This window comes from Oncorhynchus clarkii, chromosome 1 (genome assembly GCF_045791955.1).
Source record: "Oncorhynchus clarkii lewisi isolate Uvic-CL-2024 chromosome 1, UVic_Ocla_1.0, whole genome shotgun sequence".
NCBI classification, from domain to species: domain Eukaryota; kingdom Metazoa; phylum Chordata; class Actinopteri; order Salmoniformes; family Salmonidae; genus Oncorhynchus; species Oncorhynchus clarkii.
Window position 1 is genome coordinate 32,721,994 of NC_092147.1, and position 143,075 is coordinate 32,865,068.

Consider the following 143,075-nt stretch of genomic DNA (forward strand, 5'->3'; position numbering starts at 1 on the left):
TGCCCATGTTGCTTCAATAAATATTGTTACTTCGACAATCTGCATCTGGGTCTTACCTTGATCCCTGATAGATGCAGATATCTATCTTAAACTGACCGATTTTTATAGGGATTTTTTTATTATTATGCTAATTAGATTTCCACAGGGGCGCAGACATTGACCCATGGGGGTTAAGAACGCTTTCATGAACAAGTGACATTTTAACCGGATATAATCAGGGCCAACTGTGCAGGTAAGCACAGGGCTAAGTCTGCCAGGTTATCTGATGGGAACAGCTAACATATAGTGTTTGATCACATGCAACGTCGTCGACAATTTTAATAGTGTGATGCGCATTTTGAGACAGATTTTTTTTTTACTTAAACTTGTTCTAATGTTCGCAAGTATGGTACCTGTGGCTCCAGTCCTGACAACCAGTTGCCCACTTCTGAACCTGATCTGACCAATAGCTGCCTAACACCTGTGCTAAGGTCTCAACAACTCTGTTCTAGTCCAGTAGATGGCAGCAGAATATCTGTTTTTGAACGTTAAATAATTCTACGTTGGGAAAGTCATGGATGTGACTGCAGAGTAACACCTATGCATACAAGCATGTACACACACACACACACACATGTTCCATAGCCCTCTTACACAACCCCTGCATGCAGTTCCTGGAACCTGTATAATGTTCCATTGAAGTGGAGTGACCTCACAAGTTTAACAAGTCAGGATCTGGAAACCTAACAGTCCTGCAGAGCATCAATATGCTGTTGTATCTTCTCCCTGGAAATCTGTGGACCAGTTTGTCTTGAAAAGAGACATCAGTACAGCTTTGTCAAACCAATGTGTGTGAGTGTGTGTATCAGGATTGCTGTAAGGAGAGGTTTATATTTCATTTGATTGATTGGTGAGATCACAGTCTGCAACCCTTCCCCCACCCAGTCAGCTGTCTTTGTATTGTGCTGTACTTTGGAGTTTCAATAAAAACAAAAAAAAGCCCTTATATCCATTCTGTTTCTCTAATTATTTTCTTAATGTGCAGTTCACACTGGTAAAGTTGGGTCCATTGCCAGAATAATCAGGATTATTCTGCTCTAACACAATAGTAATGACTGTTTTGGTGTTTAGGCACACACCACAGTGTTGTCCAGACAGCACTAAGTGTTTTGGTGGTTTGATAGGTAATTCCGGATTATGAGCGTCACTCACTAGCGCAGGGATCATCAACTCGATTCAAAAATAACATTCCTAATGTTTTGTACACTCAGTGTAGTTGTACTGTAATCAAATTAAACTAATTAAATAAACAAAATCATGTTTAGCAGGCACTAATTTGCATCATGCTTGTCTTGAGCATTTGGCCACAGGTTATCATCAACATTGCTTTAAATATCCTTATGGGGAAAACCTTTTGGTGTGGCGAATCCATGGCTAACATAGGTCTGGATTAATGTCATTGCATGCCTCATCCATGGCCTAAAGGAGGTGGTACGCTCATGGGGATGGCAATCATAAATCTTTTTTATTTAACCAGGCAAGTCAGTTAAGAACAAATTCATATTTACAATGACGGCCTGCACCGGCCAAACCCGGACGATGCTGGGCCAATTGTGCGCCGCCCAACGGGACTCCCAATCATGGCCAGTTGTGATACAGCCTGAATTTAAACCAGGGTCTCTGTAGTGATTCCTCTAGCACTGAGATGCAGTGCCTTAGACCACTGCGCCACTCGGGAGCCCTAAATTAAATGTTATTTGTCACATATGCCGAATACAAAAGATGTAGATCTTACCGTGAAATGCTTACTTACAAGCCCTTAACCAACAATGCAGTTTTAAGAAAATATTTACTAAATAATCTACAGTAAAAAATAAAAGAGCAACAATAAAATAACAATAATGAAGCTATATACAGGGGGTACTGTGCAGGGTACAGGTTAGTTAAGGTAATTGAGGTATGTATATGTAGATAGGGGTATAGCGACTATAAATAGATAATAAACAGCGAGTAGCAGCAGCGTAAAAAAAAAGGAGGGGGTAAATGCAAATAGACCACCAGTATTGTAATCATATGTATTATGTGTTACAGTATTGTATTGTACTTGTATATTATAGTGTTCCTGTTCATGGCTCAGTTCATGAGAGCATGGCACTAGCAACACCAGAGTTGTGGGTTTGATTTCCACTGGGGTTACATACCAAAACTTTTGTTTCTTTGGATTAAAGCGTAAAATAGTACATTGCAGTATAAATATCATACTTTATATGTTTCTACTTTACAGACATGCATTTTCATTATGATGTTCTCAAAATTTGTAGTAGACAAACCAGTTTAAAATATATAGGTTTACCAAATGGTTAGGTGATTATCAATTAAGAGCAGTTGGATTAAGTAAGTGATCAATGCTGTTCGAGATTCTGTGCAAATTATTATAGTAATTGTGAAGATCTCCACAGACCTGCGACAACCTACAGTGCATTCGAAATGTATTCAGACCCCGTTACTTTTTCCACATTTTGTTACGTTACAGCCTTATTCAAAAAAATTAAAAAAAATTATCTCATCAATCTACACACAATACCCCATAATAACAAAGCAAAAACAGTATTTTAGAAATGTTTGCAAATTTATTGAAAATTAAAACAGAAATATCTTATTTACATAAGTATTCAGACCCTTTGATATTGAGTAGGTGCATCCTGTTTCCATTGATCATCCTTGAGATGTTTCTACAACTTGATTGGAGTCCATCTGTGGTAAATTCAATTGATTTGACATGATTTGGAATGGCACACACCTGTTTATATAAGGTCCCACAATTGACAGTCCATGTCAGAGCAAAAACCAAGCCATGCGGTCAAAGGAATTGTCCGTAGATGTCACGACTTCTACCGAGGGTAACTCGGGCGGCGCTCGGCGCTCGGCGTCGCCGGTCTACTAGCCACTACCGATCCCTTTTTCTTTTTCTGGTTGTTTTGTCTGTGTTCCTTTTCACACCTGGTTTTCAATTGCTTTGATTTCTGTGGGTATATAGGGCAGCTGTTACCTGCCGTAATTCGTGCAGGATTAGACTTGTGTGTATTGCGTTCGATGGTATTTGATGTTTGTTGTTTTTTCGCATTTACGCACGTGTATGTAAAGTGTCGGAACTGTGTTAGTTCCTCCGTGTGTTTGCACGATTATTCGAGAGCGTAGTTTTGGGATTTTTGTTCTGTGCCATTTGCGTTGCTGGACTATTATTAAACACGCTCCTCAGACATCCCTGCTCTCCTGCGCCTGACTCCTACACCTCTCACCAAGACGCATGTTATCACAGAATCCTGCACCAATATAATTATGGAGTCAGCAGGAGCGGACGCACTTCCAGGGTCCGTGGAGGAGCGAGTTCAACACCACACGGCAGTGTTACACCGACTGGGGACCGCCATGGATGATGGCGACGATGGAGAGATGGGAGAGAGGTGGCCTTCCCACACCGTTATCAGCTACACCCCAACCAGTACCACTACCCTCTCCTTCATTGCCTGAGCACAGTGGAATTCGACTCGCCCTCCCGAGGGAGTATGATGGGACGGCGGCCGGGTGCCAGGGCTTCTTACTCCAGATGGACCTATACCTGGCGACCGTTCGTCCGGCTCCTTCGGGGGGTGAGAGCTTGAACGCCCTCGTCTCCTGCCTCGCAGGTAAAGCCCTGGAGTGGGCCAACGCGGTGTGGAACGATCCTGACTCGGCGAGGGACCACTACCTAGAGTTCGGGTGAACGGCTGTTCCATCTGAGGCAGGAGAGGAGGAGTGTTCAGAACTTTGCTCTAGAGTTCCGGACCTTGGCCGCTGGCGCGGGATGGAACGACAGGGCCTTGATCGATCACTATAGGTGTAGTTTGCGTGAGGACGTCCGTAGGGAGCTGGCCTGTAGAGACACCACCCTGTCCTTGGACCAATTGATCGACATGTCCATTCGGTTGGACAACTTGCTGGCGACCCGCGGACGTCCAGATCGGGCTCTGTCAGTTCCATCTCCCAGCTCCACCACTCCAACACCCATGGAGCTAGGAGGTGCTTCAGCGAGGGCGACCGGAGGAGGGGGCCTTTCCTGTGCTAGCTGTGGTCGCAGAGGGCACACTGCTGACCGGTGCTGGGGGGGTCCCCCCGGGAGTCGAGACGCCAGGCCGAGCACTGCCCGGACACCTCAGGTGAGTCGGCACCAGGCTCACCCAGAGCCCCCTGTTGGTCACGTGTATGTATGGATTGTTTTTCCTAAATTTTCCCCTCTTTCCCAGCATAAGGCGCTAGTAGATTCAGGCGCGGCGGAGAATTTTATTGACCGCGGTTTAGCGAACAGGTTAGGGATTCCCCTTGTTCAGCTGGATAAACCCTTTCCAGTGCACGCCTTAGATAGCCGACCATTAGGGTCAGGGCTAGTCAGGGAGGCCACGGCTCCACTGGATATGGTTACGCAGGAGGGTCATGAAGAGAGAATTAGTCTCTTCCTCATTGATTCTCCTGCGTTTCCGGTGGTGTTGGGGATCCCCTGGTTGGCCCGTCACAACCCCAGGATTTCGTGGCAACAGAGGGCTCTACAGGGGTGGTCGGAGGAGTGCTCAGGCAGGTGTGTAGGAGTTTCCATCGGTGCTACAACGGTGGAGAGTCCAGACCAAGTCTCCACCGTGCACATTCCCTCAGAATATGCCGATTTGGCTATCGCCTTCTGTAAAAAGAAGGCGACCCAATTACCACCTCATTGACGAGGGGATTGTGCGATAAATCTCCTGGTAGGCGCTGCACTTCCCAGGAGTCACGTGTATCCCCTGTCACAGGAGGAGACGGTGGCTATGGGGACATACATATCGGAATCTCTGGGGCAGGGGTTCATTCAGCCCTCCATCTCACCTGCCTCCTCGAGTTTCTTTTTTGTGAAGAAGAAGGAGGGTGGTCTGCGTCCGTGCATTGACTATAGAGGTCTAAATTCCATCACGGTGGGGTATAGTTACCCGCTACCTCTCATTGCCACGGCGATTGAGTCATTTCACGGAGCACGGTTTTTCACAAAACTGGATCTCAGGAGTGCATATAACTTGGTGCGTATCCGGAAGGGAGATGAGTGGAAGACGGCGTTTAGTACCACATCCGGCCATTATGAGTACCTCGTCATGCCGTACGGGTTGAAGAATGCTCCAGCAGTCTTCCAATCTTTTTTGGATGAGATTCTCAGGGATCTGCACGGTCAGGGTGTGGTGGTTTACATCGATGATATTCTGGTCTATTCCGCTACACGGGCCGCGCATGTGTCTCTGGTGCGCAGGGTACTTGGGAGACTGTTGGAGCATGACCTGTACGTCAAGGCTGAGAAATGCTCGTTCTTCCAACAGGCCGTCTCCTTCCTTGGATATCGCATTTCCACATCGGGGTTGGTGATGGAGGATGACCGCATTGCAGCCGTGAGTAATTGGCCGACTCCAACCACGGTAAAGGAGGTGCAGCGGTTCTTAGGGTTTGCCAACTACTACCGGAGGTTTATCCGGGGTTTTGGGCAGGTGGCTGCGCCCATTACGTCACTGGTGGTCGGCTGAGGCGGACAGGGCTTTTGGTCGCCTGAAGGCTCTTTTTACCTCAGCTCCCGTGCTGGCGCATCCGGACCTCTCTTTGGCATTTATAGTGGAGGTGGACGCATCCGAGGCTGGGGTTGGAGCCGTGCTCTCCCAGCGCTCGGGTGCGCCACCGACGCTCCGCCCCTGTGCTTTCTTTTCTCAGAAGCTCAGCCCGGCGGAGCGAAACTATGACGTGGGGGATCGGGAGCTGATAGCTGTTGTCAGAGCCCTGAAGGTGTGGAGACATTGGCTTGAGGGGGCCCAGCACCCTTTCCTCATCTGGACTGACCACCGTAATCTAGAGTACATTCGGGCAGCGAGGAGACTGAACCCTCGTCAGGCAAGGTGGGCCATGTTTTTCACCCGATTTAGGTTTACCATCTCCTATAGACCAGGCTCCCAGAACACTAAGGCAGACGCACTGTCCCGACTATATGATATGGAGGAGCGGGCCATTGATCCTGCGCCCATCCTCCCGGCTTCTTGTCTAGTGGCACCTGTAAGGTGGGAGGTGGACGCAGACATTGAGCAAGCATCGCGTGTTGAGCCCACTCCACCACAATGTCCAGCGGGACGGGTGTATGTTCCGCTGGAGGTTAGAGACAGGTTAATTTGGTGGGCTCACACATCCCCCTCCTCTGGTCATCCGGGGATTGGGAGGACGGTGCGATGTCTTAGTGGGAAGTACTGGTGGACCACTTTAGCCAAGGACGTGAGGGTTTATGTGTCCTCCTGCTCAGTGTGCGCTCAGTGCAAGGCTCCTAGGCACCTGCCCAGAGGGAAGTTACAACCCCTTCCCGTTCCACAGCGGCCTTGGTCACACCTGTCGGTTGACTTCTTGACCGATCTGCCACCGTCACAGGGCAACACCACAATCCTGGTCGTTGTGGATAGGTTTTCTAAGTCCTGTCGTCTCCTCCCTTTGTCCGGTCTCCCTACGGCCCTACAGACGGCGGAGGCCCTGTTTACTCACGTCTTCCGGCGCTACGGGGTGCCTGAGGATATTGTTTCTGATCGGGGTCCCCAGTTCACGTCCAGGGTGTGGAAGGCTTTCATGGAACGTTTGGGGGTCTCGGTCAGCCTGACCTCTGGGTTTCACCCCGAGAGTAATGGGCAGGTGGAAAGAGTGAACCAGGATGTGGGTAGGTTTCTACGGTCGTATTGCCAGGACCGGCCAGGGGAGTGGGCGAAGTACATCCCCTGGGCGGAGATAGCCCAAAACTCACTCCCCCACTCCTCTACGAACCTGTCGCCCTTCCAATGTGTGTTGGGCTATCAGCCGGTCCTGGTACCATGGCATCAGAGCCAGACCGAGGCTCCTGCGGTGGACGATTGGGTGAAACGCTCAAGGGAAACCTGGGAGGCCGCCCATGGGTACCTTAAACGGGCCGAAGCACGGCAGAAGGCCAGTGCCGACCGCCATCGCAGCGAGGCCCCGGTGTACACACCGGGGGACCGGGTCTGGCTCTCGACCCGAAACCTGCCCCTCCACCTGCCCTGCCGGAAGCTGGGTCCGCGGTTTGTGGGGCCATTCAAAGTCCTGAGGAGAATAAACGAGGTGTGTTATAGGTTACAGCTCCCCCCGTATTACCGTATTAACCCCTCGTTTCATGTGTCTCTCCTCAGGCCGGTGGTGGCTGGTCCGCTTCAAGAAGATGAGGTGCGGGAGGTCCCTCCGCCCCCCCTGGACATCGGGGGGGCGCCGGCGTATGCAGTTCGGTCCATACTGGACTCGAGGCGTCGGGTGGGGGGTCTTCAGTACCTCGTGTACTGGGAGGGGTACGGTCCGGAGGAGAGATGCTGGGTGCCGGTGGAGGACGTACTGGATCCTCCTATGCTAAGGGAGTTTCACCGCCTCCATCCGGATCGCCCTGCGCCTCGTCCTCCGGGTCGTCCTCGAGGCCGGCGTCGTCGCGCTGCGGGAGCCGCGCGTCAGGGGGGGGGTACTGTCACGACTTCTACCAAGGGTAACTCCTCTCCCTGTTCGGGCGGCGCTCGGCGCTCGGCGTCGCCGGTCTACTAGCCACTACCGATCCCTTTTTCTTTTTCTGGTTGTTTTGTCTGTGTTCCTTTTCACACCTGGTTTTCAATTGCTTTGATTTCTGTGGGTATATAGGGCAGCTGTTACCTGCCGTAATTCGTGCAGGATTAGACTTGTGTGTATTGCGTTCGATGGTATTTGATGTTTGTTGTTTTTTCGCATTTACGCACGTGTATGTAAAGTGTCGGAACTGTGTTAGTTCCTCCGTGTGTTTGCACGATTATTCGAGAGCGTAGTTTTGGGATTTTTGTTCTGTGCCATTTGCGTTGCTGGACTATTATTAAACACGCTCCTCAGACATCCCTGCTCTCCTGCGCCTGACTCCTACACCTCTCACCAAGACGCATGTTATCACAGTAGAGCTCTGAGGCAGGATTGTGTTGAGGCGCAGATCTGGGGAAGGGTACCCAAAAACAAATTCAGCATTGAAGGTCCCCAAGAACACGATGGCCTCTATCATTCTTAAATAAAATAACTTTGGAACCACCAACACTCTTCTAGAGTTGGCCTCCCGGCCAAACTGGGCAATCGGGGGAGAAGGGCCTTGACCAGGGAGGTGACCAAGAACGTGATGGTCACTCTGACAGAGCTCCAGAGTTCCTTTGTAGAGATGGGAGAACCTTCCAGACGGACAACCCTTCAGGCCTTTATGGTAGAGTGGCCAGACAGAAGACACTCCTCAGTAAAAGCCACATGACAGCCTGCTTAGAGTTTGCCAAAAGGGACCTAAAGAACTCAGACCATGAGAAACAAGATTCTCTGATCTGATGAAACCAAGATTGAACTCTTTGGTCTGAATGTCAAGGGTCATGTCTGGAGGAAACCTGTCACCACCCCTACTGTGAAACATGGTGGTGGCAGAAATGTGCTGTGGGAATGTTTCTCAGCAGCAGGGACTAAGAGACTAGTCAGGCTTGAGAGAAAGCTGAACAAAGCATAGTACAGAGAGATCCTTGATGAAGAGCGCTCTGGAACGCTCAGGATCTCAGACTGGGGCGAAGGTTCACCTTCCTTCGGGACAACAACCCTAAGTACACAGCCAAGACAATGTATGAGTGGCTTCGGGACAAGTCTCTAAATGTTCTTCAGTGGTCCAGCCAGAGCCTGGACTTCAACACGATCAAACATATCTGGAGAGACAAGAAAATAGTTGTGCAGTGATGCCACCCATCCAACCTGACAGAGCTTGAGAGGATCTGCAGAGAAGAATGGGAGAAATTCCCGAAGTACAGGTGTGCCAAGCTTGTAGCGTCATACCCAAGAAGACTCGGCGGCTGTAATCGCTGCAAAAAGTGCTTCAACAAAGTACTGAGTAAAGGGTCTGAATACTGATGTAAATGTGATATTTCCATTTATTTTTTCATATATTTGCTAAAATTTCTAAAAACCTGTTTTTGCTTTGTCATTATGGGATATTGTGTGTAGATTGGTGGGGGGGAAATCAATTTAATCAATTTTAGAATAATACTGTAACGTGACAAAATGTGGAAAAAGTCAAGAGAAAGTTAAAATATCAGACTGGGGAGGTGATATAATTAATATTCTGAGCAAAAGAGAATATTTTTGGATTTTCACCCTCCAGACATTATTTCCTAAAGGTCTTAATGATGAAATGCCTATGTATGTTATGTTGTAAATTTAAACATGAATTATGCCCCTATTTTAGATTACTCTGATGTTTTTGTTGCGCTGTACCCAACGATTTATGAAAACGTGTTTGGTTGGTTGATGTCCTCATTGTGGTTTTACAGATGTGTTTAGTACGTTTTATGTACATACTTTATTCAAATATTATGAGATGCATATGTGTAAAAAATAATAATACCTATTATATTTCCTGAGCTGTCTTATACAGCATCTCCTAGATATAGGACAAACACTTTTAAACCTTTCTTATGATTTATTTTTTGACTGTCTTTTTTGCCATTTATTAATGTGTTATTCAATGCATTTCTCTGGGCTATAGTAGTAAAGGCCAAATTCAAAATTTTACCAAATTATTTGTTTATATATCTATTTTTTTATAACTAAAGGGGTCTAAAAATTCTAAATAAAATAGCTAAATGATCCATAGTATGACCATCTTAAAACAATCCCATCTGTCTGCTTAGAACCATATTGACTGAATGTTCCAGGCAGGGTCCTGAATGTTCTTAAGCTGGTGAAACTGTTCTTGTGTTGGGCAGTGGCAGCTGGTTAGCAGGCATTAGTGCTGTAGCAATGTTAGAAGGGATGTTAGGTTTGGGGAGCAAGCCTCTCCCACCCACTGCTTTGACCTCTTGAAGAAAATGTGTTTGTACTGCAGGTGTTCCTGGAAAGACATAAAGACTGATCATAAGGATGTGTAAGACATGGAGACAGATCATGAGGATGTGTAGCCATACAAGAAGCCATGTTCATCTGTAAACAAAAGAAGGTAAAGTAGACCGGTATGTGTTTTGTTATACTGTTGTTATAGTCAAAAATGGAACATTGAGATGGACTTTTAGAAAAAGGGGTGAAAAGTTTGAAGGGGGTATGACTTGTAAAAAGACTAGCCATGTACTGTTGTGTATGAGCACCTACAGTTGTGCTGTTGAGTAGACAAGCACTGTCAACAATAGAGTGAATAGGCTAGAAGAGTATACTAAAGGCCCCTTTCCTCAACAGACTGTGAGGGTAGGAAAAGTTTGAGGAGCACTAAGCTTGTGTATTAGTGATTTTGTTTTCTCAAGAGGTGATAGTGCTTTATACGCTGCTCAAAAAAATAAAGGAAACACTAAAATAACACATCCTAGATCTGAATGAATGAAATATTCTTATTACATACTTTTTTCTTTACATAGTTGAATGTCCTGACAACAAAATCACACAACAATTATCCATGGAAATCAAATTTATCAACCCATGGAGGTCTGGATTTGGAGTGACACTCAAAATTAAAGTGGAAAACCACACTACAGGCTGATCCAACTTTGATGTAATGTCCTTAAAACAAGTCAAAATGAGGCTCAGTAGTGTGTGCGGCCTCCACGTGCTTGTATGACCACCCTACAACGCCTGGGCATGCTCCTGATGATGTGGCGGATGGTCTCCTAAGGGATCTCCTCCCAGACCTGGACTAAAGCATCCGCCAACTCCTGGACAGTCTGTGGTGCAACGTGGCGTTGGTGGATGGAGCGAGACATGATGTCCCAGATATGCTCAATTGGATTCAGGTCTGGGGAACTGGCGGGCCAGTCCTTAGCATCAATGCCTTCCTCTTGCAGGAACTGCTGACACACTCCAGCCACATGAGGTCTAGCATTGTCTTGCATTAGGAGGAACCCAGGGCCAACCGCACCAGCATATGGTCTCACAAGGGGTCTGAGGATCTCATCTTGGTACCTAATGGCAGTCAGGCTACCTCTGGTGAGCACATGGAGGGCTGTGCGGCCCCCCCAAAGAAATGCCACCCCACACCATGACTGACCCACCGCCAAACCGGTCATGCTGGAGGATGTTGCAGGCAGCAGAACGTTCTCCACGGCGTCTCCAGACTCTGTCACGTCTGTCACATGTGCTCGGTGTGAACCTGCTTTCATCTGTGAAGAGCACAGGGCGCCAGTGGCGAATTTGCCAATCTTGGTGTTCTCTGGCAAATGCCAAACGTCCTGCACGATGTTGGGCTGTAAGCACAACCCCCACCTGTGGACGTCGGGCCCTCATACCACTCTCATGGAGTCTGTTTCTGACCGTTTGAGCAGACACATACACATTTGTGGCCTGCTGGAGGTCATTTTGCAGGGCTCTGGCAGTGCTCCTCCTGCTCCTCCTTGCACAAAGACGGACGTAGCGGTCCTGCTGCTGGGTTGTTGCCCTCCTACGGCCTCCTCCACGTCTCCTGATGTACTGGCCTGTCTCCTGGTAGCGCCTCCATGCTCTGGACACTACGCTGACAGACACAGCAAACCTTCTTGCCACAGCTCGCATTGATGTGCCATCCTGGATGAGCTGCACTACCTGAGCCACTTGTGTGGGTTGTAGACTCTGTCTCATGCTACCACTAGAGTGAAAGCACCGCCAGCATTCAAAAATGACCAAAACATCAGCCAGGAAGCATAGGAACTGAGAAGTGGTCTGTGGTCACCACCTGCAGAACCACTCCTTTATTGGGGGTGTCTTGCTAATTGCCTATAATTTCCACCTGTTGTCTATTCCATTTGCACAACAGCATGTGAAATTGATTGTCAATCAGTGTTGCTTTCTAAGTGGACAGTTTGATTTCACAGAAGTGTGATTGACTTGGAGTTACATTGTGTTGTTTAAGTGTTCCCTTTATTTTTTTGAGCAGTGTATATAAATATCTAGTCATGTTTATGTCACATGCCATTTAGACTTATGACAGCGTTGTCTGCCTTAAAACTCATTCATTTAAAATGTTACCCCTTCACTTATTCAGTCTGTCAGAGGAAAAATGGCGACCTCTCTGTTTTCGCAAAAATCACACTGAGAGCCAACAACTGACCCCTTACGCAATGTGGACGTTTACGCTCATTCTTCAAAATAAAGGCCTGAAACTACGTCTAAAGGCTGTAGACACCTTAGGGAAGCCACAGAAAAAATAATCTGGTTGATATCCCTTTCAATGGTCAATAGGGATAGGCATAGGAACACAGCGCTTTCAAAATAAGAGTCACTTCCTGATTGGACTTTTCTCAGGCTTTCGCCTGCAATATCAGTTCTGTTATACTGACAGACAATATTTTTACAGTTTTGGAAACTTTAGAGTGTTTTCTATCCTAAGCTGTATGCATATTCTAGCATCTGGTCCTGGGAAATAGGCCGTTTACTTTGGGAACGTTATTTTTCCAAAAATAAAAATAGTGCCCCTAGCTTCAAGAGGTTTTAAGCAGCAGTTCTGTCTCAGTGGGTCTAACCCCAAGAAGTTCTGGAAAACGATTAAAGACCTGGAGAATAAACCCTCCTCCTCACCATGTATCACTGCAACCTTAAAATGTCCTCAATAATGTCACCATTGCCCTTGATTCTAAGCAATATTGTTCTGCTATTTTTATTGACTTGGCCAAAGCTTTTGATACAGTAGACCATTCCATTCTTGTGGAGCGACTAAGGAGTATTGGGGTCTCTGAAGGGTCTTGGACCTGGTTTATTAACTACCTCTCTCAAAGAGTGCAATAAAGTCAGAATTTCTGCTGCCTCAGCCACTGCCTGTCACCAAGGGTGTACCCCAAGGCTCGATCCTAGGCCCTGCGTTCTTCTCAATTTACATCAACAACATAGCTCAGGCAGTAGGAAGCTCTCTCATCCATTCATACAGATGATCCAGTCTTATACTCAGCTGGCCCCTCCCCGGATTTTGTGTAAAACGCTCTACAACAAAGCTTTCTTAGTGTCCAACAAGCTTTCTCTGCCCTTAACCTTGTTCTGAACGCCTCCAGAACAAAGGTCATGTGGTTTGGTAACAAGAATGCCCCTCTCCCCACAGGTGTGATTACTACCTCTGAGGGTTTAGAGCTTGAGGTAGTCACCTCATACAAGTACTTGTGAGCATGGCTAGATGGTACACTGTCCTTCTATCAGCACATATCAAAGCTGCAGGCTGAAGTTAAATCTAGACTTGGTTTCCTTCATCGTAATCATTCTTCTTTCACCCCAGATGCCAAACTAACCCTGATTCAGATGACCATTCTACCCATGCTAGATTACTAAGACGTAATTTATAGATTGGCAGGTAAAGGTGCTCTCGAGCGTTCTTTACCATTCGGCCATCAGATTTGCCACCAGTGCTCCTTACATCACTGCACTCTATAATCTTCTGTAAACTGGTCATCTCTGTATACCCGTACCCATTGTATACCCCACAGGTTGATGCTTATTTATAAAACCCTCTTAGGCCTCACTCCCCCCCCTATCTGAGATATCTACTGCAGCCCTCATCCTCCACATATAACAACCGTTCTGACAGTCACATTCTGTTAAAGGTCCTCAAAGCACACACATACCTAGGTTGCTCGTCTTTTCAGTTCGCTACAGCTAGCGACTGGAACGAGCTGCAACAAACACTCAAACTGGACAGTTTTATCCAATCTCTTCATTCAAAGACTCCAATCATGGACAATCATGGACGCTCTTACTGACAGTTGTGGCTGCTTTGCCTGATGTATTGTTGTCTCTACCTTGTTGCCCTTTGTGCTGTTGTCTGTGCCCAATAATGTTTGTACCATGTTTTGTGCTGCTACCACAATGTGCTGCTGCCATGTTGTGTTGCTACCATGTTGTTGTCATGTTGTGTTGCTATCATGCTGTGTTGTCATGTGTTGCTGCCATGCTATGTTGTTGTCTTAGGTCTCTCTTTATGTAGTGTTGTGTTGTCTCTCTTGCATGATATGTGTTTTGTCCTATTTTTTTATTGAATTTTTCATTTTATTTTTATACCAGCACCTGTCCCCACAGGAGGCCTTTTGCCTTTTGGTAGGCCGTCATTGTAAATAAGAATTTGTTCTTAACTGACTTGCCTAGTTCAATTTAAAAATAAAAATAATTGAATAAAGGAGAAACCCTGCCAATTCTATACGCTTGAGAGACTGTTTACAACTGGAGTATGCAGAACTGGTTTTATCAACTGTGCACCCGTATCTGTGTGTTGGCCATTTGTGGTTATACACAAGTTATTTTAGGACATCAGACATTCAGCCAGGTCACCCATGATACAAGTCGTTATTCAACGTCCATCTACAGTACTCGTCAAAAGTTTGGACACACCTGCTCATTCAAGGGGGTTTTCTTTATTTTAGTGAGGACATCAAAACTATGAAATAACATATATGTAATAATGTAGTAACCAAAAGAGTGTTAAACAAATCAAATATATTGTCACGCCTTGACCATAGAGAGCCCTTGGGGCAATAGGTCAGAGCGTGACCAGGGGGTGTTCTAGTCTTGAATTTCTATGTTGGTGTGAGTATGGTTCCCAGTTGGAGGTAGCTGATGATCGTTGCCTATAATTGGGGATCGTACTTAGTGTGGTCCTTTTCTCACCTGCGTTTGTGGGATATTGTTTTGTTTTGATTTATTGCTATGTGCGCTACGAGCTGCACGTTCATTAATTCTTTGTTGTTTTTCGAAAGGTTCACTTTAATAAATATGTAGAACTCTACTCACGCTGTGCCTTGGGCCTCTCATTATGTATATGACGAACGTGACAGAATATCCCACCACTACAGGACCAAGCAGCGTACCATGGAGGTAAAGGAGAGCTGGACATGGGAGGAAATAATGGGTGGATGCGAGACCCTTCCTTGGCGGGAGTAGCCAAGGAGTATAGGAGAACAGCGATGATGCCGGGGTCCACGGCCACAGAAACCCCAAGATTATTTTGTGGGGGGGGACAAGTGGCTTTCGGTCAAGCCGAGGAGAGAGCCAGAGACCGTCGGGGAGTCGATGGAGCTGTTGGAGGAGGAAGATCGGAGAGAGATGTTGGTTAGGTGTATTCTGCACGGCATTCGCCCTGAAGAGCGTGTACTCAGTCCGGTGCCACCTGTGCCGGCTCCACGCACCAGGCCTCAAGTGTGCCTCCCCAGCCCGGTACGTCCTGTGCCGGCTCCACGTACTTGCCCTGAAGAGCGTGTCATCAGTCAGGTGCCACCTGTGCCGGCTCCACGCACTAGGACTCCAGTGCGCCTCCCCAGCCCGGTACGTCCTGTGCCGGCTCCCCCGCACTCCAGCGACGGTCCACGGTCCGGAGCTTCCAGCCACGGTCCACGGTCCGGAGCTTCCAGCCACGGTCCACGGTCCGGAGCTTCCAGCCACGGTCCACGGTCCGGAGCCTCCAGCGACGGTCCACAGTCCGGAGCCTCCAGCCACGGTCTGGAACCTCCAGCAACGGTCCACGGTCCGGATCTTCCAGCGACGGTCCACGGTCCGGAGCTTCCAGCAACGGTCCACGGTCCGGAGCTTTCCTCTGCGCCGGTGACCAGTCCAGGCACGGCGTCCAGTCCCGATTCACGGCAGGAACCTTCCTCTGCGCCAGTGCCCAGTCCAGGCATGGCGTCCAGTCCCGCTTCATGGCCGGAGCCTTCTTCTGCGCCGGTGCCCAGTCCAGGCACGGCGTCCAGTCCCGCTCCATGGCCGGAGCCTTCCTCTGCTCCATTGCCCAGTCCGGGCACGGCGTTCAGCCCGGCTTCAGGGTCAGATCCGCAGTCTGAACGGGGGCTACGTCCCGCACCGGAGCTGCCACCGGCGCTAGTTGCCCACCCTAACCCTCCCAATCCAGGTTCGGGTTTTGGGGTCGGAGTCCGCACCTTTGGGGGGGTACTGACACGCCCTGACCATAGAGAGCCCTTGGAGTTCTCTATGGTGCAATAGGTCAGAGCGTGACCAGGGGGTGTTCTAGTCTTGAATTTCTATGTTGGTGTGAGTATGGTTCCCAGTTGGAGGCAGCTGATGACCGTTGCCTCTAATTGGGGATCATACTTAGTGTGGTCCTTTTCCCACCTGCGTTTGTGGGATTTTGTTTTGGTTTAGTGCTATGGGTGCTACGAACTGCACGTTTATTCTTTGTTGTTTTTTGAAGGTTCACTTTAATAAATATGTGGAACTCTACTCAAGCTGCGCCTTGGTCCGCTCATTATGTATACGACGAACGTGACATATATGAAAGTATCCCCCCTTTGACTTGATGACAGCTTTGCACACTCTTGGAATTCTCTCAACCAGCTTCACCTGGAATGCTTTTCCAACAGTCTTGAAGGAGTTCCCACATATGCTGAGGACTTGTTGGCTGCTTTTCCTTCACTCTGCGATCCAACTCATTCAAAACCATCTCAATTGGGTTGAGGTTGGGTGATTGTTAAGGCCAGGTCATATGATGCAGCACTCCATCACTCCTTCTTGGTCAAATAGCCCTTACACAGACTGGAGGTGTGTTGGGTCATTGTCCTGTTGAAAAACAAATGATAGTCCCACAAGCGCAAACCAGATGGGGTGGTGTATCGCTGCAGATTGCTGTGGTAGCCATGCTGGTTAAGTGTGCCTTGATTTCTAAATAAATCACTGACAGTGTCACCAGTGAAGCACCATCATACCTCCTCCTCCATGCTTCACACATGCAGAGATCATCTGTTCACCTAATCTGCGTCTCACAAAGACATGGCGATTGGATCCAAAAATCTCAAATTTGGACTCATTAGACCAAAGGACGGATTTCCACCGGTCTAATGTCCGTGCCTCATATTTCTTGGCCCAAGCAAGTATCTTGTTCTTATTGGTGTTCTTTTAGTAGTGTTTTTTTTCTCCAGTAATTCGACCATGAATGTAGCGGCATTCATTAGAAGAAGGTGAAGACCAAGGTGCAGCGTGGTACGTGTTGATATTATTTTTTCTGACTGAACACTGAATACAAAATAACAAAAATATTAGCCGAAACAGTTCTGACAGGTGTAACAAACACTAAACAGAAAATAACCACCCACAACTAACAGTGGGAAAACAGGCTACCTAAGTATGGTTCTCAATCAGAGACAACGAAAGACAGCTGTCCCTGATTGAGAACCATACCCGGCCAAAACCTAGACATACAAACATAGAATGCCCACCCACATCACACCCTGACCAAACAAAAAATAGAAACATACAAAACAATCTACTGTCAGGGCGTGACATGAAGGCCTTATTCATAGTCTCATCTGAACAGTTGATGTTGAGATGTGTCTATAACTTGAACTCTGTAAAGCATTTATTTGGGCTGCAATTTCTGAGGCTGGTAACTGTAATGAACTTATCCTCTGCAGCAGAGGTAACTCTGGGTCTTCCTTTCCTGTGGCGGTCCTCATGAGAGCCAGTTTCATCATAGCGCTTCATGGTTTTTGTGACTGCACTTGAAGAAACTTTCAAAGTTTTTGAAATGTTCCGCATTGACTGACCTTCATGTCTTAAAGTAATGATGGACTGTCACTTCTCTTTGCTTATTTGAGCTGTTAGCCATAGTATGAACTTGGTATTTTACCAAATAGGGCTATCTTCTGTATACCACCCCTACCTTGTCACAACACAACTGATAGCTCAAATGCATCAAGAAGGAAAGAATTTCCACAAAGTAACTTTTAGGCACACCTGTTAATTGAAATGCATTCCAGGTGACATCCTCATGAAGCTGATTGAGGGAATGCCAAGAGTTTGCAAAGCTGTCAGCAAGGCAACGGGTGGCTAGTTTGAATAATTTTGATTAGTACAAATATTGAAAATCCCTGGAATGAGAAGGTGTGTGCAAACTTGTGACTGGTTCTTTATGTCTGTGGACGTCAGGAGATGAAGTGGAAACCGGCCACTGGGGGCAACATTGAGTGTGTAGGTTTTGGTTTTGCTCGGGCCTTTGTGGACGGGGATGATGGATGGGCATTTGCCTTTGACTCCAAAGGTTGCAAGTTTCTAATCCAGCAATTGAAAATTGTTTTTAGATTAGTTTTTTTTTATCATTTTATATTTTATTTTGTATTTTATCTCCTGTTTCTCCTCAATTTTCCATCTTGTCTCATCAATAAAACTCCCCAACAGTCTCAGGATAGGCGAAGGTGGAGTTATGCGTCCTCCGAAACATGACCCACCTAACCACACTCCTTAACACCCGCAAGCTTAACCCGGGAGCCAGCTGCACCAATATGTCAGAGGAAACACCATTCAACTGGTGACCGGGGTCAGCCCACAGGCACCTGGCGCGCCACAAGGAGTCGATGGAGCACGATGAGCCAAGTAAAGCCCCCACCGGCCAGACCCTCCCCGAACCAAGACAAAACTGGGCCAATTGTGCGCTGTATATAGGACTCCCGGCCACGGCCGGTTGTGGCACAGCCCAGTCTGTAGTAACACCTCTAGCATTGCCACTCGGGAGGCCGAGATTTTTGTTTTAAGCCTATCCCAAACCTTACCTTAACCATTTGGAGTTAATGCCTAACCTTAAGATTTCAGAGTTAATGCCTAAACCTTAACCTTAAACACTTCTAAATTTGATGTTTGCAGCAACTTCAAAATGTGATGTTTGAGGAACATGGATGAACGTCTAATTCTGATCTGAGACTGAGTGGGCTAGTTTCAGCCGGACGTGGCAATGACATTAATACATGTTAATAGCTGAATAGACAATATTTTTGGAATTGGCTATCTAGTTAGTCCGGAACTTTCAAATAAATTCCCTGGTTTTCCCGAAAAACTGTTTGGAGAATCCCAGATCGGGAAGGAATGAGCAGGAAAGCCTCCAACCAGGATTTCTGGAAAATCATGGAATTTATGTTGATAGTTCCCTAGAATTATGCTACCCTAACCCGGTGTATAGGTGTTGGTGTGTCAATCAAATGGTCATCTGTGATCAACGTAACATTTCATAGCTCTGATGTGTTTTAACAGTTTCTGGAAATTTGGGATTGTAGAAACACCATCACACACCCACATATAGCAGATGTTCTGAAAGAGCTGCAAAACCTGGACCCATACAAATCAGCTGGGCTTGACAATCTGGACCCTCTATTTCTGAAACTATCCGCCGCCATTGTCGCAACCCCTATTACCAGCCTGTTCAACCTCTCTTTCATGTCGTCTGAGATCCCCAAGGATTGGAAAGCTGCCGCGGTCATCCCCCTCTTCAAAGGGGGAGACACTCTGGACCCAAACTGTTACAGACCTATATCCATCCTGCGCTGCCTATTTAAGGTCTTCGAAAGCCAAGTCAACAAACAGATCACTGACCATCTCGAATCCCACCGTACCTTCTCCGCTGTGCAATCTGGTTTCCGAGCCGGTCACGGGTGCACCTCAGCCACGCTCAAGGTACTAAACGATATCATATCCGCCATCGATAAAAGACAGTACTGTGCAGCCGTCTTCATCGACCTGGCCAAGGCTTTCGACTCTGTCAATCACCATATTCTTATCGGCAGACTCAGTAGCCTCTGCTTTTCTAATGGCTGCCTTGCCTGGTTCACCAACTACTTTGCAGACAGAGTTCAGTGTGTCAAATCGGAGGGCATGTTGTCCGGTCCTCTGGCAGTCTCTATGGTGGTGCCACAGGGTTCAATTCTCGGGCCGACTCTTTTCTCTGTATATATCAATGATGTTGCTCTTGCTGCGGGCGATTCCCTGATCCAGCTCTACGCAGACAACACCATTCTGTATACTTCTGGCCTTTCCTTGGACACTGTGCTATCTAACCTCCAAACGAGTTTCAATGCCATACAACACTCCTTCCATGGCCTCCAACTGCTCTTCAACACTAGTAAAACCAAATGCATGCTTTTCAACCGTTCGCTGCCTGCACCCGCACGCCCGACTAGCATCACCACCCTGGATGGTTCCGACCTAGAATATGTGGACATCTATAAGTACCTAGGTGTCTAGCTAGACTGTAAACTCTCCTTCCAGACTCATATCAAACATCTCCAATCCAAAATCAAATCTAGAATCAGCTTTCTATTTCGCAACAAAGCCTCCTTCACTCACGCCGACAAACTTACCCTAGTAAAACTATCCTACTGATCCTCGACTTCGGCGATGTCATCTACAAAATAGCTTCCTATACTCTACTCAGCAAACTGGATGCAGTTTATCACAGTGCCATCTGTTTTGTTACTAAAGAACCTTATACCACCCACCACTGTGACCTGTATGCTCTAGTCGGCTGGCCCTCGCTACATATTTGTCGCCAGACCCACTGGCTCCAGGTCATCTACAAGTCCATGCTAGGTAAAGCTCTGACTTATCTCAGTTCACTGGTCACAATGGCAACACCCACCTGTAGCACGCGTTCCAGCAGGTGTATCTCACTGATCATCCCTAAAGCCAACACCTCATTTGGCGGCCTTTCCTTCCAGTTCTCTGCTGCCTGTGACTGGAAAGAATTGCAAAAATCGTTGAAGTTTGAGACTTTTATCTCCCTCACTAACTTGAAACATCTGCTATCTGAGCAGCTAACCGATCGCTGCAGCTGTACGTAGTCCATCGGTAAATAGCCCACCCAATTTACCTACCTCATCCCCATACTGTTTTTATTTATTTACTTTTCTGCTCTTTTGCACACCACTATCTCTACCTGCACGTGACCATCTGATCATTTATCACTCCAGTGTTAATCTGCTAAATTGTAATTATTCGCCTACCTCCTCATGCCTTTTGCACACAATGTATATAGACTCTTTTTTTTCTTTTTTCTTTTTTTTCTACTGTGTTATTGACTTGTTTATTGTTTACTCCATGTGTAACTCTGTGTTGTTGTCTGTTCACACTGCTATGCTTTATCTTGGCCAGGTCGCAGTTGTAATGAGAACTTGTTCTCAACTAGCCTACCTGGTTAAATAAAGGTGAAAAAAATAAAAAATAATAATAATTGTTGATAGACTATTCGTAATGTTTGCTGTAGGTCTTGACCTGTTCATCTCACCCACTCAATGGCCTAGTCAATACGTGTATCAAATGATTCATTTTCTTACAAAAGACTGATAAAGACAGAAAAATATAAAAGGAAACCATTTTTAAGCATTTCACTGTAAGTAAACACCTGTTATGACAAATAAGATTTAATTTGATTTGAGTTGGGATGTGGTCAGTGAGGTGTCATCTTCAGAACGTTGCTAATAGAAATGTAATGAAATAGAGCTGAAATTACTCCTCTAAGAGATAGACAATCATATCTGTCCTATACAATGTATTTCTATCTGAATGCACTGTAACGGCATACCCTCCTTAACAGGCCTCTGCTGTAGAGGAATGTACATCTTGCCCCCTCTCTCTCCCCCACCTTCACTCTCTGTCGCTGCTCTAACATCAAAACATCTGGTTTCATGGGGCTGTCTTGGATTTCAGGAAACCCTCTCTGTGAGCATGACATCACTACACAACGGTCTTCTGGAGCAAGCAGAATTACAAAGCGTTTGTGTGTGTATGCACGTGTGGGTACATTTGGCATTACTCAGCTGATTCAGTGCTTAGTAAACACTTTCCCCTGCATCACTGACTGACAGAGGTACAAATAATGCTAAAAAATAGAGCTGCTTCTTTTCCTCTTCCTCGTAGAAATAAATACCTCAAGCTAGAATCCTTGTCTGAATAAAATACACTATAAAATGTCTTAACTTAGTGACTGATAGTGACTGTGATCTGAAGTACACCCAGAATAATCTTTAGACTTACAGTATGACTGTCCAGTCTTGCTTCAACTCATTCTAGGTTTTCAGCAGATCACGAGTTGATCAAAGTCCAGTTACTAAGTGACAGTCATAGTCAGTAACAGTTGTTCAGAATGGTACAAACTGATCTGAGTTCAGTCACTCAGTGATGATCTATGTCAGTAACAGTTGATCAGCAGTACCTGAGCTGATCCAGGTTCAGCAGTAGCCGATCGAGGTAGCCCTTGAGTCTGTTTAGTGCCACTGGACTCACACTAAGACCAAACTTTCTGACACTGTCCTTCAGAGCCTCCTCCAACCCACCCTCTCCTGTCTGTTTCTGCTGGCGACCTGGGCAGCGCGACATCATCCAGTTCTCCAGCTGACCCCGCATGGTGGAGGCATCTTCCACCAGCTGTTTGAGGTCTGCCATGTCTAGGGAGATCAACAGTTCCTGGTAGAACCCTATGGTCTCTACTATGGAAGGCAGGCCTTCTATAGGCTGGTCTCCTGCAGCTGCCGGGAAAAACAATTCCAGGCCGTCAATTACCAGGTTAGAAGAGGAAGGGAGCTGGAGGGAGGGAGGGAGAGAGAGAGAAAGATGTGATTAAAATAAGATTTATGCAGACTATATATTGTTTTACAAGTCACATTTATCAACAAGCCAAAGACTGCATTAGTCAGTACACTAATGATTGATTGACTGACTAATTGATCGATGGATTGATTACCTTTTTGATTTCCATCTGTGTCCTGTACACCATGGTCTGAGCAAGGAATTTGACCTTGGTTCTCACTATGTCCAATGACAGTGAAGCTCCTGCCCCCATGCTGAAAAGTGCCAGTAGAGAGGACACCAGGAGGGCCATGGAACAATCCATATCTGTAGTCTGTATGAACAGGTGTATGCGCGTGAATGTGTGTACGGGTGTCAATGTGTGTGTCTTGAACCTGGTGCTTAATCTGTGTATGTATAAAGAATAGCACAGGTATTCCTGTAGGAGGGCAGAGATACATCCTATAAATTCAGGTTGTTCTTTTATTGTCTGTTACAGAACACATACACTTATGCACTTCCATAATGTTCATATACATTTGCTTATTTTTAAAGTCTTAAACTTCAATGGCATGTTTTGGTTGAGAATAAATATTTGTTTTCGACCAATCAATATTTGGCAGAGGGTTGGGGGTGAAATCCCTACCAAGAGAGAACAGCCTGCCCTCTGATAAATAGGCTACAGATAAGATTCACCGTACTACACCCATACTACTGAAAACAGACAGAACCCAGTCTACCAAGTCTACCTGATCTACTTGGTTGGCTGTATATTCCACATGCTTCCTTTCAAACGTTCTTTCTAAAGTTCAAAGTTAAGTGTAAAATGTTTATTTTAAAAAATGGCACCTCATTTCATGAAAGACAATCAAACCAAACCATGCATTACGGACAAGATAAAGTTTCACTGCATCACCTGTTCAAATCTGTACATATTATTTCAGTAGCACATACTAACAAAGAGAGAGCGAGAAAGAGTAATAGTGATAAAGCAAATGATAGAGGTAGAGAGAGTGATAGAGAAAGTGCTGTGGAGAGAGTATCTTACCTCTGAGGGTCTGTGTGTGTCACTCCCAGGCTCCATCAGGTCTTCTCTTATAGCTGAGGGCAGTTGACTCATCTTACTCACTCTCACCTCTCCCCCATCCTCCCCTTTACTCACCTCTCCTCCATCTCTACACAGTCCCCTGGTAGTCTGGGTAGCAGGACAGGAGACGGGAGGTTGAAAACATACACACACACATATATATTTAGTGTATTTAGTGTATACTTCCTGGCTCTCTTTCTCATCTCTCCATGGATGGTACATTTACATGTTTGAAAAGTAGGGTGTTCCCTGATCCGCTAGCTCATATAGGTGCTTGTGTGTGTGTGTGTGTGTGTGTGTGTGTGTGTGTGTGTGTGTGTGTGTGTGTGTGTGTGTGTGTGTGTGTGTGTGTGTGTGTGTGTGTGTGTGTGTGTGTGTGTGTGTGCTTGACTACAATAAGCACCCGAGTGTATGTCACCATTAGGCTGATCCCTATCTCATTGTTGTATGTGTCTTATTGACTGGTATGGGAGAGACTGTTAATGTCATTACAGTGTAAATACCTATTGCAACACCCAAAACATGGGGACAGGCAGTGGTGGAAAAAGTACTCAATTCTCACATTTGAGTAAAAGTAAAGATACCTTAATAGAAAATGACTCAAATACTTATTTTCCACCATAATTTGCAAATAAATTCATTAAAATCCTACAATGTGATTTTCTGGATTTTCTTTCCTCATTATGTCTGTCATAGTTGAAGTGTACCTATGATGAAAATTACAGGCCTCTCTCATATTCTTAAGTGGGAGAACTTGCACAATTGGTGGCTGACTAAATACTTTTTTGCCCCACTATACTTAAGTTGAAAAAGTAACGGTAGTTGCTAAAATAAACTTAAGTATCAGAAGTGAAAGTACGTATAATTTAAAATTCCTTATATTAAGAAAACCAGGTGGCACAATTGTATTTTTATTTTTGGACAGCCATGGTCACAGTCCAACACTCAGACATCATTTAAAAACAAAGCATTTGTGTTTAGTGAGTCCGCCAGATCAGAGGCAGTTGAGATGACCAGGGATGTTCTCTAGATAAGTGTGTGAATGTAAAAATGTAATGAGTACTTTTGGGTGTCAATGAAAATGTATGGAGTATAGAGTACATACTTTTCTTTAGGAAAGTAGTGAAGTAAAAGTAAAAGTTGTCAAAAATACAAATAGTAGAGTAAAGTACAGATACCAAAAAATGACTTAAGTAAAAAATACTTTAAAGTACTACTTAAGTACTTTACATCATTGGAGACAGGAGGGAGCAGATCAGTGTCTGATGACTGGAGGGAGTAGGCATCACAGTGGTCAGCAGTGTCTGATTACAGCACTGCCAGAGGGACACTGTCATGGTGCCCAGAACTCGGGTCACTCAGCTCTGGTGGTCCCAGTGACAATAATACAGCAGCCCTGGTCACAGTCTCCAGCACCCCCCGGATTGACTGACCTTCATGTCTTAACGTAATGATGGACTGTCGTTTCTCTTTGCTTATTTGAACTGTTCTTGACATAATATTGACTGTTACCAAATAGGGCTATCTTCTGTATGCCAACCCTACCTTGTCGTCACAACACAACTGATTGGCTCAAATGCAGTAAGAAGGAAAGAAATTACACAAATGTACTTTTAACAAGGCACAGCTGTTAATTCAAACGCGTTCCAGGTGACTACCTCATGAAGCTGGCTGAGAGAATGCCAAGAGTGTGCAAAGATGTAATCAAGGTAACTACTTTGAAGAATCTCAAATCTCAAATATGTTTTGTTTTGTTTAACACTTTTTTGATTACTACATGATTCCATACAGTGGGGCAAAAAAGTATTTAGTCAGCCACCAATTGTGCAAGTTCTCCCACTTAAAAAGATGAGAGAGGCCTGTAATTTTCATCATAGGTACACTTCAACTATGACAGACAAAGTGAGAAGAAAACATTTCAGAAAATCACATTGTAGGATTTTTACTGAGAAAGCTTACATAAGGTATTTGACATTGAAGGGATTGGATTTAAATATTGAGTATGTAATTAATGTTCTGATTCTTTAGAAGGGACAATGTCCCTGAGAGGGGAATGTCGTGGCAGAATCACAATCATTTAGGTAACATTTATAAATAAGATGTTTTATTAATTTTTATAAGCATGCTTATGTGGGAAGTTACTTGGGCCCAGAGAGGGGAGAGGTCAGGTTTGTCTTATCTGTGAATGTGTCTGTAACTATTCCTAAACCATGTGAAGGGATGGTGTGATTAATGGGGAACCAGTTTGGTGGCTCCACAATGTCTGTGTCCCAGTCACATCTCTCTGTAAGCTTGTCCAGGAAGGGGTGTATTTGATATATGCCATTGGATGAGGTAATGTTTTTGGTTCAAAGTGGTACCAAGAACGAGATAAGAGCTTTGGTTTAGGAGATCAAACTGAACGATAATTTATAGCTAATGCTATAAATTATGGGATACTCTTTTTTCTGGTAAAAGGTTCTTTGTGTAATGTTCCTAAGATCTGTTATTTGTCATGTGAGTTTAGATTGGTGTGTCTTTGCTATAAAGGATCTCAGTTGCCATTATGTTGACACTCTCAGATAATTAATTTATGGACACTGATTTGATCTGAGAGTCACAGGGCTATGGTGAAGCTCATATAATTAAAGATGGACTTTATGATAACTCTGACTTGTGTGTGGTTTGCTCTTTCATGATTTGGTAATACAGGAAATTTCCACGACAGGATCAAGCTGATTCTATTCAAATTTACAGTGGCCAGGTCATGAAGGAAGGTTTGCTCATTAAAGTTTTTTAGCAAGCATCTATGACAAATCAGGACAGGTCGTTTCACTGAGCAGCTATTACGAACACAGGCTGTAAAACGGTGATTTTGATTTTAGATTTGGACTTATCTTCCAAGAGTCCTTAAACATTAAAATACAATTTATAATACAAACACATTTTCACATATAAACACACTTTTACAAACATAATACATAATACACTAATTATTCATTTTCTTTATGCTCTACACCGAAATGTTATTTGGCCTATTTCTCTTTTCTGTCTGGATAACACATGGTGGACAATCTATTCCTAGTATTTACTGAATGTCTGTCTCTTACCAACTGAATACAGTTAGTGAATAGAGTTTGGCCATTTTAAATGGTGTATATTATGAAATAAAATGAGCATGTTTTTTTCAATTATCTTGTTGATTGATGACCAACCAAGAGCATTGCGCATGACTACAACAGAATAATCATATCGCCACCTTAAAACAATCCTTGCTGCTTTGTTCTGTGCAATTTGCAGCCTCCTAATATTTAGCTATCCTTCTGATCATGCATGCTGTTTTAATATATTGTTTTTACATAGATTAGTTATTTGAGACGACCATTATAAGCAGTTGTCTAGCTGCACTCCTAGTAGTTTGTTTTCTGCCACTTCTTCAATGCCAGTCTGTACAGTGCGATATCAACCCTGAGCATATCAGGACTGCTTTTCTCCACCATTACTACAGATGACTGGGCCGTTATTCCAGATCCTCAGCCCAGCCCCGAAGCTAGCCATTGAACCAGGCCCATCCCCCGGCCTGCTCATTGGACCCTATGATCACTCAGCTACACAGCTGATGCCTCCCGGACTCTTCACTAACACGACTAGAAGCCACTACATCGCCGGATTCCTGCCGTAAACTCTGGACCTTTGCATCGGATCATCGCAACTAGCTAGCTGCTACCCAGTGGCTATAGTGGCTAACGCCCTTGTCCCGAAGCTAGCACCAGTTAGCCTTGAGCCAGGCGCATCTCCCGGCTAGCAAACAATATTACTCCAGCTACATTACCTCTTTTGCCATTGGCCTGGACCCTTTGTCGACATGGAGCCCCGCAGATCCATCACGACTGGTCTGCCGACGGAATTCCATCCGAAGTGCCCTCAAACGGCCTTTGTCGGACGCCGATGAAGACGCTTCTGCTAGCCCTTGGCTGCTAACATAATTAATGCCATGTCTCCCTGCTTGCTAGCGTAGTAACGACTTCCTTGTTTCATCTATTTCACTTCACTGGACCTTATGATCACCTGGCTACATGGCTGATGCCTGCTGGACTGTTCATTAATCACGGTACTCCATTTTGTTTATTTTGTTTATCTGTCGGCCCCAGCCTCGAACTCAGGCCCTGTGTGTAGTTAACTGACACTCTCTGCCCATTCATCGCCATTTTACCTGTTGTTCTTGTCTTAGCTGATTAGCTGTTGCTGTCTTGCCCATTGTCTCCCAATCAACACCTGTGATTGCTTTATGCCTCGCTTTATGTCTCTCTCTAATGTCAATATGCCTTGTATACTGTTGTTTAGGTTAGTTATCATTGTTTTATTTTACTGCGGAGCCCCTGGCCCCACTCAACATGCCTCAGATACCTCTTTTGTCCCACCTCCCACACATGGGGTGATCTCACCTAGCATAACTAGTGCCTCCAGAGATGCAACCTCTCTTATTGTCACTCAATGCCTAGGTTACCCTCCACTGTACCTGCACCCTACTATACTCGTCTGTACATTATGCCTGAATCTATTCTACCACGCCCAGAAATCTGATTATTTTATTCTATGTCCCCAACGCACTAGACGACCAGTTTTTATAGCCTTTAGCCGTACCCTCATCCTACTCCTCCTCTGTTCCTCGAGTGATGTAGAGGTTAACCCAGGCCCTGTGTGTCCCCAGGCGCTGTCATTTGTTGACTTCTGAAACCGTAAAGGCCTTGGTTTCATGCATGTTAACATCAGAAGCCTGCTCCCTACGTTTGTTTTACTCACTGCTTTAGCACATTCCGCCAACCCTGATGTCCTAGCCATGTCTGAATCCTGGTTTAGGAAGGCCACCAAACATTCTGAGATTTCCATCCCCAACTACAACATTTTCCATCAAGATAGAACTGCCAAAGGGGGAGGAGTTGCAATCTACTGCAGAGATCTATCTTCAGAGTTCATTCTGTTAGGTGACCTAAACTGGGATATGCTTAACACCCCGGCCATCCTACAATCTACAATCTAAGCTTGATGCCCTCAATCTCACACAAATTATCAAGGAACTTACCAGGTACCCTAAATCCGTAAACATAGGCACCCTCATAGATATTATCATGACTAACTTGCCCTCCATATACACCTCTGCTGTTTTCAATCAGGATCTCAGAGATCACTGCCTCATTGCCTGCATCCGTTATGGGTCCGCGGTCAAACAACCACCCTTCATCACTGTCAAATGCTCCCTAACACTTCAGCGAGCAGGCCTTTCTAATTGACCTGGAGGGATATTTACCTCATCCCAACAGCTGAGGATGCCTGATTGTTCTTTAAACGTAATTTCCTCACCATCTAAAATAAGCATGCCCCATTCAAAAAATTTAGAACTAAGAACAGATATAGCCCTTGGTTCACTCCAGACCTGACTGCCATCGACCAGCACAAAAACATCCTGTGGCATACTGCACTAGCATCAAATAGTCCCTGTGATATGCAACTTTTTAGGGAAGTCAGGAACCAATATACAGTCAGTTAGGAAAGCAAAGGCTAGCCTTTTCAAACAGAAATTTGCATCCTGTAGCTCTAATTCCAAAAAGTTCTGGGACACTGTACAGTCCATGGATAATAAGAGCACCTCCTCCCAGCTGTCTACGGCACTGAGGCTTGTAAACACTGTCACCACTGATAAATCCACGATAATCTAGAATTTCAATAAGCATTTCTCTACGAGTGGCAATGCTTTCCTCTTGGCTACCCCTATCCCGGCCAACAGCTCCGCATCCCCCGCAGCTACTTGCCCAATCCTCCCCAGCATCTCCTTAAACCAAATCCAGATAGCAGATGTTCTGAAAGAGCAAAACCTGGACCCGTACAAATCAACCGGGCTAAACAATCTAGACCCTCTCTTTCTAAAATGATCTGCCACCATCGTTGAAACCCTTATTACTAGTCTGTTCAACCTCTCTTTTGTATCGTCCGAGATTGCTAAAGGTTGGAAAGCTGCCGGGATCATCCCCCCTCTTCAAAGGGGGAAGACACTCTAGACCCAAACTGTTTCAGACCTGTATCCATCCTGCCCTTCCTTTCTAAAGTCTTTGAATGCCAAGTTAACAAACAGATCACTGACCATTTTGAATCCCACCATACCTTCTCCGATGTGCAATACGGTTCCCGAGCTGGTCACGGGTGCACCTCAGCCACGCTCAAGGTACTAAACGATATCACAACCGCCATTGATAAAAGACAGTACTGTGCAGTCGTCTTCCTCGACCTGGCCAAGGCTTTTGACTCTGTCAATCACTGTATTCTTATCGGCAGACTCAACAGCCTTGGTTTCTCAAATGACTGCTTCGCCGGGTTCACCAACTACTTCTGAGATAGAGTTCAGTGTGTCAAATCGAAGGGCCTGTTGTCCGGGCCTCTGGCAGTCTCTATGGGGGTGCCACAGGGTTCAATTATCGGGCCGACTCTCTACTCTGTATATATCAATGATGTCACTCTTACTGCGGGTGATTCCTTGATCTACCTCCATGCAAATGACACCATTCTGTATACATCTGGCCCTTCTTTGGACACTGTGTTAACAAACCTTGAAACGAGCATCAAAGTCATACAACTTAGAATATGTGGACAAATACATATGTGTCTGGCTAGACTGTAAACTCTCCTTCCAGACTCATATTAAGCATCTGCAATCCAAAATTAAATCTAAAATCGGCTTCCTATTTCGCAACAAAGCCTCCTTAAATAATACTGCCAAACATACCCAAACATACAGACTATCCTACCGATCCTCGACTTCGGTGATGTCATTTAAAAAAATAGCCTCCAACACTCTACCCAGCAAACTGGATGCAGTCTATCACGGTGCCATCCATTTTGTCACCAAAGCCCCATATCCATATACCACCCACCACTTTGACCTGTATGCTGTCGTCGGCTGGCCCTCGCTACATATTCGTCGCCAGACCCACTGGCTCCAGGTCATCTATAAGTCTTTGCTAGGAAAAGCGCCGCCTTATCTTAGCTCACTGGTCACCATAACAACACCCAAACATAGCACGTGCTCCAGCAGGTATATCTCACTGGTCATCCCCAAAGCCAACACCCACTTTATCCGCCTTTCCTCCCAGTTCTCTGCTGCCAATGACTGGAATGAATTGCAAAAATCGCTGAAGTTGGAGACTTATATCTTCCTCACTAACTTTAAGCATCAGCTATCTGAGCAGCTTACCAATCTCTGCAGCTGTACAGGGCCCATCTGTAAATAGCTCACCCAACTACCTACCTCATCCCCATATTGTTTTAATTAACTTTTTTGCTCTTTTGCACCACAGTATTTCTACTTGCACATCATCATCTGCACATCTATCACTTCAGTGTTGATTTGCTAAATTGTAACTACTTCGTTACTATGGCCTATTTATTGCCTTACCTCCTTACTCCATTTGCACACACTCTATATAGATTTTTCTATTGTGTTATTGACTGTACTTTTGTTTATCCTATGTGTAAATCTGTGTTGTTTTTTGTTGCACTGCTTTGCTTTATCTTGGCCAGGTCGCAGTTGTAAATGAGAACTTGTTCTCAACTGGCCTACCTATAAAAAATAAAATACAAATATTCTCCCCCAATACTTAATTGTATCCCATGCTGTGTTGACCTTTTCTTAGTGGAACAGACAAACATAACTTTGGTTTTCTTGGTGTTTAAACTTCTTAGGGCTGCAATCCCGTTAATCTCGATATGACAACAGCCAGTGAAAGTGCAGGGCACCAAATTCAAAACAAGAGAAATCTCATAATTTAAATTCCTCAAACATGCATTATGCCGTTTTAAAGGTAATCTTGTTGTTAATCCCAACACAGTGTCCGATTTCAAATAGGGTTTACAGTGAAAGCACCACAAATGATTATGTTAGGTCACCATCAACTCACAGAAAAAAATCTGCCATTTTTCCAGCCAAAGAGAGGAGTCACAAAAAGCACAAATAAAGATAAAATGAATCACTAACCTTTGATGATCTTCATCAGATGACACTCATAGGACTTCATGTTACACAATACATGTATGTTTTGTTTGATAAAGTTCATATTTATATCAAAAGATCTCAGTTACATTCACTAGTTCCAAAAACATCCGGTGATATTACAGAGAGCCACATCATTTTACAGAAATACTCATTATAAATGTCGATAAATACAATTGTTAGACATGGAAATATAGATATACCTCTCCTTAATGCAACCGCTGTGTCAGATTTCAAAAAAACTTTACGGAAAAAGCAAACCATGCAATAATCTGAGACGACAGACAAAAAAAAAAATATTCTGCCATGTTGGAGTCAACAGAAATCACATATTCCCTTACCTAATATTCCCTTACCTTTGACGATCTTCATCAGAATGCACTCCCAGGAATCCTAGTTCCACAATAAATGCTTGATTTGTTCGATAATGTCCATTATTCATGTCCAAGTAGCTACTTTTGTTAGCGCGTTTAGTACACAAATCCAAGCGCTCGTGCAGGTCCATCTGAACGTCGGACGAAAACTTCAAAAAGTTATATTACAGGTCGAAGAAACTTGTCGAACTAAGCATAGAATCAATCTTTAGGATGTTGTTATCCTAAATCTTCAATGATGTTCCAACCGGAGAATTCCTATGTCTGTAAAGAAGCCATGGAACGCAGGTCACTATCATGTGAAATGCGCATGACCAGGACCTGGCTCTCTGCCAGACCACTGACTCAAACAGCTCCCATCCGGCCTCACAACATAGTAGAATCCTCATTCAAGTTTCTGAAGACGCTTGACATCTAGTGGAAGCCATAGGAAGTGCAACTTTATCCATATCCCACTGTGTATTCAATAGGGGCTGGGTTGAAAATCGACCAACCTCAGATTTCCCACTTCCTGTTTGGATTTCTTCTCAGGTTTTTGCCTGCCATATGAGTTTTGTTATACTCACAGACATCATTCAAACAGTTTTAGAAACTTCAGAGTGTTTTCAATACAATACTAATAATAATATGCACATATTAGCAACTGGGACTGAGGAGCAGGACATTTACTCTGGGCACCTCTGAGCATCTTTCATCCAAGCTACTCAATAATGCCCCTGCAGCCATAAGAAGTTAAAACAAGTTTGTTCCGGCAACCAACTCCCTGATATTCTCCAAATCTCCTTGTAAAGCTTGCTGTCTGTACCTGTTGAAACAATTGTATTGCTGTATAACTTGTAGCATCATCTGCAAATATAGTAGCTTGAGTTACAGATAAGGCATAAGGAAGGTCATTGGTATATATTAAATAAAGAAGTGGCCCAAGGCAACTGGCCTGCGATATTCCACAGTTTAAAGCTGGAAGGGAAGAAAATGAACCATTGATATAGGTGGAGTGTTTCCTGTCAGTTAGATATGACTGTACCCAATTCAAAGCGACCTCCTTAAAATCATAATGCATTAATTTTGTCTAAATTATTTCATGATCCACTAAATCAAATGCTGCACTAAAATCTAAAAATAGTACACCCACAAACCTGCCATTATCCATAGCATTACAAACCTGCCATTATCACTAAGGTCATTACAGAAAACACCAGACTGATACAGATCAGGATTATATGTGAAGATAACATTGAGGAGAGTAGCCTTTTCTGGGTGTTTGGAGTCATACCTTGTGGAATTGGTAATAATCTGAGAAAGATTTCAAATCCAATCACATTTTACTAGCCACATGCGCCGAATACAACAGGCCTTACATTGGAATGCTTCATTACAAGCCCCTAACCAACAATGCAGTTAAAAAATATGAATAAGAATAAGAAATAAAAGGAACAAGTAATTAAAGAGCAGCAGTAAAATAACAATAGAAAGACTATATACCAGGAGGTACCGGTACAGTCCATGTGCGGGGGCACCAGTTAGTTGAGGTAATTGAGGCCTTGCTTGTTTGTAGGTGACCAAATACTTATTTTCCACCATCATTTGAAATTAAATTAATTAAAAATCCTACAATGCGATTTTCTGGATTTTTTTTCTAATTTTTTCTAGGCCTCTTTTACAGGCCTCTCTCATCTTTTTAAGTGGGAGAACTTGCACAATTGGTGGCTGACTAAATACTTTTTTGCCCCACTATACACATGGTTAGCAGATGTTATTGCGAGTGTAGCGAAATGCTTGTGCTTCTAGTTCCGACCATGCAGTAAATCTAACAAGTAATCTAACCTAACAATTTCACAACAACTGCCTTATACACACAAGTGTAAAGGAATTAATAAGAATATGTACATAAAAATATATGAATGAGTGATGGCCGAACGGCATAGGCAAGATACAGTAGATGGTATAGAGTACAGAATATACATATGAGATGAGTAATGTAGGGTAAACATTATATAAAGTGGCATTGTTTAAAGTGGCTAGTGAAACATTTATTACATAAATTTTCCATTATTAAAGTGGCTAGAGTTGAGTCAGTATGTTTGCAGCGGCCTCTCAATGTTAGTGATGGCTGTTTAACAGTTTGATGGCCTTGAGATAGAAGCTGTTTTTCAGTCTCTCGGTCCCCACTTTGATGCACCTGTACTGACCTTGCCTTCTGGATGATAGCGGGGTGAACGGGCAGTGGCTCGGGTGGTTGCTGTACTTGATGATCTTTTTGGCCTTCCTGTGACATCGGGTGGTGTAGGTGTCCTGGAGGGCAGGTAGTTTGCCCCCGGTGATGCGTTGTGCAGACCTCACTACCCTCTGGAGAGCCTTGCGGTTCTGGGCGGAGCAGTTGCCGTTCCAGGCGGTGATACAGCCCGACAGGATGCTCTCGATTGTGCATCTGTAAAAGTTTGTGAGTGTTTTTGGTGACAAGCCGAATTTCTTCAGCCTCCTGAGGTTGAAGAGGCGCTGCAGCGCCTTCTTCACCACGCTGTCTGTGTGGGTGGACCATTTCAGTTTGTTCGTGATGTGTACGCCGAGGAACTAAAAACTTCCCACCTTCTCCACTACTTTCCCGTCAATGTGGATAGGGGGCTGCTCCCTCTGCTGTTTCCTGAAGTCCACGATCATTTCCTTTGCTTTGTTGACATTGAGTGTGAGGTAATTTTCCTGACACCACAATCCGAGGGCCCTCATCTCCTCCCTGTAGGCGGTCTTGTCATTGTTGGTAATCAAGCCTACCACTGTAGTGTCATCTGCAAACTTGATGATTGAGTTGGAGGCGTGCATGGTCACGCAGTCATGGGTGTACAAGGAGTACAGGAGAGGGCTGAGAAAGCACCCTTGTGTTGCCTCAGTGTTGAGGATCAGTGGGTGGAGATGTTGTTACCTACCCTCACCACCTGGGGGCGGCCCGTCAGGAAGTCCAGAACCCAGTTGCACAGGGCGTCTCGAGCTTAATGACGAGTTTGGAGGGTGCTATGATATTAAATGATGAGCTGTAGTCGATGAACAGCATTCTCACATAGGTATTCCTCTTGTCCAGATGGGTTAGGGCAGTGTACAGTGTGATTGCGTCGTCTGTGGACCTATTGGGGCGGTAAGCAAATTGGAGTGGGTCTAGTGTGTCAGGTAGGGTGGAGGTGATATGGTCCGTGACTAGTCTCTCAAAGCACTTCATGATGACGGAAGTGAGTGCTACGAGGCGGTAGTCATTTAGCTCAGTTACAAAAGCTTTCTTGGGAACAGGAGCAATGGTGGCCCTCTTGAAGCATGTGGGAACAGCAGACTGGGTTAAGGATTGATTGAATATGTCCATAAACACACCAGCCAGCTGGTCTGCGCATGCTCTGAGGACGCAGCTGGGGATGCCGTCTGGCCCTGCAGCCTTGCGAGGTTTAACACGTTTAGATGTTTTACTCACTGGCTGCAGTGATGGAGTGCAGTGATGGAGAGCCCGCAGGTTTTGGAAGTGGGCTGTGTCAGTGGCACTGTATTTTCCTCAAAGTGAGCAAAGAAGTTTTTTAGTTTGTCTGGGAGCAAGACATTGTGGTCCGTGACGGGGCTGGGTTTTTTTGTAGTCCGTGATCGACTGTAGACCCTGCCACATACCTCTGTGTCTGAGCCGTTGAATTTTGACTCTTACTTTGTATCTATACTAACGCTATACTGAAGCTTGTTTGATTGCCTTGCGGAGGGAATAGCTACACTGTTTGTATTTGTTTATGTTTCCGGTCACCTTGCCCTGATTAAAAGCAGTGGTTCGCGCTTTCAGTTTTGCCCGAATGCTGCTATCAATCCACGGTTTCTGGTTGGGGAATGTTTTAATAGACGCTGTGTGTACAACATCACCGATGCACTTGCTAATAAACTCGCTCACCGAATCAGCGTATTCATCAATGTTGTTGTTTGACGCTATGCGGAACATATCCCAGTCCACGTGATCGAAGCAATTTTGTAGTGTCAAAAGGACTTGAGTTCCTGTATGTTGTTATGATCACACCACATCTCGTTAATGATAATGCATACACCCCCGCCCTTCTTCTTAACAGAGAGATGCTTGTTTCTTTCTGCGTGATTCGTGAAGAAACCAGGTGGCTGTACCGACTCCGATAGCGTGTCTCGAGAGAGCCATGTTTCTGTGAAACAAAGAACGTTACAGTCTCTGATGTCACTCTGGAAGGCAACCCTTGCTCGGATTTTGTCTATCTTGTTGTCAAGAGACTGGACATTGGCAAGTAGTATGCTCGGGAGCGGTGCGCGATGTGCCGTCTACGGAGCCTGACCAGAAGACCGCTCCGTCTGCGGCGCCGTTGTTTTGGGTCGCTGGCTGGGATCCGATCCATTGTCCTGGGTGGTGGACCAAACAGGGGATCTGCTTCAGGAAAGTCATATTCCTGGTCGTAATGTTGGTGAGTTGACGTTGCTCTTATATCCTATAGTTCCTCCCTACTGTATGTAATAAAACCTAAGATTTCCCGGGGTAACAATGTAAGAAATAACACATAAAAAAAAAATACTGCATAGTTTCCTAGGAACGCAAAACTAGGCGGCCATCTCTGTTGGCGCCAGAAGATACATAAGTAAGGGTCAAAAGTTGATGTCTCTATGTCCCAGCCAGAGAGAGGGTTTCATGTTTAAAGGTAAGGGGTTTTTGTACACATATCAACATTGTGTGGGTTTATGGATTCAGTCTATCACAGTGCCATCCGTTTTGTCACCAAAGCCCTATATACTTCCCACCACTGCGACCTGTACGCTTTCGTTGGCTGGCCCTCGCTTCATACTCGTCGCTAAACCCACTGGCGCCAGGTCATCTACAAGTCTCTGCTAGGTAAAACCCTGCCTTATCTCGGCTCACTGGTCACCATAGCAGCACCCACCTGTAGCACGCGCTCCAGCAGGTATATCTCGCTGGTCACCCCTAAAGCCAATTCTTCCTTTGGCCGCCTCTCCTTCCAGTTCTCTGCTGCCAGTGACTGGAACTGCAAAAATCACTAAAGCTGGACACTCTTACCTCCCTCACCAGCTATAAGAGCAGCTCACAGATCAATGCACCTGTACATAGCTCATCTGTATATAGCCCATCCAATCTACCTCACCCCCGAACTGTATTTATTTATTTTGCTCCTTTGCACCCCAGTATCTCTACTTGCACATTCATCTTCTGCACATTCTACCATTCCAGTGTTTAATTGCTACACTGCTCAAAAAAATAAAGGGAACACTAACATCCTAAATCTGAATGAATGAAATATTCTTATTAAATACTTTTTTCTTTACATAGTTGAATGTGCTGACAACAAAATCACACAAAAATTATCAATGGAAATCAAATTTATCAACCCATGGAGGTCTGGATTTGGAGTCACACTCAAAATTAAAGTGGAAAATCAAACTACAGGCTGATCCAACTTTGATGTAATGTCCTTAAAACAAGTCAAAATGAGGCTCAGTAGTGTGTGTGGCCTCCACGTGCCTGTATGACCTCCCTACAACGGCTGGGCATGCTCCTGATGAGGTGGCGGATGGTCTCCTGAGGGATCTCCTCCCAGACCTGGACTAAAGCATCCGCCAACTCCTGGACAGTCTGTGGTGCAACGTGGCGTTGGTGGATGGAGCGAGACATGATGTCCCAGATGTGCTCAATTGGATTCAGGGGGAACGGGCGGGCCAGTCCATAGCATCAATGCCTTCCTCTTGCAGGAACTGCTGACACACTCCAGCCACATGAGGTCTAGCATTGTCTTGCATTAGGAGGAACCCAGGGCCAACCGCACCAGCATATGGTCTCACAAGGGGTCTGAGGATCTCATCTCAGTACCTAATGGCAGTCAGGCTACCTCTGGCGAGCACATGGAGGGCTGTGCGGCCCCCCAAAGAAATGCCACCCCACACCATGACTGACCCACCGCCAAACCGGTCATGACGGAGGATGTTGCAGGCAGCAGAACGTTCTCCACGGCGTCTCCAGACTGTCACGTCTGTCACATGTGCTTAGTGTGAACCTGCTTTCATCTGTGAAGAGCACAGGGCGCCAGTGGCGAATTTGCCAATCTTGGTGTTCTCTGGCAAATGCCAAATGTCCTGCACGGTGTTGGGCTGTAAGCACAACCCCCACCTGTGGACGTCGGGCCTTCATACCACCCTCATGGAGTCTGTTTCTGACCGTTTGAGCAGACACATGCACATTTGTGGCCTGCTGGAGGTCATTTTGCAGGGCTCTGGCAGTGCTCCTCCTGCTCCTCTTTGCACAAAGGTGGAGGTAGCGGTCCTGCTGCTGGGTTGTTGCCCTCCTACGGCCTCCTCCACATCTCCTGATGTACTGACCTGTCTCCTGGTAGCGCCTCCATGCTCTGGACACTACGCTGACAGACACAGCAAACCTTCTTGCCACAGCTCGCATTGATGTGCCATCCTGGATGAGCTGCACTACCTGAGCCACTTGTGTGGGTTGTAGACTCCGTCTCATGCTACCACTAGAGTGAAAGCACCGCCAGCATTCAAAAGTGACCAAAACATCAGCCAGGAAGCATAGGAACTGAGAAGTGGTCTGTGGTCACCACCTGCAGAACCACTCCTTTATTGGGGGGTGTCTTGCTAATTGCCTATAATTTCCACCTGTTGTCTATTCCATTTGCACAACAACATGTGAAATTTATTGTCAATCAGTGTTGCTTCCTAAGTGGACAGTTTGATTTCACAGAAGTGTGATTGACCTGGAGTTACATTGTGTTGTTTAAGTGTTCCCTTTATTTTTTTGAGCAGTGTATATTGTAATTACTTCGCCTCCATGGCCTATTTATTGCCTTACCTCTCTTATCCTACCTCATTTGCACATGCTGTATATATATATTTTTCTACTGTATTGACTGTTTTGTTTATTCCATGTGTAACTCTGTTGTTGTGTGTCAAACTTCTTTGCTTTATCTTGGCCAGGTCGCAGTTGCAAATGAGAACTCAACTAGCCTACCTGCTTACATAAAGGCGAAGTAACATTTTTAAAAAAAAAATTTTTTAAATGTGGATGTTCCCAAAATGTATTGATTCTTTGAAAAATGTTATTGAATCACAGATGATCATTTAACATAAATACAGACCGACTAAACAAACTGTCTTTGTAAGTTCTTTAATAAAAATGTAATTTACATTATTATTGACCAATAGTTAACATGAACATAAAACACAGTACAGAGTAAAGCATCAGCATCTGTTGTGAAGAACACACATATGCTTCCAGCTGATGCAGTCTGTCAGAGTCGGGGTCAATTCAGGAAGTTAATTATATTCCGATATTCCATCTCTTAGCTTTCCTTTACCACTGATGGCACACCACACGTTGTGTATAACATGAGGACACAGACATATGACAGTGTACTACGCCGGACTCTCCTTCATTATACACAGTTCATGGGTCAATGTTATTCCAACCATCATACCCTTGTTTCAACATGTCAATGATGTAGAAACCAACATAAGGAAAAGGTTATTGGGGTATACCAAAAAATGGCCTCGCTCTCTCTCACACACAACTAACTGTTGAACCATTTGTTCTTCTTGATGTTTGTGGTCTTGTTGCCGCCCATCAGTTTTCTCTTGTACTGTTCAACCAGGTTGTCAAAGCGGTCATCCTCTTGGCTCCTAAACCGCTTCTTGGCCCCCTTTGCGCTCTGGAAAACAATTGAAGACAGACAGTTCAATGTATTACCTGTTCTTGGGGCCACAAAATGCAGACATGAGTAATGTGTGTGTGTGTGTGTGAGTGTAACCTTTATTCTGGGCTGTGTAGGTTTCTCCAGTGACGTTCCTCCCTGTAGCTCTCTCCTGCTGGGACGGTTCTTGGGCTTCTTAGGCTGGGCAGGCTGCTGCTTCCCCTTATCACGTGCCCTGCACAACCAAAATTATACCATGTAGTTTGTGTTACATTATGATAGGTAAAGTACAGCTGAGGTCGGACATTCACATACACCTTAGCCAAATACATTTAAACTCAGTTTTTCACAATTCCTGACATTTAATTTTAGTAAAACGTCCCGGTCTTCGGTCAGTTAGGATCACCACTTAAATTTTAAGAATGTGAAATGTCAGAATAATAGTAGAGAATTATTTATTTAAGCTTTTATTTCTTTCATCACATTCCCAGTGGGTCAGAAGATTGCCTTTAAATTGTTTAACTTGGGCCAAACGTTTCGGGTAGCCTTCCACAAGCTTCCCACAATAAATTGGGTGAATTTTGGCCAATTCCTCCTGACAGAGCTGGTGTAAAGGAGTCAGGTGTGTAGGCCTTCTTGCTTGCACACACTTTTTCAGTTCTGCCCACAAATATTCTATAGGATTGAGGTCAGGGCTTTGTGATGGCCACTCCAATACATTGACTGTTGTCCTTAGGCCATTTTGCCACAACGTTGGAAGTATGCTTGGGGTCATTGTCCATTTGGAAGACCCATTTCCAACCAAGCTTTATCTTCCTGACTGATATCTTGAGGTGTTGCTTCAATATATCCACATACTTTTCCTACCTCATGATGCCATCTATTTTGTGAAGAACACCAGTCCCTCCTGCAGCAAAGCACCACCACAACATGATGCTGCCACCCTGTGTTTCACGGTTGGGATGGTGTTCTTTGGCTTGCAAGCCTCCCCCTTTTTCCTCCAAACATAATGATGGTTATTATGGCCAAACAGTTATTTTTTTCAGACCAGAGGACATTTCTCCAAAAAGTACAATCTTTGTCCCCATGTGCAGTTGCAAAACATAGTCTGGCTTTTTATGGCGGTTTTGGAGCAGTGGCTTCTTTCTTGCTGAGCGGCCTCTCAGGTTATGTCGATATGGGACTTGTTTTACTGTGGATATAGATACTTTTTCTACCCGTTTCCTCCAGCATCTTCACAAGGTCCTTTGCTGTTGTTCTGGGATTGATTTGCACTTTTTGCACCAAAGTGTGTTCATCTCTAGCAGACAGAGCACGTCTCCTTCCTGAGCGGTATGACAGGTCCCATGGTGTTTATACTTGCGTACTATTGTTTGTACAAGTGAACGTGGTATGGTACCTTCAGGCTTTTGGAAATCGCTCCCAAGGATGAACCAGACTTGGCTTTTTTTTTTCTGAGGTCTTGGCTGATTTCTTTTGATTTTCCCAATGTCAAGCAGAAAGGCACTGAGTTTGAAGGTAGGCCTTGAAATACATCCACAGGTACACCTCCAATTGACTAAAATTATGTCAATTAGCCCATTAGAAGCTTCTAAAGCCATGACATAATTTTCTGGAATTTTCCAAGCTGTTTAAAGGCACAGTCAACTTAGTGTATGTAAACTTCTGAACCACTGGAATTGTGATGCAGTGAATTATAAGTGAAATAATTTGTCTGTAAACAATTGTTGGAAGTATTACTTGTGTCATGCACAAAGTAGATGTCCTAACCGACTTGACAAAACTAGTTTGTTAACAAGAAATTTGTGGAGTGGTTGAAAAATTTGTTTTAATGACTCTAACCTAAGTGTATGTAAAATTCCAACTTCAACTGTATTTGTGTGTTACCTGATCTTTGGGCCACGGTGAGAAGGTAGGGCTAGAACCTTCCGTCTTTTCTTTCCATCCTCCAGTTCTACATGTTCTAGAACCGGGGTGGTCTGGAAGCCTGCATACTGCCGGCCCTGCATCTGGTCCTGTGGCTGGGTCTGGGCCTGTGGCTGGGTCTGGAACAGAGTCTGGGCCTGTGGCTGGGGGGGAGGTACTAGACGAGAGAGAAAGAAAAGCGAGAGAAATTTCAGAAACAACAAAAAAGCAAAAACAAAGACAGAAAAATGAGGGAAAATAGCACTTCCACCAGAATTGATGAGCTGTTTGTATTATATTCAGGGTTAGGGCAGAAATGTACAGCGTCATACCTCCATCCTTTCTGTCCTGTCCGGATGGTAACGACTGTGTCTGCGTCTTCGCTGGCCCCTCCTTCGTTACCATGGCACTCTGGGGTTTAGACGCACACCTCTGAGGTCCAGTCTTGCCTACAGACTGCGGCTTCACTCCTCCCTGAGGGCCCCGCCCCTTGAAACGATCCTGGTAACCATGGAGAGAATATTGTTACTCTTCATTTTAATCATCACAAACACACACACACACACAGAAGAGAGACACACCTTGACTTGTTGTTGTCGCATTTCTTTCATCTTCAGCTTCTTTCCATCTTCAAGAGAGAACTCAGCGATGGGCCTCTGTAGACAGACACCACACAGTAAAAAGAAACAAGAAAAAAAAACTTTAACAACCTACGAATAGTCTTTCCAATAACACATTCTCATAATTTAGCAAGAAAACTGTCAATATTGATCAGATGCTGTAGGTTGCCAAACCAAACATGAGTATGTGTAATTCAACATTCTCCTCAATATTGATGACTACAATGTTTGAGTCCATATCCAATGTGTTCCGATATAAATTACTGCAGTTACTGACATCAACTGAAAGGCAAAGACAACATTCAGAAACATAACCTGGGATTTACACTCTCAAACACAGCTGCATTCTGTCCAGGACAAGGTTCAAGACGTGCTCTGGACTCGTGTGTGCATAACACACAGATCAACAATGACAAAGTGCCACACACACACCTTGGTGTTTCCGTAGATGTCAGGGTTGTTGTTGAGGTATCGTAGTGTCTTCAGAGCGTGTTCATGTTCTTGGAACTGAACAAAGCCGTAACCTAGCGACCGGCCTAACACCTGACCACGCTCCGGCTTCTTATCATACATCACCCTGCACTGGGGGGGGAGAGAGCGAGAGAGAAGTGGGGTGGTGGTGGATACAGATGAAGATGGTGAGGAAAGGAAAGGAAAAGAGAAGAGGCAAATGGTAGACACAGAAAGAATAGAAAGGGAGAGAAAATTGGGGAGAGATTGTAAAGAGAAATGAAAGGCCATTCAACATGGGCAGGAAACTTTATAGGACAATAGTGCTACCAGGTGGTCACTAACAGATCACCTGGAGAGATGAGAGGACCTAATGACATAGACTTTAATCAGATGGAAATGGCTATGGAAATGTGGTAGCAGTTTCTTACCTCTGTAATGCGGACCAGCTTGCCACCCCCTGCAGCTTTCAGGCAGAGTTTTCGTAGTTGTTTGACGTCTACAAATTTGGGCAGGTTGTGGACACACAAGCGGGTCTTAGACACAAACACGTTAATGTCCCGTAGCTTGGTCAGCTTCAGGTCCTCAAACTAAGACAGGAGACAGGGGAGCGTTAACAAATGTACACACACTCTGGCCTTCCACAAACACACATACACTGAGGACACAAGCCCTCAGTTACCAACACAATGTGTTGTGATTGGTTGTAAGACAACACTCTGATGCTTTGATTGGTTGAAAAACCGAAAGTACTCACTCGGGTCCTCTTGGCCATGTCCGCTGCTGGAACACCCTCAGCTGCCTTCGTTCCTGACCGTATCACTGAAAGAGAGAGAGAGAGAGGGAGGGATGAGATGGAGGGGTGGGAAGAGGAGATGAAAAGGGAGGAGAGAAGTAACTTACATCCCTCTCTAGCCAGGTAGAGGTTTCTGGTCCCTGTATGAGTTTTAACCTTCTTGTCCTTTAGTTTGACAGCATCCTCTCTGCTCACCGCCGCTACAATGTTCAGCTTCCTACCATCCACACGGATACCCCCGCTCTGAGACAGACAGACACACACAAACACATTGCCCCCAAACATAGATAACATCAATTCAAAACTTATCAGAAGAGATGTACGTAGAGAATACATTAGTACTTTAACATTCTATTCAGTCTCACCTCTGACTCGTCCTCTGCAGCAGCAATGCATTTCTCTGCTGCTTCTTTAGACTTGAACTGAGCAAATGCAATACCTGACCAAACACAACAGTCAACAACCATTGCCAACCAACACAATCATGATTCAATGTTAACATATAGACCTCCATCTTCTGACTGGAATCACTTCATCGCATTGGTTAACTTTAAGAGGGGAGTGAGTCAGAGATAGAAGGATGTTGTGTTGGAGCCAGGACTATACCTTTAGAGTGTTCAGTGTCTGGGTGTAGGCAGATCTTGATGTACTTCAGTTCTCCATACTGCAGTAACACCTCTTCTAAGCCCTCCTCCTCCGTATCAAACGACAGGTTCCTGATGAAGATGGTTTTGCCCTGATTAATATCTGATGGGAGGGGCTTCCTGTTGGCTGCACTGTCTAGAAAGTCAAAGAGAGAGACCGAGAGAGGACCAGAGAGACAGAGGGAAAATAGTCAAAGGGGTTCAAACGGAGGACAAGGTGGAGCATACACACTTTAATCACAAGAAAAGACAACCGATTCATACCAGAATCCTCATCATCTTCTTCATCATCTTCATCAGACCCAAGGTCACTTGTTTCATCGCAATCTGACTCCTGAGACTCATCCTCCTCATGATCCTCTCCATCGTCCTCTTCGCTCTCGTGCTCTGATGGGCTGTCTGGCTGCTGAGCTGGCTTAGAGCTGACTCTGTAGAGAGGACTGTTAAACACAACAGTTCAACAAGAACTTGGCTGAAGTACTCCAGTCCTCAGAACCAAAGGACAAAGTCAGGCCAAAGAAGACCAATTCAGACATTTAATGTAGAGTAGGTCTAAATCACAGGTGTCAAACTCATTCCACGGAGGGCGAATGGCTGTGGATTTTCGCTCCTCCCTTGTACTTGATTGATTAATTAAGGTAACTAATTCGTAAGGAACTCCCCACACCTGGTTTTGTAGGGCTTAATTGAAAGGAAAAATAAAAACATGCAGACACTAGGCCCTCCTTGGAATACGTTTGACACCCCTGGTCTAAATATTTACAGCCCATCATTCACTTTAGTTCAATAAACTGAGGACATGCAGAAATACAGATTAAGACTGCGAAAGCTCATACTTGTTCTTTGAATGTGCTTCTGGTTTCTTCTCCTCCTCTTCCTCCACCTTCTCCTCCTCTTCAGAGTCACTTTCAGGTGCCGCTTTCTCTGCTGCAACCTTTTCCTCTTTCTTAGCTCCTGGCTGAGTAGCGACAAACTTGTCTTTAGCCACAGCCCAATCCACAGCTACCTGCCTTCCTGTAAAGGATAGAGGATAGAATGACTTGATCAGAGTAGAGGAAGCTACAGTAGACTGTTGAGATGCTCCCCATCTTTATGCGAGATATTCACAGGGCAGAAAAAGGTGTCCGTCACTCTCACACATACAAACACACACAACAGGTTAAGGTGTCTCACCTTTGATCTCTTTCAGGTTTATGGCGTTCAAGGCCTTTCCTGCCTCTAAGACGTTCTTAAACTGGACAAACGCAAAGCCCCTCATCTTCCCATCTGAAGATGAACAGAGTGAGGAATGGTCAGCCACCAGATAGAAAAAAGCACCAAGGCTCAACAGTACAGTACTTAGTGTGGTTGGGTGGTGATTGCACCAAGAATCAACCATGCTTAGTGTGGTTGGGTGGTGATTCGCTCAAAGTAATGGAGTGTGTGCCATTTAGCAGATGCTTTTATCCAAAGCGACTTAGTTATGCGTGCATACATTTTTTGTGTATAGGTGGCCCCAGGAATAGAACCCACTATCCTGGCCTTACAAGAGCCATGCACTACCGACTGAGCTACAGAGGGCCTCAAAGTGAGGTCTGTACCTGGTTTGAGCGGGATGTTGGCCTCCAGAACTGTCCCAAACTTGGCAAAGGTCTGCTTCAGATCCTCATTCGAGCACTGTGGGAACATAAGACAAACATTCACAACTAACTAGGCGGCAGGTTGCCTAGCGGTTAGAGCGTTGGGTCAGTAACCGGAATATTGCTGGTTCGAAAACCTGAACCGACAATGATGAGGTGCCCTTGAGCAAGGCACTTAACCCTAATTTGCTCCAGGCGTGCCGTAATACTATGGCTGACCCTGTAAAACAACACGTCTGGTGTATGTGACAATAAAACATCTTACATATTTTCTTAACTGAAGACAATAAAGCATCCTCACACAAAGCAGAGGAAAAATATAAATATTGTTTATCTGTGTGAGTGTTTATGCGTTTCATACCTTGAAACTGAGATTCCTGATGATCAGTCTGGCTTTCCTTCTGTTTTTCTTTAAGCCTCCTTCAGATTTCTGTTCTTTTTGTGGTACTGGATCTTTTGGTGCCGTGGCTGTGTAGAAGACCACAATACATATTTGAACCTCTAATTTCACCATCACAAATGTAAGAGTTATGAATTACGTAGGTACCTAAATAACAAACTAAGCATCCACATAAGTTTTACAAACCTGTTGTTCCCCTTTTCTTGTCGTTTAGTTTCTTCTTGGCCACCGACACGTTTATCTTCTTTCCATCATAGTCTTTCACCTCTCTCACAGCGCGCTGTGCATCCTCCTCCATGGAGTAAGTGACATACCCAAACCCCCGACATTTCTCTGCACCTGAAAGGACCACATGCCAGACTGTTGTTTAACTTCTCACACATATTGTTTAATATTATTATTATGCATGACAGGATCTGGCTTCTTGTAGTTTCATGACATGATGAAGTTGAAATAATCAGCAGTTTTACAAAGATGACAAATTAGCAAAGTTAGCTAACGTTAGCTAGTAGCCGTCTCACCCTTTTCCTTGACAACAAAGCAGTGCTTCACAGGTCCAATCTCAGAGAATATCTCCTCCAGGCGGTCGTTAGATGCATCTGCTGGCAAACTCCGGACGAATATTGTAAGGGCTGACATGGCTTATTCTGTGCTAAAACCTTACGTTTCTTGTTCTGATCACTGTTGCTTTTTGTTAGCCAGTCAACCAATAGAACACACTGGCAAACTAACAAACTAGCTAGCTACTTTCTTTCCAACACTTCCAAATGTATTCTCGCCACAGATAATTCTAAACTATCCAAACAAATAGTCTTTACTTCCAATATATTAAATTGTCAATCAAAATAATAGGAAAACTGTATGAAAGCATGGTAAACGCTAATTTGTTGAAATGGTCAACACACGTTTTCCGAATGTGGCAGCCATCTTGGAATAGAAAGGAAGTTGTAATCCGTAATTTCCGGGAACTCATCTTCTTCGTTATGACAGTGAGCGAACCAAATAGTCAGTGCATTCCTGCTACCGTGCATGTATCATGCAAAGCTACTAGCTGTATGTGCAGGCTTTCGAGCCATCCATCTAAACAAACATGCATGTTTCCACCAACCAGAGTCAAACGTTAATGTTATTTTAACAATGATCTCCAAAAATAGAACGCATGATAATAGCTAACACAAGTGGCCAGGGTGGTACTGGCAGATGACATGCAACGGTTGGCAAAAGAAAATTCACTAAATCTAGGAACCAAATCATGAAAAGATCTTGTACATAGAAGATTTTAGAATTGGCATCCTTTCCAGTGTAAATATTTGAAAATAAACTCATGGAAACTGACAAATTCATCTCAATTCATGTTTTTATCCAGTTACGGGAAAATGGCACTTCTGTTTGAAAACATTGCATTGAAGAGTTGCAGTATGTCTTGACAAAACATTTATTTTAATAAAAATTAATGAAGATTGCATAGATAATTTTCAACATATACAATCACACATATCATAAAAGTGTTTGTCATAATAAACTAATTTCACAATACACTTTGCACTATACTATTAATTTAACATAATAGAGATTGTCACCATGGAATGGTGCTGTTGAGGTATTCAGAGTACCACGTAACCTACGCATTGCATTCACAGTGCAGAAGCCATATCATATATTACATGACATTTCTGGTGCAATTCCGAAACAATTACTTATTCTGACAAAAGTATACTAAGCAAGTATCTAATTTATTATAATAGAAATGGGAAGTAGGTCAGGTTAAGAGTTACTGTAGTAGGACGTTCTTCGAGAATATGTAAAAGTGTAGACAAATACCCACTATACCTACAGTGCTCAAACATGTCATTTGTAGATAAGTGCAGTGCAAACTGTCACATCTTGGTGTTGAGGGGGGCCTGAGTAACAACGGGGTAAGGGCTAGGGAAATGGTATTCAAAGTCAGGGTCATGAACCTAAGCGGGGTCATGGGGGAACTGCAGTGGGTTCACCATCATTTTAATAAAATATATGACCATTCAAACGTATGGGGTCAGTTAGAAATGTCCTTGTTTTTTTTTTTGTTCCATTAAAATAACATCAAATTGATCAGAAATACAGTGTAGACATGGTTAATGTTGTAAATGACTATTGTAGCTGGAAACGGCAGATTTTTATGGAATATCTACATAGGCGTACAGAGGCCCATCAACAGCAACCATCACTCCAGTGTTCCAATAGCACGTTGTGTTAGCTAACCGAAGTTTATAATTTTAAAAGGCTAATTGATCATTAGAAAACCTTTGTGCAATTATGTTAGCACAGCTGAAAACTGTTTTTCTGATTAAAGAAGCAATAAAACTGGCATTCTTTAGTCTAGATGAGTATCTGGAGCATCAGCATTTGTGGGTTCGATTACAGGCTCAAAATGGCCAGAAACAAAGCACTTTCTTCTGAAACTCATCAGTCTATTATTGTTCTAAGGAATGAAGGCTAGTCCATGTGAAAAATTGCCAAGAAACTGAAGATCTCGTACAACGCTGTGTACTACTCCCTTCACAGAACAGCGCAAACTGGCTCTAACCAGAATAGAAAGAGGACTGGGAGGCCCGGTGCACAATTGAGCAAGGGGACAAGTACATTAGTGTCTAGTTTGAGAAACAGATGTCTCACAGGTCCTCAACTGGCAGATTCACTAAAAAGTACTGGCAAAACACCAGATTCAACGTCAACAAAAAATGGCGCCAGAAGAAATGGCGGCAGTTTTACAGGCGCCTAACCAATTGTGCTACTATGTGGGGGTTTTTCGCGTTATTTGTAACTTATTTTGTACATCATGTTTCTGCAACCGTATCTTACCGCAAAAAAAGAGCTTCTGGATATTAGGACAGAGATCACTGACCTCAGATTAGACAAAGATTTTTTCCACAACAAAGACGACGCACAAGACATTCTCCAAACACCCCACAGGACCGACATCCCCGTTATTTTCAAGAGGAAGCAACGCAGGTACAGAGGACAAAGAGCCGGATGCATGGTCAGGACCCAGCGAAGGCGACTGGGAAAGCTTCCGCTACAGTCAATACTACTCGCCAATGTGCAATCATTGGACAATAAATTAAACGAGGTACGATCACGAATATCCTACCAATGGGACATCAAAAACTGTAATAATATGACTCACGGAATCGTGGCTGAATGACTGCATGGATATTCAGCTAGCGGGATATGTGCTGCACCGGCAAGATAGAACAGCACACAGTAAGATGGGGGGGGGGTCTGTGCATATTTGTAAACAACAGCTGGTGCACGAAGTCTAAGGAAGTCTCTAGATTTTGCTCGCCTGAAGTAGAGTATATTGTGATAAATTGCAGGCCACACTACTTGCCTAAAGAGTTTTCAGCTATACTTTTCGTGGCTGTTTATTTACCACCACAGACAGATGCTGGCACTGAGACCGCACTCAGTCAACTGTATAAGGAAATAAGCAAACAGGAAACCACTCAAAGAGGCGGCGCTCCTAGTGGCCTGAGACTTTAATACAGGGAAACTTAAATCCGTTCTACCAAATTTCTATCAATATGTTAAATGTGCAACCAGAGGGAAAGAAATTCTAGATCACCTGTACTCCACACACAGAGACGCGTACAAACCTCTCCCTCGCCCTCCATTTTGTAAATCTAACCACAAATCTATCCTCCTGATTCCTGCTTACAAGCAACAATTAAAGCAGGAAGCACCAGTGTCTATAAAAAAGTGGTCAGATGAAACAGATGCTAAACTATAGGAATGTTTTGCTATCACAGACTGGAACATGTTCCGGGATTCTTCCGATGGCATTGAGGAGTACACCACATCAGTCACTGGCTTTATCAATAAGTGCATCGAGGGCGTCGTCCCCACAGTGACTGTGCGTACATACCCCCAACCAAAAGCCATGGATTACAGGCAACATTCGCACTGAGCTAAAGGGTAGAGCTGCCGCTTTCAAGGTGCAGGACTCTAACCCGGAAGCTTACAAGAAATCCTGCTATGCTCTGTGACGAACCATCAAACAGGCAAAGCGTCAATACAGGGCTAAGATTGAATCATACTACACTGGCTCCAACGCTCGTCTTATGTGGCAGGGCTTGCAAACTATTACAGACTACAAAGGGAAGCACAGCCGTGAGCTGCCCAGTGACACAAGCCTACCAGATGAGCTAAATCACTTCTATGCTCGCTTCAAGGCAAGCAACACTGAGACATGCATGAGAGCATCAGCAGTTCGGACGACTGCGTGATCACGCTCTCCATAGCCGACGTGAGTAAGACCTTTAAACAGGTCAACATACACAAGGCTGCGGGGCCAGACGGATTACCAGGACGTGTGCTGACCAACTGGCAGGTGTCTTCACTGACATTTTCAACATGTCCCTGATCGAGTCTAATACCAACATGTTTCAAGCAGACCACCATAGTCCCTGTGCCCAAGAACACAAAGGCAACCTGCCTAAACGACTACAGACGCGTAGCACATCCATAGCCATGAAGTGCTTTGAAAGGCTGGTAATGGCTCACATCAACACCCTTATCCTTGAAACCCTGAACCCACTCCAATTTGCATACCGCCCAAACAGATCCACAGATGATGCAATCTCTATTGCACTCCACACTGCCCTTTCCCACCTGGACAAAAGGAACACTTGTGTGAGAATGCTATTCACTGACTACAGCTCAGCGTTCAACACCATAGTACCCTCAAAGCTCAACACTAAGCTAAGGATCCTGGGACTAAACACCTCCCTCTGCAACTGGATCCTGGACTTCCTGACGGGCCGCCGCCAGGTGGTGAGGGTAGGTAGCAACACATCTGCCACGCTGATCCTCAACACTGGAGCTTCACAGGGGTGCGTGCTCAGTTCCCTTCTGTACTCCCTGTTCACCCACGACTGCATGGCCAGGCACGACTCCAACACCATCATTAAGTTTGCAGACGACACAACAGTGGTAAGCCTGATCACAGACAACGACGAGACAGCCTATAGGGAGGAGGTCAGAGACCTGGCCGTGTGGTGCCAGAATAACAACCTATCCCTCAACGTAGCCAAGACTAAGATGATTGTGGACTACAGGAAAAGGAGGACCGAGCACGCCCCAATTCTCATCGACGGGGCTGTAGTGGAGCAGGTTGAGAGCTTCTAGTTCCTCAGTGTCTATATCAACAACAAACTAGAATGGTCCAAACACACCACGACAGTCGTGAAGAGGGCACGACAAAGCCCATTCCCCCTCAGGAAACTAAAAAGATTTGGCATGGGTCCTGAGATCCTCAAAAGGTTCTACAGCTGCAACATCGAGAACATCCTGGTTGCTGGTTGCATCACTGTCTGGTACGGGAATTGCTCAGCCTCTGACCGCAAGGCACTACAGAGGGTTGTGCGTACGGCCCAGCACATCACTGGTGCTAAGCTGCCTGCCATCCAGGACCTCTACACAAGGCGGTGTCAGAGGAAGGCCCTAAAAATTGTCAAAGACCCCAGCCAACCCAGTCATAGACTGTTCTCTCTACTACCGCATGGCAAGCGGTACCGGAGTGCCAAGTCTAGGGCAAAAAGGCTTCTCAACAGTTTTTACCCCCAAGCCATAAGACTCCTGAACAGGTAATCAAATGGCTACCCGGACTATTTGCATTGTGTGCCCCCCCAAACCCTCTTTTTACGCTGCTGCTATTCTCTGTTTATCATATATGCATAGTCACTTTAACGATACATTGATGTACATACTATCTCAATTGGGCCGACCAACCAATGCTATCGCACATTGGCTAACCGGGCTATCTGCATTGTTTCCCGCTACCCAACACCCACCATCCCCTCTTTTAGGCTACTGCTACTCTCTGTTCATCGTATATGCATAGTCACTTTAACCATATCTACATGTACATACTACCTCAATCAGCCTGACTAACCGGTGTCTGTATGTAGCCTCGCTACTTTTATAGCCTCGCTACTGTATATAGCCTGTCTTTTTACTGTTGTTTTATTTCCTTACTTACCTAACACCTTTTTTGCACTATTGGTTAGAGCCTGTAAGTAAGCATTTCACTGTAAGGTCTACTACACCTGTTGTATTCGGCACACTTTACCGATTTTAAGGTTGTGTCATTAGATTTGCGGTGGGGTAGGGAGAAATTTGCACTCCAAAAATGGGGTCCCCAGAAGTTCTGGCTGAAAAAAAATGGGTCCCAGCTGAAAAGCATTGAATACCACTGGGCTAGAGGCTATTTCTGGACTGGACCATAGCTGTGTCTTGTGGTAACTTGGCCTTGATGGGGGCCATGCTGGGGGCCAAGCTGAGGGCCTAAGGGGTAGTGGATGGGAATACGGATTGTTTCTGGACCGGACCACAGTCGGGTGAGTCCTGCCTGGGGTCACATCTTGGCCTTGAGAGGGACCATACTGAGACTCTGGAGGAAGGTCTCTAAGGTGAACAGGTACTCCTGGGGGTGTCGTCCCAGGTGGCCTGCATGTGTTGACTCCTCCCACTTCCTGTCCCATCACCTCCATCCCTCATTTCCTCCAGTAGGTGATGATCTCCTCCATGACCTCAGGGTCACACAGCGTGTCGTTCTGGCAGAAGAAGACGAGGGCGACAGGGTTGTTCCTGAAGATGCCAGACGTTGATGCCAGTGTTGAAGTAGTCGACCGTGTGGCATTTGAAGGCTCTGAAGTAGAGTATGCTGGCTCATTTAACCAGGCTCTCCAGCCGGGGGAATAAGTTCTTACTTAGACCTAAGGAGATAATCAAATACACACACAAGGTTTAAATGGCCTTAGGAGAGATGTCAGCTCACTGGTTAACCCCTAACCAGGCTCTACTAGACAGTACTAGGCTGTCATACATGTGTTACACCTGACGGTATATAACCTTTAACCTCTAATCCCTGACCCCAAGACTCACCGGTAGCCATCCTCTCCAGTGAGCCCAGCACTAGGCTGTCATAGATGTGGCCTTTGATCCTCTTAATGAAGCTGTGGTACTTCTGTGTGTCGTGGGATATGTGCACCAGCAACTGGGTGAAGGTGTATCCTCCTATGGAAAAGGTGTGCACGAGTAAGGGGCGTGACAAAAAGCGCTCACTCTGCAGGACATCCAGTACCCTTGCTCCATAGTCTAGACCCCAACCAGGCCACAGAAACTGACTTACCTAGAGCAGAGGGGGGATCGGAGGTGTTTAAGACAGAAAGGAGAGCAGAGAGAGTATGACGTTTCGTCTTTAAACTTTAATCCATTCCTCACCTCGCTCTCCACTATGAGCACGTCGAAGCCTGTACGGAAGTAGATCTCACAGTACTTGGCCACAGCCTGGGGTCGCGACCCCAACCAGGGAAGCATTAGCAGCAGGGGCTTGGTTGGGGTGGGGGTACATGCTGCATCGTTCAGGGCAGACAGAGGGCCAAGGGGAGGCCCAATGGGAGGCCCAGGTGAAGGATTAGGTGATGCCGTCTCGTTCAGGTAAAAGATGATGGTCTTGCTGATGCGGTGAGCTGTGATCCCACAGAATAGCATGGTGACAGCAAGGTTTGACAGTGAGCGCTGAGTTAGAGAGCCTGTAGGGGGTGCTGGCAGTACAATAAGGCAACTGTGGTAAAGGCATTGGTATGGAAGGGGAAAATAATGAGAAATTGAAAAATTATATTTTGTAGACAGATTTGCTGTATAAACATGATGTAACATTATAGATAGCTAGTACTTCTATTGTACTGTAATTTGACCATAGTCAATTATTCATTCATTCAGTTATTTATGTATGAATTAATTGCAAGCTAGCCTAATGACAACTATGAGGTTGTTCTAGCTGTAGCAGTTGGACCCCTGACTTTCCAAAGGGCACACTGCATGTGCAAACATAGCTGCTTTTAGCAACGCTGTATTGCCACACTAGTGTTGCTGGAAATGGGATTGCAAAAAAAAAACGAACAGTCTCCTGGAAGCCAGTAGTTAAATAACGAAAATGTAAATTTACTCTACAGGTAGTCTGGACAGTTGGTCCTTCTGCAGGTGGAAATGTATACCCACAGGAACATTTTATTAAACAGACTTCAAACCGTGAGTCCCTGTGTGGCTATCACGATTTGTTAACTCATCACCTAAGACATATGCACAAGACAGAAGTACAGTACATTCACGCAATGCATACATACTAACCGTGATCGTGCAGGTGTTCATTTTGTACTCAATGTGCCAGATGAGAAAAAGGTCAACAGCAGTACCAGCGCTCTAAAAAGTAATCGTAAATAATAGCTACTTTCCTGCAGATATTTTGTCTCCAATTTCCACCAGCAGAAGGACCAACCGCACAGACATGCGGTAGAGTCAAATGTATTTTTACTCAATATTCTGGCTTGTAAATTAAATTTCCACGTTTTTGTAGTGCTTAGTTTCAGACTGTGTAACTAGCCTAGGAAGCCGATGGTGGCCGCTAGATCTGCACTATCGTCTAGGTTTGATATGCCCAGCTGGTAACATACTTGTGTCCCCCGTGGACCGGCTCGTACTTAAAGTATCCTCCATTCAGGCTGCAAAAGCATACTTTCCTCCTTAACTAGCTTTAATGGCAGTCTGTTGGGAATATGTGTGCCGTCTCAATAAAACACAATTTTCCACTAACGTTTTCAGATTTTCTGACAACATAGGATGTTGCACACTGAAAATATCAATAAAAAAATCTGCTAGGTTAATTGGTCATCATTTCACATTTTGAAAAGGCATATTAACGGGCAATTAGTGGGCAAGATTAATTCAATAACTCAAAACATGATGATCTGTCAAAACTGGCATAGCTAATGTTATATAAATATTCATACACATAGCTCATATAAACAAAGACATTCCGTCGTAAGAACACATACACCCAGCCATAAGACTGACCCCCTCTTCCTTATATAAACACACATCTCATCTCCCTCTAACTGGCCGGTCCCAAGAGCAAAGAACTTTTGCTGTGCACCAATGGGGCCCGCTCTGGCTAGAGCAAGGCCCGCCTCCAACCCTCCGACCAGTCAAGAAGACCGAAACGACAAGACTCCACCTACTTTATTCTATGTATAAAAATGTATGTAACCATTGTATAGGCCTCTTTTTCACCTGGCTCCTTGCCGAGTTATGTGAACTAGGTCCGTGCACGTAAAACTGCGGGACAAGATATCTCTGACTCATTAAAACTGTCTTTTGTTACAACTGAAATCCACTCTGTCCAGCGTCCGTGATTTGGTCTCAACTCTCCAGTATTTGAACACTAACAGAATTGGTAGCAGAGTTTGGTTGTTCTTGAATTCGATCTATTATAAGTTAGTGTGAGAGGACGAGACTGATCACGGCTAAAAAATCAGACGGAAGAGTGACTTCCCCAGCCATTCATCTTGCCTCAGGAAATCTGATCGGAGCGCTCTATATAAAGGTGAGCAGAGCCCGTTATATCGAAATCTGCATATTGTATTATAGCCTAAACCAAATTTTGATCAGAAAGTACTGGGCGTGAGTATGAATCGGTGCCCAAATTTTTTACATAAGAACCTAAGACATTGATTAAAGATATCTTGTTTTGTAAAAAAAAAAATATATATATATATATATATTCTTATTAATGGGCCTATACTCAGTTATTTTAATAGGAATGTGTGAATTGTGATTGACCAATGTGTTAAATTCCTCCAGGGACCCTATTTGTTCTGAAATCTGCATAGAAAACTGTCCTAATTATATATGTATTGGGTTGTGTATAGAGGTGACGTTAAATAGTGGCTGTGTTTTAACACGTAATGGACACAATTATGGATGTTGGAAATTCAATGAGAATTTCATACGAATGAATGAATTATAGATGAACCGAATCTGCAAGTTAGGTCTTGTGGAGGTGTGGTTATAGATGAACCGAATCTGCAAGTAAGGTCTTGTGGAGGTGTGGTTATAGATGAACCGAATCTGCAAGTAAGGTCTTGTGGAGGTGTGGTTATAGTTTAATGATAGATGAACCGAATCTGCAAGTAAAAATTTCCTATTTTGATACGTTCTGTACTATCGAATAAGGTCTTGTGGAGGTGTGGTTATAGTTGAATGATAGATGAACCGGATCTGCAAGTAAAATCTCCTGTTGATACATATAACATCGAATAGGTCTTGTGGAGGTGTGGTTGGATTGAATGAATCTGCATGAAAAATGCCCTATTAAAAAAGCTGTGTATTATTTAATAGGTTTTGTAAGAGGTGTAGTCGAGTAGATACAGGATATGTAAGTTTGGCCTTCCACTAGACAGAGATCGGGAATGATGTGGCTATTGCACATCAAACAATAAACATAAGATGAACCAGAGTTGACATTCCATGATTTGGAGATGGGGGAAATTAAATTGAAAGAAACGTTTGTCGCGGAGTAGGTTGGGATACGTAACTGGGCTATTAGGCACACGTGCTGAAAGACAAAGCCACCTTAGTATCGAATGGCCGTGCAACTTTGACAGCAGCCGGGCTGGAATACTGATTTTCGTTTTTTTTTTCATTCCTGTTGATATTGCCTAAAGTTTAAAATTATTCTGACAATTGCTATAGAATCGCTGGAATTTACTGATATAAGTTCATAAAGGAACTTACTGAATTGTTTCTAGAAAGTATTTAAATAAGCCGCCGAGCTTAGTACAGACTTTGTTTTACAGACGCTAAAAGCTACACACTGATTTTGGGGTTTTTCTATTCTATCCATATTTCCTAAATATATAGAATTATTCTGACAATTGCTATAGAATCGCTCGAATTTACTGATATAAGTTCATAAAGGAATTTACTGAATTGTTTACAGAAAGTATTTAAATAATTCACTGAACAACTTTTAGTTGTCTAGAAATTCTATCTATATTTCCTAGAGAGCTAGAATTACTCTGAAAATTGTTATAGAACCGCATATATTCACTGATATATTGTTCCAAAAGGAAATCGCAGAATCATTTATAGAAAATACCTAAACGAATCGCTGAACAAATTCAAATAAAATACCGGTGAAATACACACGTGGCGGGCGTCACATACTGATAACCCCCTTTGTCTCGACCAGGGACAGGCTAAGCATACAACGATAGAAATAAACACCACATAGTAAGAATTGAATATACCTAAATAACGCATTATACACATTATCAGACGAACTAGATAAAATGTCTGCAGCTACCACGCCCAAACTAAAATTCAATGATTATTTAGATCAGAGTATGATTGATAGAGCGGGAGGTAAAAAACAGTATGGGAAAGTGGAGAAAGTGTGGAAAGGATTACGGATAAGATGGACACAAGCAGGTTATTTTAGCGGAGGACCACCTACAGGGGGGAAACTCCAAGATATGCAGACAGAATTAGAGGACGCAGTAGAGCATGCAAAAGCGAGTGAGGCGGAGAGAAACAACATACACAGGTTCAAAAAAGTAGGTACAAGAGAGAGAGAGAGAGCAGAGGGGGAGCTCAAGATAGGTACATGGGCCATACAGGAGAGTAGGAGGGTGCTGCCCAAAAACACACCAGACATGATGGGCGTGGCTATTGTGGCGTCGGGGGATGTTAAAGCTCCGCCTGAGAACTTGCCCACGGCTCCCCCTGTGGCCGTTTCTCCCTCACTATATCCACAATTGACAATGGAGGCAGTTCAGCCCCCGCCATACTCAAAGGGACAAAATCACCGGAGCCCGTCACACAACCCATTCCTGCCCAGGGCACCTCCCACAATACAGGCTCCAGTTCTGAGAATAGACCAAGGGGAGTTAAAAGGGGAAATTACCCTGGGGATAACGGCTGGCCATATGGTATGTGAACAGTTCGAAACTGGGATTCCAGGAGCAGGAGACCTCCCCCAGGAACGGAGGCCGCAATGCTCCTCTGTGAACTCTCTCACCTCTGAAACCAGAGGACACCTACAAACAAGATTAGATTCAAACCACTTCTATCAGACGGATAGGGAGGACTGTCATCAGAACATGGACATCGAAAACGAAGAAGAAATTGACATGGTGCTCACCCCAGCTCCGATGGGAGCTCCAAACGTGACTAAGATGCAGGAGCTGCTGAAATCATCAATAGCTCGAGCTAAGGAACTCAGGGAGCTAATAGCTAACCAAGATAACAACAGAGAGGGAGCCTACCGTGTGGAAGGCATAAGGAGAGGAACAGTAACCAAAGTTACCGAATCAATGGGGTCCGAAACACTCCGTCGGTCCTCCAGAATTGCTGATAGAAGAGAGCGAGAGCAGGAGATGGCAGGACAGTACCCCCTGCGACCGACACCAGGTGATGCACACACTGTGGAGTACCAGCCCTGGAAAATGACTGATTTAACAACACTGATGGGACAGATGCCTAGCCTACATGGAGGAGCTTCAGCGTGGCTACTTCAACTGCAGACACTTACGTCAGGCCTGCAACTCTGCCTAGGAGACATGAAAGCACTTCTAGCAAGAGCCACCGACCACGGAACCATGGAGGCCCTCATGACAGCAGCTGACCTTGGATGGCGGGCCCCAACACTGCCCATAGACCACTTCCGTACCAGATTATGGGAAGTTCTACGGAGAGCATACCCTACAGAAAGAAACCATGCCACCTTATCCTCCTTTACAATCAACCCAGGTGAGCAACCTGCAGCATACCTGGACAGGGCTAAGACCACATGGAGATCGGTCCACGAAGAACCATTCGATCACACTGATACCACACTCAGCATGTGGAAGGAAATGGTGGTCAACGGGTGTCCTGGAGATGTTAAAACCAAACTCAGAGGAACGGTAGGGTTGATTGCACGTCCTCTGACCCAATTCAATACGCATGTGCACCACCATGTGACCCAGCACAACAAGGAAAGAGGGGGTGCTGAGAGCCAGGTGCAGTCCCTCCAGGTACAACTCCTGAAACTCCAATTGAAGGAAGCACAACAAGGAGAAAAACCTAAGAAACAGATGGTGGCGGAAGAAACAAAGGAGCCGGGAACCAAAACAGACATCTCCCAAATCGTGGCACAGACTGTCTCTCAGATGATCCAACAGCAGGCAGCCCCACCACCCCAATACCCTCACCCACAGCAGTATATCCTGCAACAACAACACCCAGTATGGGCTCGACGGGGTCCCTACACTGGACAACACAGAGGGGGAAATTACCAGTGTTTTAACTGCGGAATTACCGGTCATTTTGCCAGAGATTGCATGAAACCACTCTCCCCGCAGCAACAGCAATGGAGAGCAAGAGGAAGTGGGGGAAACCCACCTCTGCAACATCAGCAACCAGGACCCACACCCATGCATCAGCAACAGCCAGCATACAACCACCCAGAATCTAGCCACATGCAGCAGGAGCAGCAAGATTACAACCAACCCTCCCACTTCAACACCTGATCACCCAGTAAGAATGATGAGGATGCCACTCCTGCCGATGACCACACTGTCTGAAGCCCAAGAAGTGTACTGGCTAAAATGCCTACCCACAGGGCCTGCCACCCCTCACATCCAGTTTAAGTTCAACCAACTGAAAGCTCAAATCTACACTCTGCACCCATATAAGACTCCCCAAGCTGAGATCCATTGCACACTCAATGCAACAGAAACTGATGACTGCCTCTACACTGCAGACTGGGACGAAGACATGATGCACCTGACCCCACCTATCAGGTGTTGTACCATTGGGTGTGGCCCAGAGGGGGTGGCAGCACCGGTCATCCTACGATCAAGGAACCTCCATGCACCCCTGGCCTGGACGGCTGAAGCATCAACAGCCATAGCATTCCTGAAAACAGATCTATCAGCGGCAGCAGCTCTGACTGCACCTGACTACAAGAACAAGTTCCATTTGGATGTTTCTGAAAGGGAAGGATTCACCTCATCCGTCCTATTCCAGAAACAAGAGGGGGAGAGAAGGGTCTTGATGTACTACTCTTCAAACTTGACCACATTGAGGTAGGACAGTCAACATGCTCCAGATACGTTGCTGCAGTAGCAAAAGCTATTGAAAAAACAGCTCACCTCGTGATGTCACCCTTCAATCAGCCATCATCCCTCAACCAGCATCGGCCAAATTAGCTGAAATCATCGGATTGACGCAGGTCCTCATCAGAGGAAAAGGAAAGACTGAATATCTATACAGACTCAGCCCATGCCCATGAAGCAGGCCACACTGATGGACCCAGAACTTTTATGAGAAACACATGGCCCCACACACGAAGGCAAACTAAAGACCCTCCAAAAAGGCCTCGCACATCTGGTGGCACCCTCACATAAAAAATATGACTGACTTATTTTATGACGATTATTTATTTTGTGACGAATGCAATGGTTGTGACAGACACAACCCAAAGAAACCATATCAAACACCAATGGGCTCATACGTAATACCTAATGCATGTTTTCAGGATATTAGGATAGACTACACCGACATGGGCCCCAAAAAATTTATCTAAAGGCAAACTCTATCTCCTAGTCATAGTAGATAGGTTCTCCAAATGGGTAGAGGCAATACTAACAAAAGGGGAGGATGCTAGGTCAGTCTTTTAAGTGGCTACAAACCAAACTAATACCCAGGTATGGCATCCCAAGACAAATCAAATTTGACAAATGGCTCACATTTAACAAACACCTGAGACAGGTGGAAGAAAGATTTGGCATAACCCACAGATTTGGATCTGTGTACAGGCCCCAATCCCAAAATCTGGTGGAACGTCAAACCAAAAGCAAAAGCTAAGATAGCTAAAGTATGTGCCTCATGGGATAATGACTGGTAGAGTCATGCATGGTCCACCAAGGGAGGGAGGTCATATGCCCGCCCTTGATGTACAACAAATTGTAATGTCTAATTATGTGAAAAAACTGACGGTTCTCTCTGCAGCACTCTCTACCCAGGTTCACAAGGTCCAGGAGGGGGAGCTGCCGGGGGACACGCCACTACTGAAGGTAAAGGTTGGTGACGGGTTGAGGGTTACAGTCCACAAGAGAAAGTGGCTGGAACCCAGGTGGACTGGACCGTACGAAGTGAAGGAGGTTACTTCACACTCAGTCCAGGTCAAAGGTAAATCAGGCAACACCTTGGCACCGCCTTACACATTGCACCCCAGCCCCAATTCCTTCTAGAACACTGACTGAAGTCAGAGCTGATTTGAGCGGCCTAAATTCGATTCCAAATGAAGACACTCCTTCCTCAGGTGATGCGGCATCAAACTCCGCCTCCCCTGAGAAGGGAACCTCGCCCAGTTAGAGGGAAATTTCTCCCTCTCTGGGTGAGGCTGGGGATATTTGGTCCCTTATTTGTGATATTCATACTGATATTTGGAGTAACCCTAGGACTTTCACATGGTTAATTGAACAACTATTTCACCCTGCCACATCACATACACCAACCCCTACACATGTCCCTAACTCCTTTCCTGATATCACTCCCTCCAATCACTCCCGTCCCAAACGTAGCACTACACCTACAGACCCACCATGCAAATCAGACAAGGTTAGGAGCACCACCTTATGTATACCCACGATTGCAACCGCCACCTTTCTGCTATAGTTTTCACGTCTAATAGACGTGAAGAGGGGGATTTGTTATATAAATATTCATACACATAGCTCATATAAACAAAGACATTCCGTCGTAAGAACACATACACCCAGCCATAAGACTGACCCCCTCTTCCTTATATAAACACACATCTCATCTCCCTCTAACTGGCCGGTCCCAAGAGCAAAGAACTTTTGCTGTGCACCAATGGGGCCCGCTCTGGCTAGAGCAAGGCCCGCCTCCAACCCTCCGACCAGTCAAGAAGACCGAAACGACAAGACTCCACCTACTTTATTCTATGTATAAAAATGTATGTAACCATTGTATAGGCCTCTTTTTCACCTGGCTCCTTGCCGAGTTATGTGAACTAGGTCCGTGCACGTAAAACTGCGGGACAAGATATCTCTGACTCATTAAAACTGTCTTTTGTTACAACTGAAATCCACTCTGTCCAGCGTCCGTGATTTGGTCTCAACTCTCCAGTATTTGAACACTAACACTAACGTTAACTAGCTATTTTACCGCAAGTAAACAATTCCAATCACTTAGCTAGCTACTCAATTTTTTTGTGGTTTTACAAACTGAGGGTCGACAGGAACCTAGCTAAGTTCTGATGTTGCTAATGGTTTAATATCAAATCCTGTATTGACACATCAAAACATTGGAAGGCTGCTGACTAGCCAGCTATCATATGAGAACATTCCTTACATGTGAAAATGCTTCACTCACTAGACGCTTCAGCGACTGATACATTTGGGCTTGTATAGATAACTTTTCTACCCGTCTCAGCTAAAGTGGGGTGGGAAATGCTCAGTCTCAGCTGAGACAGGTATAAAAGTTATCTCTACAAGCCAGAATGTTTAGCATGTACAGTCTATTACAGTACATTGCATTGGGGGCTATGGAGGGGGCAGAATGAAAAGCCAGCAATTCAAATTGTATTTGTCACATACATGTGTTTAGCAGATGTTATTGCGGGTGTAGTGAAATGCTTGTGTTTCTAACTCCAACAATGAAAAGCCAGCAGCAGGCCGGGTGACACAGTCCCCCTCCAAAACGAACCATATTTGGTTAGTAGAGACCCAACTGAGTATTTCCCACCCCAGTCTATATGAGACAGGTAGTAACGTTTTTTTTCTCTACCACCCAATACTATAAGTATCCTATATATACTGTTTATTGCAATGCAGTGAATGAAGTGGGTGGAGTAAGGAGTCACCAGACTCTATTGAGTAATTCCAACAACATATATTTGTATTTTATTAAACATTTTTCTTTAAATATAGCCTACACAATACCTTTCAACATACCAGTATCTGTGTAAAGTTAGAAAATAAATGCTGGTATAAATAATACATCAAATTATGTATTTATTTTTTCAAAGGCGGTTGCGATGTTGGGAAAAACAGTTTCCGCAACCCTGTTCCTTCAGTTCACTTTTTTATTGTAACCCTGGACAAGCACACCTGACTCAACTTGTCAACTAATCTTTAGGCCCTCAATGAGTTGAATGAGGCGTGTTTGTCCAGGGCTACAATGAAAATGTGTGCTGTTGGTGGTACTCGAGGACCGGGGATGGGAAACACTGCACTAGAGTGCAAAGTTTAGCATGTCTTTGCAGGGGGACTCTTAGTTTGAAGAAAAAAATCCACGCTCGTGATGCCAGCGAGAACCATAACTCTTCAATGTGAGCCATGTCGCTCTGCCCCAACGTCCACGAAGTACTCATTAGAGACCGTACTCATGTAGTGATGCCAATTTAGCAATTTTGTTTCTAGATTTAGCAACTTTTCAGACTACCCTGGCAAACTTTTTTTTCAAATAGCACCTAGCAACAAATGTAGCTACTTTAAACATTTATTTGGAACTTTTAGCAACTTTTGAAAAGTGACTCAAACGCTCAAATCCACGCAATTTCCCTCTAAATTACACAAAAACGATGTTCTCTGTCACACTCAGTCACAACACACGTGCCTGGCTGCAAAAGTGCATTGTGAGTGACGTCTGCGGCATGCGCTCAGCTCGTGCATAGGCAGCAGCAATTTCAGCAAATCATTGTTGGCTGACTGCAGCAGCAGTAGTACGAGTTCGACGAGCCAAACCCAATGAATATAGTTGGTCACGAATGTTTGATCTTGAACAGAACTTACAACATCAATCAACATGTCGCAATCAAAATTGTACAGGAAAGAGTGGGAGTCTGTACCTGAACAAATGCCAGCCGAGCTGGCCAGTCAATTTGAATAACGTTATTGCGTATTCAACGTAATGACGCATTTTTACGTTATCACGCAATGATATCACAACGTAATTATTAACAAATCAACCTGCCTCTAGCAACTTACCCTGAAAATTAGTTGGCAACACTGTACTCATGTCCCAAGTCGGTGAAATCGTTCCTACACATGGGGGCGATGATCGTTAGGTCATCTAAAGAACGAGTTAAATAAACACTTTTGAGCACTCTAATTCTTATCCAAACAAAGACTATTTTATTTTCATTGAATAAGGTTTCATCACTTAATTCTGAAGATTTTATAACGGTTTCATTTTAGAGTGTTGTCAACAGTTTAGTGATAGTCCCTTGTATTTTTAACCAGCCCTTTACTGTAAAACCGAATTATTTTTCGGAATGAGTGAAAACTCGTGTATCTTTTTAATTCCTTAAGAAAATTGGAAGGCTGTGCTTTTTTCAAGGGGAAATCTGTAGATGAATGCATTATTGTGACTTTTCATTTGTGAATTCAGAATTGAAGAACTTGAAAGTTGAGGACCCAAATGGAAATACATAACTTTTGTACTTATGTATTATGTTTTTATCCTCGATCATTTTAACGTGTGTTATTTTCTCATAGTTGAAACAACCATGTGTTTGAAGAGTATTTCATTCATTCAATATGGCTGTTTCAGTATGCTCTGCAGCTTTTGCTGTAATTCTCATTGCCAGATATGAGCTGGCCTGTATCTCTCTGACATGCAAATCATGCTGCCTTTCTGACTCACACATATAGAACACATTGGGCCCCCAGTTTGGACAACTCATCCCCTGTCAGGCCTGACTCAGCAGCCATGCAGGCAGACAGTGAATGCGCGCTCTGGCGTGGTGTGCTTGATGTCTGTGCGCATGTGTGCATGTGCATGTACGCGTGATGTGTGTATGTGTGTGCGTGGTGTGTATGTGCATGTAGTGTGTGTTCCTGTGCAAGCTTGTGTGTGTTCTCCTGTTTTTAAGTGTGTGTAGGTAATTGTTTGGGGGGTTGGCCATGCCCAACGCTGAGGTCATGTGTTTGGTCAGTCATTGTTCCTCTCCTGAAACCCTTAGTTCCGGCTGGTTGGTGCCTCCTGTGCAGTCATCACTACGAGTGTCAGTCGGCTCTGGTGTGGCTCTCCTAACGCCCTACAGCAGGGCTGGCCAACTGTTGTGTGAAACCTGAAGACCGGTGTTTGGTCCCAGAGCTTCAGCTCAGCTGGTTAACACAGTTTTGAGTGGTACAGAACACCCCTGGTTTAATGCCTGGTAAGTTTTTCACCCCAGGTGACTACCCTTTACTCTGTGACCCTCCACCCCTAGGCTTACCCCACTGTGAGCAGGTCCTGTTTACTGTTATTGATCCATCATTGATCAATTATTGGGCCTCTCTCTGGTTATGGATCATTAACTCTGCTGTTTCCCAGGGACAGATAATGCCTCAATCCTGAGACCAAACTATCTCATTCTACACCGATGGCTGTCTTCCTGCCGGCCTGTGTGTCTGTTTGATCTTCCCCAGGTATATAAATAGGTCAGGGACGAGCTGCTCTACAGTAGCTACTGGAATAAATAAGAGCTTTCTGTTCCATCAGCGCAAACCTGCCTGATAGTCTGACCAACAGACAGGAGAGATGGAGGAGATATTGAGGCTGAAGACGATCCATTCATCATTGCTCTAAATCCAATTTATTTTTGGTCAGTATATAAAAAAAGAACATCCTGGAATACTATATCTCAATGCAGCTCTGTTATTGCTCTATGATATTGCATAGACAGTGGCTAGACGCATTGGTTCATGCTCTGTGAATGCACTGCTGTAATCAATGACGCTCACCCATAATCCAACCCCCAGTCGGTCGTATACTAGCAGAGCAGATCTATAATATACTGTAGATACAGTACAATGGCCCATATCATCCTATTCAACTCTGGTCAGTCAGAGTACAGATTGAAGATGTACACAGATTAACACGGTCGTGTATGTGGATCAGTGTTTATTTTCAAGTATTCACAGAGGAATTAAATGAGGACATGAGCCTGGACTTTACCCCCCAGGGAGATGCAGTGCTATATCTATCAGTCTGATGACATCAACATGTTGAGTAGAAGGAGACAGATAACAAGAAATAAAGACAGAGAGAAGTGGGTATGTATACGTATGAGCGAGAACGAGAGATAGATAGATGGTGTGATGACAGAGGGCAGAGGACACACACCCCATAACAATATAAAACACCAGTTGTGCGTGCTAGGCTCACAAGCAAGTTACAAATTCCTTGTGATGTGTGTACCATCATTTGTGACGTGCTTTTAATTTGTAGTCACTTTTACACTGACTATTGCTTTTATGTAAAGTATCACGGAGAGGGTTGGTTTAAACTCAAGCCGCAAATTACATCCAATACACTCTATTGATCTGATAGTTAATTCTATATGCACAGTGCCATCCTCCAATTAATGATTTATTCTCACTGACGTGTGCGTGTACGACCAGACCGCACGGATAAATAATTTACACAGTGAGGTGTATCCACGGGAACCATGCATCCCCGGCACACATCAGAAAAAGAGAGATACTGAACGAGGGAGGGACGGAGAGAGAGGGGGAGAGTATGTGAGTGATACTGAGAAGAGGAGTGAGCCTATAACTCACACTCTCACCCTCAGAGACAGATGGAGGGATCTATGTAGCAGCAGCAGAGGCAGCAGCAGTGTGGTGTGGGACAGAGGGGATTGTTGTTGCTTGGCTGAGCTGGGACCTGTCCTGTCTGATGGAGAGCAGAAGGATGCAGCATAGTAAGTACTACAAATGTGTGTGTATGTGTGGTATTTGTCTGCTGTCTGAAGAATAAGAGGGTCTAGAAGACTGAGGCAGGGGTGGGGGACTTGTGAAGAGACAAAGAATAGAGAATGATGGAGAGGGATAGCTTAAAGTGGTTGGTGTTGCTGTGCATATCTATGGTGAGTGCTGTGCTACTTTCTGAGTACATTGGCAGAGATAGGCAGGAAGAAAATCTAAAGTAGCTATGCATGCATACATGGGAGGGTTTGTTTTTTCTAGTGGAGGAGGAGAGGACACTGCTATAGTTTCTTTGTATGCTGACTGCGAGGAAGGCCCTAAACATTTTTTAAGACTCCAGGCACCCAAGTCATAGACTGTTCTCTCTACTACCGCACAGCAAGTGGTACCGATGCACCAAGTCTGGAACCAACAGGACCCTGATCAGCTTCTACCCCCAAGCCATAAGATTTCTAAATAGTTAGTTAAATAGTTAACCAATAGTCACCCGGACTATCTGCATTGACCCTTTTTGCACTAACTTTTTTGACTCATCACATACGCTGCTGCTACTGTTTATTATCTATCATGTTATGTAGTCCCTTTATTCCTAGTTATATATACATATCTTCTTCAATTACTTCGTACCTCTACACATCGACTCAGTACTGGTACCCCATGTATATAGCCAAGTTATCGTTACTAATTGTGTATTTATTATTACTTTTCTATTATTTCTCTATTTTCTTTCTCTCTGCACTGTTGGGAAGGGCCCATAAGTAAGCATTTCACTGTTGGTCTACACCTGTTGTTTACGAAGCATGTGACAAATATGTGGTTTTATTTGACTTTGAGGTGTGTGTTGTCTGTGTTCTGCAGGTGAGCCTATTCTTAAGTATGTGGCGTTGAGGTGAAAGAAGTGTTCGTTGGGAATCATGTGACTTCAAAGATAATATTACTCTACAGGGTCTCCATCATGGCTGCTGTGATATGGACCTCTCTCCTCCTCTCCCTTGCTCATCTCCTCCATCTTCAAGCCTTTACCTTGGCCCCAGAGGGCACCACAAAGGCACCATCACACCCACATACTGACACACAGATCGATGACCCAGTACTGGCCTCACACAGCACTGTATGGCCCTCCTGGGCTCCTGTAGTCCCCACCGCTGGAGCCAGAATGGCCGACTCTCTGGACTCGTTTCCAGGGCTGAAAGACTCCACTTTGGCACCCGAGGAAACTAAGAAAAAGGACAACAAAGACGAGTTTCGGGGAACTATCAGTGACTACACAGAGACCCAAGACTTTAATCCACTCACTAGACCTACATCACCAGCCCCAGTGAATGCACAGCTAGGGTCTACAACTGACTCGGACCAACACCAACCCAGAGCCCAGGCCACAAACAGAGAGTTGTTAGCTCTGGACTTCTCAGCCACTCAACAGAGAGACATACTGGGGGGAGATATCATGGTGGAAGGGATTGGAGACGAGTTACAGGACTTCACAGAGGAAACAGGAACCGACACAAGTAAGAATATCCCTTCACCCCCATGTCACAGTGATATGTCCACTTTTACAACACCCTCAGGGTGTTGGTAAGAATAGTCTCCCCTAGTATTTATAGGATATTTGGCAGAATTGACCTATTTTCGATGTTGTAAAATACTGGTGGTGAATGTACTGATTTACTGTGGCAGTGTGATGAGAGTATCCCCTTATATATTTTCTGTTCATGACATCCTACCTCTGATATCATGAAGCCTCTCCCTCTCTCTCCCCTCTCATTCTCTCCTCTCCTTCTCTCATCTCCATCTCTCCCACTCCATCAATCCTCCTTCTCTCCTCCCTCAATCTCCCCTTCATCTCTCCCCTCTGTCTTCCATCCATCGCTACCACCTCTCACTCTCCTCTTCTTTTCTACTCTGTCACAGACACTTTATTTCTCTCCCTTGCTGTCCTATCTTCTTAAATAGCTACGCTGAGGGAGACTGTTAATGTGTTACTGAGGACAGTAAATGAGATGTGAATGAGAAACACAGTGGACTGGTGGTTTTATATAGGACATTGTGGAAGCCTCTTGCCTCTCCAGCCAGGGAGGGGTAGAGAGCATAGGTAGAGGGTAGTAAAAGGTCTAAGAGGGAGGGAGACAGAACTGGGTTAGCTCTGTGTCTCACATCTCTTTCACACACACACACACACACACACACACACACACACACACACACACACACACACACACACACACACACACACACACACACACACACACACACACACACACACACACTCACACGCACACACGAAGAGAAGAGACCAGAGAAGGTCTTGTTGTAGAGCTCAGTAGGCAGTAGGCAGGCACATAGGGAATGAACTTGTCTACATTATTCAGATGTTATGTAATCATAGGGGACAGACATACAGTATAGAATAAAGTAGCAAGAACAAGTATGTGAACCCTTTGGAAATACCTAGATTTCTGAATAGATTGGCCATAAAATTTGATCTGATCTTCATCTAGGTCACAACTATAGACAAACACAGTCTGCTTAAACTAACAACACACAAACAATTATACGTTGTCATGTCTTTATTGAACACACCATGTAAACATTCACAGTGCAGGCTGGAAAAAGAATGTGAACCCTTGGTTTTAATAACTGGTTTAGCCTCCTTTGGCAGCAATAACCTAGCAAAATGTCTTGATAAACTTGGGAAATCCTTTTTTCCATCGATGATAGGAAGCTGTCCAGGCCCTGAGGCAGCAAAGCTGCCCCAAACCATGATGCTCCCACCACCATACTTTACAGTTGGGATGAGGTTTTGATGTTGGTGTGCTGTGCCTTTTTTTCTCCACACATAGTGTTGTGTGTTCCTTCCAAACAACTCAACTGTAGTTTCATCTGTCCACAGAATATTTTGGAACATCCAGGTGCACCTTTGCAAACTTCAGGTGTTCAGAAATGTTTTTTTTGGACAGCAGTGGCTTCTTCTGGGGTGTCCTCCCATGAACACCATTCTTGTTTAGTGTTTTACATATCTTAGACTCATCAACAGAGATGTTAGCATGTTCCAGAGATTTCTGTAAGTCTTTAGCTGACACTCTAGGATTCTTCTTAACCTCATTAAGCATTCTGCGCTGTGCTCTTGCAGTCATCTTTGCAGGATGGCCATTCCTAGGGAGAGTAGCAACAGTGCTGAACTTTCTTCATTTATAGACAATTTGTCTTACCATGGACTGATGAACATCAAGGCTTTTAGAGATAATTTTGTAACCCTTTTGAGCTTTATTCAAGTCAACCATTCTTAATCTTAGGTCTTCTGAGATCTCTTTTGTTCGAGGCATGGTTCACATCAGGCAATACTTCTTGTGAATAGCAAACTCAAATTTTGTGAGTGTTTTTTATAGGGCAGAGCAGCTCTAACCAACATCTCCAATCTCGTCTTATTGGTTGGACTCCAGGTTAGCTGACTCCTGACTTCAATTAGCCTAGGGGTTCACATACTTTTTTCCAACCAACACTGTGAATGTGTAAATTATGTATTCAGTATAGACAAGAAAAATACAATAATTTGTGTGTTATTAGTTTAAGCACACTATATTTGTCTATTGTTGTGACTTAGATGAAGATCAGATTACATTTGATGACCAATTTATGCAGAAATCCAGGTAACTCCAAAGGGTTCACATACTTTTTCTTGCCACTGTAGGTACATGCACCAACAATATTATGTTATTATTGATGTAATGTCAGTTATAAGAGTGTGCTTGTGATTATAAATAGTTACACAAATGAGAACAGCAATGGGGTCAATACTTCCTCATCTGAACACAGTCTCTCTCTCCCTCTCTTGCTCTCTGTCCCTCCCTCCCACCCTTTCTCTTTCTCTCCCCGGGCTCTCTCTCTCTCTGACCCAGTTAGAGATCCCCAGTTACAAGAATGTACTTTTATAATGGATTAGCTCTCTCGCTCTCCCTGATATTTCACCCAATGAAATTCCAGGGGCAAGTGGTTGATTTGGGCATCAGTTTCAATAATGTTTGTTTCTGTTTTTGCAGGTGTGTTTCCAGAGGAGGGGTGGCCAAAGTCGGCCACCAATGAGTCGGCTCTCGTCGACTGCAGCCTTGACACCAGAACCACACCCTGCAACACAACTGATCAACCCTGGAGCCCCTTTTACCCCGATGACATCATCTCCAATCAATCCCAGCGCCCCTTTCTGTCTCTAACCCCTCCTCTCTTTGTACCTCTGTATTCTGATTGGAACTCAGCTCTGGCCACCTGGGGCTTTGCCTGGGAGGCCCACATCTACGGTCTGGGATCTGTGTTCACTGCATTAGGTCTGATATCTGTTCTCTGCCTGTTAGGTTTGCCCCTGCGCTGCCCCCCAGGAAGCCCCTACTTTACCCTGCTGCACCTGTTCCTCCTGGCCACCGGAGGCACTAGAGCATTCTCTCTCCTGTATGATGCTTATAGTCATCAGGACCACCTGCCTGCTCTGGGCTTTCTCCTCCTCTCTGAACTACCCTTCCCCTGCCTCACCTCTGCCTTCTCCGTCTGCTTCCTCCTCCTCTCCCTCCGCTCTCGCATGCACCTCTCCCTTCATTTTTCCCTCTCTCTCTCCCTCCCTCTCTCCACCCTGTCCAGGCCTTGTCTCTTGTTCTTCCTCTCCCTGATGCACTTTGGGGCCTTCCTGGGCTCCATAGCTCTATTCCATGTCTTCCCCAGCCTCCCTGTCCTCCTCCTGCTCCCCCAGGGAATGTTCATCCTCCTCTGCCTCCTCCTCCCCTGCTCCTTCCTCCTCTTCTACTGCCATGTACGACAAGACTCGACAAGACAAGACGACAAGACCCTCTTAGACATCCAACGGCTGAGTGACGGCGAGGGAGAGGTAACAGGTTCCCCAGTTCTGGTGGGGCGGCTGTCCCGGTGCCCATTCGCTGAGGCTGAGGAGTGGAGAAGGGCAGCAAGGGCTGGAGTGGGAGGGGCTCTGTGCCTGTTAGGGTGTGGGGGGCTTCAGCTGTATGGGATGTTACATGCATTAGGGCTCGGAGGGGTGAGTGCTGGGGCAGGGTTCCAGCCCTGGCCTTGGTGGGCATACCACCTGGGCTGCAGGCTCTGTGAGGTGGGGGTGTGTCTGTCCCTGTCAATCATCGGTACTCAGCCCCTCCTCTTCTGTTGCTCCAACTCTAACTCCTCCTCCCGGACAAAACTCAACACCAACACCTGTCAGGGGTCCTGGGCGCGGCTGCCCTGTGCCTCACCGGCAGGAGGGCCTAGCCACCCACTTCCCCTCTCTCCAATCCTCCCCCCTCACTACCCCTGGTCCCTTGGGCAGAAAGAAAAGCAGGTGGTGTGTGATGTCATCAGGAAGCGCCAGTCCGAAGCCCTCCCCCTCTACACAATAATGGAACCCTCTTCAAATGGACTGAACCTGCATCCTAACCCTAACCCCCACCCTGGCCAGACCAAAACCTCCAGACACCCCAACCTCCCTGATCCTCCAAGCCCACCAGGGAGACTTCAAGCTGGGGTTGAGTCCCAGGGCTCCTCCCAGGGTAGTCTATGTCTGGACACTGACTCCACAGTGGACCTGCACCCCCCCTCTCCCATTGACCTGTCCCGCAGCATAGACCAGGCCCTGTACAGCGAGACCCTGTTCCCTCACAGCCTTTTCAGCCCCTCCAGGCTGTTCCACGCCTCTTCCAGCCTCTCCTTGAACTCCCCTGGCTCCCACCACAGCCAGAGTGCCTCATGGCCTGGAAACAGCTCAGCTGACAGTCCCCTCTACCGGACCTCTTCTTGTGGAGATGTGGATATGTCTCCTACACGGCCTCCCCAGCCGGGATGCATTCTCCCAGGCCACAGCGATCCCTGCTGTCTGCCTGAGTGCTGGTGGAGAGGTAGTAACTCCAGCTATCTGTGCCAGGAGTTCCTGAGTGGGTCTTCCCAGGGTCTGTTCTCCAGCTCAGGGACAGGAGGGGCATGGTCACACCCCCACACCACCGTAGGGCAGCCTTCCCAGAGCAGCCTGCCCAGGACACTCCCCCACGTTACATATCACAGACGTTACCGCACCCTCAGCTCGGCCTCTCAGGACAGTCGGGGGGAGGGGCGGCTGGAGGGCAGAGAGGACCTGAGTGAAAGCAGGTTGCTAGAACGGGATACGGCCGTACAAGCGGAATTCGTCAACGTGTGCCGACAGATTGATGCTCTTAGCGTGTGCAGTGACACTATTGACCTGTAGGGAGATGCTACAGGGTTTGAACCATGCATCATCTATGTGCCACAAGGACGTAAGGATATGACATGTATAATGCACAGAGATTATATATTGACCTCTAGTGAGAGCTGAGGACTTAACTGATACGCTGCACTTAGTGTTTGAGTGATGTTAGCATTCAGATCAAGCAGCTTTTTCACTGCTACAACAGAAGTGTACAGAGGTAGAACTAACTATCAGTTGCAGTTTTATGGGGATTCTACACATAGAAAATAGACTTATAGATAGTTATGTTTGATTAGTTATAAGCTGTATATAACTGTACAGTTAGTTCCAAAATGTGCTAAATGAACAATGAACTTACTGAAACAACCAAAGTAGAACTGATTTGAAGAACTTTGAATACGAAATGTCAGTGTAGTGTTGATGATAATCATACCAATATGCAAGATCACGTTATGCTTTAGTGCCATCTACTGGGGGAGAGGGAACATAAAGTGTAACTCATACATTATAGCTGTTTTTTAATAAACAGTTTATAAATAATTTATAACGGGTGTCCTACCACCAAGCAATACAACCGTACCTGTTTATGTCACAACAGCAGTATAAACTAGGAGTTATACTAGTGTTCAAGTGTCAAATGCAGCAATGGAACCCGATACCAAAGCAAAGATCTCACTCAACGTTTTTAATTTAATTGAAAAACGGCTCAACTTCGGATATTTCAAACCCTTTCTCTACAATGTGTAACGCGGTGTCATACGGTGTATATATCATTAAAGACTGTGTAAAATATACAGAGTATACTAAACGTAAGGACACCTGCTCATTCCATGACAGACTGACCAGGTGAATCCAAGTTAAAGTTATGATCCCTTATTGATGTCATTTGTTAAATCCACTTCAGTCAGTGTTAATGAATGGGAGGAGACAGGTTAAAGAAGGATATTTAAGCCTTGAGAAAATTGAGACATGGATATGTGCCAGAGGGTGAATGGCAAAATATTTAAGTACCTTTGAACGGGGTACTGTAGTAGGTGCTAGGCGCACCAGTTTGTGTCAAGAACTCTAACCCTGTTGGGTCTTTCATGCTCAACAGTTTCCTGTGTGTGTCAAGAACGTTCCATCACCCTGTGGAATGCTTTCGACACCTTATAGAGTCCATGCCCTGACAAATTAAGGAATTTCTGAGGGCAAAAGTGGATGGTGTAACTCAATATTAGGAAGGTGTTCCTAATGTTTGGTATACTCAGTAAATGTTTTATTGTAAATACAATGTACATGGAAAAGAGTTCTACTGGTATGTCATGCATCGTAGACGAGGTATGATAAACAAATTGGGTTTATGATGTTTGAAAAAATTATTCTTTCTAGTAATACGAACACACAGTTGCGGACAAATATATTGGCACCCTTGCACTTTTCTTAAATATTTCCCTATTTCTTCTAAAATAAGAATAACTTGAATAACTTGTCTCCACACCTTTTTATTGGATTTTCAACATTGCAGAACCACATGAGTATACTTAAGTTTACAATTTGAATGGAGAAAATAATGACAAATGCCATAGGTTTTTGGTTTTGGATTCCGTGTGCAAGGCATTTTTTTATTAGATTTTTTATTTAACCAGGCAAGTCAGTTAAGAACAAATTCTTATTTACAATGACGGCCTACCAGGGAACAGCGGGTTAACTGCCTTGTTCAGGTACAAAACAACAGATTTTTACCTTGTTAGCTCGGGGATTCAATCTAGTAACCTTTTGGTTACTGGCCCAACTCTCTAACCACTAGGCTACCTGCGGCCCATCACGAAATCAGATTATCAGGTGTTTTGGATCCAATGTTCAACCCAGTGTCTCCGTTGAAGGTTGTGGGTCTCCCAGCAGCGACCCCAACACACATAAAAAAAGACCCAGGTTCAAGAACAGATGCTGTTCTGGAGTCGGCAGCATAGTCCAGATCTGAATCCCATCCATAACATATGGCAAGAGCTGAAAACAGCAGTTGGTGGAAGGCACCCCTTAAAACAGAACAATTTAAGCAATTTGCTGCTGAAAAGAGAGCCACATTGCCAGTAGAAAAGGTGCAGCAAGCTCATTGATGACTACAAGTGCTTATCTGCAGTTATCTTGGCAAAAGGCTGTGCAACCAAGTACTAGCTCCGGGGATGGCAATCATTTTGTTCATGACGTTTGTCTTTATTTTCTCAATTTAAATTGTGAACTTATGTTTACAAAAATAAAATAGGTTCTGTAATGAGGAAAATCCAATACGTTTTTTTCAATTTCAATTTATTTGAAAAGAAATAGGAATTATTTAACATTTTACTGCAGTGGGTTAAATCAGGGTCACACATGGTGATTCTTGGTAGGCTTAAACAAATCCACTTTGAAACAAAAGTATATACCACACACACATGGTTATGGTTTTAAAAAATAAAAAAGAAGACGCCTGTTTACCATGTCAGATATAGAGTTAAAATGTATTCAATTTTGAGTTTGCATCCCAATACTAAACTTTATATGCATCACAGAAGACTAAAATATAACAAAACAGTTTGACACAGAACCACCAGATTTTCGTTGTTGAAAAATCGCAAAAACGTTCCACCCATGAGGACAGAGGGCGCTTTGGTTATTGACTGCAGGAAAGGGCTACAAAAGGTGCCAATATATTTGGCCGCAACTGTACAATAAAATCAGTATGGGTGACACTCTAGTTAGACCTTTATGGACTCTGACTGTATACATTGTCATGATCTATAGGCCCTATCACAGAGAGAGTTGTTTCAGTTGAACTACTTGTTTGTTCTGTAGTCAGCAGCAATAGTTTACACATGAATGAAATCTCAGTTCGTCTAGCCACAACTCTGTAGTGTAAGCCTTGAGTGTGGTTTATGTTGCTATTAAAACAGCTTTTGACAACTTTGGATGAGACAAATGGAGAGAGGAGGAAATGAGTGAAATAATGAGGAAAGGGTAGGAAGGGAGTGTGTGAGAAAAACAAAAGATCACATTGCCCTCTGCTGGTCTGGAAAAAGGATAATATCACTATGTCAGGAATGATATCATGTATCCTACTCAACATACCGTTTTGGGAGTGTAACCACAACATAGCAGATACTGTACATACACCAAATAAGGAGAATAGTAGATATTATATTCAAGTTAACTTCTTTATTCTGGTTCATGCAATAGCATGGTACAGCATTAAGGAATTAAGGTCTGAGGTTGAAATCAACAGAGGTGTAAAATACAAAGCATGATCAAAGAGTTAGCCAGCTAACTTAAGTAAGTTATTTCAGAACATTTAGTTACATGTTTTACAAATTGACATGGTATAATTGACGCAAAAACAACAACAAAAAACATATCTAAAAAGTTTAGTTCTTAATGAACAAGAAATTCAGCCATTATTTCTGGCTTTGATCCTGATTTGTAGTATATCCTCTGGAGAAAACAAAAACAACTTTTGTGCAACTTTCATCACCTAATGTTCACTTCACACAAATATTAAACAACAAACTGGGAGAAGTTCTGTCATTGCGGGTGGGTCACTAATTTAACTGACAGTTATACTGTTATAAACTAGCTGCACGTCTTCTACAGGAAGGAAATTGAGGAAATTAAATAATCTGTGTCATCAGTAAAAAACACATTTCTTCACTCACTGCCACAGGGTACATTCACCCTGGTAAACAAGACATTTAAAGGTTGGTTTCCCAAACACAGATTCTCCATTGAGCATGCTTTTTAGTCCAGGACTAGGCTTAACCTGTGTCTGGGAAACCAGACCTCAGTATCATATATGACTAGGTATACAGTATTAGATTGTGGCCAACATGTACAGTCCATTCGGAAAGTATTCAGACCATTTGACTTTTTCCAAATATTGTTACGTTACAACCTTAATCTAAAATGTATTACATTCATTTTTTCCCCTCAAATCTACACAAAACACCCCATAATGACAGTGAAAATAGGTCTTTAGAAATTTTGCAAATGTATTTTTTTAAATAAAGAGAAATGCCTTATTTTTATAAGTATTTAGACCCTTTGCTATGAGAAATTGAGCGCAGGTGCATCCTGTTTCTATTGATCATCCTTGAGATGTTTCTACAACTTGGAGTCCACCTGTGAAATGTGTAAATTCAATTGATTGCAGTGGTGTACAGTACTTAAGTAAAAATCTTTAAAAGTACTACTTAAGTAGTTTTTTTGGATAGCTGTACTTTACTATTTATATTTTTGACAACTTTTACTCCACTAGATTCCTAAAGAAAATGTAATTTTTACTCCATACATTCTCCCTGACACCCAAAAGAACCCCATACATTTTGAATGTTTAGCAGGACAGGAAAAGTGTCTAATTCACGCACTTATCAAGAGACCATCCCTGGTCATCCCTACTGCCTCTGCTCACTAAACACAAATCGTTTATTTGTAATCATGTCTAAGTGTTGAACTGTGCTCCTGGCAATCCGTAAATAAAAAAATAAAAAAACAGGAAAATCGTGTCGTCTGGTTTGCTTAATATAAGAAATGTTTAATGATTTATACTTTTGATATTTAAGTACATTTCAAACCAAATACTTTTAGACTTTTACTCATGTAGTATTCTACTGGGTGACTTTCACTTGAGTCATTTTCTTTTAAAAAGGTATCTTTAATTTTACTCAAGTATGAAATTTGGGTACTTTTTCCACCACTGATTGGACATGATTTGGAAAGCCACACACATATCAATATAAAAGGTCCCACAGTTGACAGTGCATGTCAAAGCAATGAGGTCAAAATAATTGTTTAATTAGGGCTCACTCTGACCGAGCTCCAGAGTTAATCTGTGGAGTTGGGAGAACCTTCCAGAAGGACAACCATCTCTGCAGCACTCCATCAATTTTTAAAATTGCCACTCCTCAGTGAGTTTGCCAAAAAGGTACATAAAGGACTCTCAGACCATGACAAACAAGATTCTCTAGTCTGATGAAACCAAGATTGAACTATTTGGCCTGAATGCCAAGCGGCATGTCTGGAGGAAACCTGGCACCATCCCTACGGTGGCAGCACCATGCTGTGGGGATGTTTTTCAGCGGCAGAGACTGGGAGACTAGTCAGAATCAAGGGAAAGATGAACCAAGCAATGTACAGAAAGATGCTTGATGAAAACCTGTTCCAGAGCACTCAGGACCTCAGACTGGGGCGAAGGTTCACCTTCCAACAGGACAATGACCCTAAGCACACAGCCAAGACAACGCAGAAGTGGCCCAGCCAGAGCCCGGACTTGAACCCAATCTAAAATCTCTGGATAGATCTGAAAATAGCTGTGCAGCGACGCTCCCCATCCAGCCTGACAGAGCTTGAGAGTGAAAGAAGAATGAGAAAAACTCCCCAAATACAGATGTGCCAAGCATGTAGCGTCATGCGAAAGACGAGGCTGAAATCACTGCCAAAGGTGCTTCAACAAAGTACTGAGTAAAGGGTCTGAATACTTATGTAAAGGTATTATTATTTTTTACATACAGTTGAAGTCGGATGTTTACATACACTTAGGTTGGAGTCATTAAAACTTGTTTTTTCAACCACTCCACAAAATTTCTTGTTAACAAACTATAGTTTTGGCAATTCAGTTAGGACGTCTACTTTGTGCATGACACAAGTTTTCCAACGATTGTTACCAGACAGACTATTTCACTGTATCACAATTCCAGTGGGTCAGAAGTTTACATACACTAAGTTGACTGTGCCTTTAAACAGCTTGGATAACAGCTGATAAGCTAATTGACATCATTTGAGTCAATTGGAGGTGTACCTGTGGATGCATTTCAAGGCATATCTTCAAACTCAGTGCCTCGTTGCTTGACATCATGGGAAAATCAAAAGAAATCAGCCAAGACTACATAATGTTTTCCCCCAAATGCCTGAAGGTACCACGTTGATCTGTACAAATAATAGTACACAAGTATAAACACTATAGGACCACGCAGCCGTCATACCATTCAGGACAGAAACGCGTTCGGTCTCCTAGAGATGAACGTACTTTGGTGCGAAAAGTGCAAATCAATTCCAGAACAACAGCAAAGGACCTTGTGAAGATGCTGGAGGAAACAGGTACAAAAGTATATATATCCACAGTAAAACAGGTCCTATATTGACATACCCTGAAAGGCAGCTCAGCAAGGAAGAAGCCACTGCTCCAAAACCGCCATAAAAAAAGCCAGAATACAGTTTGCAACTGCACATGGGGACAAAGATCGCACTTTTTGGAGAAATGTCCTCTGGTCTGATGAAACAAAAATAGAACTGTTTGGCCATAATGACCATCATTATATTTGGAGGAAAAAGGGGGAGGCTTGAAAGCCAAAGAACACCATCCCAACCGTGAAGAACGGGGGTGAAAGCCTCATGTTGTGGGGGTGCTTTGTTGCAGGAGGGACTGGTGCACTTCACAAAATAGATGGCATCATGAGTGAGGAAAATTGTGGATATATTGAAGCATCATCTCAAGACATCGGTCAGGAAGTTAAAGCTTGATCGCAAATAGGTCTTACAAATGGACAATGACCCCAAGCATACTTCCAAAGTTGTGGCAAAATGGCTTAAGGACAACAAAGTCAAGGTATTGGAGTGACCATCACAAAGCCCCGACTTCAATCCTATAGAAAATTTGTGGGCAGAACTGAAAAAGTGTGTGCGAGCAATTAGGCCTACAAACCTGACTCAGTTACACCAGCTCTTTCAGGAGGAATGGGCCAAAATTCACCCAACTTATTGGGGGAAGCTTGTGGAAAGCTACCCGAAACGTTTGAGTTAAACAATTTAAGTTAAACAATTTAAAGGCAATGCTACCAAATACTAATTGAGTGTATGTAAACTTCTGACCCACTGGGAATGTGATGAAAGAAATAAAAGCTGAAATAAATCACTCTACTATCATTCTGACATTTCACTTACTTGACTGACCTAAAACAGGGAATTTTTACTAGGATTAAATATCAGGAATTGTGGAAAAACTGAGTTTAAATGTATTTGGCTAAGGTGCATGTAAACTTCCAACTTCAACTGTATGTACATTTGCACAAAAAAAAATGTTTTTGCTTTGTCATTACGGGCTATTGCATGTAGATTGATGAGGGATATATTTTTTTTAAATCAATTTTAGAATAAGGCTGTAACGCAACATAATGTGGAGAAAGTGAAGGGGTCTGAATACTTTCCGAATGCACTCAAATCCATCGTATCATATTATTAACACCACAGACTAGGCCAAAGTCACTGTACAATCACCCTGTCATCAGAAAACACACATAACATGAATGAAAAATCTTAGTGAACTTCACACGAAAAAAAATGTGGTTCTCTTTCTTTTTTTTTCTTCAAACTGATGATAATCCAATGAAAAACAGATTCCAGCACTATCCACAGTATAGACTCCATGTGCAGTCTTAAGGCGCTGTGGTTATCCCTGATTGAAGGCTAATGCCTACTGTGGCTTTGGTCCTCTCTACAGTAGAGCCACACTAACAGACCTCTAGGCTATTCCATATGGTCATCGACACTACTGTACATTCAAATACATCTGAGACATAGGACCATGATCAACCAAAACTGGTATAAAGAGTTCCAGGGTACGTAAAGTAGTTCACAGTATTCACAGTTCTACATGCGCTACATACCTTATACAGCCTGATGGCTCTGTGCCATCACCCAGGTACATGTGACCATTGAACGTTAGTCCCTAGTCCCTGTAGATTATGTCATAACATCAATCAAGTCAGAGGTGACTTTATGGTCCCTCAAAAGCATCTTACACAACACAGAGAAAGAGAGAGATAGTGGGTGGGAGGAGAAGAGAGGAGTCAGCGGTCCTATGTATAGCCAAAAGGTTATGTGATGGTTGAATTGAGTAGTGGTTGTAGGTAGGTCACATAGGTAGGTCACATGTATCTGTTGTGCCTGGTGGCTGCTGGTGGGGGTACGCTGGGAGCTGCTCGTGTGCTTCTTCTCGCTCCTCCCTCAGTATAGCCGCTTCTCATAACTACAGGAGGACAACACACAGACAACAATCAGGAATGCAAGTCAAGTCTCATTGAAACTCATATTAGACTAGATATACTAGATTGAGGGTTTTATCAAGTTGTTAGGGCTTTAAAAAGTCCTTATCGGTACTTCTAACTCTGAGTCTTCCTGAAAACAAAAAGATAACAAAGAGAAAATTGCAGTAGGAAAGGTTGTGAGCACAGGGAGAATGTACTTACATGGCACAAAATAATATCTATGATGAGAGCATGAGTAAGAGAAAGAGACAAGACATTTTGACTTAACTTCCTTCAGTACTACTGTTATACTCAGGGGTAGGCTATTACAGTGCATTGGGAAAGTATTCAGACCCTGACTTTTTCCACATTACAGCCTTACTCTAAAATTGATTAAATTCTACAATCTACACACAATACCCCATAATGACAAAGCAAAAACAGATTTTTAGACATTTTTAAAATGTATTAAATTATTTTTTTAAAAAACGGAAATATCACATTTACATAAGTATTCAGATGCTTTACTCAGTACTTTGTCGAAACACCTTTGGCAGCGATTACAGCCTCGAGTCTTCTTGGGAATGACGCTACAAGCGTGGCACACCTGTATTTGGGGAGTTTCTCCCATTCTTCTCTACAGATCCTCTCAACCTCCATCAGGTTGGATGTCGAGCGTCGCTGCACAGTTATTTCCAGGTCTCTCCAGAGATGGCTCTGGCTGGGCCACTCAAGGACACTCGTGCTTTGTCTTGGCTGTGTGCTTAGGGTTGTTGTCCTATTGAAAGGTGCACCTTCACCCTAGTCTTAGGTCCTTAGCGCTCTGGAACAGATTTTCATCAAGCATCTCTCTACTTTGCTCTGTTCCATCTTTCCCTCGATCCTGACTAGTTTCCCAGTCCCTGCCACTGAAGAAAAAAAAAACACAGCATGATGCTGCCACCACCATGCTTCACCGTAGGGATGGTGCCAGGTTTCCTCCAGACGTGACGCTTGGCATTCAGGCCAAAGAGTTTAATCTTGGTTTCATCAGTCCAGAGAATCTTGTTTATCATGGTCCGAGAGTCTTTAGGTGCTTTTTGGCAAACTCCAAGTGGGCTGTCATGTGCCGTTTACTGAGGTGTGGCTTCTGTCTGGCCACTCTATCATAAAGGTGGTGGAGTGCTGCAGAGATGGAGACATTTCCAGAAGGACAACCATCTCCACAGAGGAACTCTGGAGCTCTGTCAGAGTGACCATCAGGTTTTTGGTCACCTCCCTGACCAAGGCCCTTCTCCCCCAATTGTTCAGTTCGACCGGGCAGACAGCTCTAGGAAGAGTCTTGGTGGTTCCAAAATTCTTCCATTTAAGAATGATGGAGGCGACTGTGTTCTTGTGGACCATCAATCCTGCAGACAATTTTTGGTACCCTTCACCAGATCTGTGCCTCGACATAATCCTGTCTCAGAGCTCTACGGACAATTGCTTCGACCTCATGGCTTGGTTTTTGCTCTGACATGCACTGTCAACTGTGGGACCTTATATAGACAGGTGTTTGCATTTCCAAATCATCTCCAATCAATTGAATTTACCACAGGTGGACTACAATCAAGTTGTAGAAACATCTCAACGATCAATGGAAACAGGATGCACCTGAGCTCAATTTCAAGTCTCATAGCAAAGGGTCTGAATACTTATTTACATAAGTTATCTGTTTTACATTTTTAATACATTTGCAAAAATGTCTAAAAACCTGTTTTCAATTTGTCATTATGGGGTATTTTGTGTAGATTGATGAGGAACATTTTTTATTTAATAAATTTTAGTATAAGGCTGTAATGTGATACAATTTGGAAACCGGGAAGGGGTTCGAATACTTTCCAAATGCACTGTATATCCGCAAATGGCCAGTGTGGGTGCAGGATTAGGCCCCAGTTAAAGCGGTTACAATTCTAGCACAATAAATTAACCAATCATAGTCAAAACGTAATTACTTGCATCTGCTGTTACTGCTTTGGCTGGAGCGAAAGCCTGCACCCACAATGGACCTCGTATGGTAAGACTGCCAATCCCCGGTTTAAGTAGCAACTCCTAAACAACATGTAGTCAAGGAGATACGGACGCCACTGGTGAGAACAAACACACACACACACTACCACCCAGAGCAAAGTTAAAGGACACGTCGGACACCGGCACAGAACATGAGACAAAAGGACAGGTTAGTCGATCACAGAGGAGAGGAGCACAAGATCTATAAGGAATTCCAGAGGAAAGGATGTGTAAGCGATACCAGACTTACGAGTGCAGCCCGTGTACTCCCCCCTCAACCTGAGCTGACATGGTCCTCTTCTCAAACTTCAGCTCCCCAGAGTACATCATGGACCTGGAATAACATACAACAATACATCACAAAAAAATGGAACAGAGACACACAGATCATATCAAAGAAGTGGAATACAATAACACAGTCTAACATCTGTTCATAGACAAACCGCAGTATGCAGAGGCTCTTGGCTCCGATGTCTTGGCAGCCATGTTGTATGCCAGCAATGAGATAGGGGGCAAATTTATGGATGGAGCCTTTATCCTGGACCGAACCTGACACACCCTGAGCCACCTTCACCTTGTCCCCCTCACTGTCGAGACACACACACACACATCCCCCTCACTGTGGAGTTACACACATCTCTCTCCTTAGCCCTATTACTGAAAATAAACAAAACAATCTGTCTCCCTCTCTCGACCTGAAGTAGCGTTTCTGGCTGCTGCTGTTCTTCTCCATGGCGTCAAGGGAGCCCATCCCGCGATACTTCTTTAGTCGCACGCCGTCCGAGAAGAAATACTCCCCCGGGGCCTCCGTGGTAGCCGCGAGCAATGACCCCATCATCACTGAGGACACAGAGGTCAGGTGTCAGAAGTGAAAGGAGGTAAAAGTCTGACGATCAATAGTAGCCTATGATGTGGATTTTCCTGTTTATGAAAAAAGGTTAAATGTGCTGGGTGGGTTCAACACACACACACACACACACACACACACACACACACACACACACACACACACACACACACACACACACACACACACACACACACACACACACACACACACCTGTGGATGCCCCGAGAGCGAGAGCTTTGACCACGTGTCCAACGGTCTGGATGCCTCCGTCTGCGATGACAGGCACACCGAAACGCCTGGCATACTCTGCCACCTTGTACACTGATGTACCCTGGGGACGCCCACATGCCATCACTGGCACACAGCACAAAGCAACATGTCAGCAATTCACAAATAGTTTGTATTTTTAACTATACAGTCAAACTTCTCTCCTCCCTCCCTCTCCTTCTCCCTCCCCATTTGCTATTCTGCTCTGTCTCTCCGTACCTTCCTGGGTGATGCAGATGGAGCCACAGCCCATCCCCACCCTCAGAGCATCCACACCCGCATCTATCAGATTCTTAGCCTGTGCTGCAGTCACCACTACAGAGAATGAAAATAGAGGATGGGGAGAAAGAGAGAGAGAGACAGAGAGTGAAAATGCAAGAGAGATTAACGTGAGAGGCATTGCTAGAGAAGACTCACCGTTTCCTCCCACCACCTGTAGTTCAGGGTATTTCTGTTTGATGTAGTTGATCATGTTGATCTGATAGACAGAGTTCCCCTGGGAGGAGTCCTACATGGTAAACAGACATGGGTTAGAGAGGAGTGGAATGCAAAAATACAATATAATAACCCAACTCCTTCCCAAGACACACCAGCACCACCATGTCGACACCAGCCTGCATCAGCAGGTCCAGTCTGTACTTGTCCTCCTCTCTGGTTCCAATGGCAGCTCCACACAACAGCTGCTTCCTGGAGTCTTTAGAGGCCAGAGGGTAGTCTCTGTTCTTCTTCAGGTCTGTCCTCGCTATGATGGCCACCAGCTCGTCAATGTCATTCACTATGGGCAGCTTACCTAAGAGAGACAGAGGACACAAAAGGAGAACTTCTCTAAAAATTATTTAATTTACCAAACAGAGATAGATATTTGATCATGTCCTGTCTGAGTAAAGAGTCTCTACAGAACATTGTGTTACTACCATATGGTACCTTTCTTGCTGCGCTGCAGGATATCGTTGGCTTCTTTCAGTGTTACACCAGCTGGTGCAACCACTAAATCTTCGCTCTTTGTCATGGCCTGCAAGAATCAATCATACATTTAAACCTCACAGGAATAGTTTTCAATACGACAAGTCACCCAGTTAACAATATATGTGTTGACAATTGTAATGACTGTATGTCCAAACAAACATGTCATTCAAACATGTCAAGCACAAACACACACCTCTTCCAGGGGTTTGTCATGGTCTTTCTCAGAAAGGAAGTCGATGTCTCTGGAGGTGACGATACCCACCAGCTTGCTTCCCATCTTTCCCGTCTCTGTGACGGGGATGCCAGAGAAGCCGTGGCGGACCTTGGCTTCGAACACGTCTCCCACCGTGTGGTGAGGACTCATTACCACCGGGTCTGTGATGAAACCCTGCTCAAATTTCTGACCACAAATAAATAATGTAAGAAACATTATTCAGCAAATGTACCAAGAGGTTTGAGTGTATTCACATACTGTTACATTGTCGCAATGTAATTTGACATGAGACGTTATACTGTTGATGTAGTGGTATATCAATATATTTGGAAATCAATATATATCTGAAGGTTGTACAACCGCTAGCCTCCATCTTACCTTGACCAAGCGGACCTCGTTGGCTTGGAACTCTGGAGTACAGTTATGGTGCATGATCCCGATCCCGCCCATGAGCTACGACACACAGTGAACTGACCAATCAGGGTTAGCCAAACAAGATGTTTGCCCAATGAGACTTCAATATACCAGAGTCCAGGTATTATCACACATTTTTGGGGGGCGCAATACATAAAAACCCACAACCAAAAATACCACTAGTATATGAAGTGTTGTGACAGATTTGTGGCCTTGTCTTATTGGTGTTGGCTGGGTGAGAAGGTGAGGAGTAGCTCTATACTCACAGCCATAGCGATGGCCATGGAGGACTCAGTGACTGTATCCATAGGAGACGAGATTAGAGGAGTCTTCAGGGTGATCTTCCTGGTCAGAGCTGAAGTCAGGTCCTGGGAACAGGAAGTAGACAACGTCACACTAATATCACATTACAGGGATGGAAAAAAACGTAACTACAAAAATAATAGCACCCTGTCAACCAAATATCTGTGACTGAGGCAAGACCAATCAGAACATGCAATACCTCATTGCCATTAGGTGGCACCATGGACATGAGCTGTCCCTGTTAAATCCTGATTATACAGTCAAATACCACAGGGGATATACCCTTCTGGCAGTAAAGAACAAACAAGCTAAAAACACCAGCACCTGTAGCCTACTAAAGCAATTACACAGGACATGAATCTGACTCGCAGCCATGAGGGACTGGTGTTGTGGTTCTCATCAGTGTTGTTCAAATCAAATTCTATTGGTCGAGAACACACATTTTGCAGATGTTATTGCAAGTGTAGAGAAAATTCTTATGTTCCTAGCTCCAACAGAGCAGTACAAAACAATACACGCAAATCCCCCCCAAAATAAATAAAGGATTTAAGAAATATAGAAATATTAGAACGAGCAATGTCAGAGTCCGGAATGTAAGTATATACGCATATGATGGTGTGTAAAAACAGTATGGACAGTATATGAACAGAAAAGGTGTGTACAGCAGTAGTTATATAGATCAAGCCTTCATTGGAATACAGTATATACATGTGAAGTGGGTAAAACAGTATGTAAATCTTATTAAAAGGTGACTGGGCAAAGGCCAGCTAGTGGTGACTACTTAACAGTGTCCTGGAGATAGAAACTGTTTTTCAGTCTTTCTGTCCCAGCTTTGATGCACATGTACCGTCTCTGCCTTCTAGATGGTAGAGGGGTGAACATGCCGTGGCTCTGGTGGCTAAGGTACTTGATGATCTTCTTGGCCTTCCTGTGACACTGGGTGCTGTAGATGTCCTAAAGCAGTGGTTCCCAAACTTTTTATAGTCCCGTACCCCTTCAAACATTCAACCTCCAGCTGCGTACCCCCTCTAGCACCAGGACCAGTGCACTCTCAAATGTTGTTTTTTGCCATAATTGTAAGCCTGCCACACACACACACTACACATTTATTAAATATGAGAATGAGTTTGTCACAAACCGGCTCGTGGGAAGTGACAAAGAGCTCTTATAGGACCATGGCACAAATAATAATAATCAATAATTTTGCTCTTTATTTAGCCATCTTACATATAAAACTTTATTTGTTCATCGAAAATTGTGAATAACTCATCACAGGTTAACGAGAAGGGTGTACTTGAAAAGATGCACATAACTCTGCAATGTTGGGTTGTATTGGAAAGTGTCTCTGTCTTATATCATTTTCCACAGTCTGTGCCTGTATTTAGTTTTTCATGCTAGTGAGGGCCGAGAATCCACTCTCACATAGGTATGTGGTTGCAAAGGGCATCAGTATCTTAACAGCGCGATTTGCCAAGGCAGGATACTCTGAGCGCAGCCCAATCCAGAAATCTGGCAGTTGCTTCTGACTAAATTAAATTTTCACAGAACCGCTTGTTGCAATTTCAATGAGGCTCGCATTCAGATATCGGTAAGTGGACTGGAGGCAGAGCATGAAAGGTATAACAAATCCAGTTGTTTCTGTCATCCATTTAGGGAAAGTACCTGCGTAATTGCGCACCAAACTCACTCTGGTGCTTCGCTATATCATATGACATTGTCTGTAAGCTTGAGTTCATTTGCACACAAAAAAATCATACAATGATGGAAAGACATGTGTGTTGTCATTGTTAATACAGACAGAGAACAGCTCCAACTTCTTAATCATTGCACATTGAGTAGCATATTGAATATAGTTGCGGAGAGTCCCTGTAATCCTAGATTCAGATAATTCATTTGAGAAAAAACATCACCCAGATGGCCAGTTGTGTGAGAAACTTGTTATCATGCATGGGGTCAGACGAGTGAAAATTATGGTCAGTAAAGAACTTGAAGCTCATTTCTCAATAAAAATAAAAAAAACTTGTCAATACTTTGCCCCTTGATAACCAGCGCACTTCTGTATGTTGTAAAAGCGTTACATGATCGCTGCCCATATCATTGCATAGTGCAGAAAATATATGAGAGTTCAGGGGCCTTGCTTTAATTAACAAAGTTAACCATTTTCACTGTAGTGTCCAAAACATCTTTCAAGCTGTCAGGCATTCCTTTGGCAGCAAGAGCCTCTCGGTGGATGCTGCAGTGGCGTCGAGAGCAACTGCTTGCATGCTCGTTACCACTCCACTATGTCTCCCTGTCATGGCTTTTGCGCCATCAGTACAGATACCAACACATCTTGACTACCAAAGTACAATTAATGTCACAAAGCTGTCCAGTACTTAAAAAATATCCTCTTAATTGACCCCCCATAAATGTCTTCCTTAATTGACCCCCCCATAAATGTAACGAACATATACCAGGAGCTGTGCCAGGCCCGCCACGTCTGTTGACTCATCCAGCTGTAATGCATAGATTTCACTGACTTGTATGCAAAGCAGTAATTGTTTTTCAAAACATCTCCTGCCATGCCACTGATGCGTTATGAAACAGTGTTGTTTGATGAAGGAATTGTCTGTATAGTTTTTTTGGCCTTTCCCCCAGCATTGTCCCAGCCATATCCGCGTCAGCAGGAAGAATTAAGTCCTCCACAGTAGTATGGGGCTTGCCTGTCCTAGCCACTCGGTAGCTCACCATATAAAATGCTTCTAGCCCTTTCTTATTAATGGTATCTGTTGCTTTTATTCATGTCTTACTACTCAAATTCTTAATTCTCACTTAATTCTCGCCTTACTTTTTTTAACCATTGATACATTTTTGAGCAAACGGAATGAGCAGCAGCTACGTTTGGCTACATATGAACCGTTAGTGGAATCCCCATGAGAGAGTAACGGTTAATGTGATTGGATGTTAATTATTTGACTAGGCTACCTGTATTTGGCATTGTCTTTGTTATTTCGCTGAACACTAGATGGTTTCATTTTATTTTTGGCAGTGAAACGAGGCTACTCAGGTGAGAAAAAAAAACAACTTTAAAAAATTTGAATCACCCCGACGGCATTGTGCATACCCCTGGGGAATACCTGTCCTAGAGGGCAGGCAGTGTACCCCCGGTGTACCGTTGGACTGACCGCATCACTGTCTGGAGAGCCATGCGGTTGCGGACGATGCAGTTGCCGTACCACACGGTGATACAGTCTGACAGGATGCTCTCAGTGGTGCATCTAGAAGTTTGTGAGGGTCTTAGAGGCCAATACTAATTTCTTCAGCTTCCTGAGGTTGAAAAGGCACTGTTGCACCTTTTCACCACACTGTTAGTGTGGATGGATCATTTCAGGTTGTCAGTTGTGTGCACGCCAAGGAACTTCAATCTTTTCACCCTTTCCACTGCGGCCCTGTCGATGTGGATGGGGGCGTGCTCCCTCTGTGGTCTCCTGAAATCCAAGATCAGTTCGTTAATTTTGTTGAAGTTGAGGGAGAGGTTATTTCCTGGCACCACTCCACCAGGGTCCTCACCTCCTCCCTGTAGGCTGTAATCAGGATACTACTGTTGTGTCGTCTGCAAACTTGATGACTGAGTTGGAGATGGCCGTGGCCACGCGGTCATGGGTAGACAGGGAGTAGAGGAGGGGGCTGAGCACCCACTCTTTTGGGGCCCTCGTGTTGAGGATCTGTGTAGCGGACGTGTTGTTGCCTACCATCACCACTCGGGGTCGGCCTGTCAGGAAGTCCAGGACCCAGTTGCACATGGTGGGGTTTCTGACCCAGGGCCCCGAGCTTAATGATGAGCTAAAAGGGCCCTATGGTGTTGAAGGCTGAGCTGTAGTCAATGAGAAGCATTCTTACATAGGTATTCCTCTTGTCCTGATTGGGAAGGGCAGTGTGAAGTGCGATGGTGATTGCGTCATCAGTGGATCTGTTGAGGCAGTATGCAGAAACAATTTGGACATCTTGAAGCAAGTGGGGACAACAGACTGGGATAGGGAGAGATTGAATAGGTCCGTAAACACTCCAGCCAGCTGATCTGCACATGCTCTAAGGTCACGACTAGTGATGCTGTCTGGGCAGGCAGCCTTGTGAGGGTTAACACACTTAAATGTCTAAATCACGTCGGCCACGGAGAACGAGAGCTTACAGTCCTCGTGAGCGACGGCACTGTGCTATCCTTGATTGTGTTTAACCTGTCCGGGAGCAAGGCGTCGGGGTCCGCGACGTGGCTTGTTTTCCCTTTATAATCCGTGATTGTCTGGAGTCTCTACAAAATAGAATTTCAACTCTACTTAACCTCTGTACTGACATTTTGTCTGTTTGATTTCCTTACTGAGGGAATAGCTGGAATGTTTGTACTCGTCCATGTTCCCAGTTACCTTAACGTGGTAAAATGTGTTGGTTCGCTCTTTCAGTTTTGCACGGATGCTGCCATCTATCCACGGTGTGTGTGTGTGTGTGTTTTGCCCTGGGCATGTTTGCACAGGCACAGAACCGGAGAATCCCTTTGAGATCTCAAGTGTGTGTGTGTGTGTGTGTGTGTGTACACGTTATTCAACTGAGAGAAACACTCAGCAACCTCCAGTCCTCAGAGAGACAGAAGACCACATGAGAGAAGTTGCTGCACGCACACGACTTCTATGTACGTCTGGTTATTATATCATATGTATTTGTATGTTCCAGACAACAGCAATGGAGTTGACTAAAGCTGTATCACGGCTATAATATTGTATATGTAGCTTTGTTGTTATTAGCAATGAAAAGGTCAAACAAACTCACCACGTCATCAGAGTTAAAGTCTATGAAACCAGGAAGAATCAGGAAATCACTGTAGAAAGAGAGGGAGGGGAGAGAGAGAAAACATTGTACGGTCAGACACAAGTCCTTTTGCCAAACAGTGAGAAAACTGATTGGTGAAATCTCCCCACTCCTTGCCTCCCATCACCAGTCCTCTGTCTGAACCCTAACCCCTGGCCAGCACAGCATCACATTCCTACACCCTTAACCACTCTGCATATCACACAAACACCCTCACACAGTGTGTATTGGAGATAAAGCCTCTTTATAATACTCCCACTGTACTGGATGTGACGATTTGATTGTCTCTCTGTGTAAACCTCCATTAGGGCTGATAACACTATTGTGCTCATTCTAATTTTAAAGTAAGGATGCATAATGATCCTTATTCTACTGGTCTGGTCTCACCATATCATCTCAGCAGTCAGTGAGTGTTTGTTTTTACTCTCGGGGCAGCAACATGATGTCTGGCTCTGAAGTTTGCCAAATTATATGACCACAACAGTCAACCTGGCGGCAGGGTCTTATACATGCGTTTCAGAGCTCTCTGAGTTATCGGGAACTGTGAGCACATCTGTTATACTTCTGTAGTTGCCACATAAGTAAACAATTCAGCAATCAGCAACATGGACAGCACAGCGAGCAGCACTCACCAGCAACGCGGTTTCAGCACCGCTGTCATAGATAGCGCTACGCACCTGTCGAGGGTGTGGCTACAGGCTGAAGGCCTCTTCATTGACTCCCTCTTTCATAACTTTAAATTGCACAATTATAGCAATTTCAATCAATATCATTGGAAATGCTGCTCTCTAATTCTGGTAGAATGTATACAAAATATTACTTGTATGTGAGTCCGTCCCCGATAGAGAAGAGCTGCTGAGCCGTGAGTCCATCTTCAGGCACGTACCCTGTCCCTCCACTGATCAGATAGTCAGCCATGCTGAAACACACACACACACACACTTATATTCTTTCCTCTCTCCCAATAACTGTCCATAGGCATAACCCTGTTGACCATAATGGAGGCGAAGAGCTTCTAGAATCTAGACTCTAATGCAGGATTTGTAGTTTTCACCCTGCAGATTAAACATGGACATATTTAATGATGTAATCCCCCATAATACCGTATCTCCATGTTTCATCTTCATGACTGTTTGTGAAAATTCAAAGAGCGCCTGGGTAAAATACATGATCTTAAGTAAACTACATTTTTGTTGTTGTTGTTGCTCAACAGTTTATCCACCTTTGCGTAAAAATGCATTGAAAGTATAGGGAGAGTTACTTTTTTCACTGCGACAAGCGGTCAGAGTTTACCCACCTATTTTTCTTTTAACCACATCACTGATGTGGAGAGCTGGCTGTATCCTACCGTTTCTTGTTTTTACGTGATACAAGGGAATACACTGAATGTAGTGGTCTTTCTTCGGCACCTTATGATTATGGATGGATGTAGGACAACATCACAAGTTTACCTTCAGTGTGGTTGTTTACCTCTTGATTACATAAATACGTTGGCTCTGTAGTCTGGATGTGTTGGCCAACCTACAGACTCTATAACCCTGTCAATGGAAACTCAGTCTGTGTGATGGTCATGCAGCAGGTAAGAAGCTTTAGTTACATCACTGTCTCCTGGGTAGCAGCTAACTGGGATTTATAAAGCTCACTGACCACCTCAATGAAAAAACCTTGACTGGCAGATTCATAGTTTGGCAGTTACTGTAGTTCATGTGGATGAAAGCCATTAATTCACTAGACTAGTGGCTTCTGGGACCCTGTAAGGGCTTCGTTCCTGATTGTTAGGGCAATTGGAGGTTAGCTGATTATGACTGGCACAGTATAGCGGTTTTGTTTCTCATCTGGGTGTGTGTGTCTGACTCACCTCTCAGGTTCATATCCGGCTTGGATGCGTGTGGCGCTGTATCTCTGCGCGGCCGTCTCGTGGCCGTGAGGGTTGGTGTGTGTGTAGGCTCCATGGGTGTTGGCGTTGGAGTGTGTGTGTTCTCCTTCGAGGGGCAAGAGACGCGGCCTAGCGGGCTCAGTATCACCAACGATACAGCGGTAGTCGATCTGGTAGGTGTCACGCTCACCTTCACCAAACCGGTCGTAGCCTTGACCCTCCATCCCAGAGAAATACAGAGGAAACTGAAGCCTCTCGCACACTTAAGGCCACACTTACGTCTCAAATGCACATTCAATGCCTGACAACTACAATGAGTCACACACCTGACATGTCACACACACATCTGCACATCAAATGCCACAAGAAAAGTCTTCCCCAGTGTGTGTTCTTTCTCTAACACACAGCTGACACAGAGTGGTCTGTGTCACACTCGTTATAAGAAATACACAGACACACACTCTCACTGCTGTGTCTTATCTCTTATGACGATATCAGTAAGACAAATTGAAATCATCCGGTCTCTGTCTTTAGGGTATTCTCCTATCTTCTAGCTTCTCTGCAGATACAGTGCATGGGAGTTGAGGCCTGAGATATAATGACAGTTCCCTCTCTCTCTTAGTCAGACAGAAGAAGGGTGGGTCACGTTGCAGGCTCAGAAGGCCTTTGAGGAGGAGGCGGTTTTAGAGAGCCGAGCTGGAGCTGAAGTCCCAGGTCCTGGGTGAGGCTGAGTGAGTGTCACCTAGATGTCCCCTGGATGTTCCCCGGCCTCAGGCAGTGAGGTGAGCCCCAACAAGGAGCGAGGAGAGGATGCTGTGAGGGTAGAGCACCCCCCCTGAGTCCTGGAGAGTCCTGGAGAGCCCTGGGAGCTGAGCTAGCAGAAGTGTGAGAGACAGAGAGCAGTTTGTTTCTGAGACTACCAGACTCTTTTTCCTCCACTCTCCTCTCTTGTCTTAGCTCTGTTTGTGACTGTAGCAGACGTCAGTCCTACAAAGAGGATTGGAGGAATTAAAGCAGGAGGGGGCAACTAGGTGGAGTGGAGGGAGGAGAGAGGGAGTGAGAGTGGAGTGATAGAGGGGGCGGAGGGAACGGTTGGGGGTGGCGAGATGACACACTTTCCCTTCCCAGTATCGCCATGGTGAGGGGAGTGTGTGTTACCAGTCTCTGACAGCTTTGTGTAGGCAGGTTAGCTAAACTAAACTCTGTGCTGCTCTGAACCCATTGACTGAGCGGAGGGTGACTGGGTTGCTAGGGACGCTCTCAGGAACATCATCTGCAGATGACTGCTTGTGACAATTACTGAGGGATTGGACCTAAAAAGCCTCTTCAATACTCACTTACAGTCTCGCTCTCTCTTGTATACTCTCTTTCTGTATGCCCTTTAGGGGAAAGTGGGGTAAATTGAGCCAAAAGGGTAAATTTAGGAAACCATAAACAAAATTAATCATTTGACCAAATATTTAGGAAGAGGTCATCATTTCCTCAGTCTCTATTAGCTTCAATATGAGGCCCTAAACCTAGCATGAAACTGCATCCTTATAACTGTTTGGGCTAATATAGTCCAAGTGTTTGCCTTTGGGTAAGTTGGGCCAATGGCAAATTGAGCAAATTGAAGTGTTTTCTTCCCAGGGGTAACACAAGGCATTATGGCTGGGATATGAGGTAACATCAGGGCCTGGCCTATGTTAAAAGTGTTGTTGTTTTTTTTAAAGGTGTTTTGTTAGGTGTTAAACCTGTCACACCGGTGTTAAAAGATGCTTAAAATTATTAAAAGACAAAAAAATGATAGTGTTTGGGAAATAAAGACAGACATGGTTTTAAAAAGGTAGTGGTAATATTTCATTCAGTACAGAACTGTGTAGGCGGCTTAACTTACCCTGTAGTTCTTGAAAACCCTATGCGGCATTCTGCTTTCTCACTACAGGTCTCAGCTGTTAGCGTCGCCCACGACTGCCTCATGTGAACTACAATCCCGACGCTGTGTTTTAACGTTTAGAAACATAAATAATCATCGCTTGCGATGCAGCTTTTGAAACATATCTTTCATCCGGAGAAATAATCATTCAAATAAAAAAGATACCCTTACAGTAGCAGTTTTTGCACAGACCCATTCAACTATGGGTGCCTCCATCTAAGGAAACTACACTTCCCAAGTTACGCTTACACACAGGTGTTCAGAGCAAGCTAGTTAAGTAATTAGCACAGGTGGTCGTCTGTTTTCCATAAACAAGCACTGTAAGCATGGAGATATGGCTGTTTTGAAACACTAACCCTATCAAGGTGTGTATCAATTTAACCTTATTTTCTTTAATGCTGATATGTAAGATAAGGTGCTTCCAAAACTGCACTGCAAGCGATACATGTTAATATTCATACAGAGCATCAGGGATCTCAACAAAACTCCCCCCTATAGTAGATGTCTTCATCCAATGACTAACATTGTATGTCTAGTAGATCCCCACAGTGGAGGTATGATAATACCCATAAAACCTAGCAGTCAAACAAGGAAATGGTTCCAATTGTTTTTCCACCATTAATTTTTCCATGGGGAATTTTAGAAACATTAAAAATAAGGGCTGTGTTTCATGTAGGCTTACCCTGGCATGACGTTTTTATAACCATATAAGTCTCTATCGGACAAGGTGACTTTCATCAATATATTTGGCTCTATTCACTCTTAGAATGCTAATTAGCATCAAAGTAGACATCCAAAACTACAAATCCCTGCAAGCTCCTGCAAGTCATTTCTAGCTGACACGTTTGTTAACAGGTATTGTGTCCATATAAACTTGCACAAGAAAGTGCATTTAAAGAAATGTAGCCAATTTATTCACTACTACATTTAGTTAGTTAATACAGAGATTCTTACCTTTGCCTCGATTCGGCAGTCTCGTCCAGATCATCATGGCATTTGTAGCTCTTTGTGATAGCCGCATTAGCAGCTAATTAGTCTTTCATTTTGGGGGGGTAAATACCAGTGAATATATTGATAAAAGTCACCTTGTCCTAGAGAGATTTACACAGTTATCAAAAAGTCACACCAGGGTAGGCCTTCATCCAAAATCCCCTATGGGAAAAACAATTGGAACCATTTTACTGTTTGACCACTAGGTTTTATGGGTATTATGGCTCATACTGTGGTAGTTAGTATGATGGAACTGAGTCACGATAAGGGCTAAACTTACCCTATAGTTGTGCCAAGAGACCACTTTTTTGGGGACAAGCTATGTTTTCAAATCTGTTGTTTACATGGATTTTGATTATTTTCAGGGATACACAACATTGTTAAATATATATAGATATCTTTGTTAGTAAGAATACTATATTTCCCTTGACGGAGTGATGCTGAATGTAAAAATTGGCTTGGCTTACCCCACTATCACCTAATTACGCTACAATATTTGTATGTGACCAATAACATTTTATTTGGTAGCCTGAAGCCTCTCTATTCGAATCAACAACTTTGTATTTTCTATTCCCATTGTCCATATTGAAAAAAATATATGAATATGTTATTCTCTGGATGTATGCCTATCTGTATTCCACATGTCAAAAATGCATGTTTGTTTTACATAAAACATGCCACAAGGCTATTTGTAACTCTAACGTTTCATAACGTTGTGCCTGCTGAACGCGCCCCTAGTGGCGTCTGAGATGATGACGTCAAAAAAGGCGACAGTCACTTTAGTCGTCAAAACGCGACGACAATGGCTACATGTGTGATGCAACGTTGCTTGTCTTCCAACTTTACCTCTGCCTTGCTCTATCGTTTGGCACAGCTACCTCCCTCTGGGCTGGTATCCAGGGCATACTTACTACGGACTTTGTCCACTACCACCCGACTCTCATCAGGTAACGTTACTTGGCTTGTGGACCTCTTAACACACACAGGTGGTTCATAGCAAGAACGCATAGCACGACCGTAACGTAGCTAGTTAAGCGTGTAGCTATAATGTTTTTCGGTTTGTGTCTACGTTTGTGTACTCGAACTAATTTTACTTTTCTCCTGAATTCCGCAGCTCTTAAATTCACAGACAAACACGAATGGATACGAGTAGAGGGAGAGGTAGGAACGGTTGGCATCAGCAAATTTGCTCAGGTGAGTTGTTCTCACGAGCCTATGCTCCCACTGGTTCGTATGAGCTGCATTGGGACCCGTGGTCTTAACTACCCAATGTTAGCGTGTGTTGTGGCACACGGATCATGAAGTGACACATTTGGTTAATTTCTCATTATCTAAATCTGTCATGCAGGAGGCTCTAGGAGATGTGGTGTACTGTGGACTACCAGAGGTTGGCACACAGCTGGCGCAGACTGGTAAGGAGCAATTACTACCATACAGACTTGTGAGGAGGGTAACGCAACCGCTAGTCTTCTAGGGTTATACTAGTCACCCTTCCCCAAGACCTGTTCATGACCTGACCCATCGCTGTCATTTTTTTAGATGAGTTTGGAGCATTGGAGAGTGTGAAGGCAGCTAGTGAGTTGTACTCTCCTCTAACCGGGGAAGTCACAGAGGTCAACACACTCCTTGCAGACAACCCCGGCCTTGTCAACAAGTCCTGCTACAAAGACGGTGAGCATACATACACGCTCTACACCTGCAGACATGCATGCATACTCTAGTCTACACGTGCACACACACAGTGACTATTTTAAGGAAAGAAAGAATATTCAAACAGGGCCGATGTCTAGGCTAACCTCTGACATGTAACCCCTGCTGGGACAGGTTGGCTGATGAAGATGACCATTGCCAACCCTAAGGAGCTAGATGCTCTGATGGATGAGAAGGCTTATGAGAGATACATCCGATCCATAGAGGACTAGCACAGCCTAGCCCCAACCCTTATCACCCCCTCACCTGCCTGTCAATCACTAGTAGAGGAAGTGCACCAGTTGTGCCATGACACTACACCGGGGAACCAACAGAGATGCCAGAGAGACTGCAGAGCTTATCCGTATTGACCTGCCTAGCAACCTATGGAAGAATCTCAAGTATTTTCCTTGATTCCTTGTCTGCTCTCTGCCTCCTTAATAAAACAAATCAGAGGATTTCACTCTGTTTTGAGGAATTGAGGAAAGGGCTTTTTTAAGATTCATCCTCAATCTCTCCTCGGCGCTCAAGGCCTGCCCCGAGAACATGGTATGAGGAACTTAAGATTGTGAATACTACTCGGAAAAATAGTCCTCAATTTCACTCTATCAAATACAGCTGTATTACAGCTGGATCAGTCCGTGTGCTAGGGGAGTAGAGGGAAGGGACTAACAATAAAGCACTTTGGATCTAGTGCAGGCTGGTTTCTACTGTGTTGCGCCTCTGCATGTACTGGCACTATCGAGAGAGACTTAAAATAAAACGTACACGTGTGTTTACTTTGAATGTATTAGTATTGTATCTTTTCAACTTTACCTCCCTTCAGCCTCCATTACAGAATGTTATTATAAATAGCTTTGGTAAATGACTCATTTAAGTAAATTAGTGTAAACAGCAGTTTGTTCCTGTTACAGCATAACCCATAATGCAGCATGATTGCATGACCTGGAACATGCACCCATTTTGAAACAGTTTTGTAACTACCAAGGTAGTGTGCATGCTTTGCTCCTCTGACTATACAATATCCGATTCAAGGGGGGACTGGCAGATATCAAAACTCTTCTGAGGTAGGATACACTTGTGCTTCCTCACCAACAGCCGGCTAGGAGGCGGGAAGGACAGTCTTCCAACTGACTTTTTCCCCAAACGTGAAAAGGCCACTAAACTGATAAGATGTCAATTTGTTAGTAGGTGAATGGAAGTGTCCTCCCCTCCTCTATAGTCACCTTTCATCCTCCCTAAGTTAGTGCATAAAACGGCTTTCGCAAACTCTACCAACCCTGATGTCCTAGCCGTGTCTGAATCCTGGCTCAGGAAGGCCACCAAAAATTCTGAAATTTCCACCCCCAACTACAACATTTTCTGCCAAAGGGGGTGGAGTTGCAATCTACTGCAGAGCGAGACTGCAGAGTTCTATCATGCTATCCAGGTCTGTGCCCAAGCAGTTCGAGCTTCTACTTTTAAAAATCTACCTTTCCAGAAATGAGTCTCTCACTGTTGCTGCTTGTTACAGACCCCCCTCAGCCCCCAGCTGTGCCCTGGACACCATATGTGAAGTGATTGCCCCCCATCTATCTTCAGAGTTCGTACTGTTAGGTGACCTAAACTAGGATATGATTAATAAGATGGATGCCATCAATCTCACACAAATTAAGAAAGAAACCTACCAGGTACATCCCTAAATCCGTAAACACGGGCACCCTCATAGGTATTATCCTGACCAACCTGCCCTCTAAATACACCTCTTCTGTCTTCAACCAGGATCTCAGCGATCACTGCCTCATTGCCTGCGTCCGTAATGGGTCCGCGGTTAAAAGACCACCCATCACCGTCAAACGCTCCGTAAAACACTTCTGCGACCAGGCCTTTCTAATCCACCTGGCCCGGGTATCCTGGAAGGATTTTGACCTAATCCCGTCAGGATGCCTGGTGATTCTTTCTTTAAAAGTAGAACTGAAAATAGATATAGCCCTTGGTTCACTCCAGACCTGAGTGACCTTGACCAGCACAAAAACATCCTGTGGCATACTGCATTAGCATCGAATAGCACCCGCGATATGCAACTTTTCAGGGAAGTCAGGAACCAAAATTTTCACCATCAGTTAGGAAAGCTAAGGCTAGCTTTTTCAAACAGAAATGTGCATTCTGTAGCAAACTCCAAAAAGTTCTGGAACACTAAAGTCCATGGAGAATAAGAGCACCTCCCAGCTGCCCACTGCACTGAGGCTAAGAAACACTGTCACCACCGAATCTACGATAATTGAGAATTTCAATAAGCATTTTTCTACGGCTGGCCATGCTTTCCACCTGGCTACCCATACCCCGGTCAACAGCTCTGCACCCCCCCCACAGCAACTTGCCCAAGCCTCCCCCATTTCTCCTTCACCCAAATCCAGGTAGCTGATGTTCTGAAAGCGCTGCAAAATCTGGACCCCTACAAATCAGCTGGGCCAGACAATCTGGACCCTTTTTCTAGAATTATTCAACCTCTTTCATATCGTCTGAGATCCCTAAAGATTGGAAAGCTGCCTCAGTCATCCCCCACTGCAAAGGGGGATACACTCTAGACCCAAACTGTTATAGGGCAGGATGGATATAGGTCTATCTTTTCTAAAATCTTTGAAAGCCAAGTTAAACAGATCACCGACCATTTTGAATCCCACCGTACCTTCTCCGCTAGGCAATTTGGTTTCCGTGCTGGTCAATTGTGCACCTCAGCCATGCTCAAGGTCCTAAACAATATCATAACTGCCATTGATAAAAGATGATACTGTGCAGCCGTCTTCGTCAACCTGGCCAAGGCTTTCGACTCTGTCAATGACCACATTCTTATCGGCAGACTCAACATCCTTGGTTTCTCAAATGACTGCCTCGCCTGGTTCACCAACTACTACTCAGAGTTCAGTGTGTCAAATCTGGTTAGACTGTAAACTCTCCTTCCAGACTCACATTAGCCATCTCCAATCCAAAATTAAATCTTGAATTGGCTTCCTATTTCGCAACAAAGCCTCCTTCACTCACTGCCAAACACTCTCGTAAAACTGACCATCCTACCGATCCTCGACTTCGGCGATGTCATTTACAAAATAGCCTCCAACACTCTACTCAGCAAATTGGATGCAGTCTATCACAGTGCCATCTGTGTTGTCACCAAAGCCCCATATACTGCCCACCACTGCGACCTGTATGTTGGGTGGCCCTCGCTTCATATCCCACTGGCTCCAGGTAATCTAAGTCTTTGCTAGGCAAAGCCCTGCCTTATCTCGGCTCAATGGTCACCATAGCAACACGCACACGCTCCAGCAGGTATATTTCACTGGTCATCCCCCAAAGCCAACTCCTCCTTTAGCCGTCTTTTTTTCCAGTTCTCTGCTGCTAATGACTGGAACGAATTGCAAACATCACTGAAACTGGAGTCTTATATCTCCCTCACTAACTTTAAGCATCAGCTGCCAGAGCAGCTTACTGATCATTGCACCTGTACACAGCCCACCCAACTACCTCATTCCCATAGTTATTTTTTTGCACCCCAGTATCTCTACTTGCACACTCATCTTCTGCACATCTATTACTCCAGTGTTTAATTGCTATATTAATTATTTCACCACTATGGCCTATTTATTGCCTTACTAACTCCCTTATCCTACCTCATTTACACACACTATATTTAGACTGTTTCTATTGTATTATTGACTGCATGTTAGTTTATTCCATGTGTAACTCTGTTGTTTGTGTCGCACTGCTTTGCTTTATCGTGGCCAGGTCGCAGTTATAAATGAGAACTTGTTCTCAACCGGCCTACCTGGTGAAATAAAAAAATATCAATCGGGGAGTCGTATCCTACTGGAGTTTTTAAATCTGCCACACCCTAATTGAATCGGCTTTTGTTTTGTCGGAGCAGAAAAGCATGCATACGTTTAAAAATGGTAAGTAGCATATTGTTTATCAAGAAAATGTCTTGCACAACTAACTTAATTCATTTTGATCACTTTACACATTTATTTTTTGTGATCCACTGTAAACAATTTGCCCGACGACACATGAATGAAGGAGAGACAATTGATACAAGCACATTTTTGTCCACGTTCCCTCTCTTCCCCACGTCTCCTTGATTTACCGTTGACCATTTTCAAAAGTAGGTGAGGAAGGATGCAGAAGTGGGCGCCACAGTGGCTCTATCGAACCTTTATCCCTGCCCTTATGGTCATCTGTGAGAAGTAGCCACTCCCCCAGGCACTGTGGAGAACCTGTCCTTGGCAGCGGGGGTCCTCTTTCCCCTTCGTTCAACTGCAAGGGGGCGTGGTAGTCCCTCCATCCTCCTCTGGTCTTGCTCCTGTCTTTCCCTCCTCTCTGCTCCCTCGTTTATCACGCTGGCTGTGAAGTCTGTCTGGTTCAGGAAGGCGATGGTCTCATTCCGCCTGCGGCTCACGTAGCCCTTCAGAACGGCATTATAGGGGTTAGAGGCAGCGTCTGGATCGTCTGATTGGTGCTTGAACTCCATACGGGTGATAACAGGCAGGAGGAACTGCCCACCTGTGTTGACCATACCTCCCTGACAGAGAAAGGGAGAGAAGCTGTCACTCACTCAATTTAGTTCACAGTGTGACATTTGTATATAAAAAAATATATATATATATATAAAACATCTCAAGGCATACAAAAGCCAAGTGGCCAAAGAAAGAAATCAAACAGGAAAGACAGTACTGAGGACCACTCATGGGACATAATACGATAGAAGCAGTGAGTTGACGTACACCCATGGCCTCTGAGACCAGGCGGGGGGGCAGGGGGACCAGGTCGCACCCCGAGCAGGGGTCCACGTACTGCCCAAAACGCCGCCTCACCAATGCCACGTCCTGCAAAGACTGGCTTCTCCTCTCCTCCAGATCTGTCACCACACGCTCTGGGTAGGACTGGCCTAGGACTACACCTAGAGGGAGAGTGCTGAGGTTTAGCTAAAGTGTAGATGGATAAGGGGAGTTAAACACCAACAAGTCTATACATGAGAGTTGGGTTAGTGGTAAAGCTATAGTTTGGCTATGGTAAGGTTATCGTAACTCGACAGTTTGATAAGGGTAAGGCTATGGTAAAGTTATTACAATAATGTTAGGGTAAATTCTGTAAGTTTAAGTTAAGATTAGGAGGATAAGGCTGGTGCTGTTGTCTCTCACCGGCACGGCGCAGCATGGAGGCTGGGCACTTCCAGGGTTTGTGTATGAGGTCATCAGGCAGCACCGCCAGCTCAGGGCACCACTTCCTGACATAGCTTCCGTAAGGGTCACAGGTCATGGCTGCGTCAACAGGGTGCATGACGAAGTTCCAGTGGTCCAGACCACACATGCCTCCATTCTGCCACATCATGGCATCTATGGCCACGTCAGCATCCACAAGGGTGTCCTACACACACACAGTCCAACGTTATTATCAAATCAAATGTTATTTGTCACATGCTTTTGTAAACAACAGGTGTAGACTAACTATGAAATGCTTGCTTAAAAGGTCATTTTCCAACAATGCAGAGTTAAAGACAAAGTAAAAACTAAATTATAGAAATAGCGACACTGAATAACAATAAGTAAAAATAACATGGCTATATGCAGTTAGCACTAGAACCGAGTCGAGGTCCACGGGTATGAGGTTATTGCAGTAGACACTATGTACATATAGGTAGGGGTGAAGTGACAAAGCAACAGGATAGATAATAGGCAGCAGCAGTGGTGAGTGCGTGGCATCAGTATCCATGTGTGGGCATTTGTAGTGTGTGTGTGTTGGGGTGTCAGTGTAAGTACGGGTGAGTGAGTCCACTGTGTGTGCATAGAGTTAGTGGAAAAAAAGGGTCAATGCAGGTAGTCCGGGTAGCCATTTTATCAGCTATTTTGCAGTCTTTTTTAGCAGTCTTATGGCTTGGGGTTATAAACTGTTCAGGGTCCTATTGGTTCCAGACTTGGTGCACTGGTACCGCTTGCAGAGAAAAAAAGTCTATGACTTGGGTGGCTGGAGTCCTTGACCATTTTTTGGGCCTTTCTCTGACACCGCCTGGTATAGAGGTCCTGGATGGCAGGGAGCTTTGCCCGAGTGATGTACTGGGCTGTACCTACCGCCATCTGTAGTGCCTTGCGGTCAGGTGCCTTGCAGTTGCCGTACCAAGCAGTGATGCAGCTAGTCAAGATGCTCTCAATTGTGTAGCTGGAGACCTTTTTGAGGATCTGAGGGCCTGTGCCAAATTTTTTAAGCCTCCTAAAGGGGGAAGAGTACGCATCAGGTCCCACTTACATCAGCTACAGAGCGAGAGATCACACAGTCGTCCGGAACAGCTAGTGCTCTCATACATGGTTCAGTGTTGCTTGCCTCGAAGTGAGCATAAACGCCATTTAGATCATCTGGTAGACTAGCGTCGCTGGGCAGCCCGCTGCTGGGTTTCCCATTGTAATCCATGATCGTTTGCAAGCCCTGCCACATCCGTCAAGCATCAGAGCCGGCCTGGTACGCATCGGTCTTAGTCCTGTATTGATGATTTGCCTGTTTGATGGCTTGTTGGAGGTCATAGCAGGATTTCTTATAAGCATCCGGATTGGTGTACCGCTCCTTGAAAGCGGCAGCTCTAGCCTTTAGCTCAGTGCGGATGTTTACTTATGACCCTATACAGCTTGTTGAGTGCGGTCTTATTACCAGCATCAGTTCATGGTGGTAAATATACAGCTATGAAAAATAAATATCATGGTCAATATTATTATGGTCTGCAGCTTATCATTAGGTATTCTAACTAGGGCGAGGAACAACTCGAGACTTAACATTAGAGATCGCAAATAAGCTGTTAACAAAAAGACACACCCCTCTTCCTTTCGTCTTACCCAAGTCTGCCACCCGGTCTTGACAAAGCATAGAACAACCAGTGAGCAGTGCTTAATTTGAGCCGGATCCACGGTACCTCTCATGGTGTGAAAAATAATTTTACCTTTTTTGTGGGAAAACACAGGTTGGAAAGCAAATGGCTAATGCTGAAAAGAGAATACTCTAATATGTCAGCTTTAGGCTACCAAAACATTTGATCAACTTCCAAATATTGTTTTCCGAAGTAAAACGAGAGAGGCACGAGCGCATAGGCATTCACCAGTGAGTGAACTGTGCATCATTGTGAGTCAGCGAAACTGGAAAGCTTTTTTAGGACTATCATTTCCTGATATTGTAGCCAATAATAATGTGTCTCCACACAACTAGGCCTAGGCTATTGATGGATTCAAGACCAGGTCGTTTTCATTGATTCATCTCAGATTCTCAGTTTGTCAGTGTCAAAGTAGCCGGTCATTTCGATCATTTGTGCAGTATTATGGTGCTTTCAAGACAACTGGGAACTCGAAAAAAAAAACTAGATCATGATGTCAGTGATCTTCAGGTCAGAAAGTTAGAGCTCTAGGAAGAGGCCAGTTCCCCACATGGGATTCCGAGTTGGATGACCGGTCACAACTAATTGTCCCAGTTGGAGCTAGTTTTTTCTCAATTTTCCAGTTGCCCTGAACGCACTGAAGTCGGGAGTCAGCAATTTCCCAGCTCCGAGTTCCCAGTTGTATTGAACGAAGCATTAAAAAAGATGGATTTAACAAGTGACATCAATAAGGGATCATAACTTTCACCTGGTCAGTCTATGTCATGGAAAGAGCAGGTGTTCTTAATGTTTTGTGCACTCAGTGTATATAATCCATGTTCTCGTTCAACCACGATTTTGAGAAACATAGGATATTACAGTTTTTCAGTTCCTGTTGATAGAATAGTCTCGAATGAAGCTCATCCAGTTTGTTCTCTAGTGACTGCACGTTCGCCAATAGAACAGAGGGCAATGTAGATCTATTTGCTGGCCGACGTATTTTTGACAGGATGCCGCCTCGCTTGCCTTTCGGGGGCCGCTTCATCTTTCGATTCCCAGGGACTAGGGGCCTGGTCCCGAGTAAGCTGAACATCCAGAGCTGCCGACTCACTGCAGTAGACATTTTCATTAAACAGACAAAGCTCTATAGTCTGGTGTGTATGTCTGTGTGTGTGCGACCGTGTGTGAGTCTCACCTGGAACCAGCGATATCCCTCCTGCCATGGTAGATGGAGGTAAGCTATGAGGAAAGAAGCCACTACGTGTCTCATATAGTTGTTCATCCATCCAGTCAGCCACAGCTGTCTCATTGCAGCGTCTACTAGAGGATAACCTGTCCTGCCCTTCTGCCACGCCTTCAGATGACCCCTCTCATTGCTCCACCGAAGGGCCTGATTGGACAGAAACCAAGAAGAGAGTGAGTGTCCTGCTTTCATTGGATACAAACTAGGAAGAGAGTGCTAGAGCTAGTGTTAACCCTGTCCTTGCCTTGTATGGTGGTCTGAGTGATTCCCAGGGCAGGTCTGGGAACAATGTTAGCTGCCAGTAGGCCAGGTCCCTCCAGGCCAGTTTTCGTATGAACTTGGGGGATCGGCAGCGCGCCCCTTTAGTGTCCCACAGCAGCCAGCGAGCACTCAGCTGGCCAAAGTGCAGGTAAGGAGACAGACAGCTGGTGTTGGGGACATCCGCACGTCCTGATTCCTTCTCATATCTGTACACACCTGGAATACGTACACACACATAACATATCTATTCTGTAGGGCGGTTTAATTCTGAGTACAAGTAGAGAAAGGGAAATGTGTGTGTCTCACCATCATTTAGAAAGGCCTCTAGACGTGACTGGGCCCCCTCCTCACTAAAGTCCCATGAACTCCTGATGTTAGCTGCCCAGTCAATCTGGAACAGACACTCACATTAACATACAACCAACAATAACCCAGACTCCCATGTGCTTCAGTCCAAGGGGTTACTGACCGTGGTTCCATCCTTCCTGCAGGGCATTCGTGCCAGTCCTAGCCCCTCCAGAGGGCAGCCTCTGGGCCAGAGAGAGGGTGAGGGGAGCGATATGGGGGGGTCCAGGGGAACCCCTAACCCTGGGCCAGGGTTCATCTGACAGCAACTCATGAAGTGGGATACAGAACCAATACCTGAGGGAGGGAAAGTGTGTGTGAGGGAGTTACTGCTGTGTCATATTAAATGTTAATAACAGTAGTAGTAGTTGTAACAGTAGTATTACCATACCTCTGAGTCCCACCCCCTCAGTAGTAACAGTATAAGGGTCTCTGAGACAGTAGGAGTGGACCATGTTAACCTCCACCCTGTCTTTCTGCAGCGCTGACACCACTACCTGGTCCCGCTCTCTCAGCCACGGCTCATAGAGGGCGCTAGCCAGCACCGTCTGAGCCCCCGTCTCTCTCACCAGACTCCTCAGGGCAAGCAGCGAAGAACCAATCCCCTCTCTCTCCTCATCTGGCCGAAGGAAAACAAGATGGCTGCCGATGTGTTCCAGAGCAGAGCTGAGACAGGACAGGGCCTGGTGCAGCCAGAATTTACCTGGTATGAGACAGAAGGATTAGACACAGATCAGGAGACACAGAAGCCGAGGTAAAGAAATAATGACATAATATGTATATGTTTATACTTACAGGCCCCTCCCATAGCCACGGTTATCCCGGGACCCTCCTCCTCCTCTGGGCACCAGATAAAGACGGGGATGACCGGCCCTCCAGCCTCCAACGAGCCAATCACAGCTGGGTTGTCATGGAGACGCAGGTCCCTGCGGAACCACAGCAGCACAGGGGGTGGAGCCGAGGGGCATCGAGGCACACCTACCACCTGCTGGCCATACCCCTTCCTCCGCTGACGTCGGTTCTTTGAGCGCTTTGGCTTCTCAGATTGGTCCGCTTTGCACTCCACCACAGTGACGTCATCTTTGGTTTGGTTGAGATTGGATGTCAAAGTGGCAATAGAGGCACACACATCCTGAGTGACGTTAGACCACTTTATGTCTGTCTGTTTCTGGGTCTGGGTTGGGCCTCTCTGTCTCTCTGTCTGAGGAGAGCTGCCATGTCCAGATGATCTTCTGGGTGATGTGGAGTCTTGGTGTTGAGCCTGAGTCTGTCTCCTTCCTCCTACTGCTGCTAGCTGGGCGTAGCTCGCACCCGTGGGCAGAGGGGCTGGCGGAGGCTGGCTGGAGCTACCATTAGGAGAAACTGACTGACTCTGAATGGAACTATTCTGGGGTCTGTAGGTTGCCGTAGCCTGGGTGTCTGTTTGACCCTGGAGTTTAGGGTCTGGGAAGAGGGGCTTGGTATTGGTCTGCTGTTGCCCTTTGACCTCTAATAGGGACAGAGCCAGAGCCACTGCCAACTCATCATCCTCATCCTGTAACAGACGGTTATGGTCATATAAACAGCTTTAGTCATATATACAGATTTACAATGTTAGAGGTTCAAAATAGTGAACCTCTAACATTGTAATTACCTTCTTGACAAATACAACTCTGCTGGAAAATCCAGCTGTACCAGCTCAGGCCAGTGAACAGCTCAAAATCCAATCTGGTCTAAACTGGATTTTCCAGTAGGGTAGGTTAGGCCTACAACACTAACAAAACACACACAACTATCAAACTAACAAATGTCATTGTGTTGAGACAGAGTATCTATAATACTTTTAGAATATGTCTGGACATATATATATACATACACATACATACACACATACATACATACATACACACACACACATACATACATACATACATACATACATATACACACAAACAGTCGTACCTTGGAGAAGTATTCCAAATAGATGGAGGTGAGGGTGGTGTGAAGCCTGTTGTGATCGGTGGCTAGGAGCTGGATGAGCGGCAAGAAATGTGTCCGTGTATCGTTGTGTCCCAGTACAGACACACACAGACAGAAGAAGCCCTCTGCGTTCTCTCTCCCCACAAGCAACTCTCTCAGCATCTGACGAACCTGGGACATGGGGTCCTCACCACCCGATACAGGCATGGTCTATTGCTGGTGATGAAAAGCAATAAAACTGAGAGGAGTTCCCTACAGTCTCTCTTAAAATTCCAAATACCCCCAAAAAATCCAGATTAGGTCGTAATCATCCATGAGAAGACAATGTTAAAGGTTGTTGATTTCTTTTGCATTTTTCGATAGTTTTCAATTAGTGGTGATAGTGGGACAGAGAGGATCGCGTATGCTGCAACGTGAATGAGTTACTCAACAGCTGATAGCCAGTTACACAAGCTCAATCCCACGCTGTTTTGTAATTACATTGGATGTGATGCAATGTAACATTGTGACCAGTAGAGGGCACTCAAGTCTACAATATTACAGTCATTTGTCTCACTTCCTACGCTCATGGTGCTCCTGAGAAACACTCACAGCTTCCCTCTCCACACTAAAGACAAATAAAATCATCATCCCTCTCCCACCAAGTGTCTTTTATCCTTAATTTATTCTCTTGATCCTCATGCTATACGAGAGAGAGAGGGAGATCAATAGTGTTTAGACAAAGTATGTAGTCTCTAAGTGTGTGATCAATAGAGAACAGTGAGATTAGCTGGCTTCTCTCTGTCTCTCACTAACAGACAGATCAGTGAATGGACCAATCTGCCATAAGCCTAAACACATCTGTCTGCCGTCACATACTATCAATAAAGATCTGTTTTGAATGTATACCTAAGAGATCAAAGAGAGAAAAAGATGTGACAGGAAAAGAGATGAGGGCTCTCCAGAGGGTGGTGTGGTCAGCCCAACGCATCATCAGGGCACACTGCCTGCCTTCCAGGACATCTACAGCACCTGGTATCACAGGAAGGTCAAGAAGATCATCAAGGACCTCAGCAACCCGAGCCATGACTGATAAACAGCTTTTATCTCCAGGCCATCAGACTGTTTATCTGTCACCACTAGCTGGCCTCCTCCCAGTAACTTGCCCTGAACCTTAGTCAGTGTTACTAGCTGGCCTCCTCCCAGTAACTTGCCCTGAACCTTAGTCAGTGTTACTAGCTGGCCTCCTCCCAGTAACTTTCCCTGAACCTTAGTCAGTGTTACTAGCTGGCCTCCTCCCAGTAACTTGCCCTGAACCTTAGTCAGTGTTACTAGCTGGCCACCTTCCGGTACTCTAGGCTGAACCTTAGTGACTGCTGCCCTATGTACATAGAGACATTGAACACTGGTCCCTTTATTCATGGTTACATACTGTTTTACCCACTTTATATGGATATACTGTATTCTAGTCCTGGCTCATCCTATACAACTACTGCTGTCCACACCTATTATATTCATATACTGTCCATACTCCCTATACACACCAAAAAAGCATTTCGAAAGCATTCCACAGGGATGCTGGCCCATGTTGACTCCAATGCTTACCACAGTTGTGTCAAGTTGGCTGGGTGTCCTTTGGGTGATGGACCATTCTTGATACACACAGGAAACTGTTGAGCGTGAAAAACCCAGCAGCATTGCAGTTCTTGACACAAACCGGTGAACCTGGAACCCACTACATACCCCGTTTCGAAGGCACAAAATATTTTGTCTTGCTCATTCACCCTGTGAATGGCACACAGACAATCATGTGTCAATTGTCTCAAGGCTTAAAAATCATTCTTTAACCTGTCTCCTCCCCTTCATCTATACTGACATCAACAAGTGACATCAATAAGGGATCATAGCTCTCACCTGGTCAGTCTATGTCATGGAAAGAGCAGGTGTTCATATACAGTACCAAACAAAAGTTTGGACACACCTACTCATTCAATGGTTTTCTTTATTTTGACTATTTTCTACATTGTAGAATAATAGTGAAGATATCAAAACTATGAAATAACACATAAGGAATCATGTAGTAACCAAAAAAAGTGTTAAACAAATCAAAATATATTTGATATTTGCCTTGATGACAACTTTGCACACTGGGCATTCTCTCAACCAGCTTCACCTGGAATGCTTTTCCAACAGTCTTGAAGGAGTTCCCACATATGCTGAGCACTTGTTGTCTGCTTTTCCTTCCCTCTGCAGTCCAACTCATCCCAAACCATCTCAATTGGGTTGAGATCGGGTCATCTGATGCAGCACTCCATTACAAACCTTCCTGGTCAAATAGGGTCAATGTCCTGTTGAAAAACAAATGATAATCACACTAAGCGCAAACCAGGTGGGATGGTGTATCACTGCAGAATGCTGTGGTAGCCATGCTGGTTAAGTGTGCCTTGAATTCTAAATAAATCACCAGCAAAGCACCATCACACTACCTTCATGTTTCCCGGTGGGAACCACACATGCGGAGATCATCCATTCACATACTCAGCGTCTCACAAAGACAGTGGATGGAACCAAAAATATCAAATTTGCACTATTTTCTTCGCATATCTTTTAAAAATATTTTCCTAAACCTCAACTTCTAAATACTCTCCTGTAACCCGCCTCACCCAATGTGGCGTGGATCTGTTTTTTCTAAAGTATTTCTATTTACTTCGGATCTGGAATCGCCTCAACTGAAGCTAGACAGCCAACTAGCTACCAACTATCAGTCAGCAAACCACTGCTAGCGGTCATCAGCTAACCTTTAACTCGGAAAGCTCGCCAGTTCGTAGAACATGACTCAAACCAGAGCATAACGGACCAATTTTTGTCTCCATATACCCGGATTCCTACCGCAAACTCTGAACCTTTTCATCTGGATCTTCGCAACTAGCTAACCGCAATCCCAGGTGACTACTCCTAGCTAGCGTTTCCATTCCGGAGCAAGTAGCAATTAGCCTGAAGCTAGCCCGGCTAGGGTACCTGGGCTACCACCGAAGCCCACTCCTGGGCTACAATATCCGGACCCCTTCTACTGCCGGTACGGGGCACGGAACCCCGCCGATCCTCTACAACTGGAATGCCGACACAATCTGCCCGAGGATTCCAACAGGCCCCTCAGGCGCGACGTCCGCTGAAGGCCCATTCTGCTAACCTGCTAGGCTTGCTAGCTACCTAGAGCTACTTGGAACCCTACTAATCCATGACTGGTCTATCGACGTCACCGCACGAGGAGGCAAAAACAGACTTACCTCCATCGCGATGTCCCACAAACACCCTCCTGCTAGCTTGCTAGCCCCGGTCTGCTAACTGCTAGCTTGTTAGCCCCGGCCTGCTAACTGTCTGAATCGCCATTTCCCCAGCCAGCCCAACCACTCACTGGACCAATATGATCACTTGGCTACGCATGCCTCTCTTTAATATCAATATGCCTCATCCATTACTGTCCTGGTTAGTGATTACTGTCTTATTTCACTGTAGAGCCTCTAGCCCTGCTGTTGTTCCACCTCCTACATATGCGATGACATCACCTGGTTTAAACGTCTCTAGACGCTATATCTCTCTCATCATTACTCAATGCATTAGCATCGAATAGCCCCCGTGATATGCAACTTTTCAGGGAAGTTAGGAACAAATATACACAGGCAGTTAGGAAAGCTAAGGCTAGCTTTTTCAAACAGAAATTTGCATCCTGTAGTACAAACTCAAAAAGGTTCTGGGACACTGTAAAGTCCATGGAGAATAAGAGCACCTCCTCCCAGCTGCCCACTGCTCTGAGGCTAGGAAACACTGTTACCACCGATAAATCCACTATAATTGAGAATTTCAATAAGCATTTCTCTACGTCTGGCCATGCTTTCCACCTGGCTACCCCTACCCCGGTCAACTGCCAGGCACCCTCCACAGCAACCCGCCCAAGCCCCCACCATTTCTCCTTCACCCAAATCCAGATTGCTGATGTTCTGAAAGAGCTGCAAAATCTGGACCCCTACAAATCAACCGGGCTAGACAATCTGAAACCTCTCTGTCTAAAATTATCTGCCGAAATTGCTGCCACCCCTATTACTAGCCTGTTTAACCTCTCTTTCATATCGTCTGAGATTCCTAAAGACTGGAAAGCTGCTGCGGTCATCCCCCTCTTCAAAGGGGGTGACGCTCTAGACCCAAACTTCTACAGACCTATATCTATCCTACCCTGCCTTTCTAAACAGATTACTGACCATTTCGAATCCCACCATATCTTGTCCGCTATGCAAACTGGTTTCAGATCTGGTCATGGGTGCACCTCAGCCACGCTCAAGGTCCTAAACGATATTATAACCGCCATCAATAAGAGACATTACTGTGCAGCCGTATTCATCGACCTGGCCAAGGCTTTCGACTCTGTCAATCAACACATTCTTACTAGCAGACTCGACAGCCTTGGTTTCTCAAATGATTGCCTCGCCTGGTTTACCAACAACCTCTCTAATAGAGTTCAGTGTGTCAAATCGGAGTGCTTGTTGTCCGGACGTCTGGCAGTCTCTATGGCGGTGCCATAGGGTTCAATTCTCGGGCCGACTCTCTTCTCTGTATACATCAATGATGTCACTCTTGCTGCTGGTGATTCTCTGATCCACCTCTACGCAGACAACACCATTCTGTATACTTCTGGCCCCTCTTTGGACACTGTGTTAACTAACCTCCAGACGAACTTCAATGCAATACAACTCTCCTTCCGTGGCCTCCAACTGCTCTTACATGCAAGAAAAAATAAATGCATATTCTTCAATCGATCACTGCCCGCACCCTCCCGCCCGTCCAGCATCACTACTCTGGACGGCTCTGACTTAGAATACGTGGACAACTACAAATACCTAGGTGTCTGGTTAGACTGTAAACTCTCCTTCCAGACTCACATTAAGCATCTCCAATCAAAAATTAAATATAGAATCGGCTTCCTATATCGCAACAAAGCATCCTTCACTCATGCTGCCAAACATACCCTCGTAAAACTGACCATCCTACCGATCCTCGACTTCGGCGATGTCATCTATAAAATAGCCTCCAACACTCTACTCAACAAATTGGATGTAGTCTATCACAGTGCCATCCGTTTTGTCACCAAAGCCCCATACACTACCCACCACTGCGACCTGTACGCTCTCGTTGGTTGGCCCTCGCTTCATACTCGTCGCCAAACCCACTGGCTACAGGTTATCTACAAGTCTCTGCTAGGTAAAGCCCCGCCTTATCTCAGCTCACTGGTCACCATAGCAGCACCCACCCGTAGCACACGCTCCAGCAGGTATATCTCACTGGTCACCCCCAAAGCCAATTCCTCCTTTGGTCGCCTTTCCTTCCAATTCTCTGCTGCCAATGACTGGAATGAATTGCAAAAATCACTGACGCTTGAGACTCATATCTCCCTCACTAGCTCTAAGCACCAGCTGTCAGAGCAGCTCACATATCACTGCACCTGTACATAGCCCATCTATCTACCTCATCCCCATACTGTATTTATTTATTTATCTTGCCCCTTTGCACCCCAGTATCTCTACTTGCACATTCATCTTCTGCACATCTACCATTTCAGTGTTTAATTCCTATATTGTAATTACTTCGCCACCATGGCCTATTTATTGCCTTAACTCCCTTATCTTACCTCATTTGCACTCACTGTATATAGACTTTTTATTTTTTTTATTATTGACTGTATGTTTTGTTTATTCCATGTGTAACTCTGTGTTGTTGTACAGGTATGTGTCTAATTGCTATGCTTTATCTTGGCCAGGTCGCAGTTACAAATGAGAACTTGTTCTCAACTAGCCTACCTGGTTAAATAAAGGTGAAAAAAATAAAAAATAGAAATAAAAAACATGAGAAAGTAAGTAAGCTATATACAGGGTCAGTTCCAGGGTCAGTGCCAATAACATATTTACAATGTGCAGGGATACTGGAGTGGTAGGGGTGTGTGTCTGTGTATGTGTGTGTGTAATCTGGGATTCCTTTCCTGGATTCCTGGTGCGTGTGTTAATTGTGTGATATGAGTTATGTATACCCCAGAGAAAGGGAACTAATCAAACTAACTTCAGGGCTTCAGCTGAACTCAACACACAGGGCGCTTTGGAGAGAGAGACAGAGAGTGAGAGAGTGAGAGATAGAGAGACGGAGACAGAGAGACAGAGTAAGAGACACAGACAGAGAGAGATATATAGAGGGAGGGAGGGGGTGAGGGAGAAGGAATGAGAGAGGAGAGGGGGAGAGAGAGGGAGAAGGAAGGAGAGAGGGGGAGAGATAGGGAGGGAAAGAGATGGAGGAAAGAAGGCAGTGAAGAGAGGAGCTGTGAATGAGGTTGGCACGGTGCCATCCACTCAGAGCTAGTTCCCACACACTGGGATGGGGAGGGTGGTGGAGAGCGAGAGGGGGAAAGGAACAGGAACAGTCTTCCACACTGATACACCAGTGCCCACAGACAGACTAGATACTCAGATGCCAGGTCATTGCAAATAAGATTTATTTTTGCAATTGACTTATCTGGGAAAATAATAAATAAAAGAGGAGATGAAGAGAGAAGAAAGAGCCCTTAAGACCCCTGGAGGGGAGACGAAACAGGACGACTAGATTTATGAGGATGAGGAGAGGATGGAGAAAAATAAGGGTGATGATGGAGGGATGAAAAGGAGGACAATGAAGAGCATGGGCGGTTTGAGAGGTACATCAATGGCAGCTGGCTTTCAGAAGACATCATACCAACAATGAAGTGTCCACTCCCTCCATCCTCCTCTCTTCCTCTGCACCCATCTCTCCCTTCTCCCTTAGCCAGAAAGTGGACACCATGCCAGCCAGCTGCCGTGGCACACACACAAACAACAGAGCTAGCAGCAGAGAAACGCCTCGTTAAAAAGTGATGAATCTTCTCTACACAATGTTGTTGTTTTTTTGGATTGTTTGGAGAAGGGTAACGGTTGCCAGCGACTCCGCTTTCCAGCGATGGCATCTGTCAGAGGAGAGACAAACAGATAGTTGGCAGTAAACCAGGGGAGAGTTGGCACTGCACCAAACACAATATAACATAACGGTGCGAAACAAGCTGATGAAACAAGAAAGAGTTTACACATGCTTATGAGACCGATGCGGTTCAAACCTGGGTATCGAAAAGTATTAGCCCGTTAAGTCAATGCAACTCTTCAGACGGGATTGAAATGACAAGAGAAGCTGGATACAGTCTGCAATGGAGGGAGAGGTGGGGAAGGAAGAGTGGTTGTAAATCTGGTTACCATAAGTATTTTATTTTACCTTTATTTAACTAGTCAAGTAAGTTAAGAACAAACTCTTATTTACAATGACGGCCTACTGGGGAACAGTGGGTTCACTGCCTTGTTCAGGGGCAGAACTACAGATTTCAGGGATTTGTCTAAAAACAAATTCTGAGGTCTTGGCTGATTTCTTTTGATTTTCCCATAATGTCAAGCAAAGAAGTACTGAGTTTGAAGGTAGGCCTTGAAATACATCCACAGGTACACCTCCAATTGACTAGAATGATGTCAATTAGCCCAACAGAAGCTTCTAAAGCCATGGCATCATTTTCTGGAATTTTCCAAGCTGTTTAAAGGCACAGTCAACTTAGTGTATGTAAACGTCTGACCCACTGGAATTGTGATACAGTGAGATATAAGTGAAATAATCTGTCTGTAAACAACTGTTGGAAAAATGACTTGTGTCATGCACAAAGTAGATTTCCTAACTGAGTTGCCAAAACCATAGTTTGTTAACAAGAAATTTGTGGAGTAGTTGAAAAACAAGTTTTAATGACTTCGACATAAGTGTATGTAAACTTCCGACTTCAACTGTAGGTAGGTAGATAGAATTACACATATGTATGTGAACTACGCCTTTAAGATGCTCCTGTAAAGCAGACATTTCTGGCACTCTTACAATATATAGCCTTCAGATGTTGTGAAGAGAAGAGGTTTTGTTTCAGAACATTCACATTGTAAATAGACTGTTACCAGGCAATCTCTCTCGCCTAGCGACCATTATGAAATCCTTCAGAAGATGGATATAGAGCACATCTTCTAATAAACACCACTCTATACCTGTTGAAGTTCTGAGCAAACTCTCCCTCAATGACATTCACTGTGTGTGTGTGTGTGTGTGTGTGTGTGTGTGTGTGTGTGTGTGTGTGTGTGTGTGTGTGTACTATTAACACTGTACACCATTAGGGAAATGGCTATTGCAGTGTAGTATTCCATCAATCAGCTCACCATCAGGACAGTGACTGTACTGGGATCCCTAGAGATGAATAAAAACCTGATACCTTGATAATGTGAAACACACATACAAAAACACACACACATACAGATAAATCATGAAAAATAATCTGCTAGTGCAGGGGTTGAGGCTGGAGTGGGGGTGTTATCAGTGAAAACAGAGTCCTGTGTCTTTAACTGGTGGCTGAGCCAAGAGACTCATGAATAAACATGAACTGGCTTTTCTCCTCTGCTCACACAGAACCAATTTAAATCTAAATGAGCCTACATACACAACAATACCAATGACATTATAACCCTTCTGGTCTCTCCCCCCCTCTCTATTCTCTCTCCCTGACCCCTCCCCCAGGATCGCTGATATTCCAGTGCATGACATTACATCCTACTATCCCCCCTCCTTAAACCTCCTTCCTGTAACCCCACAGCATCAAATATGCATACACAAGTAGGTAATAAACATTATATACACCCTACACACACACATATACCCTCCCCATACTTCAACCCCCCTCCACCATACCCATCCCAGCATTAGCAGCAGTTTAATTCATGCGAGGTCATTAATATTCATCATATAATTTATTCACAAAGGAAAGTCAACTGGCTGGATGTCACTGATGTACTTACACAGTTTGTTTTACTATCCTTGTGGGGACCAAACAAAATGGATTCCCTTTCAAAGCCCTATTTTTCCTAACCCCTAATTATAACCCTTAACTCCAATTTATAACTCTAATTCTAATCCTAAAATAGCCTTTTTCCTTGTGGGGACAGGCAAATGAAACACAAGCACGTGTAACAGTATAGCTTCCGTCCCTCTCCTCGCCCCAACTTGGGCTCGAACCAGGGATCCTCTGCACACATCAACAGTCACCCTCGAAGCATCGTTCGTTACCCATCGCTCCACAAAAGCCGCGGCCCTACTTCTAGGTCTCAGAGCGAGTGACGTCACCGACTGAAACACTATTAGCGCGCACCCACCGCTAACGAGCTAGCCATTTCACATCGGCCACACACGCACGAGGAAAATATGTACACCAAACCAGACTTTATTTACCTCAGTGGCTATAGAGTGGGGAGGGGGAGAAAACATCTGTAGGAGAACTGGGGAGAACGAACAAACAACCACTGGAGAAAGAGACTGGGACAGGTGCACAAAACAGGTATATTTTGGTTATCACTATGGCAACAGCCTCCGGGAACAATAAAAAAACAATATTTACATCTTACAGTTAAATGATAAAATGAGGAAAAGGAACAAAACAACAATATGTACATAACTGCCATGTAGTACATTATTTGGAATTTCAGTACAGAAAAATATAATTGGTATTGTGGTTGGTTTTAGAGCTAGAACTGGGTTAGTTAGCATTCTTTGGAAGATTAGCCTGGTTTCTGTGTCCAGTTCCGCTGCATGGCTACATTGTTACAATCGATGTGGCTACATGACTATGTGGCTACTCAGCTACATGGCTGCATGAATACGTGTCTATGTCACTACATGGCTACATTGTTGCCTGGCCTAAAGCAGAGACAAACATGGCTAGCTACATGACTAAACAAGCCAGTGACACAAGAGCAGAAACAGACTGGTACACAGACCTGTGGAAGGTTTAGGGCTAGATACAATCTAACCTGCAAAGCATAGCTATGCAGGATCTTTAGTATAGAAGTATTTTCTTTGAAGCTTTGTTTAGAAACCACTGTCACATAGTAATTCATTAATGAGTAAATACTGGAGCCCCAAGTATCTCTTTGATAACATCAGAATTAAAGGTCAGGTTATAAACTGCATCATGGATGTTATAACAGTTATTGCAATATTACAAAATGCGTTAGCAGCAAACTGGACGTCCTCGAAGACTGAGCTGCAAACTGGACGTCCTCAAAGACTGAGCAGCAAACTGGACGTCCTCAAAGACTGAGCAGCAAACTGGACGTCCTCAAAGACTGAGCAGCAAACTGGATGTCCTCAAAGACTGAGCAGCAAACTGGACGTCCTCAAAGACTGAGCTGAAACAATCTATCTGGTTGGTTACATCGAGGAGGAAAGAATTTCAACCACTCTACTGCAATGGCTCTGAAGTAGTTCCCTACTGATTACACTAGGAGCTGGGGTTTGGTTCCCTACTGAGTACTATTCTACTAAGTACACTAGGAGCTGGGGTTTGGTTCCCTACTGAGTAGAGTACTTTTACTAAGTACACTAGGGGCTGGGGTTTGGTTCCCTACTGAGTACTCTTCTACTAAGTACACTAGGGGCTGGGGTTTGGTTCCCTACTGAGTACTCTTCTACTAAGTACACTAGGAGCTGGGGTTTGGTTCCCTACTGAGTAGAGTACTTTTACTAAGTACACTAGGGGCTGGGGTTTGGTTCCCTACTGAGTAGAGTACTTTTACTAAGTACACTAGGGGCTGGGGTTTGGTTCCCTACTGAGTACTATTCTACTAAGTACACTAGGGTCTGGGGTTTGGTTCCCTACTGAGTACTCTTCTACTAAGTACACTAGGGGCTGGGTTTGGTTCCCTACTGAGTACTCTTCTACTAAGTACACTAGGGGCTGGGGTTTGTTTCCCTACTTAGTATTATTCTACTAAGTACACTAGGGGCTGGGGTTTGGTTCCCTACTGAGTACTCTTCTACTAAGTACACTAGGGGCTGGGGTTTGGTTCCCTACTGAGTACTCTTCTACTAAGTACACTAGGAGCTGGGGTTTGGTTCCCTACTGAGTACTCTTCTACTAAGTACACTAGGGGCTGGGGGTTGGTTCCTTACTGAGTACTCTTCTACCCAGTGCACTAGGGGCTGGGGTTTGGTTCCCTACTGAGTACTCTTCTACCCAGTGCACTAGGGGCTGGGGGTTGGTTCCCTACTGAGTACTCTTCTACCCAGTGCACTAGGGGCTGGGGGTTGGTTCCCTACTGAGTACTCTTCTACCCAGTGCACTAGGGGCTGGGGGTTGGTTCCGTACTGAGTACTCTTCTACCCAGTGCACTAGGGGCTGGGGAGTTTGGCTTTGAGAAGTGCTACTCCATCCTAGTACAGCAGTAGGTTGCATGGAGATTTCAGTATACAGTCACCAGTGGCCTGGTGAAGAGGCAGATACAGCAGTTCGTATACAGTCTCTCTTCTTTCCATCATTCAATGATACATTATCAAGTTGTTTTTGTGGGCTTTATGCACCAATGATTACAGTGCTATTATGTCTTTGGGTTGTGTTTTAAAGCATTATATATTAGCATAGTTATTACTGTTGTTATTATCATAATTACTACAGTAATATTCATGCAGAGAGAGTAAGAAGACGTCATACACAGAGAGAGAGATGGTTAGAGTGCGTGGTAACATCTTCCCTAAACTCCACATCATAACACCTACATTATGTTCTCATAAACCACAAAACAGCACTTGTCTTATCAAAGCATAACAACAACCGTCAATCCAGAATATTCATATTCATTAACATTTACTAAACAATGTTGTGTAGTGTTTGGTTGGAGTAGTTGTGACATATATTGGTTGGACATGATCAAAATAGCTTCTTATATGACGTCTCTCTTAAAGGACAAAGTGGACTTCTCTCAGTGCTATTTGGCCTATTATCCACCTAAGGAACATTTACATGTGCAATAGAGTCACCATTGGCTTGAGAAGGTTGAGGTCTGCTTCGGCACCACATAGGCCAGTCAGTCTTTTGCCGCACACCTGGTACTACACCGGTCTCAGATCTACCCTTCACTGTATGGTCTGTACTGCAGTTCAGGAAATGAAAACCACCATTCTGACAACACAATCCAAGGACATGTAAGGTTTTGGTTACAAGCTTTGGAATCCAAGCCGGTCTTTGCAGAAGCTCTTTGTGAAGAATATTCTTTATTTTTGTTTTCCGTAGCGGCTTTTGTTTCTTTCTTTCTATACACCAAACGTCTTAGACTATCTTGATAGAATCTGTTCGTACTTGCAACAGAACTACAACACTAGTAAAGTCTTTAAACAGAAGTGGGAAGATTACATACCATTTCCTGATTCTCCAGATGATATGGTCTCGACAGGGACATCTGTTGGCATGGAGGGGTTAACCCCTGAGGTATTGGTTGGAAGAAAGGACAGGAGAGGAGAGAGGGAGGAACAGAGGAGTTGTGTCTTAAAGCTCTAGGAGGTATGCCCTGTGATGTTTTTGGGCTGAGGAGGGGATGAGGTACACTGGTAGAATGCTCTTTGGCTTCTTGGGCATGTGGTTGGTTCATGGCTCTTTGTGAGGTTGGTTCATGGCTGTGTCTGTGGTTGGTTCATTGTTGTGACTGACGTGCACTTGGTTCATGGCTGTGTGTTCTCTCCCCTGTCCTCTGCAGTCTCTCTCTATCCTGTGGTTGGGTCGACTCTAAAGCTCCTGGCCCTCTTCTCTTTGGCCCGGTTATTCTGAAACCACACCTGCACTACCCTGCATGCCAGGCCCTCACACAGCAGGGGGCTGGATTGCTCCCTGTAGCAGACGGAGTTAGGCAACCTGCTGGTGGGTCATCTGGGTATGCGGCCTCTGCTGCTGTCTCGGTACATGCCTATCCACACTCAGACAGACTTGGACTGGTGTTCTGGTCACAGTCTTGAACGTTGAAGCTCGCCATTCCATAATTGTATCCCAGAGACAACAGATTGCTACAGTTCAATTTGGGGTTTGTTCAGGTCAAAGGACAAATCGGTTTTCCCAGAAATGTATTTTCTCTCAGTGGGGACGCCCCATGGGCTTGGGGAGGGATGGAGGGAGGGAGAGAGAGGAGGATGCTGGGAGAGAGAGGGAAAAGGCTGGATGGAGAGAGAGTGACCCTCTCTGTCTCTGTAGGATCAATGGTTGTGAGAGAAGCTGGAGTCATCTGCAGGACCCATCTGATTAAATGAGCCATAGGCAGCTCTGTCAGTCTGTGAACAGTGGTGGGCCCTGACATGGGCGTCCAGGGCGTTCTGAGCCTTGAAGAGAGCCCTGCAGAACGGACAGCGCCTGTGGTTCTCACCCAGACACAGACCTCCTCCTCTCCCCAGGGTCTGGAGCTGGCCCTTCCTCTGACGAGCCCTGGTGTTCTGGAACCATACCTGATGAAGTACAGACAAACACAGCAGTATTACATGTTATTACACAAAACATGATCACCATTACATAATTATAGAAATGTTACTATGAGAATGATAGAGTACCTGCACTACACGTTTCTTCAGGCCTGTGTCCCTGGTGATGCCCTCCAGTACAGAGCGGGTTGGGTTGGAGTTCAGACTGTAGCGCTGGTACAGAACCTCTAGCTGCTCCGAACTGATGGTGGTCCTCTGGCGCCTAGCCCTCCTCTGCTCATCACCCTCTCTAACTCCCTCTTCCTCTCTCTCACCGTCCATCATATCCCTCATAGGCGTTACCGCTGTCCCTTCCTCCAGCCTACGCTTCAGAAAGGGCAGGGATGGGCTAGGAGCACAGTGTGTGTTCGTGTATGAGGTTAGAGATGGACTAGGAGCACAGTGTGTGTTCGTGTATGAGGTTAGAGATGGACTAGGAGCACAGTGTATGTTCGTGTATGAGGTTAGAGATGGACTAGGAGCACAGTGTGTGTTCGTGTATGAGGTTAGAGATGGACTAGGATCACAGTGTGTGTTTGTGTATGAGGTTAGAGATGGGCTAGGAGCACAGTGTGTGTTTGTGTATGAGGTTAAAGATGTGCTAGGAGCACAGTGTGTGTTTGTGTATGACGTTAAAGATGTGCTAGGAGCACAGTGTGTGTTCGTGTATGAGGTTAGAGATGGGCTTGGAGCACAGTGTGTGTTAGTGTATGAGGGTAGAGATGGACTAGGATCACAGTGTGTGTTAGTGTATGAGGGTAGAGATGGTTTGGGGATGGAGTGAGCGTTGGTGAATAGGGATAGGGGTGGTTGGTGGCCAGATGATAACAGGGACTGGTACTGAAGCATAGACTGGAGTATTATGGGCTGCATTAGACCAAGGGGGAGGAGAGAGAGGTCTATGGGGAAGGGAAGAGTGGGGAGGCTTGGTAAAGGAAGAGGGGGCAGGGGGAGTTGGGATAAGGGGAAATGCATGGAGAGATTAGACTCGGGTATGATAGTTGGAGAGGGGGCAGGGGTGGTTGTCGATGTCGTAGTGTCCTGCTGCTGCTCTGGAAGTGGTTGTGTTTGGGAAGAGGGTGGAGGAGAGGGTGTTGGTGAGGCTTGGGCTGGGCAGAAGGAATTCACTGGGGCTTGGTCTGTGGACAAGGTTACAGGTACAGATGCCGGTGTGGTGGGTACAGCTTGATCTGGAACTATGGAGGCTTGGGAGAGGGATTGGGCTTGGTCAAAGATTGAATCTGAGACTGGTGCTGGGGGTAAGGGTGCAAGTACAAGTGCTGTGGCTGGGGTTAGATGTGCAACAACAGTATTATCGTTGTCCCCCACTGGGAAGGGTGTGAGGGGGTAGAGGCAGTCATACTGTCTGGAGAACGTCTCCAACACTACCGGAGTGATCATTTGCTGGTGAACAAACTCCTGATGGCTCTTCAGGATCAGAGAGTCAGAGAACAGCTTCCCACATTCTCCACACTGCTTCTCCTCCTCCAGGCATCCCTCCATCTCTCTGTTCTGCTGTCTCTGTCTGCTCTGATTGGATTGCAGGGCCAGCTCCCAGCCATATCTCTCCAGCAGAACTCTGAGGGCCTTCTCTGCTCCATCCCTCTTCTCACTCTCCTGCATCTCTCCACCTCCCTCAGGAGATGAGGATGGATTTGACTCTTTCTCCATCTGGTGAAGGGGGGAGTCACTGTCAGCTGTCTCAGCCTGGGTCTCACATTTCGGGGGCTGGGCTGGAGACTGGATGCTAGTTGTCACCAGCTTTGGAGAGGGATGTTTAAGCCCATTTGTCTGAGAGGAGAGGGCAGTGATGGTCTGGAGGGAGAGGGCTGAGGTGATCTGACTAATGTTCATGTTAGGGTTGAGCTGCAGATCTCCAGAGAGGTAGAAGGACTGGAGCATCTGCTGCTGTAGAGAAAACAGGCTGTCTGGGGAGAACTGGAGTGGAGAGAGGAGGTTCCTCTGTTGGAGACTCTCTGCTGCTGAAGGGAGGAACTGCTTTAAGAGGTTCTGCTGCAGTAAGGGGAGGTGCGGGAGCAGTGTTGGACTAAAAAGCTGGGGCTGGAGGAGGACTGTGTGTTCCTGTATATGGGCCTGGGCTAACTTATGTTGCTGTTGTAGCATCTGGGCCTGGGCTAACTGCTGTTGGAGTAACGTTAGGTCCTGCTGTCCTCCAGATGCTGTCAGGTCCTCTACTCTCCGCCTCTTAGCCTGGTGGCCCTCAGCCTTCCCAGAGACACCCACACTCAGCTGGGCTTCACTGAGGGAGGAACAGGGACTTGGGGAGGAAGGGGCTGATCTGGTGGCTGTTGGGGGGCTTCCCCTGGTAGATACCTCTCCTCCCCCTGGTGAACGGCTGGAGGCAGTGTTCTGAACCAAGGCTGGAACTAGGGTTTGGAGGGTGTGGGGTTTCAGTGATAGCTGGGTCCGAGCTCCACGGGCTCGTGTCTGGTGCAGTACAGAGCGGAGGTGAATGTCCAGGGCGGAACTCTGGCTGTAAGCCACCCGACACATTCTGCAGCGGTAGGAACTTGGGTCCGGGCTGCAGCAGGTGTCAGGGGAACTGGGGCTGGAGTCCTGCAGGACCCATCTGGCTCTGGCACGGTGGGACAGAGAGTTATAGAGGACCGGCAGGATGGACCTCTGAGTGAAGGACTCACAGCAGAAGGAACACTTGTAGGGCTGAGCCGGGTCCAAAAAACGCTCCAGAGTGGGGTTGGAGCCCTTGCTGAAGGGGTTGGGTTCTGACCCTGCCTCCTCCTCCTCCTGCTGCCTTGAACCCTGGTCACTGTCACCAACCCCTGAACTGGGCCTCTCCTCCTCCTCATCTGGGTCATCCTTTTCATCCTCTCCTTCATCTCCCTTTCCCTGCTCTCCCTCCCCCTCCTCATCATCTTCCTCTTTCTTATCTGTCTCTTCTTCACTCCTACTTTCCCCCTCCTCTTCCTCCCCCTCCAGGCTGATTGGTTGTTGGATGTGTGCTCCACTCTGGTCAGGGTATGTACCCTGTAGGTGTAGGCCCTGTAGGTGTGTGTTGAGCAGGTGTCTCTGCAGGGCCTCTTGGCTGCGGCACCGTCTGGGGCAGAGGTGGCACTCTGTCGCCGCCCTCATGGCGTGGTTCTGCCTTCGAACCGCTAGACTGCACCTGCCGCAGCGAAACCTGTAACCATGACAATCAGAGGGGGGAGGGGCATCACTGGGAGGAGACAGGGGTAAGGTGGATGAAGGGAGGATGCTGGGGGAGAGAGAGGAAAGAGTGGGTGGGGAAGGGGGAGAGCTGGGGGACTCAAGGAGGTGAGAGGTGTTGTCCTCTGCTGGGTGCTGGTCCTCACAGGGAGGAGTCAGAAGAGCAGGGACATCTTTGGCGGTGATTACTTTTTCTTTTTTTGTATGGTAGTCGTTTTTTTGAGACTCGTTTATGAGGGATTCCTTCGTGTAAGAGCTGTTTGTGTTGCAATCGTTTGTTTGAGATTCCTTTATATTTGAGTGGGACTCCATCTGCAGTGTCTCTTTCTGCAGAATCTCTGGCAGCTCCACTGCCACCTGGAAAAGAAACCAACAACAACGTCAGTCTGAATCTATCCAAATGACTGATTGCCTTTATAGTCAGTCAAAACAGTGTCTTTCCTGTTTGATAGTGCAGATGGAATAATAATAGTGATGCTCCTGTATTGTCTACATCACCTCACTCTCCCATTACACACTAATAATAGATGGAGGAAAACCAAATCAAGAGTGTTTTTAAAATCAACCACACACGCACACACACACACACAATACATATATGCCCCAGTGAGAGAGTGAAGGTCAGGCTTAATCTAGACAGAGACATTGGAAAGCCCGGAACATAATGGACATCATAATCCAAGTCTGAATTAATGAACCTATGCTATTATCAGAGAGAAAGGGGGGAGGGGGAATGGGGGGTGGGGTACAGAGAGAAAACGGGGGGGCTGGGAAGGGGGAGACAGAGACAGAACAAGGGGTGGAGAGATGGGAATAGAGAAAGAACAAGGGGTCGCAGAAAGAAAGATGGAGAGATAGAGTGGAAAGAGAGGGATAGAGAAAGTGAGAGAAGATGGAGAGATAAGAAAAGGCAGTAAAGAAAAAGGGAGTAGGGAGAGGGTGAGAGAGATGAGAGAGGGGTGAGAGAGGGATGAAGGGGGGAATAGGAAGAGGGAGACAAAGAGCACTGATCATGCTGGGCAAAGTAATGGAGGTTGGTGATGTGGATAAAAATGAGCACTCTTTGTTTGCTGGAGACATTAAAAGCTCCATCAGCTTGACTGCCCTTCTGCTAAGAAAAGGTAGCTAGAACACACACAGAAACACACACACTTACCACACTCATGAGCTTGTCCACACAGTCCTGGACCACACTGTGTGTGAGTATGAGGTGGCGTCTCAGGTGTGTGTATACCAGTGTGTCCTGGCACAGTGGGCACTTGCCAGTAGCCTGTTGGTGAGTAGAGCGCTGGTCTGTTCTGGGGTGTTTGGGAGAGAGGGGGCTCTGTGTCTCCTCCAGCCCAGAGAACGATCGCTTGGCTGGAGAAAGGGAATCTCTCCTCTCCCCCTCCTCCTCAATGCTTCCACCTAGAAAGGTAACACATACAGTACCAGTCAAAAGTTTGGACACACTTACTCATTCAAGGTTTTTTCTTATTTTTTTTTCTACATTGTAGAATAATAGTGAAGACATCAAAACTATGAAATTACACATATGGAATCATGTAGTAACCAACAAAAAAAAAGTGTTAAACAAAATATATTTTAGATTCTTCAAAGTAGCCACCCTTTGCCTTAATGACAGCTTTGCACATTCTTGGAATTCTCTCAAACAGCTTCACGAAGAGTGCTTTTCCAACTGTCTTGAACAACTTCCCACATATGCTGAGCACTTGTTGGCTGCTTTTCCTTCACTCTGTGGTCCAACTTATTCCAAACCATCTCAATTGGGTTGAGGTCGGGTGATTGTGGAGGCCAGGTCATCTGATGAGGCACTTCATCTCTCTCCTTGGTCAAATAGCCCTTACACAGCCTGGAAGTGTGTTTTGTGTCATTGTCCTATTGAAAAATAAAATGATAGTCCCACTAAGCGCAAACCAGATGGATTGGTGTATTGCTGGAGAATTCTGGGGTAGCCATGCTGGGTAAGTGTGCCTTGAATTCTAAATAAATCACAGATAGTGTCACCAGCAAAGCACCCCCACACCATCACATCTCCTCCTCCATGCTTCCCGGTGGGAGCCACACATGCGGAGATCATCCGTTCACCTTCTCTGCATCTCACAAAGACATGGCGGTTGGAACACAAAATCTCAAATTTGGATTCATCAGACCAAAGGACAGATTTCCACCTGTCTAATGCTTGTGTTTCTTGGATCAAAGAAAGTCTCTTCTTCTTATTGGTGCCCTTAGTAGTGGTTTCTTTGCAGCAATTCAACCATGAATGCCTGATTCACAGTCTCCTCTGAACAGTTGATGTTGAGATGTGTCTATTACTTGAACTGTAATCTGAGGCTGGTAACTCTAATGAACTTATCCTCTGCAGCAGAGGTATCTCTTGGTCTTCCTTTCCTGTGGCGGTCCTCAGGAGAGCCAGTTTCATCATAACGCTTGATGGTTTTTGTGACTTTACTTGAAGAAAAGTTCAAAGTTCTTCAAATTTTCCAGAATGACTGACATTCATGTCTTAAAGTATTGATGGACTGTAGTTTCTCTTGCTTCATCAAATATCAAACACCTCCAATCCAAAGTTAAATCTAGAATTGGCTTCCTATTTCGCAACAAAGCATCCTTCACTCATGCTGCCAAACATACCCTCGTAAAACTGACCATCCTACCGATCCTCGACTTCGGCGATGTCATTTACAAAATAGCCTCCAATACCCTACTCAATAAATTGGATGCAGTCTATCACAGGGCCATCCCGAACTACAAAAATCTCTGAAACTGGAAACACTTATCTCCCTCAATAGCTTTAAGCACCAGCTGTCAGAGCAGCTCACAGATTACTGCACCTTTACATAGCCCATCTATAACTTAGCCCAAACAACTACCTCTTCCCCTACTGTATTTATTTATTTATTTTGCTCCTTTGCACCCAATTATTTATATTTCTACTTTGCACATTCTTCCACTGCAAATCCACCATTCCAGTGTTTTACTTGCGATATTGTATTTACTTCGCCACCATGGCCTTTTTTTTGCCTTTACCTCCCTTATCTCACCTTATTTTCTCACATCGTATATAGACTTGTTTATACTGTATTATTGACTGTATGTTTGTTTTACTCCATGTGTAACTCTGTGTTGTTGTATGTGTCGAACTGCTTTGCTTTATCTTGGTCAGGTCGCAATTGTAAATGAGAACGTGTTCTCAACTTGCCTACCTGGTTAAATAAAGGTGAAAAAAATATATATATATACAATTTGAGCTGTTCTTGCCATAATATGGACTTGGTCTTTTACCAAATAGGTCTATCTTCTGTATACTACCCCTACCTTGTCACAACACAACTGATTGGCTCAAAAGGCATTAAGAAGGAAATAAATTCCACAAATTAACTTTTAACAAGGCACACCTGTTAATTGAAATGCATTCCAGGTGACATCCTCATGAAGCTGGTTGAGAGAATGCCAAGAGTGTGCAAAGCTGTCATCAAGGCAAAGGGTGGCTACTTCGAAGAATCTCAAATATAAAATATATTTATTTAATACTTAGTTACTAGATGATTCCATATGTGTTATTTCATCGTTTTGAGGTCTTCACTACTATTCTACAATGTAGAAAATAGTACAAATAAAGCGTGTCCAAACTGGTACTGTATGTTAATACACAGCAACACACACACATACTGAATACTAATTGATCCTGTATACATTTTCTATTAGGAAACCTTCTGGGGTTCAGACCAGTTCATTCAGACTGAATACCTGGTATTGACTGTTTAATTAATAGAGTCGCAGACTGAGTTAGACCAGATTTAAATCCTGACAGTTAGACCAGATTTAATCCTGACAGTTAGACTACAGGAAATTAGAGTCATCAGAAAGGTACTCTCCCTCTATCTCTCTGTGTATCTCTCTCCATCTATCTCTGTCTTCCGCACCTGCTCTCTCCATCTATCTCTCTCTCTCTCTCTACTGCACCTGCTCTCTCTACCTCTGAATGCTTGGCTATGAAAAGAAACTGACATTTACTCCTGAGGTGCTGATCTGTTGCACACTCTATAACCACTGTTATTTGACCCCGCTGATCATCTATGAACGTTTGAACATCTTGAAGAACGATATGGCCTTAATGGCCATGTACTCTTATAATCTCCACAGGGCACAGCCAGAAGTGGAGTTGCCACCCCTCAGAGCCTGGTTCCTCTCTAGGTTTCTGTCTCTCTAGGGAGTTTTTCCTAGCCACAGTGCGTAGACATCTGCATTGCTTGCTCTCTGGGGTTTTAGGCTGGGTTTCTGTATAAGCACTTTGTGACATCTGATGATGTAAAAAGGGCTTTATAAATTTATTTGATTGATACACTGAGGGAAGATTTCCCGGGTTCTGATTAAGCCTAGTGCTGCTAGACTAAAAAACATGCCGGAGAAGCTCTATTGACAGTGCTTTTTAGTCCAGGATTAGGCTCGGAGTCTGGGTAACTGACCCTTTAAATCTCTATTCTAGAACATTAAAGTTCAATAGCAGTGTCTCAGTGGTGATGTCTCAAGTTAGCATTGTCAGGGGCAATATGGGATGTAACGAGCTTGTTTCGACAAACCAATTAACCCAATAGATCCCTGACCATAATTAATCATTCCTTCTCTCTCTATCACTCTCTCTTCACCCTGCTCCATCTCTCCAGGTTTTTTCTCTCCGTTGACATTATAGGCCTGCAGATCATTTTCTCCATTCTATTCGTCAACTTGTTCTGGACTGGTTCTCAAATATGGTTGAAACTCCCTCTTGCCAATGCCTTAATTAATCATAAACTTTTAAATTCATCAGGGGGACTGAACAAGTGCACACTTCAGATAGCTGGTCATTTCCAAATCCCTCCTAAGTCTCTTACCTGTCTCAGGACTGGGACACTTCCTAATGGTGAAAGTAGCCGCTAGCCCCTCCCCTTCCTCCAGGCTCCTCCCTCTCACTAACTGCAAGTAGTGAAGCTCCCTCTTCTGATGACCAGGGGAGTGGGTATGTCTCAATAGGTGGAGTTTAGAACAGGAGGAGTAGTTACACAGGACACAGTGGAACAACCAGGACCCTCCATCTACTGCACTGTCATACTGCTGTAAGAACTAGAGAGAGAGGGTGATAGGTTAGGGTTAGACTGTGACGGAGAGAAAGATGCACTAAATAAATCTGGTCCCTGTGCTTTATTTGCTGTCTATATGCCAGATATTTAGAAATAATCTTATAGTCCAAGTACAGCAATGACACAGGCCTCCAAATCGTGTGTGTGTGTACTGACCCTGTAGACTCTGAGGCTGGCCTGGTGTTGGGTGTTGATGCTGTGTATTTTCAGTTTCTCCAAGCTGGTGGTCTGGAAGTCACACAAGTTACACTTCAGCTGAACTGGGTTGCCTGTAGCAACCAACTTCCCAAATTCCTCCCTGTCCCCGGCCTCCCCCTTCTCCCAGAGGTGGGAAGCCAGCTGGTACTGGGCCCTGTGTCTGTCTGTCTGGCAGTGCAGGGTGAAGTTAGCCCTGAGGGGGGTGCTGTAGCCACACAGCCTGCAGTAGCAGCCTCCAGCCAACAGAGAGCGCCACTCAGACTGGGGCAGGGAGCAGGGGGCACTCAGGTGAGACATAAGAGACTCCAGACTGTCAGAGGAGAAACTGGAACACACCAGGCACTGGAACACACCACAGGAAAGAGGAGAAGAGGGGGAGAGAGACAGTGGAGGAGGGGGAGAAGGGGATGGTGAGGAGGAGGGAGGATGAGAGGGGGAGGGGTTCAGGGTTGAATCCGGGGCGACTGGCTCCTCTGCTGATAGTTGATGCATATCCAAAGACTGTTCCCCACCTAGAATACACAGCACACAAACAGGCCGTGAGAAAACATACTGTACATATAGGCATGGATATAATCAACTATCAACCTAACTTGATGTGCCAGTGAACAGAGCCCAACAGAACAGTTATTGAGTATGTGTGTGTGGTCTCTCCCCTATGCTGTGTGTGAGTTGAGGAGGCAGACACCTGCAGTGGGCCAGGTAGTAGCTTCTCTGCAACACGTTGTGTGTTTGTTTCAGGCGCAGCACGTTAGGCATGTGTTTCTCGCTGGTGATGTGTATGCAAAGATTCCGGGCAATGCTGGTCTCATAATCACACACCTCACACCGCCACCTCTTACCCTGGGAAGGGGGCTGGCTGGGGTAGGGTGTGTTGTGTGTGCAGGGGGCTGTGTGACTGTGGGGTGTGTGCGTCCGTAGCCCTGTTCGCCTGCCGTGTCTCTGACAGCGTAGCCCCCATTGTGTGCGGAGTGTGTGTGTGTGTGTGCCGTGCGCAGGGTGTGTGTGTCCTGCTACCTGTACGTTGCTGAGGTGTTTGTCTGACTGCATGTGTATGCTGAGGTTTCCTTTAGAGGAGGTTGTGTAATCCCACACACCACAGAGGTAGGGCTTGTACTCACAGACATAACTCTCTCCCCGGGACAGACGAGGGTGGGCCTTCCCCGTGCTACAGTACACACACACACACACCCCTTGACCCTCCACACACACACACTTCTCCCCCGAGCCCCCCCCCCCCCCCCCCCCCCCCCACACACACACAAGCCCCCAGATGCAGGGTGTTTTTCTCTGAGGTGGGCATGCAGTGTCTGCTGGGACTTGTAGTGCCAGTTACATTTGGGGCATTTGAGCATCTTGCAGGAGTTCCAGGAGTGTATCAAGGCCATGTGACTGTTCAGTGAGCCAGGAGAGGACGGAGAGGGGTGGAGGTATTTAGAAACGGTCTTTAAGTTATCATCTCCCTCTCTATCATTATCTCCTTCTATCTCTCCATATCCCTCTCTTTTTCCATCTGTCTCTTTCGGGTTGTTGTTTGGTTTTGGAACTTTGGCGGTGTCTCCATTGGCAATAAGGGAAGTGTGAGTGGTGTCTGCCCTCCTATCATCTGTAACAGGTGTGCTGGTGGACTCAGGCAGGGCTGACTTCTGGGGTTTAATAAAGCTCAGAGGAAAACTAGGACTACTGCACTGCACTCCTCCTGTATCTCTCATCTCTGTCTCGCTCTGAGGAAGGAGACGAGGAAAAAAAGGTAGAGCATTTTGGAGAAGAGGAAGAAGTGATGAGGGTGTTATTGTTCAGTGTGCCACTGGCCATAACTGTGCAGGAGGCAGAGCTGTGCTGGCTCCGTCGAGGTAATAGACTGCATTTGGCTTTGGTTTGAGGTGGCCTCTTCCCTCTGTTTCTCCTCCTTTCCTCCTCTGTCTTTGCTACTAAAGGCTGGTGCAAGGTTCTCTCTCCCCACCGTTTCCTCTCTGTCATCCACCAGCAACAATCTTTCTTTCTCCTTCTTCTCCTTTAGCTTCTCTTCCTCTTCCTCCAGTCTGCCTCCATGTGAGTGTCCAACCCTCTCCCCTCCCTCCCCTCCCGGGGTCTCCTCTCTGCCTGCGGTCCCCTCTGCACTGCTCTGTCTCTGTCTGGATCAGGGTGGGGGGCTCTTTGGCTGGGGTCAGGGCTAAGGTTCGAGAGGACAACCCCTCACAGGGAATCAATCACTTCCAGGGTCAGGGGTGGATGGGATAACAGTTTGGGGCTCTTTTCAGGTTCTCTCTCCTGTCCTCACCGCTGTTCATAACGGTGCTTACAAAAGCCACACATTGCTACCCCACCTGAGAGAAGCAGATTGTTTTTTTTGTTGTATTCACATAAATACTGTGAATAAATTAAGAAATGCATATACACTACCAAGAAGGTTGTTACTGCAACACAATAACCAACAGACTTGTAGGCATTGGCAAGACTCTACTAACTTATAGCTGCTCCCTTGGCCCTAAAGGTTTTCATTTCCACACAGATAGATCAATAACCTAGGGCTATGTCCAAATAATGGCCCCCAAAAAATACTAAAAAACGTGGAACTACTGTATCTCTGACAGTAGCCTGCAACTGCTGCTGGTAACCAACATACACCGGCTGACACAGACATACATTATTTAACTGGAATGGTGACTTTGGCGATGTTAATTTTATTGTAGCCTACTTCTGTCTTCGTTTAGCCTACTCTAGAGAGAACAAGTACAAACAGCCCGCACCAGTTTACAAAGGCACAGCGCTCTTCTTTCCAGTCAACAACCACAGCCAAACAAAGGTGACACTCAAAACTCGCACTGACGAAACAAACACATTTGCGTTAAGATAAACAGTCCGCTGGTCTGTAGAATAATTATGTCTAGGTTAGGCTATAATAAAGTAATACAAATTTCGATATAACAGGCACCAGTAGCCGTCAACAACGAACCCATGCAGCTTTCATTACCTGGGTTACATGGGCTGTGCGAAATCCCCGACAGTTAGAAAAATACGCAGACTCACATCTGTACGGCGGTGTCTGTCGTCTGCGGACTCCTTGGAGCTGTAGTAATCCAGTCACATAGAGGGTCTACTGAACATCCACATATTACCTTTGAACCAGAGAGAGCAGCATAACAGTCTATGTTCCTAAAATCTTCTTCTTAAAGTTATATATACTGTAAACATTGGGACGGAAGGGGAAAGGTACAGTTAGGTCTGATCATATAGGAGAGAAAAACATTTAGCTATTTATTATTCCTGCTAGTTGGTTTCCTGCAAATGACTAAAACATTCCATTGCGCATGTGCGTAATTGCGCAGACAGCATCAATTGGATGCGGCGGAGCGGAGGAGAGGAAGGGGAAAGAGTGGGAGCAGTAGACTACGGAGGAGAGGATGAAGGATGGAGGCAGAAAATAGGGAAGTAATGGATTATCATTGTAATGCTGATATTGAATGTTATAGAAAATAAGAAAGGGATGGAATAATTGATAAATTTTGACACAAAAATGCTTAAGTGAAATGTAGGCCAAATACAGTTGAGATGTGGATATACAGTATATCGAACCAATACACCTTGTATCATCTGTACCATCAGACGCATGCTTGAAATAGAACACCAGGGTTGGGGAGTAATCAATGGATACAGTGGGGCAAAAAAGTATTTAGTCAACCACCAATTGTGCAAGTTCTCCCACATAAAAAGATGAGAGAGGCCTGTAATTTTCATCATAGGTACACTTCAACTATGACAGACAAAATGAGAAAAAAAAAATCCAGAAAATCACATTGTAGGATTTTTAATGAATGTATTTGCAAATTATGGTGGAAAATAAGTATTTGGTCAATAACAAAAGTTTATCTCAATACTTTGTTATATACCCTTTGTTGCAATGACAGAGGTCAAACGTTTTCTGTAAGTCTTCACAAGGTTTTCACACACTGTTGCTGGTATTTTGGCCCATTCCTCCATGCAGATCTCCTCGAAAGCAGTGATGTTTTGGGGCTGTTGCTGGGCAACACAGACTTTCAACTCCCTCCAAAGATTTTCTATGGGGTTGAGATCTGGAGACTGGCTAGGCCACTCCAGGACCTTGAAATGCTTCTTACGAAGCCACTCCTTCGTTGCCCGGACGGTGTGTTTGGGATCATTGTCATGCTGAAAGACCCAGCCACGTTTCATCTTCAATGCCCTTGCTGGCCCCATTCTTTCTTTCCTTTACATGGATCAGTCATCCTGGTCCCTTTGCAGAAAAACAGCCCCAAAGCATGATGTTTCCACCCCCATGCTTCACAGTAGGTATGGTGTTCTTTGGATGCAACTCAGCATTCTTTGTCCTCCAAACACGACGAGTTGAGTTTTTACCAAAAAGTTATATTTTGGTTTCATCTGACCATATGACATTCTCCCAATCTTCTTCTGGATCATCCAAATGCTCTCTAGCAAACTTCAGACGGGCCTGGACATGTACTGGCTTAAGCAGGGGGACACGTCTGGCACTGCAGGATTTGAGTCTCTGGCGGCGTAGTGTGTTACTGATGGTAGGCTTTGTTACTTTGGTCCCAGCTCTCTGCAGGTCATTCACTAGGTCCCCCCGTGTGGTTCTGGGATTTTTGCTCACCGTTCTTGTGATCAGTTTGAACCCACGGGGTGAGATCTTGCGTGGAGTCCCAGATCGAGGGAGATTATCAGTGGTCTTGTATGTCTTCCACAGGTTGTGGACAGGTGTCTTTTATACTGATAACAAGTTCAAACAGGTGCCATTAATACAGGTAACGAGTGGAGGACAGAGGAGCCTCTTAAAGAAGTTGTTTCAGGTCTGTGAGAGCCAGAAATCTTGCTTGTTTGTAGGTGACCAAATACTTATTTTCCACCATAATTTGCAAATAAATAAATTAAAAATCCTACAATGTGATTTTCTGGATTTTTTTTTCTCATTTTGTCTGTCATAGTTGAAGTGTACCTATGATGAAAATTACAGGCCTCTCATCTTTTTAAGTGGGAGAACTTGCACAATTGGTGGCTGACTAAATACTTTTTTGCCCCACTGTATATGTAATGGATTACAAAAAACGGTAACTGTAATCCGTTATGTTACCTGCAAAAAAATATTGTAATCAGATCACAGATACTTTTGAAAAAATTGAGTATTACTTAAATTCAGAAAGGATGACACTTCTCTGTTTTCTCAATGACTTTCAAATCAGCATTGAAAAAAAGGTGCAGATTTAAATTTGTTCCACCAGAGCGAGTCTGACCACAAGTCAGAGACCACTATTATGACACACCAAATGTATTTGATGGATCGAGGGAAACGAGCAGGAATAGGTTTTTGTGGGCTACAGTCCAAGCTGTCTTCCAATGGTGCAACTGCTGTCGGCATCAAAAGATTATCCAACTTGAATAAACGCTTAGAGGTACAGTAAGGAAGACAGCAGTGGTGTAGTCTACAGCGATACGGATAACACTTATTATTGATATCTACATAGCGCATTGATGTGAATCACACTGCTGCTCTCTCATTTACCTATTTACGCTTTACGGATTGTGGTTGTTGTGGATGGATGTTAATCTAAATGTGTATTTGAACCCAATAATGGTTGAATTCAAGAATTGAATCTTCCTATCAATCATTGTTTTTGAAACCAGTGGACAGCCAGTGAAAAATGCGCTCTTGCAACTGCTGCATAGAGCGGATCCCAGCCTATGGAATAAAAACATCTAATTCGTGCTGGAAATAAAAACTTGCTCACTTTTGATAGACTTAAAGGGGCAATCTGTAGTTGCTACATCCATTTTTCAACATATAAATTATATATAAAAATATATATATCCATTGATTCTTGAAGAATATAACATAAATGCCTCATGAGTTTAGCTCAACTGTCACACTCCATGAGAACCCAGAATATAAGCTTGTTTTTCTCCAATGTTTGTAAACAATGTAAATGTAAACAACCACTTTATAGTCTCATAACATGGTTAAAACAATAATTTATATATAATGGGATGGTCAGTCCATAGCTCTGTCTATTAATCTGAGAGCGGTTATATGTCTCCAGGCCCAAGTACTTGGTGAACCAGATGAGGCAGTCATTTATGAATCCAAGGCTATTGAGTCTGCCGATAAGAATGAGGTGATTGACAGAGTTGAAAGCCTTGGCCAGGTCGATGAATATGGCTACACAGTAATGTATTTTATCGATGGTGGTTACGATATCATTTAGGACCTTGAACATGGCTGAGGTGGACCCATGACCAGCTCTGAAACCAGATTGCATAATGGAGAAGGTACGGTGGGATTCTAAATGGTCGGTAATCTGTTTGTTAACTTGGCTTTCGAAGACCTTCGAAAGGCAGGGTAGGATAGATATAGGTCTGTAGCAGTTTGGGTCTAGAGTATCTCCTTCTTTGAAGAGAGGGATGATCGCGGCAGCTTTCTTATCTTTGGGAATCTCAGACGATACGAAAGAGAAACAGGCTAGTAATAGGGGAATGGGAAGATTTGCAGAATTGCAGGAAATTAGCTTTAAAACTGCAAAAATTACTCTCTGCCCCATGGCAAAATGAGTAGATTAGCATGAAATGTGTTATAAAATTACTACATTTTCTCTCCATCCAATGGCAAAATGTGTAAAATTGCACAGATCACTAGAAAGCCATTCTGGTCTTATTAAAGTCTACTGTAAATGTAATATTGTTCATGGAGGATAAATATTTTTTAAACAATGTACAATTGTGTTATTATATGTTCTTGTGACAGGAGCAGCACGTGGAGAGATCTCTCAGGGCAATATGTGCGTGTCAGAGGCATGCATAGGCTGTATATTCAGAGACAATCTAGTAAACAGCAACTAAACACACACATGTGACTGCGAAGAGAGAGAGAGAAAGAGCATGAGAGAGAGAGAAAGAGAGAGAGAGAGAGAGAGAAAGAGATTAATCTGTGTGGGAATCTTGGTGGGAATGCAGACTGGATCAATAAAACAACCATCATGCAACCAACCCAAATGTAATAAGACACACATACACCTGATGCCAGTCGCCCCTCCCACTGCCCCCAGGCGTGTGCCAGGAGGTGTTGCTATCACTGTAATACAGTTTGATCCACCACAGATTCACCCTGTTCCTGCTAATGTGGCAATTAACCACTGATAACGAGACCCCTAACACCCCTAAACCCTTCCCAGAAACCCCAACCTCAAACCCCCACCCTCCCAGACCCTACATTTATATGTCTTTGGTTACAGTATGGTATCCGATGGTATCCCACCTAAATGAGTGATTGCTATGGTAACATCCATTCCAACCCCATTGAAGTCCAGCATTGTGGAGATGATGCACAGAGACAGAGAGAGTTGGAAAAATAGAGAGAGAGAAAGAGAGAGAGAAGGAGAGAAATAGATCAATATAAAAATAGAACCATAGAGATAAGTAAAAAGCTATATTGAAAAAGACAAACGTAGGGGAAGTAAAAGGTATATTGGCAGTATGATTTGGAAGAGAGGAGGAGCAGGTGACAAACCTCACCATTCATTAAACAACAGTGCTCTCTGGTGGAGAGGAACACTGTTACAGTGGGCGTAAAGTACCTACATTTATCAGCAAAGATATTTTCTTTCTCATCAAATGTACAACTGTTGGATCACAGTGGAGGCTTTGTTTGTTTGTACGCCACACCGAGTCACTTGTTAATCCACCTTTAATACATGTTTTTCCCAGGTTTTAAAACAGGCTGTTTCACAAGGTTTCATATGCAGACAGCTGGTGTAAATTACTTCCTGTTATTTTATTAAATCACTTCGGACAACTTTGGTGATGCACATTGCCCTTTACCCTATGTCAGTCTGAAGATAGTGGCTCAGAAGATTACTCTGTTTCCATGCACCACACAGCGTAAAAGCACCCATAAAGATCACAGAAAGAGGAAAGAGGCATAGCAACAACCTACCAAGCAAATGTAGCTCATCTAGCTACCAAATTCCCATAAGGCGGAAGTCAAATACTGTGCCTGCCCTGGCTTGCCCTCCCTACGTTCTGCCCTTTAAGCAGTCAAACAACGAAGCTACAGCCTACAGCAGCATTCTCAAACCGAGCAACCCATCTTAGTGGTAAGCATTACAGACTGTTTTTGTTTCTTGCAACAAGAAAATAGAAAGTTATTGAAAGAGAAGAGTAGAGCAGAGATGGGGAAAAGGGGAGATTAAAGGAGTAGCATATTTAATGTCTATTCAATTATTGATCCTGTTTGCGAACTGTGTAATCTAGCCAGCTAAATTCATAAAAAATACACTGTTTGCAGAAAGGACCACCTCATTCATTTAAATTATACTAATCTTTGTCACTGCTATGGCTTGTACATGTGCCAGCTAGGTATACATTCTAGCAAAGTTGCTAACAAGTTAAAGTAGTCCAGTTGACAATAGTTGGCAAATGCGTAACAGTCGAAAGTGATACACTTCCTGGATAACCAACACATGTTACAGATATCAGCCACTTAAATTTGGTAGTGTGTGTAGTAGCTATTTGACAGCATTGTGTATGATTGATACTCTCTCTCTCCCTCTCTGTATGGGTGGAGGTGTGTGTGTGTGTGTCTCTGTGTGTGTGTGTGTTCACAGGGCTGATCTAGGTCAGAGGACAGTAGTATTTGTCTTCCCGTGAGAAGGGAATTACAACCTCTAAAATGAGTCTCTCTGCAGAGAGAGAGGAGGGGGACAGTTTTTCGAAAAATATTCTCTCAGGCGAGAAAGAGGAGCAGGAGAGACCAGTGTCTCCTGTACCCAGCTGTGTGTCCATGAAGAGTGACATGTCAATCGATCCTCCGTATAACTTCAGTAAAGAACCATTGTCCAGTGAACAGTGGTAATAAGACTTAGTTTTACCACACACCTACATAATCCTGATACAGATATCTGAGCGCCGTCAAAAACAATTTCTTCCCTAGTCAGACTAACAATAATTTCCATGGTTTTTGTCAGGGTCCATCAGGAGAGACCAGCGTCTCCTGTAACCAGCTGTGTGTCTATGAAGAGTGACCAGTCTATGAGACCACCAATCAACTTTTCCAGTGAACAGGGGTAATGAGACTTATTGTTTTAGCCACAAATATACGGTACATTTGGAAAGTATTCAGACCCCTTGACTTTTTCCACATTTTGTTATGTTACAGCCTTATTTCTAAAATTAATTCAATTGTTTTCACCCCCCTCATCAATCTACACACAACACCCCATAATGACAAAGCAAAAAAAAATATTCATTTTTGCAAATGTATAACAAAAACACTGAAATATTAAATTTACATAAGTATTCAGACCCTTTACTCAGTACTTTGTTGAAGCACCTTTGGCAGCGATTACAGCCACAAGTCTTCTTGGGAATGATGCTACAAGGTTGGCACACCTGTATTTGGGGAGTTTCTCCCATTCTTCTCTGCAGATCCTCTCAACCTCTGTCAGGTTTTTTGTTTATTTTATTTAACCTTTATTTAACTAGGCAAGTCAGTCAAAAACAAATTCTGATTTACAATGACTGCTTAACCTGGCCAAACCCTAACGACGCTGGGCCAATTGTGCGTTGCCCTATGGAACTCCCAATCACGGCCAGCTGTGATACAGCCTGGAATCGAACCAGGGTCTGTAGTGATGCCTCTAGCGCTGAGATGCAGTGCCTTAGACCGGTGTGCCACTTGGGAGTCCAGGTTGGATGGGGAGCGTAGTTGCACAGCTATGTTCAGGTCTCTCCAGAGCTGTTAGATCAGGTTCAAGTCCGGGCTCTGGCTGGGCCATGCAAGAACATTCAGACACTTGTCCCAATGCCGCTCCTGCGTTGTCTTGGCTGTGTGCTTAGGGTCGTTGTCCTGTTGGAATGTGAACCTTTGCCCCAGTCGGAGGTCCTGAGCCCACAGGAGCAGGTTTTCATCAAGGATCTCTCTGTACTTTGCTCTGTTCATCTTTTCCTCAATCCTGCCACCACCATGCCTCACCGTTGGGATGGTGCTAGGTTTCCTCCAGACGTGATGCCTGGCATTCAGGCCAAAGAGTTCAGTCTTGGTTTCATCAGACCAGAGAATCTTGTTTCTCATGGTCTGAGAGTACTTTAGGTGCCTTTTGGCAAACTCCAAGTGGGCTGTCATGTGCCTTTAACTGAGGAGTGGCTTCCGTCTGGCCACTCTACCATAATGGTCTGATTGGTGGTGTGCTGCAGAGATGGTTGTCCTTCTGGAAGGTTCTCCCATTTCCACAGAATAACTGGAGCTCTGTCAGAGTGACCATCGGGTTCTTGGTCACCTCCTTGACCAATGTCCTTCTTCCCCGATTGCTCAGTTTGGCTGGGTGGGCAGTTCTAGGAAGAGTCTTAGTAGTTCCAAAGTTCTTCCATTTAAGAATGATTGCCATACAGATATCTGAGCACCCTCACCCTTCCCCATTCAGACTAAAACTAATCTCCATGGTTTTTGACAGGGTCCATCAGGAGAGACCAGTGTCTCCTGTAACCAGCTGTGTGTCTATGAAGAGTGACCAGTCTATGGGACCACCAATCAACTTTTCCAGTGAACAAGGGTTATAAGAATTGTTGTTTTAACCACACACATATAGTACCAGTAAAACATTTGGACACACCTACACATTCAAGGGTTTTTCTTTATTTTTACTATTTTTGTAGAATAATAGAGAAGACATCAAAACTATGAAATAACACATATGTAATCATGTAGTAACAAAATAACTTTAGATTCTTAAAAGTAGCCACCCATTGCCTTGATGACAGCTTTGCACACTCTTGGCATTCTCTCAACCAGCAGAGAGGAATGTTTTTCCAACAGTCTTGAAGGAGTTCCCACATATGCTGAGCTGGTTGCTTTTCCTTAACTCTGCGGTCCAACTTATCCCAAACCATCTCAACTGGGTTGAGGTCGGGTGATTGTGGAGGCCAGGTCATCTGATGCAGCACTCCATCTCTCCTCTCCACAACCTGGAGTTGTGTTTTGGGTCTTTGTAATGTTGAAAAATCTAATCAAATCAAATGCATTTATATAGCCCTTCTTACATCAGCTGATATATCAAAGTGCTGTACAGAAACCCAGCCCAAAACCCCAAACAGCAAGCAATGCAGGTGTAGAAGCACAGTGGCTAGGAAAAACTCCCTAGAAAGGCCAAAACGTAGGAAGAAACATAGAAAGGAACCAGGCTATGAGGGGTGGCCAGTCCTCTTCTGGCTGTGCCATGTGGAGATTATAACAGAACATGGCCAAGATGTTCAAATGTTCATAAATGACCAGCATGGTCAAATAGTAGTAATCACAGTGAACAGGTCAGGGTTCCATAGCCGCAGGCAGAACAGTTGAAATTGGAGCAGCAGAACGGCCAGATGGACTGGGGACAACAAGGAGTCATCATGCCAGGTAGTCCTGAGGCATGGTCCTAGGGCACAGGTCCTCCGAGAGAGAGAAAGAAAGAGAGAAATAATTAGAGCGAGCATACTTAAATTCACACAGGACACCGGATAAGACAGGAGAAATACTCCAGATATAACAGACTGACCCTAGCCCCCCCACACATAAACTACTGCAGCATAAATACTGGAGGCTGAGACAGGAGGGGTCAGGAAAGTGTGCCTTAAATTCTAAAGAAATCACAGACAGTGTCACCAGCAAAGCACCCCCACATCATCACACTTCCTCCATGCTTCATGGTGGGCACCACACATTGCTGGTGTTTCTTGGCCCAAGCAAGTCACTTCTTGTTATTGTTGTCCTTTAGTAGTGGTTTCTTTGCAGAAATTCCACCATGAACGCCTGATTCATGCACTCTCCTCTGAACAGTTGATTTTGAGATGTGTTTGTTACTTGAACTCTGTGAAGCATTTATTTGGGCTGCAATCTTAGGTGCAGTTAACTCTAATGAACTTGTCCTCTGCAGCAGAAGTAACTCTGGGTCTTCCTTTCCTGTGGCGGTCCTCATGAGAGCCAGTTTCATCATAGCGCTTTATGGTTTTTGCGACTACACTTGAAGAAACTTTTGAAGTTCTTGAACTTTTCAGGATTGACTGACATTCATGTCTTAAAGTAATGACGGACTGTCGTTTCTCTTTGCTTATTTGAGCTGTTCTTGTCATAATATGGACTTGGTCTTTTACCAAATAGGGCTATCTTCAATATGCCACCCCTACCTTGTCACAACAACTGATTGGCTCAAATGCATTAAACTTCAGGGTTGCTGGGTCCCCTGTGAGACGTTTGAACTAACTTAGGCTAATGCGATCAGCATGAGGTTGTAAGTAACAAGAACATTTCCCAGGACATAGACATATCTGATAACGGCAGAAAGCTTAAATTCTTGTTAATCTAACTGCACTGTCCAATTAACAGTAGCTATGAGTGAAAGAATACCATGCTATTGTTTGAGGAGAGTGCACAATCTTGAACATGAAAAGTTATTAATAAACTAATTAAGCACATTTGGGCAGTCTTGATACAACATTTTGAACAGAAATACAATTGTTCATTGGATCAGTCTAAGACTTTCACATACACTGTTGCCGTCTAGTGGCCAAATTTTAAATTGCACCTGGGCTGGAATAATACATTATGGCCTTTCTCTTGCATTTAAAGAGATGATGCTAACAGAACGGTTGGTTTTTTCTTCGTATTATCTTTTACCAGATCTAATGTGTTATATTCACCTACATTCCTTCACATTTCTACAAACTTCAAAGTGCTTCCTTTCAAATCGTACCAATAAAATGCATATCCTTGCTTCAGGGCCTTAGCTACAGGCCGTTAGATTTGGGTGTCATTTTAGGTTAAACATTTTTTTTAAAGGGGCCGATCCTAAATAAATTCCGCAAATTAACTTTTAATAAGGCACACCTGTTAATTGAAATGTATTCCAGGTGACTGACTACCTCATGAACCTGGTTGAGAGAATGCCAAGAGTGTGCAAAGCTGTCAAGGCAAAGGGTCACTACTTTGAAAAATCTCAAATATAAAATATATTTAGATTTGTTTAACACTGGTTTTTTTACTACATGATTCCATATGTGTTATTTCATAGTTTTGAGGTCTTCAGTATTATTCTACAATGTAGAAAATAGTAAAAATAAAGAAAAACCCTGGAACGAGTACTCTTGGTGTGTCAAAACTTTTGACTGGTACTGTACATTATAATTACTCCTCAACAACAATTTTGACTATTTCTTCCTTAGCCCAACTAAATATAATTTCCTTGTTTTTTGTCAGGATCCAACAAGAGAGACCAGTGTCTCCTGTACCCAGCTGTTTGTCTATGAAGAGTGACAAGTCTATGGACCTGCCAAAGAGGTTCAGTAATGAACCACTTATGTCAAATAAAATGTTATTACAATATTTAGAGTTCATGGTTTCTTTAAAACAAAACTCATAAACACGCACCCAGGACTTCTTGTTCTTTGTAAAGATGTAAAAGTTTGTTTTGACA

The 143,075-nt window shown here is 44.7% G+C and overlaps 8 protein-coding genes and 1 pseudogene across 13 annotated transcripts in view; 3 read left to right on the forward strand and 6 right to left on the reverse strand.

The window, feature by feature from the left end:
• Window positions 1-21,933: 21,933 nt before the first annotated feature.
• LOC139406339 (leptin-like) lies at window positions 21,934-22,621 on the reverse strand. The gene is made up of 2 exons (XM_071148847.1): window positions 22,472-22,621; window positions 21,934-22,311 (listed from the first exon to the last, which is right to left on the reverse strand). Exons 1-2 carry the CDS (start codon window positions 22,619-22,621, stop codon window positions 21,934-21,936), a joined length of 528 nt encoding a protein of 175 aa, XP_071004948.1.
• Window positions 22,622-25,006: 2,385 nt separating this feature from the next.
• On the forward strand, window positions 25,007-76,146 carry LOC139406260 (proline-rich transmembrane protein 4-like). Of its 3 annotated transcripts, XM_071148725.1 has the most exons (4): window positions 65,751-65,821; window positions 66,343-66,471; window positions 67,334-67,983; window positions 70,513-76,146. In XM_071148725.1, exons 3-4 carry the CDS (start codon window positions 67,431-67,433, stop codon window positions 72,699-72,701), a joined length of 2,742 nt encoding a protein of 913 aa, XP_071004826.1. In that variant the 5' UTR covers window positions 65,751-65,821; window positions 66,343-66,471; window positions 67,334-67,430; the 3' UTR covers window positions 72,702-76,146. The 3 variants fall into 3 exon arrangements, with proteins under 3 accessions (XP_071004832.1, XP_071004826.1, XP_071004820.1); XM_071148731.1 differs by lacking the exons at window positions 65,751-65,821; window positions 66,343-66,471 and adding an exon at window positions 25,007-25,092; XM_071148719.1 differs by lacking the exons at window positions 65,751-65,821; window positions 66,343-66,471 and adding an exon at window positions 66,558-66,636.
• LOC139406292 (RNA-binding protein 28-like) lies at window positions 38,918-49,132 on the reverse strand. Of its 2 annotated transcripts, none has more exons than XM_071148762.1 (18): window positions 46,412-49,132; window positions 46,077-46,229; window positions 45,852-45,958; window positions 45,452-45,527; window positions 45,045-45,137; window positions 44,708-44,885; window positions 44,136-44,299; window positions 43,834-44,007; window positions 43,593-43,666; window positions 43,335-43,470; window positions 43,189-43,253; window positions 42,863-43,021; window positions 42,414-42,563; window positions 41,943-42,017; window positions 41,694-41,862; window positions 41,344-41,539; window positions 39,574-39,691; window positions 38,918-39,474 (listed from the first exon to the last, which is right to left on the reverse strand). In XM_071148762.1, exons 1-18 carry the CDS (start codon window positions 46,527-46,529, stop codon window positions 39,337-39,339), a joined length of 2,343 nt encoding a protein of 780 aa, XP_071004863.1. In that variant the 5' UTR covers window positions 46,530-49,132; the 3' UTR covers window positions 38,918-39,336. The 2 variants fall into 2 exon arrangements, with proteins under 2 accessions (XP_071004863.1, XP_071004855.1); XM_071148754.1 differs by having other exon boundaries at window positions 44,136-44,311.
• On the reverse strand, window positions 52,285-53,423 carry LOC139378696 (transmembrane protein 53-A-like; annotated as a pseudogene).
• Window positions 76,147-80,305: 4,159 nt separating the features above from the next.
• LOC139406346 (inosine-5'-monophosphate dehydrogenase 1b-like) lies at window positions 80,306-93,163 on the reverse strand. 2 transcript variants are annotated; one of them, XM_071148859.1, is made up of 16 exons: window positions 92,453-93,163; window positions 91,415-91,513; window positions 90,556-90,604; window positions 85,719-85,820; window positions 85,417-85,491; window positions 85,018-85,224; window positions 84,783-84,870; window positions 84,449-84,648; window positions 84,276-84,366; window positions 84,078-84,173; window positions 83,802-83,945; window positions 83,437-83,581; window positions 83,185-83,328; window positions 82,992-83,075; window positions 80,936-80,952; window positions 80,306-80,715 (listed from the first exon to the last, which is right to left on the reverse strand). In XM_071148859.1, the coding sequence occupies exons 1-16, from the start codon at window positions 92,692-92,694 to the stop codon at window positions 80,615-80,617; spliced, it is 1,884 nt and encodes a 627-aa protein (XP_071004960.1). In that variant the 5' UTR covers window positions 92,695-93,163; the 3' UTR covers window positions 80,306-80,614. The 2 variants fall into 2 exon arrangements, with proteins under 2 accessions (XP_071004960.1, XP_071004969.1); XM_071148868.1 differs by lacking the exons at window positions 80,306-80,715; window positions 80,936-80,952 and adding an exon at window positions 82,699-82,783.
• Window positions 93,164-96,138: 2,975 nt separating this feature from the next.
• Window positions 96,139-97,847, forward strand: LOC139406331 (glycine cleavage system H protein, mitochondrial-like). Its single transcript, XM_071148834.1, has 5 exons — window positions 96,139-96,322; window positions 96,490-96,569; window positions 96,724-96,787; window positions 96,915-97,046; window positions 97,200-97,847. Exons 1-5 carry the CDS (start codon window positions 96,178-96,180, stop codon window positions 97,295-97,297), a joined length of 519 nt encoding a protein of 172 aa, XP_071004935.1. The 5' UTR covers window positions 96,139-96,177; the 3' UTR covers window positions 97,298-97,847.
• A 3,192-nt stretch (window positions 97,848-101,039) lies between these two features.
• LOC139406283 (deoxyribodipyrimidine photo-lyase) lies at window positions 101,040-108,450 on the reverse strand. The gene is made up of 10 exons (XM_071148741.1): window positions 107,717-108,450; window positions 106,571-107,309; window positions 106,167-106,478; window positions 105,900-106,072; window positions 105,737-105,821; window positions 105,414-105,646; window positions 105,122-105,316; window positions 102,236-102,461; window positions 101,819-101,994; window positions 101,040-101,616 (listed from the first exon to the last, which is right to left on the reverse strand). Exons 1-10 carry the CDS (start codon window positions 107,939-107,941, stop codon window positions 101,269-101,271), a joined length of 2,712 nt encoding a protein of 903 aa, XP_071004842.1. The 5' UTR covers window positions 107,942-108,450; the 3' UTR covers window positions 101,040-101,268.
• A 12,409-nt stretch (window positions 108,451-120,859) lies between these two features.
• LOC139379447 (zinc finger homeobox protein 3-like) lies at window positions 120,860-130,994 on the reverse strand (the record flags this gene model as incomplete). Its single annotated transcript, XM_071122500.1, has 8 exons — window positions 130,868-130,994; window positions 130,624-130,799; window positions 130,299-130,548; window positions 129,565-130,118; window positions 129,118-129,391; window positions 125,445-125,695; window positions 121,193-124,645; window positions 120,860-121,090 (listed from the first exon to the last, which is right to left on the reverse strand). Coding segments are annotated over exons 1-8 (5,316 nt in total), but the record flags the coding sequence as incomplete, so codon positions are not given.
• A 6,670-nt stretch (window positions 130,995-137,664) lies between these two features.
• The window catches only part of LOC139406110 (NLR family CARD domain-containing protein 3-like), a 12,161-nt gene continuing 6,750 nt past the window's right edge, over window positions 137,665-143,075 (forward strand). The window contains exons 1-5 of one of the 2 annotated variants that reach the window (XM_071148596.1): window positions 137,665-137,723; window positions 138,197-138,480; window positions 138,597-138,695; window positions 140,082-140,180; window positions 142,859-142,939. In XM_071148596.1, coding sequence (XP_071004697.1) covers window positions 138,302-138,480; window positions 138,597-138,695; window positions 140,082-140,180; window positions 142,859-142,939 — 458 coding nt within the window. In that variant the 5' untranslated portion in view covers window positions 137,665-137,723; window positions 138,197-138,301. Of the gene's footprint in view, window positions 137,727-138,196; window positions 138,481-138,596; window positions 138,696-140,081; window positions 140,181-142,858; window positions 142,940-143,075 lie in introns of both variants that reach the window. The other variant, XM_071148588.1, reaches the window with a different exon arrangement.

Excerpts from the sequence above, each read along its gene's own strand:
- LOC139406339 (XM_071148847.1), bottom strand. The coding sequence starts at position 22,621 with ATGGATTGTTCCATGGCCCTCCTGGTGTCCTCTCTACTGGCACTTTTC. Across the intron at positions 22,312-22,471 it reads CACAGATGGAAATCAAAAAG|CTCCCTTCCTCTTCTAACCT; the intron begins GTAATCAATCCA and ends CCCTCCCTCCAG.
- LOC139406331 (XM_071148834.1), top strand. The coding sequence starts at position 96,178 with ATGGCTACATGTGTGATGCAACGTTGCTTGTCTTCCAACTTTACCTCT. Across the intron at positions 96,570-96,723 it reads GCATCAGCAAATTTGCTCAG|GAGGCTCTAGGAGATGTGGT; the intron begins GTGAGTTGTTCT and ends TCTGTCATGCAG. Across the intron at positions 96,788-96,914 it reads CACACAGCTGGCGCAGACTG|ATGAGTTTGGAGCATTGGAG; the intron begins GTAAGGAGCAAT and ends TCATTTTTTTAG.
- LOC139406260 (XM_071148731.1), top strand. The coding sequence starts at position 67,431 with ATGGCTGCTGTGATATGGACCTCTCTCCTCCTCTCCCTTGCTCATCTC. Across the intron at positions 67,984-70,512 it reads GGAAACAGGAACCGACACAA|GTGTGTTTCCAGAGGAGGGG; the intron begins GTAAGAATATCC and ends CTGTTTTTGCAG.
- LOC139406292 (XM_071148754.1), bottom strand. The coding sequence starts at position 46,529 with ATGTCAGCCCTTACAATATTCGTCCGGAGTTTGCCAGCAGATGCATCT. Across the intron at positions 45,138-45,451 it reads CAACATCCCGCTCAAACCAG|ATGGGAAGATGAGGGGCTTT; the intron begins GTACAGACCTCA and ends GTTCATCTTCAG. Across the intron at positions 42,564-42,862 it reads AGCTGGTCCGCATTACAGAG|TGCAGGGTGATGTATGATAA; the intron begins GTAAGAAACTGC and ends CTCCCCCCCCAG.
- LOC139406283 (XM_071148741.1), bottom strand. The coding sequence starts at position 107,941 with ATGCCTGTATCGGGTGGTGAGGACCCCATGTCCCAGGTTCGTCAGATG. Across the intron at positions 105,647-105,736 it reads AGAGGCCTTTCTAAATGATG|GTGTGTACAGATATGAGAAG; the intron begins GTGAGACACACA and ends TACGTATTCCAG. Across the intron at positions 102,462-105,121 it reads AGGGATATCGCTGGTTCCAG|GACACCCTTGTGGATGCTGA; the intron begins GTGAGACTCACA and ends GTGTGTGTGTAG.
- LOC139406346 (XM_071148859.1), bottom strand. The coding sequence starts at position 92,694 with ATGGAGGGTCAAGGCTACGACCGGTTTGGTGAAGGTGAGCGTGACACC. Across the intron at positions 85,821-90,555 it reads ACTTTAACTCTGATGACGTG|GACCTGACTTCAGCTCTGAC; the intron begins GTGAGTTTGTTT and ends TCCTGTTCCCAG. Across the intron at positions 83,329-83,436 it reads AGCCAGAAACGCTACTTCAG|TGAGGGGGACAAGGTGAAGG; the intron begins GTCGAGAGAGGG and ends GTGTCTCGACAG.